Source organism: Balaenoptera musculus, chromosome 12 (assembly GCF_009873245.2).
Source record: "Balaenoptera musculus isolate JJ_BM4_2016_0621 chromosome 12, mBalMus1.pri.v3, whole genome shotgun sequence".
Classification (NCBI taxonomy): domain Eukaryota; kingdom Metazoa; phylum Chordata; class Mammalia; order Artiodactyla; family Balaenopteridae; genus Balaenoptera; species Balaenoptera musculus.
The window spans coordinates 91,284,110-91,428,288 of record NC_045796.1 but is presented as its reverse complement, the minus strand read 5'-3'; the positions used below and the strand labels follow the sequence as shown (position 1 = coordinate 91,428,288).

General features: G+C 39.4%; 2 protein-coding genes across 2 annotated transcripts; both read right to left on the bottom strand.

Moving 5' to 3' along the window:
• Positions 1-34,890: 34,890 nt before the first annotated feature.
• Positions 34,891-78,948, bottom strand: LOC118905043 (formin-2-like). The gene is made up of 6 exons (XM_036871240.1): positions 78,838-78,948; positions 76,351-76,498; positions 74,517-74,521; positions 65,065-65,071; positions 63,270-63,325; positions 34,891-36,123 (listed from the first exon to the last, which is right to left on the bottom strand). Exons 1-6 carry the CDS (start codon positions 78,946-78,948, stop codon positions 34,891-34,893), a joined length of 1,560 nt encoding a protein of 519 aa, XP_036727135.1.
• A 22,198-nt stretch (positions 78,949-101,146) lies between these two features.
• Positions 101,147-130,465, bottom strand: LGSN (lengsin, lens protein with glutamine synthetase domain). The gene is made up of 5 exons (XM_036872234.1): positions 130,408-130,465; positions 116,474-116,603; positions 113,782-113,979; positions 104,731-104,897; positions 101,147-102,571 (listed from the first exon to the last, which is right to left on the bottom strand). Exons 1-5 carry the CDS (start codon positions 130,444-130,446, stop codon positions 101,372-101,374), a joined length of 1,734 nt encoding a protein of 577 aa, XP_036728129.1. The 5' UTR covers positions 130,447-130,465; the 3' UTR covers positions 101,147-101,371.
• Between the last annotated feature and the right edge of the window lie 13,714 nt (positions 130,466-144,179).

Here is a 144,179-nt window from a genome sequence, read left to right as displayed (position 1 = left end):
TATAACAAACGCAAGAACATGTCAACGGTTATCAGTCTCACTCGAATTCAGTCTCCAAATATGAAAAGGGCAACCACAGCATCAACGGCTTCAGTCTCAATGTTAATCAGTGTCCACATATAAAAAGCCAACCATGGCATCAACAGCTATCTGTCCCGCTGGAAATCAGGGTCCCCATATAACAAGGGCAGCCACAGCATCAATGGATATCAGTCTTACAGGAAATCCTGGTCCATATATAACAAGTGCAGCCACAGCGTCAACAGCTATCAGTCCCACTGGATATCAGAGAACACAATTATCAAGTATACCCACAGAATCAATGGCTTTCAACTTACTGTAATATATGTGCACAAATAACAAGGGCAACAACAACTCCAGAGCTATCTGTCTCACTGGTATTCAGTGTCTAGATATATCATGTGCCCACACAGGTAAACTTCTATGTCTCACTGGAAATCAGTGTACCCATATAACAAGGGGAACCACAAGTAAACGTCTATGTCTCACTGGAAATCAGTGTCCACATATAACAAGTGCAACCACAGCATCAATGGCTATAAGTGTCACTGAAACTGGGTCCGCATATAACAATGACAACGACATCATCAACGGCTATACGTGTCACTGGAAATCAGTGTGTACGTATAACAAGGACAACCACAGCATCAAAGGTTATCAGTCTCATTGGAATTCAGGGTCCATATATAACAAGGGCAACCACATGTCAATGACTATCAATCCACTTGAAATCAATGCCCACATATCAAAATGTCAATCGCAGGTCATCAGATATTTGTCTCACTGCAAGTCAGTGTCCACATATAACAAGGGCAGTCACACCATCAACGGCTATCAGTCTCACTGGAAATCAGTGTCCACATATAAAAAGTGCAACCAGAGCATCTACGGCTATCAGTCTAACTGGAAATCTCTGTCCACATACAACAAAGTCAAGCAAAGTTTAACGGCTATCAATCCAACTGGAAATCAGTGTCCATATAACAAGGTCTACTACAGCATCATCGGCTATCAGTTTCACTGTAATTCAGTGTCCACATATCACAAAGGCAACAACAGCATCAATGATTATCAATCTCACTGGAAATCAGTGACCACCTATACCAAGTGCAACCACAGCATCCACAGCTGACAGTCTCTCTGCAAATCAGGGTCCACATATACCAAGGGCAGCCACAGATCAATGGCTATCAGTCTTACTGTAAAATCGTATCCACATATAACAAATGCAACCACTGCATCAACATCTATCAGTCCCATCGGCAATCAGTGTCCACATATAAATGGGCAAGCACAGCATCAGTTGCTGTGATTTCTATCAGCACGGCTCTCAGCCTCACTGTATATCACTGTCCACATATCTTTTGTAGCACTTGAGCTATTCCCACAGAATGTATTGTCAGGGAACTGGAAATAGTGTAACTCCTGTTTCTGATTTAATTTACAGGGGTTGTGGGTGGTCAGACTCAGTTAGTCCAAATACTTAAGAAATCAGTTGGAAAGAAAACATCAGATGAGTTCTACTTGTTGGCACAGTAACACGGTGTGTGTCTGGGGAGTAGAGGGTATTCACATGATGATGAGAGTAAGACTTGAAATTCCAAAGAATGAATAACAAATATGATATAGAACATACAAGTATGGTGTTATGGTCCGTTCTTCAGAGATGTCACATCTGAATTTAAACACTTAAATTACAAATCTTCAACCTGTCATTTTCTCAAATAGAGATCTTAAGAGAATCTGGATAAAACAGGGGCTACATTTGAGGTTCAAAAGAATGTTGCTTAATGATGAATCATGCACAGTTACTGGACAGGTGAGCTGGTCAGCAGCGCACTGACAAGAGGGACAAGGCATGTATGTGGGACCTTGGAAGATCCTTTTATTATAGTAGGAGGATCAAATTTGGGGAAGGGAAAGCAGATGGAGTTCTCTGATTTTTTAGAAGTATTTGACCTATATTTAGAAATTCATTGTTATTTAACTTAATATCTGAAATTTTGTTTGACTATGAAGAAAAAAAAATTCACTCAAGTGTAAATGTCTCTTTCCTAACCATATGTTAGGAAGGAAACATGTCTCACGGACCTTACTTGTGGTACTGATAAGAATACATTTATGATATAACAGCAATAATTCTGTGAACATCACCACGGAAGGCAGCTAACTTACCTAAGGTCACTGCAAATCCACAAAAAGAAATTAAGGTTTCCTACGTCCAACTAAGCAGATAAGCTTTCCTGCAGTACACAGAGCCTATACTCTGAGACCCTGAAAAATGATGTTTTCTAAAAAAATCCAAACTGAATACAACTTGACATTCTGGCTGGATTAAATATGTAACAGAGCTTCTAGTATTACCCAGCGGAAAGAAATTTTAAAAGACGGAAATGGTAGGATGATCTGACAACTAGAAAGATACTTTTAAAGTTTACAAACATTAATTTAAACCTTGGTTCATAGTCTTAATTTTGAAAAAGTTACTTAATCTCCCTGAACTTCACGTTTTCCTGGGTACAATGAGGATAGTATGAGATAATTTATGCAAATCACAGTGCCTCAAGCTCTGGTAAATGCTCGATAAATAGCACCAACTGTATTTATTAATAATAGTTAATATTTTAATCATTTACTACTCTCACCTTCAGATGACCCAGACAATGAAGCTATTATTTCTCTCAGTGACTGATACCTCAAGGAAAGCACTAACCTGATATAACAATGACTAAAAGAAGACCATTTTAGTGAACCCACACATGCCCACACATCTCCCACCACTACACACACACTTCAGTTCTCAGAAATAATTAACTGTGAACAACTACTTTATTCCAGATACACTGTAAATGCTGTAAACTGATCTACATTTCTACAGCTTCAGAAAATGTTCTCCCCGTAAAGTATTAGCTAACATCAGAGCACTGCAGGGGTAACAAAGACCTGTCAGAGTGAACAAAGCAAACTGTTAGGTAAATCCATAGTTTTATAAAGTCCATAGTTACACACTTTCTATGATCAAAACAAAAAAAGCTTTAACTTTCATTTTCCAGATTTCCGAAGTACAATTAAGGGTAAATGAACTTCAAATTGAAAATTCTGTTCTTCCACTCTTCTTAAAGCTTTCAAAAGCCTACTCAAGTAGCAAAATAAATTTTTGTTTGTTTCTAGACCTTATTTTTCTTTCTTTCTTCTCATCTTTCCCATGTATTATTGCTCAGATGATTAACAACTGTGTCTGTTCATCCTTGGTGACAATTACCAACATGCAAATGCTGAAATTCCATCTTCGTGGTCAGAACATTTTGCTTTATCTTTTTGGGAGACAGGTCCCGACACAGCTTTTCTATTTTGCATGAGGCCTTTCCACCACAAAAGTGGATTCCTCTTACAATTCCAGGGTCAAACAGCCTGTCAGATGTGGCCTGCTCTAATTCAGATGTTGGAAGAGTTTAAAGAGAAAACAAAACCTTCCTCTGAGGCAAGTTCATGGCCAGTATCAGAGATAAGCCTGCCGGGCTCCACATCCCACCCCATCACCATGGAGGGAGCCAGGTTCCTGATGCAGTGTGGCCTCCTCAGAATGCCTCTGAAAACAAAGCATGCACAACACAGATGAATTAAATAGAAACACGTCTGCAGAGACTTAAATCTTTTGAACAAGTAATCAATAAATCTGAAGTATCCTAAAATGAAATTTCATAAGCACTGACTGGGTTGAGATTTAAACAAATGCTTTTGATCTGCCTCAAACCAGGCTGAATGCTTCCCTCTGCATGGGCCTTCTTCCCAGTGATGCACATTCATAACAATCCCAAGTTCTATCCACTATTTTTAAAAAGCATCTAATTAGCTTTGATGTGCCAGCATTCAGTTAAATGATGTAACTAAGGAGTCCTTTGGTAAACTAACAAACTGTGAATTGTTCAAAATTTTTGAGAGTATGAATTATTAAAAATTAGTCAAAAATTACCTCTTCCGTCCAGTCTCCCAAACTAGAAACCTTGGTTTTTGACAAACCTGCACTTCCTAAATCCAGTCAGTCGCCAAAACCAATCATCTCTAACTCAGACAGTCCTCTAGAATTATACTATCATTCACCACAATTGCTTTCGCTCTCGGACCTAGTTTGAACGATTTCAGTACTCTCTACCTTGATTGCCAGTCTCCTGCATCCACCTCTCACCATGCAGTGAGACCTCACCAAAAGCAAAGACAAGCACTCCCTTCTCTTGCCAGGAAAATCCTTGTAGATCTCCAGTGATTCTGAGATGGAATTCCGGGTCCTGGTCTGGCCTGTGACGGTGCCCTCATGGATAGCCATCTGCCCACACATCTCCTCTCATCCTTCTCAAGTCCCCCTTTGTTCCTGCCAACCTAGATACCTCCCCGTTTCCTGGATGTGCCAGGATCCATCAGAGCCTCTGGGGAAGAATGAGTTTTTCTCTCAAAGACAGCTCAGCTTTCCCCCTGGCAAACTCCTATTTAACCTTCCAGTGCCGCTTTGAATGTCCCCTCTCTATAGTGGGCTACTCCCCCTTTCCTTCCCCTGGCAGTTGAGTGCATCATCGTCTGTGTTCCTGCAGCACGTTTAGCATCTCTATCAGCATTTCCTCTGTGTGAGTATTCACTGTGTGCTGCCCTCTCCCCAGCGATATCATGATCTCCCCTAAGACGTGAACCACGTACAATTCCGAGGCTAGTATGAATGCTAACATTGACTGAATCCTCTACTGCATGTTAGCTTCATCATGATCTAACACAAAGTACATGAAATTAAAGCCAGGAAACTCCTGGGTTTAAATCATAAATCCTAGCACCGTCTTCTTCTAGAAACTTAGCTGTGGAGCTTTGCGCTTCCTCACCTGTAAACTAGTAACACAACCAGCTCATGGCGGGGGGGTGGGGGGGGAGGGAGGGAGAACTAAGGAAGATTAAATGAGAAAATGCATGAACACTGCCAGGAAACTTCCGGGTATGAATATATGCATCAACAATAACAAAGATAAAAAGGCCCTGGCACCCACTCTGTGCTGGCATGTGGTCAACAATCTCCCCATCTAACCAACTAGTACAAAGGCCCATGGAGGACACAGGAGCTGACCGATGCCACAGGTTAAGTGCCAGCAAAGCCAAGACTCAAGCCCAGGTGGGAATCCAACCATAAGCTCCAAACATTACTTCACTTACCTAAGTACCCGATAGTTGATCTGATCCTCATCAAAATTCCTTTTACTTTCCTCATTTTATGGATGAAAAAACTGAACCTCAAATAAATAACTTGCCACATATCATACATAGAGTTACAGGGTAAACAAGCTAGGATTCAAATCCAGTGTGTCTAAATTCAAAACACTTCAGTCAAAATCGCATGGGCTATCATCAATATAAAAGGTGCAGACATACTATAAAACAGAAGACTGGCATGAACCTCAGGAACAGCACCTGTGTGGCCGTGATTCAAAATGAAGCCAGATTTCCCCTGGTTAAGGTGATCAAGACAGACAGGCTGATAGATAGATGATTGATGGATGGATAGATGACTGATAGATGGTTGGATAGATAGACGATTGATGGATGGATAGATAGATGATCGATGGATGGATAGGTCGATGATAGATAGATACATAGATAGATAGATACATAGATACATAGATAGATAGATTGGTTGATCTTTTATTTTTAATTTTTATTTATTTATTTATTTTTATTTATGGCTGTGTTGGGTCTTCGTTTCTGTGCGAGGGCCTTTCTCCAGTCGCGGCAAGTGGGGGCCACTCTTCATCGCGATGCGCGGGCCTCTCACATCGCAGCCTCTCCCGCTGCGGAGCACAGGCTCCAGACGCGCAGGCTCAGTAATTGTGGCCCACGGGCCCAGTTGCTCCACGGCATGTGGGATCCTCCCAAACCAGGGCTCGAACCCGTGTTCCCCGCACCGGCAGGCAGACTCCCAACCACTGCGCCACCAGGGAAGCCCAGATTGGTTGATCTTAAGAAGGAACCTTCACAAGTCACAGTACATCCCGGGGAATCTTCTTTCACATGGGAAGTAACAAGAAGATATCACAATATTTTATATGGTTTATTTCCCTAATACCGAAGGGAGACCACAGTTGTGATGGGTAAAGAACAGGAAGAAGAAAAACAGGCACATATGGATGTTTTGTTATTTACTATCATCTCTTGATCTCAGCCAGGGCTCATTTCCATCGTCTCCAAACCCCTCTCTCAGTCGCGCACACACAGAGGAGAAGGGGTGTGGTCAGAAGCAGGGCACAGATGTAACCAACCCACAAGGATGAGACCTTTACCCTGCCTCATAAACACCGAGCTACACACGGGGAGCCAAGCAGACTCCAGTTTCCTCACGAGAAAGTCCGCTCACCACAACCCCCAGGGTCACACATGTACCACATACCTGAGAAAGATGAACAATACTCTGGTTTAGAAGTGATAACCCAGCTATGTTGTCATTTGTTATGAGTTATCAAATGGCTTTGGAATGACGGTTCTGCAGTATTAACCCTCTTGGTGAGTGGTAGCTGGGGAGGAACCAGATGGTACTGTTTCGTGTCAACAGTTAGTACCTGGATGAGACATGAACACACAGGAAGAGTGCTTCAGGGCCCGCAGAAACCTCCAGCCTTCTGGGAACAAAGCTCCTGCCCTCAGAACTGCTTCTAAGGGTATGCCCATGACCAGCAAGGTCAGAAATACTGACTCAGAGCCACGTAAAAACCATCAATGATTAGAGCAGGCTAGAAAACTGCCAAGAGTGGCCATCTGTTTAGAAGAGGAGGTTTGGCAAGTATACTTAAGAATACCCTAGTCAGAAAGGAAACAAATGTGCTAAGTTTTTGAGTGGCATGGGCAGGATAGCCTGCATCCCATGTGGGTCTTTAAATTACAGGGCGATGAGTAGACACATATCAGAGCTGCTGTTTCCACTGCAATCTGCCTCACAGCCATTGAGTTCTGTGAATTCTCCTACTTACATCAAAGGGAGCTGAGCTGGACTCGGCATCCTGACCACATGGCTCCCTGAAGCAGTCACTGAAAGGAAGAAGGAGACCCATGGCAATGATCCATGAGCAGAACTTCTCTGCTTCTTCTGGAAGCCCATTCTCCTGCTGGCTGAATAGCTTCTCCAGCAGAGTTCGCCCTGCAGGGGAGACACGGTCGTTAAGCGGGAGCACTGGCGGGTCCCCTGGCTCAGACTCCCAGAGGAGAGGCCAACAAACACAGCTGGGGTAGCACCGTTGCCAAGACTTTGTCATGTACAGGGAAGATTCTGCAGGTGGGCCACACGGGAAAGGGCAGACCTGGGTCACTCTCCCATCCTCCAGAATATCTCCTGCCCTCAAACAGAATGGGCCACGTGATCGGCCCTACATCCTCTTCCATCTGAAGAAGACCCAGCCTTTTGGGTTTCACTGGAAATCCTCTTTCCACTCCTTGTCAACCAGCTGGAAGCTCTCTGAAGAGGCAGCAAGTAGCCACCAAGTGGGCTAAGAAATGTCAGAGGCTGACTCACATTCTCAGGCGTGACTGGTGGGGGGCGGGGAGGGGGGTGATGGAGAGGCAGGCACCAGCCACTGGAAGGGGACAGGGTGGGTCCACAGAAAATACCACCATGAAGAGGAGAGTAACAGAAACTCAATATATTCTCATATAAGCCTCAGAAACATCACTCTAGGGTAGGTCTACATTGAGGTTTTTATTACTTCCCTAAGAGAGACAAGAGAAGAGAGGCACATGGAGAGGAGAGTGCCTGCTGTGGGCCAGACCCACATTGTCCTGTGGCTCTGGGTCCCACACGCGGCGAGAGCAGGGTGATGATGGAGGAACACAGGCGTCTGCTCTCACTGGTCAGCCAGAGCCAAGAGCTGCAGGCCAGACCCTCATCCGTCTGATTCTCAACTTACTATTCTTCAGAGAGTGGTTTTGCTGGCTTCCGCACTAATCATCTACGGTGGAGGAAACAGGAGGTCTCCAGGGTCACTCAGTTCCCGCTGCTCCGGCCCTCCCTCTATCAGCAAGTTCAGTCTTCAAATTTAGATTAAAGTCCCATATCCAGAAAAGCTCCCAGTGACCCCTTTCTGCACTCTTCTGGCTCCCTTCAGAGCTCCTCTGTGTCATTAATTACTTTAGTTAATTATTTATTTAATGTCTACTCTGCTTACTAAAACATAAACTCTCTGACAGTCAGCAGACATCCTGCAGACCTGGCCACTCACAAAGAAGAAGCACCAATGAACACTTTCTGGAATTCTGATTGAATACAATGCTATGATTCTGTGACAAAGACTCATTCACATCATGGTCAGAACTGAAAATGAAATATCCGTCTAGACCAGGGGTCAGCAAACTTTCGCTGCAAAGGACCAAATAGAAAATATTTTAGGCTTTAAGGGCAAGTAAGGTCTCTGCTGCACATTCTTCCTTGGTTTGGTTTGGTTTTGAACAAATTTAAGAATGTAAAAAGCACTCTCCGCTTGGGGCTGTGCAGGGCCAGGCCTCACTCTACACATCAGTCACATCTAAATTTCAAACGTATAAACATTCAGTTCTGCAGGATGGTTTCCATGCAATTTTAATGCCTCTTCCTATGTTTGTTTGTAAAAGAAAACTAAATTCAAAATCTACCTCTCATATGTAGAATGACAAAGCAGGGCAAAAGAGGCTCTCTGTTTTCTCCATTCCTGTAGGTCACTAGAGAGCATTTGCAGGTCTCCCAGGACATTTTCTGAGGGGAAATTGAACTCTTTTTCCCTACATAACTAAGTTTGCCTGCACCTAACTGGACCCACACACCTAAGAAATCACATCTCTTGGTTCTCAAGTGATTAATTATCATTACACTAAACCATTCTTATGCAGACCATCTTACAGTAGCTCTGCTAACGGCCAGAAAGCTAATTAGTTCTTTCCTACAACTCAATCTTGCATATGACATAAAACAAGGGAGACAGGATCTCGTGTGTGTGTTTCCCAGAGTGAATGAATGTATATGTGTTCATCAAGCCAAAACCTTATGAGCAGTGGTTGAGGAGCGGCGTGGAAAAGAGGGAAGCACAGCCCCAGAGCTTCGTGCCCTGAGGTGCGAACAACCTTCACCCCGAGGACCTCAGCTACAGCCCCGACCCTGTGCTGGGGGCCAGCCCGCCACTGCCCCCCTGGGCCCCACTTCCAGCTCTAACAGCCCTGAGTGTCTCCCTGGTGGCTAACTCGCCCTGGGCTGGGAGCCCTGCCCTCACCTCCCTGCCTTCACAAGAGCCCGGGTGCCCAGGGACTTCCTCTCACAGGCCTCTCCGATGGAGATGTTACGTCCAATTCCACACGCTTAGGGACAGGGAGTGGGGGTGACATTTTGATCCCACAAGCACTTTTAAATGATGTGACTCCTCCAAACCCTCAGCGCCCTTGACACTCCCGCCAGCCCTCATCCTGCAGGGTCCACACTTTCTGGTCCTTCCGTCTCTCACAAAGCCCTCCACCTCCTCACTCACCACCCTGGTCTCCACTCGACCCCATCATCATCGTCACCGACACTCCTGGAGGTAACCCACCCGTGACCTTGAGTCCTGCCTTCACCCCGCGGGACCCGGCCCGACCAACCCCCGGCTGTGCCGCCTGTGCCAGGCCCGCGTCCAATTTCAGTCAGCCCTCGGGGCTCCCTGACCCCCTCAGGCTGAGGCCGTGAGTGAAGCCCCACCTCCCACTACCTCTTCCAGCTCCCTGGGCACCAGCCGGTGCTCCCGCACCAGAGCACTCTGCCCTGGGCCTGCATGACCCAGCCTATCTCACTCACCCACATCTCTGCTCAACTGTCCCTTCCCCCACCCTCCCTAAAACAGCACCTACCGCCCTTTCCCATTATTCCCTTCGGCCTCCAGAGCCGGGCCCTGAGCTCTTGCGAGCCCATGGACCACTCCTCTTGGAGTGTCAGCTCCATTTCAGCAGATGCCGGTGTCTGTTCACCACTTTCACCCAGAACCACAAGGGAGGCCTGGCCCAGAGCAGGTCCCCAGTAAACCAGTGTATGGACATCTAATCCCCGATATGACTCTTTCAGCTCTGGCTCTAGAATCCCCGCTAAACCTCCATCCTCCACATGGGCCTTGAATCAGTCACGGTTACACGGTTACTGCCACCCTCGCTGGTCGATCCCAGGCTCCAGCACCACACCACAACCAGGCCCCCATCCCCCTCTCCCTCTGTCACGTCAGCCTGGGAACCCACACACACTCCAGCCTGGCCCACGCTTCCCTCTGCCTGCAGCTGAGCACCTTAACACCCCAGAAGAAAGACACACTCGCTGCCTGTCCTCACTTTACTATCTTGACTATAAACCTCAATGAGGCCCAAACCTGCTCTGCATTCTCAACTCAGCTTCCAGTCACCTCCCTCATCCCACTCTTTCCAATGAGGAGCTGATGACCCTCTCAAATAATTTACTGAGAAGATGCAAGAATCCGGGACAAACTGTATATGCAAAACACCCACACCTGCACCCTCCTCTGCCTACGCTTCATGGTGGACACCCTGCTCCAGACAAAAGCAAGTTCTCTCTGTGTCCTGGATCTAATTCCTTGTTGCATGCATGGAACTTCACTCTTTAACTGTTCCTTCTCTCTCTGAATCATGAACACACCCTTCTTGACTGGACATTACCAGAATCACAAATACATGCTTAACTGTAAAAAAATCTCCCTGAGCCCACATCATTACCCACCACCAGCTACTGTCCCATTTCTTGGTTTCCTCTCACATCAAAACTGCTAGCTATATCATCACAAAGTATACAAATAACAAATGTTGAAGAGGATGTGGAGAATAGGGCACTTTCACACTCTGTCGGTGAGAATGTAAACTGGTGCAGTAACAACTTAAAACACTATGGAGGTTTCTCAAAAACTAAAAATAGAACTACCATATGACTTAGCAATTCCACTGCTGGGCATATATCCAAAAACATTCAAAAAGATACATGCACCCCAATGTTCAGAACAGCACTAGTTACAATAGTGAAGATATGAAAGCAACCTAAATGTCCATCAATAGATGAATAGATAAAGATGATGTGGTACATATATACAATGGAATATTAATTTGCCATAAAGAATGAAATAATGTCATTTGCAGCTACATGGATGGACACAGAGGTTATCATACTAAGCGAAGTATGTCAGAAAGAAAAAGACAAATACCATATGATATCACTTATATGTAGAATCTAAAATATGACACAAATGAACTTATTTACAAAACAGAAACAGACTCACAGACATAGAAAAACTCATGGTTACCAAGGAAGGGGCAGGGGCAAATTAGGAGTATGGGATTAAGGACACAAACTACTATATATAAAATAGATAAACAACAAGGATTTACTGTATAGCATAGGGAATTATACCCAATATCTTGTTAAAACCTATAATGGAATACAACCTCAAGAATACTTTGCTGTACCTGAAACTAACACAACATTGTAAATTAACTCTACTTCAATTAGAAGGAACCTACTAGCCAGAATTACCTACACCTGCCACCTCTGACCCCTCCCTCCTGGCTCAGCCCACTCTGTGCTTAATCCCTCCAGAAATTCTCACTGTCGACTCACTGTGACTCCTTAAAGCACTTTCTTCTCACCCCCTGATGCTCCCTCTGTTCTCTCCACCTCGCAGCTATGGTCTCCCCAGGCCCCTTTCTTGGTTTTCTGCTCAGTGTGTTCAGGCTCATTCTACTACCTCCTCTCAACTCTTCCCATTTTCTCTCCTACGGACTCACCCCAGCAAATACTCCTCCCCTTAAAACCAGGCAGGTCTCTGTGACTGCATCAGCCAGCAGAGGATGGGAGAAGCGGCATCCCCCTCGGGAAGAAGATGAGAAATCAAAGAACCTCGAACCAGGCACTGAGAGTTTTTCCTCCAGGGTCTCTCAACCTGGATTCAAGGAAGCCTGAAACCCAGAAGTGGGTATCAGAATTGACTGGGGAAGCTCTCAGGAACAATTTGGACATTTGTGTCAGTAATCTTTAAAAATTCACCCCTTTACACAAAAATTCCACTTTGGAAAACATGTCATAGGAAACTATCCCAGAGTGATGCATCACAGGATTACTGTGAAAATTAGATGAGATAACACATGTGAAGTGCTGAGCCCAGTTCCTGGTACAATAATAAATGGACCGTTGCTACTAAAAAGAAAAAAATGAAAGAAACTAAAATGTCCAGCTGTAAAGACATATTTAAAAAACGATAGCTTTATATAGATGACAGCTTACTATACAGCTGTCAGAAGTCATGTTAGTATAGAAAGAATAATGACTCAATTAATTTCAACACATTGAATATATGAAAAAGAATAAAAGTAAAACTAAATAGATGTCACTGGAGAATGCTAGTGCACCAATCGCCACTGATAACAGAGAATTAATGGGAAATAAATTAATCTGCCTTTCCAGTACGAATTGGATTTTAGGTTAATAATCATACCTAGTGATTAAAGTTTTCAGTACAGGAAAATTCCAGCCAAAAATGCAAAGAGATGACAAAATTAGAAAATAGCAATCCCTAATGGTTCACATAATGAATAGATGGGAAACCCATTATAAAACGGTCAACTGAAAAATGTGCAAAGAAGACATCAATCTGTCATCCCCAAACCCACAAGTCATTCAGAGTCAACACAAGGAGACAGGTAAACCTGGTAAGCCCCTCGATGGGGGGGATTGTAAAGTCTACAGCACTGTCCAACAAGCACCCAAGCTGTCCCTCCGGGAAGAGAGAGAAGAGGCCCAAGCATGGGACACACCATGTCAGCCAGGACCTATTCTCGCCCAGGGTTTCTGACAGTCTGTGAATGCCTAGTTAACAGAAGAGTGTTGTCTGTTGGGGTTAGGGCTACCCTAACACTAACCCTTAAACAATGAATTCTATGTGACTTCAATATAATGATGCCATTGCGGCATATTAAAAAGTACATTTTTGAGATGCAGACTTAAGTATTTGAGATACATATAACAGGATGCCAGGAATTTCTCCAAATTAGTCCATTAAAAAAATGGTGGTGAGGGGTGGAGGTGATGAAGCTATTACAGGGTAATAGTAATGCTGATAATTATGGGAGGTGGGTGGTGGTCCCATGGACTTCATCACATCTCTGCTTTTATGTATGACCAAACTTTAACAATTAATATCTTCAATCACGCTATTAAAAAGGTTTAATGACATGGAACAATGTGTCAAAAGTATTATATGAAATGCTCAAGGTTACACAGCTTAACAAGGTGTGTTCCTGATTCTTCAAAAATAGCAGAAACGACTTCATTTAAAAAGAGTCAAATCACTGCAGAAGGAATATGACAAATTTTTAAAAATTTTTTCAATGACCTGCACACCAGCTGGACGGAACTGAACTCCCCTTCCGACCCACGGGATGTAATTTGACCAGAGTAGGGGGAACGGACAGAGACAAGACGTTATGTTTTGTTTCTTGCACTGATGGCTGGGGATTTAATACTTGTGCATGGAGTGGTCCAGCCTCCCCAGCACCATTCATTGCAAAGGCTATCTTGTCCCCATGGGACCTTCTCACCTCCTTTGAAGGCACAAGTCTGGCTTTCTTTTGGAGCTCTCTGTTCTCTTCCTTGGATCTATTGTGTCTTGTGTGCCAATATCATGCTGTCTTGATGATGGTAGGTTTGCAGTCTAGGTGGAAATCAGGCAGCGTGGGACGTCCGAAGTCTGCACTTCTTTCTGAAGGGCGTATGGACACTCTCTATGTTCTTTTGGGTTTCCAGACACATTTTGGATTTCTGGGTTATATTTGTCTGAGAAAATCCGTGGGTATATTGAGAGGAATGGCATCGACTCTCTAGATTGCCTTGGGGGTGTGGAATCATTTGCGCAAGATGGACTGTTCCGATCCATGAGCACAGCCTATTTTTCCAAGTTGGGTGTGTGACGTGTTCATTTTCTTTCATCAATATGTATCTCATCCGGTTTTCTGAGTTATGGGTCTTGTAGGTCGTAGGTAGGATGAACTCCTAGGTATTTTCTTTCTGTTGTTACCGTCATTTTCCATGGGGTTGTCTCCTTCCTTTCTCATTCGGTTAGTTTGTTGTAAGTGTACATAAAGGCAACCGATTTCCATACAGTCGATGAAGTTTGTACCCTACAATCGAACTGAATTTCCTGAGTTCTGTTCTGTTTTGTTTTCTTTTTTTTGGGTGGGTGGGGGAGCGCCTTCAGGATTTCCTGTGCAGAGAATTAGGTCCATTGGTGTCTTTCCTCTGCCGTCGGATAATTCTTCTTTTTTCTTTCCATGCCGTTATTACGGTGAGGACTTCCTCCACCTGGGTGAATGAAATCAGCCAGCATGCCACGGTTAGAGTTATGCGTATGCAATAACTGGCCCTCTTCTCCTTCCACCCTTTCCATCTCTCTGAGGTCTCCAGGAAGCTCAGGACTAGGCCAGGGACCCATAGGGCTCAGCTTGGTCAGCTGGACTGCTGTTCGTCTGCCCCTCTGTCCCAGGCATAATTTGCTCTACCATCTGTGACTCTTCTGTGGCTGGTGGTGGGGTTTGAGGGTGTGGGGGAGCCTTCAGACCTTTCCCTCCTTTGAGACCAATCCTCTGTTCGTTCTGGGTTGGCAGATTACAGTCCACCATATGGGTGGTCTAAGGCCAGCCTTTGGTCCAGGCCCAAGACCAGGCTCTGGGGGCTCACCCTGTGGGGCCCAGCATTCATCTCCAGCCTGCTCACCCTTGTGCTTTACCTTGGTGTGCTCTGGGTCCTGTAGCTGACTCAGGGGGAAGCTTGGCATGATGCCCCAGCTCAGATCCACCTGTGCTGAGCTCTCTTTGTAGCCCTGGATTGGGCCCTGTAGACTCCTGGGCCATGGTCCCAGAGAAACCTCCATGGTCACACTAACCCAGAACCTGCTGTGGCCCTCGTGGGCAGTGGGGGCTGGGGGTGGGGTGGGAGGACCCGGCCCCACACTTGGGGAGATGAATTGGATGTCCAGATCAATGAGCTCCTCGCCGATCTCCAACTTGGAGCTCTGCCATGACAGTGACCAGCAGATGGGACTGCTCAGCCCAGAGGGATCAGGGCACTGCCGGGCCATTATCACTGCTTCTTCTGCAATCGACCTTCTGCTCCCAGATCAGGCACAGACCTAGGCCAGATCACATAACCACCCGGGACAAAAGAGATCCACCTAGAGGGTTTGATATAAACTTCGGGTTGAAGGGCACTGCCTGGGCGCGTTCCATCCTGACCAGCCAGCTTGGGACAGCACTGTGGATGTTTCTGGCCTACCGGGCTTCTCACCCCTCATCAGCCTGCCAATGCTGGAGGCAGACCCACCCCACAGGACAGGAACACCCACCCCCAACACCACTCCACACATCCAGGGAAGGGACAGAGTGCTACCCAGCTGGCATCAGGGTGGTGGCCTGGCTTGGGGCTCTCAGGCTTGCCTTTGGGGTCCTCTCACACAATGGCCCAAGGCCACTCACGTGAGCCTTGACCCAATGTCGACAGCCTTGGAGGAACACCCTGACTGTGACATTTCCTGAGGCCACAGCCCCAGCACATGGGAACACAGCACAGCCATGTTTAGAGCCACGTGAGCTGGGGAGGGGGCTCCTCTAGGATGTGGATGCCTCGTTCCCCAGGTTCCAGGTTCTGTTGGGCTCTATTGCCAGGGAAGTGAGGTCACCTCCTGGGGTTCCCTGGCCCAGACCAGTGACACTAACACGGCCTGGGCAGAGCCAGGGCCCAGGCTCTGTTGACATAACTGCTTTCAGATATGGTGGCTCTCCTCCGTGTCATCTGGGATGTTGCCATGTACAAACCATGGGACTCTCCTCCCGAGTCTCCCCATCTTCAGGGTGGCACTCATTCTGGCATCGACTTCCTAAGGAAACCATTAGGCAGATAGACCTAAAAGCACCTACAGTGCCTGTCAAACCATTAGGCTGGTATCACATGGAGGGCTGGTATCACATGGAGCACAGGTACACACTGCACAAAGGAAGGATTGCCTCAGGGTTGGCCTAGTGCAGAATCCAGCTGAAACAGGCTTGGGTCTACTCTGGGATCTCAGGAGAGTCACTCATCCTACAGCCTACATCCCACTCCCACTAAGGGAGGGCTAAAAGTCAAGAAATTTCAGACATCACCCCCTGTGGCTTACAACCTTCGAGGTCCCCCAGTTGCAGTTGATTCACGTTCACGTGTCTCATCTTGGCCTCTGGTGTAGGTTGCCCCTGCATTGGCTCCCGGCAGTCTTGCCTCCAGATCACATATCTTTGAGGAAATGCCCACCCCTCCAAAATGGATGGACATTGTTGATTTGGTCCTCGTCTATAGATGGAGTTAGGAAAATTCTATGACTTCTACTCAATTCCTCTCCCCTGTGATTGTGTGACTTGTGCGTGCATGCACACGTGAGCGCACATGTATTTGTATCTCTAAGTGTGATACATAATATGTATGTACTAGATATATATTATGTAGAAAAATTTATGATACATAATATATATATTATACATATTGCCTATAATATATATTTTATGTATCCTAATCTTATTCTATATAATAAATTCATGATATAGAATATGTTTATTATATATAATCTGGGTATAATATGTATAGAATACCTACAGGTGCACATACATAAACACAGACACATTGTTAGGGTTCAGCTTCGGGTTAGGGTTTTTGTGTCTCGAAGGCTTACATTGTGTGACTTCTCGGTTTGTTTTCCAGATGATCCCCCTCGTCAGTTCCATCACTGGAAAATCAATGTTTTCTCTAGTTCGCTCCACTGCCTTTTTGTCGTATGGACAATTTTCCTGTGCCTTCCAAAACGCTTTTCAGTCGCCTGGAGCCCCAACTGCCTTTATTGTGCTTCTGTTTCCCTTGCCTGAGGAGGCTGATCTACAGACATGCTTCTAAGGCAGAGGCCCAAGAAGGTAAAGCCTATGTGTTTCTTCTAGGCCTGGCCTGACTTCAGGTTTGACATTGCGGTAGTCGATTTAGTGTGAGGTTCTTGTTGTATGTGGCACGAGAAAGCAAACCAGTGTGATGCTTGTGCATGGAGCGGTCCAGTTACCCCAGCACCATTCATTGCACAGGCTATCTTGTCCCCATCGGACCTTCTCACTTCCTTTGACTGAACAAGCTTGGCTTTCTTTCGGAGCTCGCCTTTTCTTCCTTGGGTCTATGAGGAAGTCTTGTGTGCCAATACCATGCGGTCTTGATGATGTTAGGTTTGCCGTCTAGTTGGAAAGTTGCAGGCAGCTTGGGACGTCCGAACTCTGCACTTCTTTCTGAAGAGTGTATGGACAATCTCGAGGTTCTTTTGGGTTTCCAGACACATTTGGGAATTCTTGGTTGTACTTGTCTGAGAAAATCCGTGGGTATTTTTAGAGGAGTGTCATTGAATCTCTGGATATCCTCGAGGGTGTGGAATCATTTGCACAAGACAGACTCTTCCGATCCATGAGCACCACATATCTTTCCATGTTGGGTGTGTGTCATCTTCATTTTCTTTCATCGATATGTCTCTTGTCCCGTTTTCTGAGTTACGGTTCTTGTAGGTCATGGGTTAGTTGGACTCCTAGATATTTTCTTTGTACTGTCCTCCGGGTTGTCTTCTTCCTTTCTCATTTGGATACTTTGTATTGTGTGTACAGAAAGGCAACCTATTTCTGTAGCATCAATGAAGTTTGTACCCTGCAATCGAACTGAGTTTCATGAGTTCTGTTCTGTTTTGTTTTGTTTTGTTTTATAGGGGGTGTCGCCGTCAGTATTTTCTATGCAAAGAATCAGGTCAATTGGAGTTTTTCCTCTGCCGAGGGTAATTCCTCTTTCTTCTTTCCATGCCATTATTATGGCGAGGACTGACTCCAGCTTGGTGAATGTAAGCAGCCAGCATGCCAGGGATAGGGTTAGGTGTATGCAATAACTGCCCTCTTCTCCGTCCTCCCTCTCCATCTCTCTGAGTCCTCCAGGAAGGGCAGGACTAGGCCAGGGCCAATAGGGCTCAGCTCGCTGAGCTGGACCACTGTTTGTCTGCCCCTCCATCCTGGCCGTAATTTGCTCTACTATCTGTGACCGTGCTCTGGCTGGGAGTGAGGGATTGAGGGGATGGGGGTTCCTTCAGTCCTTTCCCCCCTTTGACACCAATCATCTGTTTGTTATGTGTTGCAAATTGCAGTCACACTGATGGAGGTTTGAAGCCAGCCTTTGGTTCAGACGTAATACCAGCCTCTGTGGGCTTATCCTGTGGGGCCCAGCATTCAGTCCCGGCCTGCTCACATTTGTGTTCTGCATTGGTGTGCTCCGGGTCCTGCACGTAACTTGGTAGGAAGCTTGGCACAGTTCTCCATTCAGCGCCTGCTATGATGAGCTCTCTTCATAGCCCAGGATTGGGCACATAGACTTTTGGTTGCTGGTTCCACAGCATCAACGGCTATCAGTCTCACTGGATATCAGTGTCCACATATAACAAGGGCAGCCACAGTATCAACAACTATCTGTCTCACTGGAAATTAGGGTACACACATAACGAGGGCTGCCACAGGTCATCGGCTATCTGTCTGAATGGAAATCAGTGTCCAGATGTAACAAGGGTAACCACAGCTTCAATGGCTATTATTCTGAATGGTAATCAGTGTCCACACGTAAAAAAGGCAGGCACAGCATCAAGAGCTATCAGTCCTACTGGAAAACAGTGTCCACATATAACACACACAACTACAGGACAACAGCTATCAGTCTCTCTTGAAATCACTGTCCACATATAACAAGGGCTACCACAGCAACAAGGGCTACCAGTCTTACTGGAAATACGTGTGCACATATAAAAAGGGCAACCACAGCATCAACGGCAATCAGTCTCACTGGAAATCAGTGTCCACTTATAAAAAGTCCAACCACAGCATCAAAGGCTATCAGTCTCACTGGAAATCATTTCCCACATATAAAAAGGGCAGCCACAGCATCAAAGGATATCAGTCCCACTGGAAATCAGTGTCCAAGTATAACAAGGGCAACCAGAAGTCAACGGCTATCAGTCTTACTGGCAAGCAGTGTTCACATATAACAAGGGCAACCAGAGAAATAACAGCAATCAGTCTCACTGGAAATTAGTGTCCACAGATAACAAGGGCACCAACAGCATCAATGGCTATCATTCTCACTGGAAATCGGTGTGCAGATATAACAAGGGCAACCACAACATCAAAGGCTATCAGTCTCAATGGAAATCACTGTCCACATATAAAAAGGGAATCCACAGCATCAACGGCTCTTAGTCTGAATGGAAATCAGTGTCCATATATAAAAAGTGCAGGCACAGCATCAACAACTATCAGTCTGCCTGGAAATCAGTGTGCACTTATAAAACGGGCAACTACAGGACAATGGCTATCAGTCCCACTTGTAATCACTGTTCATATATAACAAGGGTTACCAATAGCATCAAGGGCAATCAGTCTCACTAGAAATCATTGTGCACATATATAAAGGGCAACCACAGCATCAAAACCTGTCAAGACACCTGAAAATCAGTGTCCATATATAAAAAGGGCAACCACAGCATCAATCGCAATCAGTCTCACTGGAAATGTGTCCACATATTAAAAGTCCAGCAACAACATCTAAGGCTATCTGTCTCACTGTAAATCATTGCGCACATATAACAAAGGCAGCAACTGCAACAACGGCTATCAGTCTCACTGGAAATCAGTGTCCACATATAACAAGGGCAACCACAGCGTCAACGGCTATCAATCTCACTAGTAATTAGTGTCCACATATAACAAGGGCAGACACAGAATCAACAGCTATCAGTCCCACTGGAATTCAGTGTCCATAAAAAACACGGGCAACTACAGGACAATGGCTATCAGGCTTCATGGAAATCAGTGTACACATAAAACCAGGGCAACCACAGCATCACTGGCTATCAGTCTCACTGGAAATTAGGGTTGAAATATAACAAGGGCAGCCACAGGTCAATGGCCAGCAGTCTCCGTGAAATTTAGTGTCCACATATAAAAAGGGCACCCACAGCATCATTGGCTATCAGTCCCACTGGAAATCAGTGTCCACATATATCAAGGGCAGCCACAGTATCAAAGGTTTTCAATCCCACTGGAAATCAGTGTCCACATAAGACATGGGCAACCACACGTTAACTGCCTTCAGTCCCAATGGAAATCAGTGTCCACATTTAGCAAGGACAACAACAGGTCAACGGCTATCAGTAACATTGGAAATCAGTGTCCACAGATAAAAGGGCAAGCACAGCATCAATGACTATCAGTCTCACTGGAAATCTGTGTTCACATATAACAAGGGCACCAACAGCATCAACGGCTATAACTCTCACTGGAAATCAGTATCCAGATATATGAAGGACAAACACAGGTCAACGGCTATGAGTCTCAATGGAAATCAGTGTCCACATATAACAAGGGAAACCAAAGCATCAACAGCTATCAGTCTCACTGCAAATCAGCGTCCACATATAACAAAGGCAGCCACAGATGAACGGCTCTCACTCTCAATGGATTTAAGTGTTCACATTTAACAAGGGCAACCACATTTCAACAGCTATCAGCCTCACTGGAAATCAGAGTCCACACATAATGAGGGTAGCCACAATTCAATGGCTATCAATAACATTGGAAATCAGTGTCCACATATAACAAGGGGAACCACAGGTCAACGGCTATGTCTCACTGGAAATCAGTGACCACATATAACAAGGTCAACCATCACATCAACGTATATCAGTTTCATTGGAAATCAGTGTCCACATATATCAAGGGAAAGCACAGCATCGATGGCTATCCATCTCACTGGAAATCAGTGTGCACATATAACAAATGCAACCACAATATCAACGGCTATCAGTCTCACAGGACATCCATGTCCACATATAAGAAAGTCAGCCAAAACATCAACGGATATCAGTCTTATGGGAAATCGGTGTCCACATATTAAAAGGGCATCCACAGCATCAGCTGCAATCAGTCTCACTGGAAATCAGGTCCACATACAACAATGGCAGTCACATCAACAGCTGTCACTCTCACTGGATTTAAGTGTCCACATTTATCAAGGACAACCACAGGTCAATGGCTATCAGCCTCACTGGAAATCATTGTCCACATATAACAAGGGCAGCCACAGCATCACTGTCTATCAGTCTCACTGTAAATCAGTGTCCACATATAACAGGGGCACCAACAACATCAATGGCTGTCATTCTCACTGGAAATCAGTGTCCAGATATAACAAGGGGAACTACAGGTCAATGGCTATATCTCAGTGAAAATCTCTTTCCACATATACAAGGGCAACCACAGGTCAACAGCTATCATTCTCACTGGAAATCTGTGTCCATATATAACAAGTCCAACCACAGCATCAAAGGGTATCATTCTCACTGGAAATCATTGTCCACGTATTACAAGGGCAAACACAGCATCAACGGCTATCAGACTCACTGGAAACCAGGGTCCACATATAATGAGTACAGACACAGGTCAACAGCTATCAGTCTCACTGGAAATCAATGTCCACATATAACAAGGTCAGTCACAGCATCAACAACTATCAGTCCCACTGGAATCCAGTGTCCACACATAACACAGGCAACTACAGGACAAAGGTTTTCAGTCTCACTGGAAGTCAGTGTACACATAAAACAAGAGGAATCACAGCATTAGCGGCTATCGGTCTCACTGGAAATCTGGGTCCACATATAACAAAGGCAGCCACAGGTCCACGGCTATCAGTCTCACTGGAAATCAGTGTCCACATATAAGAAGGGCAACCACAGCATCAACGGCTATCAATCTCACTAGTAATCTGTGTCCCTATGTAACAAGGGCAGGTGCAGCATCAACAGCTATCATTCCCACTGGAAATCAGTGTCCACATATAACACAGACAACTACAGGACAACGGCTATCAGTCTCACTTGAAATCACTGTCCACCTATAACAAGGGCGACCACAGCCTCAAGGGCTGTCAGTCTCACTGGAACTCAGTGTCCACATATAAAAAGTGCAACCACAGCATCCACGGCTATCAGTCACAATGGAAATAATTGCCCACATATAACATGGGCAACCACAGCATCAATGGCGATCCTTCTCACTGGAAATTTGTGTCCTCTTATAACAAGGACAACCATGGCATCAACAGCTATCAGTCCCCCTGGAAATAAGTGTCCACGTATAATAAGTGCAACCAGATGTCAAAGACTATCAGTCTCACTGGAAATCAGTGTCCACTTATAAATAGTCCAACCACAGCATCCAAGGCTATCATCCTCACTGGTAATCAGTGTCCACATATAACAAGGAAAATAGATAATCAATGGCTATCATTCTCAGTGGAAATCAGTGTCCAGATATATCAAATGCAAGTACAGGTCAACAGCTATGTCTCACTGGAAATCACTGTCCACATATAACAAGGGCCACCACAGCATCAACGGCTATCAGTCCCACTGGAAATCACTGTCCACATATAACAAGGGCCACCACAGCATCAACGGCTATCAGTCCCACTGGAAATCAGTGTCCACGTATAACACGGGCAACCACAGGTCAATGGCTATCATTCTCACTTGAAATCACTGTCCACATATAACAAGGTCTACCACGGCATCAAGGGCTATCAGTTTCACTGGGAATTAGGGTCCACATATAACAAGGGCAGCCACAGGTCAAAGGTTCTCTGTCTCACTGGAAATCAGTGTCCACATATAACAAGAGCAACCATAGGTCTACGGTTTGAGCCGTGCACATCCCGTGACACACAGAGTCTTTTCAGTAGTAAATACTGTAGCACTACACAAGCTGAGGGTTGTTGTGTCCACGGATGTGGAATCTCAGATATGGGGGGGGAACCCCAAATACAATAGGCTGATTATAATTTATACAGAAATCTGGGACTGCCTGGAGGTTGGCACCCTAAGCCCATGTTGCTCAGGACTGAAAGTGTTTGCAAGCCTTTGGAAAATACGTTTTCCTTAAATGAAAATTTACATGTCTCAAGTACTTGGAATGGGTAAATTTTTCTTCCCAATACAACAGAGTTAAATAAAACTGGCTTTCTTCAGCCATCTAACACTTTGCAGCAGTTTTTTTCTTACCAACATACTGGAAAAATTACCTTATCCCTCCAAAAACAAACCTGAATAGCAGAGCCGAGTACAAGACCCTGGCCAACGATATGCTGACAAGCTCATCAGGAGTCAGGATGGAGACTGGTCCACAAACACTCTTTAAGCTGATGGTCAACAGGTGTGTCACCACCAAAGGGTTCAAACGACAGCACTGGCAAAGGCTCGTACCCGCAGTTTACCGATGGGCTCATGACAGGGTGAGGCCACTGTGCAGACACGATACTCCACATGATGTTCGTGTGCAAGGGGGCCATCTCATGCCAGCTAGCTGAGTCTGAAGTCTTCATGACTTGTACAGAAATCTCATTTCAGTAGGCTTAAAAACTGAACGTTATGTCAAAAAAAATCATGAAATCCTATACTTGTATGTAACATGAAGCAGCTTCCTCATCTCTGTTCATTTAACAGAAAAAACGTGGTGACAGGAGATGGGGAGGTTGTGCTTGGCCTTTTGGAGAATTTCATCCCTAGACTAGTGACATCCCACATCACTCCTGCCCTTCATCAGGTGATGGCCCTGCTGCTTCACTCTACCTGGCCTCTGTGCTCCCGGCCCGTAATCCCCACCCAGACAGCTTTTGCATCTCTGATACGTTCCATGGGAAGAGGTGTGATGACTCAGCCTACATGTACTATATGCAAATATGCCTTGGGAAAGATTTTTAGAACATTAACCTCTGCCAGAAAAATTTGGTTTTCCATTTACCTTTATTCCACTGACAAAGCCACCTTGGCAGTATTGCTTATTATGAGATGAGTTATTTTCTGGCTTTTAATCATTACTGGGTATAGCCACTGATATGTATAAAGCTCTCCTCCTCCAGCCAGCTGGTTTATTTGTTAAACAAATATTTATTCAGTGCCTTTTCTGATCTAAAGTCACCAGCAACCAGCTGTATCATAATAAATGGTTCTGAAAATGCATCTGCATCACATTTGGGTTTGCGTCATCGTCAGATTAATAGAGATGCCTGTGGTGAGGCTGCCCCCAGCTCAGCTAGAGGTTCCGTTCACACCCACCCCTCCAGGCTGGATTCCGCAGCGCCCATCTGGGGGCAGCTGTCTGTTTGGAAATAAATATGGATGAAAATAACTCTGGGTCAGATGTCTAGCCTCAACTTCCAGGTCAGTAGCAAAAGTTCACAGAATCACATCACCCCTTAGTTGTCACTCGCCTGGGGAAGCTGTGCCAGCTTCAGGCCTCATTTCTCTCTCTTTCTTTCACCCAAAAAGACGGAGCTGCCCACCACAACCACCCCCACCCCCACCCCCGCTTCAGGGTGAAGGATGGGCACCAACTGCAATACCTTCCTTCTGGGCTCATTGTTCTAAGACTACTACACTTTCCTGAATGGCCGCCTTGAGAAATTTACAAAATCATTTCACGATCAAGGCCACTTGGTGGATCAGTGGAAAAACATTGCATGAAAATGTTTTCCTCCAATTGCACTCTTCCTTCTCTTTAGGACTCAGGTGTCACAGGATAGATCAAAGGATCTGACACAGAATGGAGATGTTGGAACTGGATGCAATAGTCTCTTCCCTGTGTCAAGTACAAGGTGACTGTTTAGCTGTGTTCTACAGGACATCCACTCAGGTATTACAATAGCAACAATATACCAAACACATGATTGGTTACTAAGGACTGGATTTTTTCTTGCTTTCCTTTGCTCACTCTTGCCTTTCTTTCCATCCATACTAGTACTAAGTTGGATTTCAATCAAGTGACAGTTTGTTTCTAGACAATTAATTCTGGAAACAAGCAATTGCTGAAATTTTGGAAATATGTATCATGAGGCTACAAATAAAGTAGTCAGAACATGATCACTTGGTGGAGATGATTATTTGTTGTTCTATCTGGGAAAGTCTTACTTAACCTCATGTTCTAAAATGCTAACCTCTGCTACCTGCTTACAGACTGTGGAGGGTACACAGCCCAGAAAACAATGTCAATGTTTTTCTCTAATGAAAGTTCACACTTATGCCCAAAACACTGTCCAATTTCAGAAAACACATGAGTACTCACTTTTTTAGCCTAGGTCTTTGTGATGGTGTCAGAAATCTGTTTCTTCCTTTCCTTTACAGTTTTAGAAAATAATTCCTCAAACTCATGACAATCTATGGATGGCTCTTCAATTTTTTCCCAATAAGTGAAACACTGCAGTCTGTAAAGTTAAGCAAAAGACCCATGAGAGAGCCATCAAACCAAACTGCAGGACATTATGGTGAGTGGTAACAGATGGGGACGGGGAGGACAGAGGCGGCAGAGGAGTAGGGAGACGACAGCAGGCAGTGGAGGATGGATGGAGATCGAGGAGAAGATACTCTTTTCTGTACTATCACCATTTGTTTAATCAACGTGATGAGAAACAGCATCAATACAGAATGAGACCTTTGCCTGGAAAGAGTCATTTCCAGGAATTCTCAGTCATCAAGTCGCCATATAAAAACATAAAAGAACAACCCCTCTCGGTATGGCTCTCAAGGCAGGAAATGTCTGATATCTCACAAATCCAACCTGACCCATCAGGTTTGTGGGTTATTTGTGGGTTGAAAATGATTCACTTCATGCCCACAGAGGCACCTTTGTCTCCCCACTGCTGCCCATCACTGCATGTCACCTGACTCTTCAGTGACTGTGGAGTCATGTAGTACCACCTAAAAAGGGGAGATCCATTTAAAAAAAAGCAGAACAAAAGAACTTTTATACTGCATATGGATAAAATGTGTTTGGGGCACAGTTGGAAATGATGCCTTGACACATAGAAGTGACCCGGCAAATTACTCAGAGAATGAGCTGCAAAATCAGAAGTAGTCAAAATAGATAGATTCCTCCCCCATTATGATTCAGTGAAGAGAAATTTAATATAAGAAATGAAAATGAAACTGGTAAATATCCTATTTCTAAATCTGTGCCACATCACATACACACACACACACACACACACACACACACATATTCAAAGAGTCATGAGAACTTGGGACAAGGAAGTCCAGTGAAATTTAAAGGGCATGCTTTTTCTTGCGCTGGCACATTCCACAGCCATGTCCCAGCACTGTCCCAGGGGTCGGGGAACTAGGTTATGGAACATGCATGGATAAGTAATACACCAGCAGCGTACCTGCTGGGAGGCATTCTTTTACAAATATCATATCTTTTATAAAAATCATATAAGTTTGTGATTTTATGACCTCACAGTGTTGCAAATAATCTACAGAAGTGCCATGAAATGCTCAGAACTAAATCATTTCACACATGGGGTGTGGATGTGTGTATTTTTGTGTAGCACATTTCTGAATAGTAAAACAAGACTGTGCCTTCCAAAGGATGCAGAAAACATCCTCAAGAGTCAGTCTGTCTAAGTATTTGATTTACTTTTATAAGATATTTGTCAGAGTGAGGTTCTGCAATGAGGCAACAGAGCATGTATGCTAAGAAAAATATATCCCTCTATCTGTAAAATGTCAGTCAAAAACTACATAGAGGAGGCTGGCAAGATGGCGGAAGAGTAAGACGCGGAGATCACCTTCCTTCCCACAGATACAGTAGAAATACATCTACACGTGGAACTGCTCCTACAGAACACCCACTGAACGCTGGCAGAAGACGTCAGACCTCCCAAAAGGCAAGAAAATCCCCACGTACTTGGGTAGGGTAAAAGAAAAAAGAAATAACAGACAAAAGAATAGGGACGGGACCTGCACCAGTGGGAGGGAGCCGTGAAGGAGGAAAGGTTTGCAGGCACTAGGAAGCCCCTTTGCGGGCAGAGACTGCGGGTGGCAGAGGGGGGAAGCTTCGGAGCCGCGGAGGAGAGCGCAGCCACAGGGGTGCGGAGGGCAAAGCGGAGAGACTCCCGCACAGAGGCTCGGCGCCAACCAGCACTCACCAGCCCGAGAGGCTTGTCTGCTCACCCGCCAGGGCGGGCGGGAGTTGGGAGCTGAGGCTTGGGCTTTGGTGCTAGCCGGGAGGGAGTCCGGGAAAAAGTCTGCAGCTGCCGAAGAGGCAAGAGACTTTTTCTTGCCTCTTTGTTTCGCGGCGCGCAAGGAGAGGGGATTCAGAGCGCTGCCTAAACAAAATCCAGAGACGGGTGCGAGCCGCAGCTATCAGCGCGGATCCCACAGCAACAGGGGCGCAGAGGGAAAAACGGAGAGATTCCCGCACAGAGGCTCAGCGCCGAGCAGCGCTCACCAGCCCGAGAGGCTTGTCTGCTCACCCGCTGGGGCAGGCGGAGATGGGAGCTGAGGCGCGGGCTTCGGTCGGATCGCAGGGAGAGGACTGGGGTTGGCGGCGTGAACACAGCCTGAAGGGGTTGGCGTGCCGCGGCGAGCCGGGAGGGAGCCGGAGAGGAGGTCTGCAGCCGCCGAAGAGGCAAGAGACTTTTTCTTGCCTCTTTGTTTTGCGGCGCGCAAGGAGAGGGGATTCAGAGCGCCGCCTAGACGAACTCCAGAGGCGGGCGCGAGCCGCGGCTAACAGCGCAGACCCCAGAGACGGGCGCGAGCCGCGGCCATCAGCGCGGACCCCAGAGACCAGTAGGAAACGCTAAGGCTGCTGCTGCCGCCACCAAGAAGCCTGTGTGCGAGCACAGGTCACTCTCCACACCGCCCCTCCCGGGAACCTGTGCAGCTCGCCGCTGCCGGGCTCCCGTGATCCGGGGACAACTTCCCTGGGAGAACGCACGGCGTGCCTCAGGCTGCTGCAACGTCACGACGCCTCTGACGCCGCAGGCTGGCCCCGCCTCCTCCGTACCGCTCCCTCCCCCGGCCTGAGTGAGCCAGAGCCCCCGAAGCAGCTGCTCCTTTAACCCCGTTCTGTCTGGGCGGGGAACGGATGCCCTCAGGCGACGTACATGCAGAGGCGGGTCCAAATCCAAAGCTGAACGCTGGGAGCTGTACGAACAAAGAAGAGAAAGGGAAATCTCTCCCAGCAGCCTCAGAAACAGCGGATTAAAGCTCCACAAACAACTTGATGTGCCTGCATCTGTTGAATACCTGAATAGACAACGAATCATCCCAAATTCAAAAGGTGGACTTTAGGAGCAGGATATATTAATTTCCCCTTTTCCTTTTTTTGTGAGTGTATATGTGTATGCTTCTGGGTGAGATTTTGTCTGTATAGCTTTTCTTTCACCATCAGTCCTAGGGTTAGGTCCGTCCATTTTTTTTTTTTTTTTTTTTTTTTTTTTTTTTTTTTACTTAAAAAAATTTTTTTTTCCTAATATATGTTTTCTTAATAATTTTTTCCGTATTTTCTATTTTTAGAAATTAAAAAATTTTTTAATAAGTTTTTTCATATTTTTTATTTTAAAAAATTAAAATTTTTTTTCTTAATAAATTTTTTTCTTAAAAATTTTTTCTCTTATTTTTTACTATAAAAAATTAATAAATCTATTTTTAAAAATTAAAAAAAAAATTTTTTCTGAATACATTTACTCTTAATAATTTTTTTTCTTATTTTTTATTATAATAGCTTATTTTATTTTATTTTATCCTCTTTTTTTCTTTCTATTTTTTTCTCCCTTATATTCTGAGCTGTGTGGATGAAAGGCTCTTGGTGCTCCAGCCAGGCATCAGGGCTGTGCCTCTGAGGTGGGAGAGCCAACTTCAGGACACTGGTCCACAATAGACCTACCAGCTCCACGTAATACCAAACGGCAAAAATCTCTCAGAGATCTCCATCTCAACATCAAGACCCAGCTTCACTCAACGACCAGCAAGCTACAGGGCTGGACACCCTATGCCAAACAACTAGCAAGACAGGAACACAGCCCCATCCATTAGCAGGGAGGCTGCCTAAAATCATAAGGCCACAGACACCCCAAAACACACCAACAGACGTGGACGTGCCCACCAGAAAGACAAGATTCAACCTCATCCACCAGAACACAGGCAATAGTCCCCTCCACCAGGAAGCCTACACAGCCCACTGAACCAACCTTACCCACTGGGGACAGATACCAAAAACAACGGGAACTACGAACCTGCAGCCTGTGAAAAGGAGACCCCAAACACAGTAAGATAAGCAAAATGAGACGACAGAAAAACACACAGCAGATGAAGGAGCAGGGTCAAAACACACCAGACCTAACAAATGAAGAGGAAATAGGTAGTCTACCTGAAAAGAATTCAGAATAATGATAGTAAGGATGATCCAAAATCTTGGAAATAGAATAGACAAAATGCAAGAAACATTTAACAAGGACGTAGAAGAACTAAAGAGGAACCAAGCAACGATGAAAAACACAATAAATGAAATTAAAAATACTCTAGATGGGATCAATAGCAGAATAACTGAGGCAGAAGAAAGGATAAGTGACCTGGAAGATAAAATGGTGGAAATAACTACTGCAGAGCAGGATAAAGACAAAAGAATGAAAAGAACTGAGGACAGTCTCAGAGACCTCTGGGACAACATTAAACGCACCAACATTCGAATTATAGGGGTCCCAGAAGAAGAAGAGAAAAAGAAAGGGACTGAGAAAATATTTGAAGAGATTATAGTTGAAAACTTCCCTAATATGGGAAAGGAAATAGTTAATCAAGTCCAGGAAGCACAGAGAGTCCCATACAGGATAAACCCAAGGAGAAACACGCCAAGACACATATTAATCAAACTGTCAAAAATTAAATATAAAGAAAACATATTAAAAGCAGCAAGGGAAAAACAACAAATAACACACAAGGGAATCCCCATAAGGTTAACATCTGATCTTTCAGCAGAAACTCTGCAAGCCAGAAGGGAGTGGCAGGATATACTTAAAGTGATGAAGGAGAAAAACCTACAACCAAGATTACTCTACCCAGCAAGGATCTCATTCAGATGTGATGGAGAAATTAAAACCTTTTCAGACAAGCAAAAGCTGAGAGAGTTCAGCACCACCAAACCAGCTTTACAACAAATGCTAAAGGAACTTCTCTAGGCAAGAAACACAAGAGAAGGAAAACACCTACAATAACAAACCCAAAACATTTAAGAAAATGGGAATAGGAACATACATATCGATAATTACCTTGAATGTAAATGGATTAAATGCTCCCACCAAAAGACACAGACTGGCTGAATGGATACAAAAACAAGACCCATATATATGCTGTCTACAAGAGACCCACTTCAGACCTAGAGACACATACAGACTGAAAGTGAGGGGATGGAAAAAGATATTCCATGCAAATGGAAATCAAAAGAAAGCTGGAGTAGCAATTCTCATATCAGACAAAATAGACTTTAAAATAAAGAATATTATAAGAGACAAAGAAGGACACTATATAATGATCAAGGGATCGATCCAAGAGGAAGGTATAACAATTGTAAATATTTATGCACCCACATAGGAGCACCTCAATACATAAGGCAAATACTAACAGCCATAAAAGGGGAAATTGAGAGCAACACAATCATAGTAGGGGACTTTAACACCCCACTTTCACCAATGGACAGATCATCCAAAATGAAAATAAATAAGGAAACACAAGCTTTAAATGATACATTAAACAAGATGGACTTAATTGATATTTATAGGACATTCCACCCAAAAACAACAGAATACACATTTTTCTCAAGTGCGCATGCAATATTCTCCAGGATAGATCATATCTTGGGTCACAAATCAAGCCTTGGTAAATTTAAGAAAATTGAAATCGTATCAAGTATCTTTTCCGACCACAACGCTATGAGACTAGATATCAATTACAGGAAAAGATCTGTAAAAAATACAAACACATGGAGGCTACACAATACACTACTTAATAACGAAGTGATCACTGAAGAAATCAAAGGGGAAATCAAAAAATACCTAGAAACAAATGACAATGGAGATACGACGACCCAAAACCTATGGGACGCAGCAAAAGCAGTGCTAAGAGGGAAGTTTATAGCAATACAAGCCTACCTCAAGAAACAGGAAACATCTCGAATAAACAACCTAACCTTACACCTAAAGCAATTAGAGAAAGAAGAACAAAAAAAACCCCAAAGCTAGCAGAAGGAAAGAAATCATAAAGATCAGGTCAGAAATAAATGAAAAAGAAATGAAGGAAACAATAGCAAAAATCAATAAAACTAAAAGCTGGTTCTTTGAGAAGATAAACAAAATTGATAAACCATTAGCCAGACTCATCAAGAGAAAAAGGGAGAAGACTCAAATCAATAGAATTAGAAATGAAAAAGGAGAAGTAACCACTGACACTGCAGAAATACAAAAGATCATGAGAGATTACTACAAGCAACTCTACGCCAATAAAATGGACAACCTGGAAGAAATGGACAGATTCTTAGAAATGCACAAACTGCCGAGACTGAACCAGGAAGAAATAGAAAATATGAACAGACCAATCACAAGCACTGAAATTGAAACTGTGATTAAAAACCTTCCAACAAACAAAAGCCCAGGACCAGATGGCTTCACAGGTGAATTCTATCAAACATTTAGAGAAGAGCTAACACCTATCCTTCTCAAACTCTTCCAAAATATTGCAGAGGGAGGAACACTCCCAAACTCATTCTACGAGGCCACCATCACCCTGATACCAAAACCAGACAAAGATGTCACAAAGAAAGAAAACTACAGGCCAATATCACTGATGAACATAGATGCAAAAATCCTCAACAAAATACTCGCAAACAGAATCCAACAGCACATTAAAAGGATCATACACCATGATCAAGTGGGGTTTATCCCAGGAATGCAAGGATTCTTCAATATACGTAAATCAATCAATGTGATTCACCATATTAACAAATTGAAGGAGAAAAACCATATGATCATCTCAATAGATGCAGAGAAAGCTTTCGACAAAATTCAACACCCATTTATGATAAAAGCCCTGCAGAAAGTAGGCATAGAGGGAACTTTCCTGAACATAATAAAGGCCATATATGACAAACCCACAGCCAACATTGTCCTCAATGGTGAAAAACTGAAACCATTTCCACTAAGATCAGGAACAAGACAAGGTTGCCCACTCTCACCACTATTATTCAACATAGTTTTGGAAGTTTTAGCCACAGCAATCAGAGAAGAAAAAGAAATAAAAGGAATCCAAATCGGAAAAGAAGAAGTAAAGCTGTCACTGTTTGCAGATGACATGATACTATACATAGAGAATCCTAAAGATGCTACCAGAAAACTCCTAGAGCTAATCAGTGAATTTGGTAAAGTAGCAGGATACAAAATTAATGCACAGAAATCTCTTGCATTTCTATACACTAATGATGAAAAATCTGAAAGTGAAATTAAGAAAACACTCCCGTTTACCATTGCAACAAAAAGAATAAAATATCTAGGAATAAACCTACCTAAGGAGACAAAAGACCTGTATGCAGAAAATTATAAGACACTGATGAAAGAAATTAAAGATGATACAAATAGATGGAAAGATATACCATGTTCCTGGATTGGAAGAATCAACATTGTGAAAATGACTCTACTACCCAAAGCAATCTACAGATTCAATGCAATCCCTATCAAACTACCACTGGCATTTTTCACAGAACTAGAACAAAAAATTTCACAATTTGTATGGAAACACAAAAGACCCCGAATAGCCAAAGCAATCTTGAGAACGAAAAATGGAGCTGGGGGAATCAGGCTCCCTGATTTCAGACTATATTACAAAGCTACAGTAATCAAGACAGTTTGGTACTGGCACAAAAACAGAAATATAGATCAATGGAACAGGATAGAAAGCCCAGAGATAAACCCACGCACATATGGTCACCTTATCTTTGATAAAGGAGGCAAGCATATACAGTGGAGAAAAGACAGCCTCTTCAATAAGTGGTGCTGGGAAAATTGGACAGATACATGTAAAAGTATGAAATTAGAACACTCCCTGACACCATGCACAAAAATAAACTCAAAATGGATTAAAGACCTAAGTGTAAGACCAGACACTATCAAACTCTTAGAGGAAAACATAGGCAGAACACTCTATGACATACATCACAGCAAGATTCTTTTTGACCCAGCTCCCAGAGAAATGGAAATAAGAACACAAATAAACAAATGGGACCTAATGAAACTTAAAAGCTTTTGCACAGCAAAGGAAACCATAAACAAGACGAAAAGACAACCATCAGAATGGGAGAAAATATTTGCAAATGAAGCAACTGACAAAGGATTAATCTCCAAGATTTACAAGCAGCTCATGCAGCTCAATAACAAAAAAATGAACAACCCAATCCAAAAATGGGCAGAAGACCTAAATAGACATTTCTCCAAAGAAGATATACAGATGGCCTACAGACACATGAAAGAATGCTCAACATCATTAATCATTAGAGAAATGCAAATCAAAACTACAATGAGATATCATCTCACACCGGTCAGAATGGCCATCATCAAAAAATCTACAAACAATAAATGCTGGAGAGGGTGTGGAGGAAAGGGAACTCTCTTGCACTGTTGGTGGGAATGTAAATTGATACAGCCACTATGGAGAACAGTATGGAGGTTCCTTAAAAAACTACAAATAGAACTACCATACGATCCAGCAATCCCACTACTGGGCATATACCCTGAGAAAACCATAGTTCAAAAAGAGTCATGTACCAAAATGTTCATTGCAGCTCTATTTACAATAGCCAGGACATGGAAGCAACCTAAATGTCCATCGACAGATGAATGGATAAAGAAGATGTGGCACATATATACAATGGAATATTACTCAGCCATAAAAAGAAATGAAATGGAGGTATTTGTAATGAGGTGGATGGAGTTAGAGTCTGTCATACAGAGTGAAGTAAGTCAGAAAGAGAAAAACAAATACAGTATGCTAACACATATATACGGAATCTAAGGGAAAAAAAAAAGCCATGAAGAACCTAGTGGCAAGACGGGAATAAAGACACAGACCTACTAGAGAATGGACTTGAGGATATTGGGAGGGGGTGGGGTGAGATGTGACAGGGTGAGAGAGTGTCATGGACATATATACACTACCAAATGTAAAATAGATAGCTAGTAGGAAGCAGCCGCATAGCACAGGGAGATCAGCTCGGTGCTTTGTGACCACCTAGAGGGGTGGGATGGGGAGGGTGGGAGGGAGGGAGATGCAAGAGGGAAGAGATATGGGAACATATTGTATATGTATAACTGATTAACTTTGTTATAAAGCAGAAGCTAACACACTATTGTAAGGCAATTATACTTCAATAAAGATGTTTAAAAAAAAAAAAAAACTACATAGACAGAAATCTGTACATTGATTCATGTCATTTGTTTTATCCATTTGATACTTCTGGAGAAAAGTCTAAAATTGCTTCACTAAATACTGATGTAATCATCTACAGGCAAGTTTTATTTTTATTTATTTTATTTTTAATAATTTCCCCCCAGAGTTTTAAAGGAAAATGCTTCCCTCATATTGACAAATTGTGCAAAGATGAGCCCCCGTTCATGTTATCTTTTACTGTGCAGCTGAATTCTCGTCCAATACAGAGGCTTCATCAGCCAACAAGTCTCTATTGGCTGCTTCCTGCTGCCTTTGTCCTGGTTCAACCTGAATCCAAACAAGCCAGTTGGCAATGGTGGAGGAAGAAATCCACACGTCTGCGGTGTTGGTGAAGTGCTACTCCCAGCTTGTGGTGGGAGAGGAAAACCTGATCCAGGAAGCAGAGGGGGTGGGGAAGTGGGGCGGCACCTGTTCAAGGAGGGGGAGGAGGGGGAGGAGCTAGAGGAGGCCGAATCCCCACACCTGGCAAAAGAGGAGGTGGGGCAGTAGGAATTCCCACTCCAGGGAGAGGTGGGGCAGGAGGAATTCCCACTCCGGGAAGAGGGGGGCAGGAGGGATTCCCACTGCGGGAAGAGGGGGGCAGGAGAAATTCCCACTGCAGGAAGAGGCGGGTAGGAGGAATTCCCACTGCGGGAAGAGGGGGCACATTAGGAATTCCCACTCCGGGAAGAGGAGGCAGGAGGAATTCCCACTCCGGGAAGAGGAGGGCAGGAGGAATTCCCACTGCGAGAAGAGGGGGCAGGAGAAATTCCCACTGCAGGAAGAGGGGGGTAGGAGGAATTCCCACTGTGGGAAGAGGGGGCAGGAGGAATTCCCACTCTGGGAAGAGGTGGGGCAGGAGGAATTCCCACTCCGGGAATGGGGGCTCAGCAGGAATTCCCACGCCGGGAGGAGGTAGGGCAGCAAGAATTCCCTCACGAGGCAAAGGTAGGGAAGGGGATGGCAGCATCTCTGGACCAGGCGGAGGAGGAGGTGAGGGGCACGGTGGGCTGGGCAGCGCAGACCAGGGCGCGGCACCGGGCGGGGGCGGTTGGGGAGCCGTGGTGCTCAGATCAGGCATCTGGCGGGAGGACTTCGGAGACAGAGGCAGCGCGGGGGGGATGTCATGGCTGTTTTCAGAGGAGGGGAAAGCAGAGTGCTCATGGCTGATTTCAAACTCCGTGTGAAGAGAAAGATGGGAAGGCTGTGAGCTCGCCTGTCCTTGACCGTCAGACCAGGGCCGCGACGCAGGTGGTGGAGTCTGGAGGGACAGATGTGCGTCGAGCTGAACTGATATTCGCCTTGGAGACACCACCAAAGAAATATCTGCGCAGAATTTGGTCTGAGGTCCGGGAGGTGAGGACGGCCCGGCTGAGTCTCCATTCGTGGCCTCAGGCAGGGCGCCCATGGGAGGACGAGTCAGCGTCCCACTTTCCTCTGTTGGGGACGCCTGGATGGACTTTGCCTGTAAAATCCTTTGATGCCCTAAGTCCTTTTCTCCCAACCTGAGAGCTTGCAAACACATGTCTCCGGAGGTGGCCGCCTCCAGGTCTGCAGCCGGGTACTGCTTCTCTAGCTCAGCTATTTTGGTCCTCAGATCCTCAATGGTCTGCTCCAGCTGCTGAATGACAGTGGCCTGACACTCAGATTTCATGTCACAAACTTCCTGAGGGGCAACAGAGACTTCACAGTTAAATATAAAATAAGGAATACTCAAAATACCAAAAACTAGTTTTACAAAATTAAGCAAAATGTATTTGTTTGTTATAATACTTCTAAACGCTCCCTCCACGGAAAGACACTATTGCTACTTCCACGTGTCCCTTCTTTTCCAGCCTCAGATTTCAAACTGGTTTACACACGTGACCATGAAGTCCTAAGGCCTTTGTCTAATCTTCGAATGAAATCATGGAAGACCGGCAGACCGCTGAGAAGAGGGAAGAAGAGGCTGAGTGACAGACCCACTTAATGCCATGATAGGCTATTCTCTTCCTGCCCAGTAACATCTGATATTAGGACGTTCCCTAAAGACATTTTAAATCCTGAGTTTTAAAGGTAATCACAACCTTTAAAAGGTAATCTCTAAAAGAGTCTCCAATAAGATCATGGAAAATATTTCTGATATCCATACTGGCGTATGCATATGTCTTATGTGCATGTATACAACTTACATCACGTTTACTACAATTCAAATATTTTATCCAAGGCATTTCAGAAAGGGATGCCTTTGGTCACCACAATTTATGAAGATGGCTGAGAGCAACTGTGACCCCGTATGGGTCACCCTCACACGCACACGGTGTCTTCCTCTCCCAAAGGGACACTTTCAGGAAAAAGTGCTTTGGGCAGAGAAAAGGGGGGAGCCCTCTGGGTAAACTGATTACCAATAACAGATGAGTAAGAAGAAAAGACAAGAAAGAGGAATGGGTAAAGAAAAAGGAGGAAAGCAGGGACAGGAGGTAGGAGAGAAGCGGGGACAGACTCCAGCTGACTGAAGCTCAGGCTCACACACTTGCTCACACAGGCTCAACTGCTCCCTTAATGCTGGAATGAGAGTGGAGGGGGGAGGTCCCCATGTTCAGAACTGCTTCTCCAGAGCATCCAGGGCTTTTCATAGATGACTCCAACAGATGTCACCAAGAGGAGCCACCATCCATGGCACAGACACCTACTACCTTCCCCTTTTTTCATCTACAGTGAAGGAATAATTAAGAGGTTAATACAAAGGTGACAAAAACTACTGGGTTGGCCAAAAAGTTCATTCAGGTTTTTTCATCTCTTGATGGAAACCTAGGTTGTTTCCATAACTTGGCAATTATAAATAATGTTGCTACGAACATTGGGCTGCATGTATCTTTTCGAATTATTGTTTTCATTTTTATTTTTTCAGATAAATACACAGGAGTGAAATTGCTGGGTCACATGGTAGGTTTTAGTTTTTTTGAGAAACTTCCATACTGTTATCTGTAGTGCCTGCACCAATTTACATTCCCACCAACAGTGTATGTGGGGTCTGTTTTCTCCACATTCTCGCCAACGTTTGTTATTGTGTTCTCTTTTTTTACATTTTCTTTTTTATTATTGTTTTGAAAATTTTATTGAAGTATAGTTGATTTACAACATGTTAATTTCTTCTGTACAGCAAAGTGACTCAGTTTTGTATATATATATATATATATATATATAAATAGTTATTGTGTTCTTTTTGATGACAGCCATTCTGACATGTGTGAGGTGATATCTCATTGTGGTTTTGATTTTCATTTCTCTGAGGACTAATGATGTTGAGTATCTTTTCATCTGCCTGTTGGCCATCTGTATGTCATCTTTAGAAAACAGCCTATTCAAGTCTTTTGCCTATTTTTAAATTGGGGTTTTTGGTTTTTGTTTTTAATATTTATTTAGGCTGCACTGGGTCTTAGTTGTGGCATGCAAGAACTTCATTTTGGCATGTGGGATCTTTAGTTGCAGCATGTATGTGAGATCTAGTTCCCTGACCAGGGATCAAACCCAGGCCCCCTGCATTGGGAGCACAGTGTCTTAGTCACTAGACCACCAGGGAAGTCTCAGGGTTTTTGTTTTTTGATGTTCAGTTGTATGAGCTGTTTATATATTCTGGATATTAAACACTTATCAGTCACATAATTTGCAAATATTTTCTCCCATTCAGTAGGTTGCCTTTTCATTTTGTCAATGGTTTCCTTTGCCATGCAAAAGTTTTAAGATTAATTAGGTCCCATCTGTTTATGTTTTTATTTCTTTTGCTTTAGAAGACAGATCCAAAAAAACATTGCTATCATTTGTGTTAAAGAGTGTTCTGCATATCTTTTTTCTAGGAATTTTATGGTTTCTGGTCTTACATTGATATTTAGGTCTTTAATCCATTTTGAGTTTGTTTTTGTGTAGGGTGATAGAGAATGTTCTAATTTCATTCTATTACATGTAGCTGTCCAGTTTTCCCAGCACCACTTATTGAAGAGACTGTCTTCTCCATTGTATACTCTTACCTCCTCTGCTGTAGAAGAATTTGACAATATAAGCTCAGGTTTGTTTCTGGACTCTCTATTCTGTTCCATGGCCTCCCCAGGAGACCCTCCAAGACCAGCAGGTAAGTCTGTCCCAGGGTCCTATGAAATTGTGGTTTTGCCCTTGTTTCTGGTGTGCATGAGATTTTGTGTGCACCCTATAAGAGTGAAGCCTCTGTTTTCCCCAATCCCGTGTAGCTCCTGCAACCAAGCCCCACTGGGCTTAAGCCAAATGCTCTGGGATCTCCTCTTCCCAGTGTCAGACCCCCACACTGGGGGGCCTGACGTGGGGCTCAGAACTCTCACTCCTGTGGGAAAACCTCTGTAATATAATTATTCCCCAGTCTGTGGGTCATCCACCCAGAGAGTGTCAGATTTTATTATATCACAACTCCACCCCTCCTACCAGTTTTTTGTGCTTCCTTCTTTATGTCTTTAATGTAGAGATATTTTCTGGTAGGTTTCAGACATTTTCAACAACGGTTGTTCTGCATATTTTTGTGATATTGGTGTCCTCCTGAGAGGAGGTGAGCTTAGGGTTCTTCTACTCCACCATCTTGGCTGCTCTGTCAGGATTCACTCCCCTTTGTTGCGTTTAATATTCTCTCGTTGCCTTTTGTTTTTGCCAATTACAATATGTCTTGGTGTGTTCCTCTTTGGCTTTGTCCTCTATAGGACTCTGCACTTCCTGCACTTGGCAACTGTTTCCTTTTCCCAGGTTGGGGAAGTTTTCAGCTATTATGCCTTCAATTATGTTCTCAGCCCCTTTCTCTTCTCTCTTCTCCTTTTGGGACACCTACAATGCAAATATTAGTATGCTTGATGTTGTCCCAGGGGTCTCTTAAACTGCCCTCATTTCTTTTCATTCTTTTTCTTTTTTCTACTCAGCATCAGCAATTTCCACTGCTGTCTTCCAGCTTGCTGATCCATTCCTCTGTATCATTTACTTTACTATTGATTCCTTCTAGTATATTTTACATTTCAGTTATTGTATTCTGCATCTGTTTAGTTGTTTTTTTTTTTATTCACACACACACACACTGTATTTTATTTTTACAAGACATAAATAGACTGACACCAAGCATTGTACATGGATGACCACAACAAAAGCAACAATGGTTGCAATTACCAAACATGAAACACACTCATACTATGTCATAATATTGACATTCAGTCCAGTAATCCTCCACTGTAACAGCTCCTTTACTTTGCAGTGAAAATTGATTTGTATATTCTTTGCCTCTGAGTCCTTGTGGGATTTTTTTTTTTTTAATTCAGACAGAAAGTCACAAAAATTATACTCATCCTCATCAGTTCACTCAGTCCCATGTAATTAATTTTTTTTTCATCTTGATCTTTTGTTAGCACTTTTATGAGTTCATCAGTTTTTCATTAGAGTTCTGAAAATGCTTATTCATTCAGTTCAGCAGTACAGTCAGTTACCAGAAACCTGTACTTGTCAGAGTCTTTTCCATGAATTTCTTGAAGATGAAACCCTTTTATAGGAACATATTTGCAAAATCATCAGAGTACACCCAGAACTGTCTGTAAATGACAAAAGACTTAAAAATGACCACGGTTAAAGATTTGATGAAAGTTCATAATAATGCAGTTGACAAGAAAATTAGTTATTTCTGAGATATACATTTTAAAGTAATAACTAGGATTATTACTTATAACATTATACCAGAACATATAAGATTTTTAGAAATTTCATGTAATGTCTGAAACATTTATATTAACATATTTCCATACATATTTCCATACAAATACAAATATAAGATTTTTAGAAATTTCATGTAATGTCTGAAACATTTATATTAACATATTTCCATACATATTTCCATACAAATACAAATATAAGATTTTTAGAAATTTCATGTAATGTCTGAAACATTTATATTAACATATTTCCATACAAATAACCCAATGAAAGTTTAGTATTAGTTGTTTTGTTTGTTTTTTTATACTGCAGGTTCTTATTAGGCATCAGTTTTATACACATCAGTGTATACATGTCAATCCCAATTGCCCAATTCAGCACACCACCATCCCCACCTCACCGCAGTTTTCCCCCCTTGGTGTCCATATGACCATTCTCTACATTTGTGTCTCAACTTCTGCCCTGCAAACTGGCTCATCTGTACCATTTTTCTAGGTTCCGCATACATGCATTAATATACGATATTTGTTTTTCTCTTTCTGACTTACTTCACTCTGTATGACAGTCTCTAGATCCATCCATGTCTCAACAAATGACTCAATTTCGTTCCTTTTTATGGCTGAGTAATATTCCATTGTATATATGTACCACAACTTCTTTATCCATTCGTCTGTTGATGGGCATGTAGGTTGCTTCCATGACCTGGCTATTGTAAATAGTGCTGCAATGAACATTCGGGTGCATGTGTCTTTTTGAATTACGGTTTTCTCTGGGTATATGCCCAGTAGTGGGATTGCTGGGTCATATGGTAATTCTATTTTTAGTTTTTTAAGGAACCTCCATATTGTTCTCCATAGTGGCTGTATCAATTTACATTCCCACCAACAGTGCAAGAGGGTTCCCTTTTCTCCACACCCTCTCCAGCATTTGTTGTTTGTAGATTTTCTGATGATGCCCTTTCTAACAGGAGTGAGGTGATACCTCATTGTAGTTTTGATTTGCATTTCTCTAATAATTAGTGATGTTGAGCATCTTTTCATGTGCTTCGTGGCCGTCTGTATGTCTTCTTTGGAGAAATGTCTATTTAGGTCTTCTGCCCATTTTTGGATTGGGGTGTTTGTTTCTTTGATATTGAGCTGAATGAGCTGTTTATATATTTTGGAGATTAATCCTTTGTCCGTTGATTCATTTGCAAATATTTTCTCCCATTCTGAGGGTTGTCTTTTCGTCTTGTTTATGGTTTCCTTTGCTGTGCAAAAGCTTTGAAGTTTCATTAGGTCCCATTTGTTTATTTTTGTTTTTATTTCCATTACTCTAGGAGGTGGATCAAAAAAGATCTTGCTGTGATTTATGTCAAAGAGTGTTCTTCCTATGTTTTCCTCTAAGAGTTTTATAGTGTCCAGTCTTATATTTAGGTCTCTAATCCATTTTGAGTTTATTTTTGTGTATGGTGTTAGGGAGTATTCTAATTTCATTCTTTTACATGTAGCTGTCCAGTTTTCCCAGCACCACTTATTGAAGAGACTGTCTTTTCTCCATTGTATATCTTTGCCTCCTTTGTCATAGATTAGTTGACCATAGGTGCGTGGGTTAATCTCTGGGCTTTCTATCTTGTTCCATTGATCTATGTTTCTGTTTTTGTGCCAGTACCATACTGTCTTGATTACTGTAGCTTTGTAGTATAGTCTGAAGTCAGGGAGTCTGATTCCTCCAGCTCCATTTTTTTCCCTCAAGACTGCTTTGGCTATTCGGGGTCTTTTGTGTCTCCATACAAATTTTAAGATGATTTGTTCTAGCTCCGTAAAAAATGCCATTGGTAATTTGATAGGGATTGCATTGAATCTGTAGATTGCTTTGGGTAGTATACTCATTTTCACAATGTTGATTCTTCCAATCCAAGAACATGGTATATCTCTCCATCTGTTGGTATCATCTTTAATTTCTTTCATCAGTGTCTTATAGTTTTCTGCATACAGGTCTTTCGTCTCCCTAGGTAGGTTTATTCCTAGGTATTTTATTCTTTTTGTTGCAATGGTAAATGGGAGTGTTTCCATAATTTCTCTTTCAGATTTTTCATCATTAGTGTATAGGAATGCAATAGATTTCTGTGCATTAATTTTGTATCCTGCAACTTTACCATATTCATTAATTAGCTCTAGCAGTTTTCTGGTGGCAGTTTTAGGATTCTCTATGTATAGTATCATGTCATCCGCAAACAGTGACAGTTTTACTTCTTCTTTTCCAATTTGTATTCCTTTTATTTCTTTTTCTTCTCTGATTGCCGTGGCTAGGACTTCCAGAACTATGTTGAATAATAGTGGTGAGAGTGGACATCCTTGTCTCGTTCCTGATCTTAGAGGAAATGCTTTCAGTTTTTCACCATTGAGAATGATGTTTGCTGTGGGTTTGTCATATATGGCCTTTATTATGTTGAGGTAGGTTCCCTCTATGCCCACTTTCTGGAGAGTTTTTATCAGAAATGGGTGTTGAATTTTGTCAAAAGCTTTTTCTGCATCTATTGAGATGATCATATGGTTTTTATTCTTCAATTTGTTAATATGGTGTATCACATTGATTGATTTGCGTATATTGAAGAATCCTTGCATCCCTGGGATAAATCCCACTTGATCGTGGTGTATGATCCTTTTAATGTGTTGCTGGATTCTGTTTGCTAGTATTTTGTTGAGGATTTTTGCATCTATATTCATCAGTGATATTGGTCTGTAATTTTCTTTTTTTGTAGTGTCTTTGTCTGGTTTTGGTATCAGGGTGATGGTGGCCTCATAGAATGAGTTTGGGAGTGTTCCTTCCTCTGCAATTTTTTGGAAGAGTTTGAGAAGGATGGGTGTTAGCTCTTCTCTAAATGTTTGATAGAATTCACCTGTGAAGCCATCTGGTCCTGGACTTTTGTTTGTTGGAAGATTTTTAATCACAGTTTCAATTTCATTACTTGTGATTGGTCTGTTCATATTTTCTGTTTCTTCCTGATTCAGTCTGGGAAGGTTATACCTTTCTAAGAATTTGTCCATTTCTTCCAGGTTGTCCATTTTATTGGCATAAAGTTGCTTGTAGTAGTCTCTTAGGATGCTTTGTATTTCTGCGGTGTCTGTTGTAACTTCTCCTTTTTCATTTCTGATTTTATTGATTTGAGTCCTCTCCCTCTTTTTCTTGATGAGTCTGGCTAATGGCTTATCAATTTTGTTTATCTTCTCAAAGAACCAACTTTTAGTTTTATTGATCTTTGCTATTGTTTTCTTTGTTTCTATTTCATTTATTTCTGCTCTGATCTTTATGATTTCTTTCCTTCTGCTAACTTTGGGTTTTGTTTGTTCTTCTTTCTCTAGTTTCTTTAGGTGTAAGGTTAGATTGTTTACTTGAGATTTTTCTTGTTTCTTTAGGTAGGCTTGTATAGCTATAAACTTCCCTCTTAGAACCGCTTTTGCTGCATCCCATAGGTTTTGGGTCGTCGTGTTTTCATTGTCATTTGTCTCTAGGTATTTTTTGATTTCCTCTTTGATTTCTTCAGTGATCTCTTGGTTATTTAGTAACGTATTGTTTAGCCTCCATGTGTTTGTCCTTTTTACGTTTTTTTCCCTGTAATTCATTTCTAATCTCATAGCGTTGTGGTCAGAAAAGATGCTTGATATGATTTCAATTTTCTTAAATTTACTGAGGCTTGATTTGTGACCCAAGATGTGATCTATCCTGGAGAATGTTCCGTGCGCACTTGAGAAGAACGTGTAATCTGCTGTTTTTGGATGGAATGTCCTATATATATCAATTAAATCTATCTGGTCTATTGTGTCATTTAAAGCTTCTGTTTCCTTATTTATTTTCATTCTGGATGATCTGTCCATTGGTGTAAGTGAGGTGTTAAAGTCCCCCACTATTATTGTGTTACTGTCGATTTCCTCTTTTATAGCTGTTAGCAGTTGCCTTATGTATTGAGGTGCTCCTATGTTGGGTGCATATATATTTATAATTGTTATATCTTCTTCTTGGATTGATCCCTGGATCATTATGTAGTGTCCTTCCTTGTCTCTTGTAACATTCTTTATTTTAAAGTCTATTTTATCTGATATGAGTATAGCTACTCCAGCTTTCTTTTGATTTCCATTTGCATGGAATATCTTTTTCCATCCCCTCACTTTCAGTCTGTATGTGTCCCTAGGTCTAAAGTGGGTCTCTTGTAGACAGCATATATATGGGTCTTGTTTTTGTATCCATTCAGCCAGTCTATGTCTTTTGGTTGGGGCATTTAATCCATTCACGTTTAAGGTAATTATCGATATGTATGTTCCTATGACCATTTTCTTAATTGTTTTGGGTTTGTTTTTGTAGGTCCTTTTCTTCTCTTGTGTTTCCCACTTAGAGAAGTTCCTTTAGCATTTGTTGTAGAGCTGGTTTGGTGGTGCTGAATTCTCTTAGCTTTTGCTTGTCTGCAAAGCTTTTGATTTCTCCATCAAATCTAAATGAGATCCTTGCCGGGTAGAGTAATCTTGGTTGTAGGTTCTTCCCTTTCATCACTTTAAGTATATCATGCCACTCCCTTCTGGCTTGCAGAGTTTCTGCTGAGAAATCAGCTGTTAACCTTATGGGAGTTCCCTTGTATGTTATTTGTCGTTTTTCCCTTGCTGCTTTCAATAATTTTTCTTTGTCTTTAATTTTTGCCACTTTGATTACTATGTGTCTTGGCGTGTTTCTCCTTGGGTTTATTCTGTAGGGGACTCTCTGCGCTTCCTGGACTTGGGTGGCTATTTCCTTTCCCATGTTAGGGAAGTTTTCAACTATAATCTCTTCAAATATTTTCTCTGGTCCTTTCTCTCTCTCTTCTCCTTCTGGGACCCCTATAATGCGAATGTTGTTGCGTTTAATGTTGTCCCAGAGGTCTCTTAGGCTGTCTTCATTTCTTTTCATTCTTTTTTCTTTAGTCTGTTCTGCAGCAGTGAATTCCACCATTCTGTCTTCCAGGTCACTTATCCGTTCTTCTGCCTCAGTTATTCTGCTATTGATTCCTTCTAGTGTAGTTTTCATTTCAGTTATTGTATTGGTGATCTCTGTTTGTTTGTTCTTTAATTCTTCTAGGTCTTTGTTAATCATTTCTTGCATCTTCTCAATCTTTGCCTCCATTCTTATTCCGAGGTCCTGGATCATCTTCACTATCATTATTCTGAATTCTTTTTCTGGAAGGTTGCCTATCTCCACTTCATTTAGTTGTTTTTCCGGGGTTTTTTCTTGTTCCTTCATCTGGTACATAGCCCTCTGCCTTTTCATCTTCTCTATCTTTCTGTAACTGTGGTTTTTGGTCCACAGGCTGCAGGATCGTAGTTTTTCTTGCTTCTGTTGTCTGCCCTCTGGTGGTTGAGGCTATCTAAGAGGCTTGATGGGAGGCTCTGGTGGTGGGTAGAGCTGACTGTTGCTGTGGCGGTCAGAGCTCAGTAAAACCTTAATCCACTTGACTGTTGATGGGTGGGGCTGGGTTCCCTCCCTGTTGCTGTGGCGGTCAGAGCTCAGTAAAACCTTAATCCACTTGACTGTTGATGGGTGGGGCTGGGTTCCCTCCCTGTTGGTTGTTTTGCCTGAGGCAACCCAACACTGGAGCCTACCGGTGCTCTTTGGTGGGGTTAATGGCAGACTCTGGGAGGGCTCACGCCAAGGAGAACTTCCCAGAACCTCTGCTGCCAGTGTCCTTATCCCCACGGTGAAACAGAGCCACTACTCGCCTCTGCAGGAGACCCCCCAACACCAGCAGGTAGGTCTGGTTCAGTCTCCCCCAGGGTCACTGCTCCTTCCCCTGGGTCCCGATGCACACATTACTTTGTGTGTGCCCTCCAAGAGTGGGGTCTCTGTTTCCCCCAGTCCTGTCAAAGTCCTGCAATCAATTCCCACCAGGCTTCAAAGTCTGATTCTCTAGGAATTCCTCCTCCCGTTGCCGGACCCCCAGGTTGGGAAGCCTGACGTGGGGCTCAGAACCTTCACTCCAGTGGGTGGAATTCTGTGGTATAAGTGTTTGCCAGTCTGTGAGTCACCCACCCAGCAGTTATGGGATTTGATTTTACTCTGATTGCGCCCCTCCTACCGTCTCACTGTGGCTTCTCCTCTGTCCTTGGACATGGGGTATCCTCCTTGGTGAAGTCCAGGGTCTTCCTGTCAATGATTGTCCAGCAGCCAGTGGTGATTCTGGTGCTCTCGCAAGAGGGAGTGAGAGCACGTCCTTCTACTCCGCCATCTTGGTTAATCTCTAGTTGTTTTTTATATTTTCTGACTCTTCATTAAAAACTTCTAACTTCCCACTCTGTGCATCTATTCTTCTCTGAAGTTCTTTGATCATCTTTACAATCATTACCCAGAACTCTTTCCTAGGTAGATTTCCTATATCCACTTCACTCAGTTCTTCTTCTGAGGTTTTTTTCTTGAACCTTCATCTGGAACATTTTTCCCTGTCACCTCATTTTCCCCAACTTGCTGTTTTTATTTTTATGGGTCTGGTAGGTGCATTTCCTGACCTTAGAGAAGGGGCCTTTTGTGGGAGACAGAGTTCCAGCAGCACACTCCCCTATCATCACCAGAGCCATATGCTCTAGGAGTCCCCCCTATGACGTCTGTTTGGGTCTTTCTGTTGTGGCAGGCTGATTATGGTCCAGTAGGCTTGGTGGCTCCCAGTCTATTTAGTTACCTGGTGTGCATTGTGCAGAGGCTGCTGGCCACTGGTTGGCAGAAATGGGTCACGAGGCAGTTGACTGCAGAACCTCAGGGAATCCCAGGGCTAGTGCTGGCTATCTGGTGGGCAGACTCATGCTCCAGGTGATGACAGGGCTGTTGCCTGCCCACTGGTGGGTGAAGTCAGGTTCTAGGGCAAGTACCAGCCTACTGGTGGGCAGAACCAGGCCCTGAGGTCTGGTTGCTGGGCCCCAGGGGCCCTAGAGCAGGTGTCGGATCACTGGTGAAGGAGGCCAGTTCCTAACAAAGATTTCTGTGGGTCCCGAGTTTTCTTGAAACTTGTGTTGGCCTGCTACTGGGCAGGGCCTGCTCTCTAGTGGGATGGCTGGTCCGCAGACTGCAGTGCTGTGGTTTTCTTACAGCTAGTGTTTGCACCCTGGTGGGTGGAACTGGGTCCAGAGACAACTATGGGCTCAAGGGGTTTTAAGGCAGCCTGTCTGCTGATGGATGAGGCTGTGTTCATGCCCAGTTAGTTACTTAGCCTGAGGTGTCCCAGCACTGGAGCCAAAATGGCCCTTGCCAGCACCAGTGTCCATGTCCACATGATAGAACAAGCTCCCCAAATAGCTGCCACCAGTGTCTATGTCTGCAGGGTGAACGGCAGGGAGAGGAGGTGAGCTTAGGGCCTTTCTACTCTACCATCTTACACATTTTCTCCCAAACTTCTTTTTTTTTTTAATTGAAGTATAGTTGATTTACAGTGTTGTGTTAATTTCTGCTTTAGAGAAAAGTGACTCAGTTATACATATATATACATTCTTTTTTATGTTCTTTTCCATTATAGTTTATCACAGGATATTGAATATAGTTCCCTGTGCTGTACAGTTGGTCTTTGTTGTTTATCCATTCTCTATATAATAGTTTACATATGCTCACCCCAACCTCCCACTCCATCTCTCCCCCACCCCCGCCTTGGTAACCCCAGGTCTGTTCTCTATGTCTGTGAGTCTGCCAAACTTAATTCTTAAACGTTATTACCACAGCCAGCTATTTTTCATCATAGGTTTAAGTATAATAAAAGAATGTATAAAACTTAAAAGCCATGAAGAAGAAGAGGGGGAAGAAGAAAAGGAGAAGAGACTGATCCTAAATCAGGTTCTCACTAAAATTTAGTTTTAAAGGGAGAAAAGTGGGGAATTCCAGTGGTTAAGACTCTGCACTTCCACTGTAGGGGTCAAGGGTTCAATCCCTGGTCAGGGAACTGTGATCTCACATGCTGCATGGCATGGCCAAAAATAAAAAAATAAAAAAAGAAAGAAAATTAAAAGAGAAAAGGAAAAAAGTGATCTTTGCAATTCTGTACAGAATCTATACGAGTGAATCCTTATAAATGGAGGAAAGATAACAAATCTATTTTAGTCAACACAGTAATATATCTTATATATCACTAATTTTGAGATTATTTATATTTTAAAATATTGCTTCAAACCTCTAAATTGTTAAAAGTGGTAGAGTCTGCCATCCACTTTGGACGAACAATTATATACAATAAGTCAGCCAAAATTCTTCCATTTCTGTATAATTTTATATGTGGGTGGTGTTGGTTAGTTCTTATAAATTGTTTGAATACTTACATATCACAAAAGACAAGTTGTCATTAAAAATAGTATGTTCGCCAAAGTATTTTTCAAAATACAAGATTATCTTATTCCCAGAAAAAGAAACATCACTGTATTAAGGCTAAAACTGTCAAAAAGAAAGCCAAGATACATTCAAGGAAAGCTTTTGCTGAAAACTTAATTTGTTCATCTTTGAAACGTTATTATGTTTACTGTGTAAGCAAGATACTTTCAGAGCCTAGAATATAAAACCACTTATAGGTAAGCTAACACTGTGATAGTTTATTCTATAAATGTTAATATGAGATATGCAATTCATTTTCTACAATATTCAGATTTTCAAGTTCTGCTAAATTCTAAGGTCACGTTATTGTAGACATCTCTAATATTTGAATTCTACTCTTCACAGAAGCCTACAAATTCTCTATGTCTCATGCTCTGAGTTCTAAAACATTCTACGGCTTTGGAGAAAGCCAATGAGATTCCAGATTTACAATAAGGCAACACATGCTGTACATAATCCTATAGGAAAAGAAACCCAGATTTTAAATCGATAATATTATGCACAGAAATAAAGTGCAATCGATTTCAAGTTCAAAACGGAATTTCAAGTTTGAAAACGAATTTCAAGAAAGAAGGAACTATCAGAATATATGGTGACTGGTAAATAACTCACCTCAGGCTCCTTAAAGTAGAACATATTATGGAAAAGAAGAGTATCACACAGAGAGCTAAAATAGCATCTCTGCAATCCTTACAATGAAAAAGATAAGGAATTACTGAAAATGGAATATTTCTGAATGGAAACGACAAGTGTCTTCCAACCCCTTCATTGCATAGATGAGAAATATGGGGTGCGGGGTGGGTGTTCAGTTAGAAATCATCATTGATGGTGTAACTTTTGACATCTATGGCACTGATTGATAATCTGATTGATGGGAAGGTACAGTTACCATCGTTAGTGAATAACCAAAGTGGAAGTAATAAACAACATGTCTGGGAAAGGGGTCAGAAAAAATGGAAATAAACAACCTTTTTGGTTCCCTCACATCTTCTGAATGCTCTCTCTCACTACTTGAATTGCAGCAAGGTCCTGCACTAACTCTAAAGCAAAATATTCCTCAACTCTCCCAATTAGTGCAAGGAAGAAAAACAGTCTTATCACAATTTTCCTTCAGTGATGATCTGTGGATAAACATCTCACCTTCTCACCACCCTCTGCACCAACACACAACTAGCCTCTAAGGTCATTAAACTTCTAAAGAACAGAGCTCACAGCAAGTCTGGTGGAGTGGCTCAGGGGTGTATGCACGTGTCTGCAAATGAAGGGAAAGCCCTGCAAGCAGTGATCTGGGAGCTGTAAATAAATTCTAGCTGGTTGTCAGGTTTGCAAATACAGAATCTATAAATAATGAGGATCAACACTACATCAAGACAGCAACTTTGGAAGCCAGAGTATTGCTCAGACATACGATAATAATGACAAGGCAACAGCTAACATTTGAAGTGCCCTACTATGGGCCAGGAGCTCTTCTAAGCACTTTATAAAAATTAGTGCATTTAAATCTCACAAAACCCTATGAGACCAGAGTTATCATTATCCCCATTTTGTAGAAGAGGAAATTAAGGCACGGAGAATAGAATACGTTGCTGAAGTTCCTCGGGTAACAGTGGGGTAACTGGGATTTGTGCCCAGGAAAACTGGTCCAAAGCCCAATCCTCAGTCACTATGGGGTGAACAGAAGAAGGATTTCTATGACTCCCCAACGAGCACCTCTGCTACAGACAGTGTGGTCCCCATATATTTCTTCACTCATCAAACATTTTCTGATCTGCCCAAAAATGTCAGGTGCTATGTTAGATATTGGAGGGACAAGTAGAATAAGGAGAGTCTTAGCTTTAAGGAGGTCAACTGTCTATGAGACATGTGTAACACAACAATTATGGAAAAGCAAGGTAAGTATAGGGTCCCAGAGCAGAGGCATCAAAAGGGGTCTCTAGATGGAGGCCTCTCGGGACGTGCTGAAGAGGGAGTGAAGTTTGACATGAGTTTAGATTAAGAAATAGGAATTCAGTGAATTAAAAGGTGGCAGTAGGAATGAGAAGGAAAAGATACCAAAGACAGTTATGAAGGATGCTAACTCCTAGAAAACAAGGGTGTCATTTTAAGGCTGTAAGAAGCCAAACACGTAGGAAATAGTGGGTGATGAGGCTAAAGGCAGAGGATGGCAAGGGAAAGCCTTGCATGTCACCCGGGGGTCTGACTCTTCTCTCAAACACCATGAGCAGAGAGCAGGCATGAGTACATTTGGCTCCTAGAAGGACAGCTCTGGAAGGCTGTGGAGGGCAGATCAGAAGGGACTGAGACTGAAGTGACCAGACCTGCTGGGAGACCACTGCAGGGACCCAACAGGGCTGGAGCGAGCCTGGAGGGGTGCGGCCCCTCACGTCACCAGGACTCCCACATTTGCTATGTCCTCCCACCGCGATGCATGCTCATTTCTACATCTGGATCTTCAATCTCTCCTCCATCTGAAATGCTCTCTCTCCTCCCCTCTTCCGTCCAAAAATGATCACTTTGAGGACTTGCTCTAAGTTTCTCCTTTCCTAAGAAGCTGTCCTTAATTACAAGTTCTCAACAATGTTCCCATTTTTTAAATTCTGTAATACAACATACACTAAATACCTTGGCCGAATTACATTACAGCTTGCAGATCATTTCATGTATACAGAAGAGCCCCAGACCGTACAATTCTTTGTATTTCCTTCAATACCTACCACAAATACCTTGCACACGGCATGTCAGCACATGTCCAAGAAGCATCCTTTATAAGCTATGAACTTTTATCAGCTCAGCTATCCCTTTAGAGCAGGAGTCCCCAACCCCCAGGCTGCAGACCAGTACCAGTCTGCGGCCTGTTAGGAACCGGGTCGCACAGCAGGAGGTGAGTGGTGGGCGAGCGAGCGAAGCTTCATCTTCCTCTCCCCATCGCTCCCCATCACTCACATTACTACCTAAACCCCCCACCCCGTCCATGGAAAATTTGTCTTCCACGAAACCGGTCCCTGGTACCAAAAAGGTTGGGTACCGCTGCTTTAAAGCAGCTGCTTGAACTGTTTGCCCTTCTCCACAGGTCATCAACAATGTTGCCCAGCACAAAGGGATTTTACACCCGCTAAAGCTCAGTAGAACAAAGACACAACTTCATTTCACCTGCAAGTCCTACTGCCCCAGAGAAAAGCAAAAACAATGTGTGACCTCTAATGCTTTTCTGACATTCTCACCTCAAATTGTAACTGCTTTCCAGATGCCTGCTGGTTTTCACTCTTAAAACTGACAAACCAATTTCTCTTTTTTCTTTACTTCTAAAATTAAAATGTCTAATATTTTTCCTCTGAGCTAGGTGGAGTTTCCATAAAATGAAAATGTATTTTTCAGAAAAACCCTGTCTTCCCCGTAATGCATCACGGTGAACACCTTCCAAAAATGTCACCATTTCCCAAGTCGGTGCCTCCATGGGGGTTTCATTGTGTCTCCCCGCTTCCCGACTACTCCTCCGTCACTGTGCCAAAGTGTTTGTCATGGTACCTAAGAACGTTCACAGTCTGAGGCAAACTTCAAGGAAGACTAACCTGTAATTTTGGACTGCAACCAAGTCTTTTCGCTACCCTTTAATCCCTCTTTTTCTTACTCTGGTCTGTATTTTAGTTGTTTACTCACCTTGGAAATTGTTGTGTGCTGGGTTTATAATTCACATGTGAATTCATATCACATTTTGTCTTAGAGTTCAGAAGAAACATACGTTTACCCCAACCTTTGATATGTCTAATACATTCTCATGCAATTCGAGTGGTTTGTTTCTGTGTCTCCATCACTATTCCTTCAGAACTATGTTCCTCACAACTCTCTTTTGATCTGACCAATTCTGTTTTACTCTCTGAACTTGCCTCTGCCAAGACACAGGTGAGTAACCCTCAAGTGCCGTCAACCAGGCCACCCCACTTCGTTTATACGCATTCCTTTCATTCGCTCCTAAATAAACATGTTTCTGAAACTAACAATAAATTGTAGTGAGTGGCCATTGTATAAAGAGCACTAGAAAAGATACTCTGAAAGGAGGACCAATAGAAAAGAATACTCAATTCCTCAATTAAGTTTGTAACCCTATTAGGCATTGAGAGGACCCAGGAGGACTGATCAGAGCAGGATCCTGGGGGAAGAGTTTTAAGCCAATTTCGAAGGAGGTTAAAACTGGACTGAGATAAGATTTTGCCACTTACCTAAAATCATACACTTTTTTCTGACATTTGAGAATTTATTTGCATACAACATATGTGGTAAGAGAATGTTGATCTTGATTAATTTCTTTTCATTATCCAACACTCTGTAATAGACGTGGCTGTTCTCAATTAATCCATACCGGAATGTGTAGGAAGACCCAACTTTCAATTGCTTGATGTACCAATTCCTACCCAAAGCTAGAGTTTTCAAAGATCAAACTCTATTCTATTTACCTTTCAACTAGTACATTTACATCAGAAGGGTGTTGAGAGCTTTAGGAAAATACTTCGAAGCACACATTTTATATATAATTTCAAAATTATTAATTATTATTAATTTAAAATAATTTATATAATTTTAAAATAAGTTAAAAACTGGGTGGTAACCAGTTTAGCTACCATATATTAATCTTTAACGTAGAAGTAAACGTTTCTAGAGAATGTAATTGATATTTGGCTATTTATATATTGTAGAATGCAAAAGGATTTACAGTTTAAATAGTATTTCAAATGCCAAAGAATAAAAAACAGACTTGAGACAGTCCTGTTTCCGTTTTATGAAATAACTCTTTAGATAGAGCAGATTTTAGAGCATATTATTTGAAATTAATCAGTAAGTGAGATCTAAAGAAAGCAGTTTTGTTTTACAACTTCCTGATCCCACGAGACCATGGGTGACAGTGCTCGGGGGCGGCCAAGTGTCTCACTCCACAGGCGAAGAGTATCTCCGCACCTTCCACTCCTCCCAGCTGAGAAAAGGCTTTAGGAATCACGTGTTTTGTCTAGGGATATGGAGCTCTCAGAATTATTCACTACAGGGAGAGAACAAAAGACAAAACCAATTCCATAAATTCCAGCGTGCTCGGATGGAGAGAACAGGTGCCTGGACGCGTACCTAAAGAAAACCGAGAGTGCAGGATGTGCTTCACCTCTGCGGAGGGCCCCACCCTCTGGGTGCCTCACGTTCATCAGTCACACAGCAAACCCCCCGGAAGCGCCCCCACTTCCTCTGCAGGGGCAGCTTACAGACAGAGAGACTGCTGTCTAGTAACTAAGAAGCAAGGCATTTGGAGGAGCTTCAAGATGGCAGAAGAGTAAGACATGGAGATCACCTTCCTCCCCACAGATACATCAGAAATACATCTACATGCGGAACAGCTCCTATAGAACACCCACTGAACACTGGCAGAAGACCTCAGACCTCACAAAAGGCAAAAAACTCCACACGTACCTGGGTAGGGAAAAAGAAAAAAGAAAAAACAGAGACAAAAGAATAGGGATGGGACCTGCACCAGTGGGAGGGAGCTGTGAAGGAGGAAAGGTGTCCACACACTAGGAAGTCCCTTCACGGGCGGAGGCTGTGGGTGGCGGAGGGGGGGAGCTTTGTACCCATGGAGGAGAGCGCAGCCACAGGGGTGCGGAGGACAAAGTGGAGAGGTTCCTGCACAGGGGATCAGTGCCAAGCAGCACTCACCAGCCCGAGAGGCTTGTCTGCTCACCCACCGGGGCGGATGGGGGCTGGGAGCTGAGGCTCGGGCTTCGGTCGGATCCCAGGGAGAGGACTGGGGGTGGCTGCGCGAACACAGCCTGAAGGGGCTAGCGCACCACGGCTAGCCAGGAGGGAGTCCGGGAAAAGGTCTGGAGCTGCCGAAGAGGCAAGAGACCATTGTTTCGGCGTGCGTGAGGAGAGGGGATTCAGAGCACCGCCTAAATGAGCTCCAGAGACGGGCGCGAGCCACAGCAATCAGCGTGGACCCCAGAGACGAGCATGAGACGCTAAGCCCGCTGCTGCCACCACCAAGAAGCTTGTGTATAAGCACAGGTCACTCTCCACACCACCCCTCCTGGGAGCCTGTGCAGCCCGCTACTGCCAGGGTCCCGTGATCCAGGGACAACTTCCCCAGGAGAACGCACCGTGCACCTCAGGCTGGTGCAATGTCACACTGGTCTCTGCTGCCACAGACTCACCCCAAATCTGTGCCCCTCCCTTCCCCCGGCCTGAGTAAGCCAGAGCCCCGGAATCAGCTGCTCCTTTAACCCTGTCCTGTCTGAGCAAAGAGACACCCTCAGGCCACCTACACACAGAGGTGGGTCCAAATCCAAAGCTGAATCCCAGGAGCTGTGTGAACAAAGAAGAGAAAGGGAAATTTCTCTCAGCAGCCTCAGGAGCAGCAGATTAAATCTCCACAGTCAACTTGATGTACCCTGCATCTGTGGAATACCAGAATAAACAACGAATCATCCCAAATTGAGGAGGTGGACTTTGGGAGCAAAGATATATATTTTTTTCCCTTTTTCTCTATTTGTGAGTGTGTATGTGTGTGCTTCTGTGTGTGATTTTGTCTGTATAGTTTTGCTTTTACCATTTGTCTTAGGGTTCTATCCGTCCGTTTTTTGTTTTTTTGTTTTTTTTTTACTTAAAAATTTTTTTTTCTTAATAATTATTTTTTTACTTTTTATTATAATAAATTTATTCTATTTTATTTTACTTTATTTTTCTGTTTTATTTTATCTTATTTCTTTCATTCTTTCTATTTTTTCTCCCTTTTATACTGAGCCATGTGGATGAAAGGCTCTTGGTGCTCAAGCTAGGCGTCAGGGCCGTGTCTCTGAGGTGGGAGAGCCAACTGGTCCACAAGAGACCTCCCAGCTCCACATAATATCAAATGGTGAAAATCTCCCAGAGATCTATATCTCAACAACAAGACCCAGCTTCACTCAATGAACAGCAAGCTACAGTGCTGGACACCCTATGCCAAACAACTAGCAACACAGGAACATAACCCCATCCATTAGCAGAGAGGCAGCCTAAAGTCATAACAAGGCCACAGGCACCCCAGAACACACCACCAGATGTGGACCTATGCACCAGAAAGACAAGATCCAGCCTCATCCAGCAGAACACAGGCACTAGTCCCCTCCACCAGGAAGCCTACACAACCTACTGAACCAACCTTAGCCACTTCGGACAGACACCAAAAACAAAGGGAACTACGAACCTGCAGCCTGCAAAAAGGAGACCCCAAACACAGTAAGTTAAGCAAAATGAGAAGACAGAAAAACACACAGCAGATGAAGGAGCAAGGTAAAAACCCACCAGACCTAACAAATGAAGAGGAAATAGGCAGTCTACCATAAAAAGAATTCAGAATAATGATAGTAAAGCTGATCCAAAATCTTGGAAATAGAATAGAGAAAATACAAGAAATGTATAACAAGGACCTAGAAGAACTAAAGAGCAAACAAACAATGATGAACAACACAATAAATGAAATTAGAAATTCTCTACAAGGGATCAATAGCAGAATAACTGAGGCAGAAGAACGGATAGGTGACCTGGAAGATAAAATAGTGGAAGAAACTACTGCAGAGCAGAATCAAGAAAAAAGAATGAAAAGAACTGAGGACAGTCTCAGAGACCTCTGGGACAACATTAAATGCACCAACATTTGAATTATAGGAATCCCAGAAGAAAAAGACAAAAAGAAAGGGACTGAGAAAATACTTGAAGAGATTATAGTTGAAAACGTCCCTAATATGGGAAAGGAAATAGTCAATGAAGTCCAAGAAGCACAGAGAGTCCCATACAGGATTAATCCAAGGAGCAACACGTCAAGACACATATTAATCAAACTATCAAAAATTAAATACAAAGAAAAAATATTAAAAGCGGCAAGGGAAAAACCACAAATAACACACAAGGGAATCCCCATAAGGTTAGCAGCTGATCTTTCAGCAGAAACTCTGCAAGCCAGAAGGGAGTGGCAGGACATATTTAAAGTGATGAAGGAGAAAAACATACAAACAAGATTACTCTACCCAGCAAGGATCTCATTCAGATTTGATGGAGAAATTAGAACCTTTACTGACAAGCAAGAGCTAAGAAGATTCAGCACCACCAAACCAGCTTTACAACAAATGCTAAAGGAACTTCTCTAGGCAGGAAACACAAGAGAAGGAAAAGACCTAAAATAACAAACCCAAAACATTTAAGAAAATGGAAATAGGAACATACATATCGATAATCACCTAAATGTAAATGGATTAAATGCTCCAACCAAAAGATATAGACTGGCTGAATGGATACAAAAACAAGACCTGTATATATGCTATCTACAAGAGACCCACTTCAGACCTAGGGACACATACAGACTGAAAGTGAGGGGATGGAAAAAGATATTCCATGCAAATGGAAATCAAAAGAAAGCTGGAGTAGCAATTCTCATATCAGACAAAATAGACTTTAAAATAAACACTATTACAAGAGACAAAGAAGGACACTATATAATGATCAAGGGATTGATCCAAGAAGAAGGTATAACAATTGTAAATATTTATGCACCCAATATAGGAGAACCTCAATACATAAGGCAAATACTAACAGCCATAAAAGGGGAAATCGACAGTATCACAATCATTGTAGGGGACTTTAACACCCTACTTTCACCAATGGACAGATCATCCAAAATGAAAATAAATAAGGAAACACAAGCTTTAAACGTTACATTAAAATAGATGGACTTAATTGATATTTATAGGACATTCCATCCAAAAACAACAGAATACATATTCTTCTCACATGCTCATTGAACATTCTCCAGAATAGATTTTATCTTGGGTCACAAATCAAGCTTTCGTAAATTTAAGAAAATTGAAATTGTATCAAGTATCCTTTCTGACCACAACGCTATGAAACTAGATATCAATTACAGGAAAAAACCTGTAAAAAATACAAGCATACAGACGCTAAACAATACACTACTTAATAACCAAGAGATCACTGAAGATATCAAAGAGGAAATAAGAAAATACTTAGAAACAAATGACAATGAAAACACGAAGACCCAAAAGGTGTGGGATGCAGCAAAAGCAGTTCTAAGAGGGAAGTTTATAACAATACAATCCTACCTTAAGAAATAAGAAACATCTCAAATAAACAACCTAACCTTACACCTAAAGCAATTAGAGAAAGAAGAACAAAGAAACGCCAAAGTTAGTAGAAGGAAATAAATCAAAAAGATCAGATCAGAAATAAATGAAAAAGAAATGAGGGAAATGATAGCAAAGATCAATAAAACTAAAACCTGGTTCTTTGCGAAGATAAACAAAATTGATAAACCATTAGCCAGACTCATCAAGAAAAAAAGGGAGAAGACTCAAATCAATAGAATTAGAAATGAAAAAGGAGAACAATTGTCACTGAAGAAATACAAAGGATCATGAGAGATTATTACAAGCAACTCTATGCCAAAAAATGGACAACCTGGAAGAAATGGACAAATTCTTAGAAATGCACAACTTTCCTAGACTGAACCAGGAAGAAATAGAAAATATAAACAGACCAATCACAAGCACTGAAATTGAAACTGTGATTAAAAATCTTCCAACAAACAAAAAAGCCCAGAACCAGATGGTTTCACAGGCAAATTCTATCAAACATTTAGAGATGTGCTAACACCTATACTTCTCAAACTCTTCCAAAATATAGCAGAGGGAGGAACACTCCCAAACTCATTCTACAAAGTCACCATCACCCTGATACCAAAACCAGACAAAGATGTCACAAAGAAAGAAAACTACAGGCCAATATCACTGATGAACATAGATGCAAAAATCCTCAACAAAATACCAAGAATCAGAATCTGACAGCACATTAAAAGGATCATACACCATGATCAAGTGGGGTTTATTCCAGGAATGCAAGGATTCTTCAATATACACAAATCAACAAATGTGATACACCATATTAACAAATTAAGGAGAAAAACCATATGATCATTTCAATCGATGCAGAGAAAGCTTTCAACAAAATTCAACATCCATTTATGATAAAAACCCTGCAGAAAGTAGGCATAGAGGGAAGTTTCCTCAACACAGTAAAGGCCATATATGACAAACCCACAGCCAACATCGTCCTCAATGGTGAAAAACTGAAACCATTTACACTAAGTTCAGGAAGAAGACAAGGTTGTCCACTCTCACCACTATTATTCACCGTAGTTTTGGAAGTTTTAGCCACAGCAATCAGAGAAGAAAAAGAAATAAAAGGAATCCAAATCGGAAAATAAGAAGTAAAACTGTCACTGCTTGCAGATGACATGAGAATTGCATATGACATGACATTCATAGAGAATCCTAAAGATGCTACCAGAACACTACTAGAGCTAATCAATGAATTTGGTAAAGTAGCAGGATACAAAATTAAGGCACAGAAATCTCTAGCATTCCTATACACTAATGATGAAAAATCTGGAAGTGAAATTAAGAAAACACTCCCATTTTCCATTGCAACAAAAAGAATAAAATATCTAGGAATAAACCTACCTAAGGAGACAAAAGACCTGTATGCAGAAAATTATAAGACACTGATGAAAGAAATTAAAGATGATAACAAATAGATGGAGAGATATACCATGTTCTTGGATTGGAAGAATCAACATTGTGAAAATGACTCTACTACCCAAAGCAATCTACAGATTCAATGCAATCCCTATCAAACTACCACTGGCACTAGAACTAGAACAAAAAATTTCACTATTTGTATGGAAACACAAAAGACTCTGAATAGCCAAAGCAATCTTGAGAAAGAAAAACGGAGCTGGAGGAATCAGGCTCCCTGACTTCAGACTATACTACAAAGCTACAGTAATCAAGACAGTATGGTACTGGCACAAAAACAAAAATATAGATCAATGGAACAGGATAGAAAGCTCAGAGATAAACCCACATATATATGGTCACCTTATCTTTGATAAAGGAGGCAAGAATATACAGTGGAGAAAAGAAAACCTCTTCAATAAGTGGTGCTGGGAAAAGTGGACAGGTACATGTAAAAGTATGAAATTAAAACACTCCCTAACACCAAACACAAAAATAAACTCAAAATGGATTAAAGACTTAAATGTAAGGCCAGACACTATCAAACTCTTAGAGGAAAACATAGGCAGAACACTCTATGATATAAATCACAGCAAGATCCTTTTTGACCCAGCTCCTAGAGAACTGGAAATAAAAACAAAAATAAACAAATGGGACCTAATGAAACTTAAAATCCTTTGCACAGCAAAGGAAACCATAAACAAGAACAAAAGACAACCCTAGAATGGGAGAAAATATTTGCAAATGAAGCAACTGACAAAGGATTAATCTCCAAAATTTACAAGCAGCTCAATCAGCTCAATAACAAAAAAACAAACAACCCAATCCAAAAATGGGCAGAAGACCTAAATAGACATTTCTCCAAAGAAGATATACAGATTGCCAACAAACACATGAAAGAATGCTCAGCATCATTAATCATTAGAGAAATACAAATCAAAACTACAATGAGATATCGTCTCACACCAATCAGAATGGCCACCATCAAATAATCTACAAACAATGAAAGCTGGAGAGGGTGTGGAGAAAAGGGAACCCTCTTGCACTGTTGGTGGGAATGTAAATTGATACAGCCACTATGGAGAAAACTATGGAGGTTCCTTAAAAAACTAAAAATAGAACTACCATATGACCCAGCAATCCCACTACTGGGCATATACCCTGAGAAAACCATAATTCAAAAAGAGTCATGTACCAAAATGTTCATTGAAGCTCTATTTACAATAGCCAGGACATGGATGCAACCTGTGTCCATCATCAGATGAATGGATAAAGAAGGTGTGGCACGTATATACAATGGAATATTACTCAGCCATAAAAAGAAACGAAATTAAATTATTTGTATTGAGGTGGATGGGCCTAGAGTCTGTCATACAGAGTGAAGTAAGTCAGAAAGAGAAAAACAAATACCGTATGCTAACACATATATATGGAATCTAAAAAAAAAAAAAAAAACGGTCATGAAGAACCTAGGGGCAAGACGGGAATAAAGACACAGACTTACTAGAGAATGGACTTGAGGATATGGGGAGAGGAAGGGTAAGCTGTGACAAAGTGAGAGATTGGCATGGACATACATACACTACCAAACATAAAATAGATAGCTAGTGGGAAGCAGCCACATAGCACAGGGAGATCAGCGCAGTGCTTTGTGACCACCTAGAGGGATGGGATAGGGATGGTGGGAGGGTGGGAGATGCAAGAAGCAAGTGATATGGGAACATATGTATATGTATAACTGATTCACTTTGTTATAAAGCAGAAAGTAACACACCATTGTAAAGCAATTATACTCCAATAAAGATGTTTAATAAAAAAAAAAAGAAGCAAGGCACTCTGTGAAAAACAGAACTGTACTTTTTTTTAAAGAGTAGTGAAGCGCTAAATTTAGTAAAATCGACACAATTTAACACAAAGTTAAACATGTATCTGTGATGTAATCAGCTTCAATCTATGCCTCTAAAACATATCTTGACATCAGTCTCTTATAAATGGTATAAATACAGTAGAATAACTTAAAATAAACTTCTCACCTCATCTATTTGATGATTTTGGCATGAGATGGTATTAAATAGCCGCAGGGTGATTACACGTGCAAAAGTCTAATTTTTGTCATAGTGGAGATAACAAGAAGTATAAAGTCAAACAGACCTATGTTCATACCATGGCTCTTACCCTTTATCAATTTTTGACCTGAAGCAAGTTAACTCCTATAAACATCATTTTCTTATCAGTTAAATATGAATTATAATAGTTACTTTAAAGGGTTATTATAAGAATCGCATAAGATAATGCAGTAAAAGAACAGGTGCACAGTACATAGGTAATTAATTCTAGTTTCCTGAATCCCTTTTATGGTGGTTACTTTAGGCTCTTATGAAAGAGACACACATCATCTCAGAAACGAACCAGTCCCTAAGTAAACGTATGATTGATAAAGAGTCACTGATTCCAAGAGTACATGATGTCATTACTGAGTGCTCGGCTTCAACTGCTTCCCAATATTGTTACCACCCAATTAATTTATTATATTTTCTAGCTTCTAGACACTTCACTGGCAACAAGGAAATGAGAAGGTGTGAAATTTAAATCAATCTATTTCCCCCTTGAGTTTCCAAGCTGTAATCTCAGGTGTTTTAAAATTACCCAGTTCATCAGGTTTTCCACTTATTATTGGTTCAGAGCTCAAGAAACATAGAAAATCATTATAATTTTACACACATGAATATCTACTTTGAATTATTCCAGCTGGAATCTTAATACACAGAGCAATGTTGCTGGTGTTTGGTCACTGTTGATAGTATAGAATACTTCTTGTCCAGGTTTTCTTTGGCGTTATCAATATAACAGAGAATTCAGTAATATACGCCCTGGAAATATGAACTAGAAAAATCTAACATATTATCCCATATCACAACTTAGTCATGCCAAAAAATGTGTTGCAAAAATAATGAGAAGATATTCTGAGGGCACTATTTTTCTTAATTATTTCTCTTAACCTCTTTTTATTTTTCTTCATTGTATTCACTACTGGCTAATCATGACACAGTTAATGAACTACCAGCTAAGTCCACCAGGGCTCTGCAAGTGCCCCAGCCTGACGGAAGTCTCTGCTCTAAAAAACAAAACAAAAAACAAACAAAAAAAAACAAAAACAAAAAAAATCAACAAAAAAAGAAGAAGCTGGGAAAACCTGTTTTATGACATTATCCTTAAGAGTAACTTTACTCTTATGAAAGTGACCAGTGTAGCTATATTTCTGAAAAGCACCAGATAATCTATAAAATGAAGTTCTCAACCAATTTATTTCCTTATTTATCCTCCAAGAGAAGCAAACTTTCATGTATGATGCAGGGCTGCTTATTTTGAAAAGGGAAGTCATTTTATACTTTGAAAAGTTCTCAAAAATCATCATATTCTTTGATTTTTCAGAGAAGAACACTGTGTCCCAGATAGCCTGAGTATGTTGTCACAAACTGACCAGAAACTGACGGGGGCCTGGAACCGAGGAAGCAGCCATCTCATTTTCTACTCAGACCCCACTCCAGAAAACACGCTTCTTGGTGGTAATTTCTAACACTAAGGTATTTTCAAAGGTAGAGTTGAGGAATGTATAAATAAATTTAAAAAATGGTTTTATACCCCAAAGAGCAATTGCTAACCACAATTACTATTCCATATAAGTGTTTCCTATTTTTGCAGGAAGTGCATTTTGGTGCAAGAAACAAAGGCTTTAATGTGGCTTCTTTAGTAACAGAATAAGAAAGTTTCTGCTGAAATTAAACACACACTAACTAATGTTTCACCCACCAAAGCAACTTAAGAATATTATTTGGTTTTAGAAAAGCCCTGGCACATCTTTAAAAAAATCATATCCACGTGATTATTAGTGCAACCAGGTCCATTCTGTGCAACAGTGGCTGCTGTTTCCTGCTGAAGTCAGCACTTGTGGGCCCAGCTCTCCAGCAGGACATGGAACAATATGGATGCTGAGGAGTTTGTGCCCAGTGCCACTTCCAGGCTGATTTCCTTCACAAAGTCTGAATGGAAGAAAACCCCCTCCCACCTGACTGGAGTCCCCTGCAAGCTGAGAAACACGGCCGCCTAGCTGGCTGGGCAGATGGAAAGATAAAGCAGAGGCAAATAAGAGAGAAAGGGATCTGATATCCAAATTAAATCTTCTTACCTGCTGAGCAGTATCTGAACATTTTTTCAGAGTTTCTAAAACAGCAGATTGAGACTCTGGGCTGAAAAGGAAGAAGACAGGCAATATGTTAAAGAGAAAATTTTCCCATTTCTTCGATTGCAAAATGAAACTAACTATAATATACCTTTAGCCGTAATAAGCACACAAACACCCAGGCTACCTTTCAGTTATACCTCCGTGTTATGAGGACATGATTGCTTTTGAGTACATGTAACACACAAAATGACACACTCATGTCATTAGGCATTTTTTAAATTAGCTCTACCCCCTTCTTTACACATCAGTCATGATAATTTGTCTCAATAGCTAGTTTCTACTTTGTTCCAGGAAGTATCTGCCAAGACATTCACAGTTCATATTATTCACTTAAGTCTGTACAGTGACAGAAGCCAACTCCCCAGTCTGGAAGGGTGGGATCTTGGATGCCTTACCTGACTATTGACAACTGACCTTCCACTTTCAGTGAGAGGTAATGAGTGCTCACCAAGAGGCAATGAGTAATTGTCATTTGAGAACCTACAGGACTGAAAATTCTTCATGCTGGAAAACCTAAGGGATAACCAAGGCCATGTTTTCTTTTGTTTTTTAAGGTAGGGGATACTTTCTTCTAAGTGAAGCTTGCACGGGAGTTACATAAAAACCTAAGAGAACCTCCAGGAACCCCCAGCACTCTGTGGATGGGAGTCTGAGAACGACTCCCCTTGCCCATCCTGGGCATCTGCGGTGAGGAACCGAGGCCCTGACACAGCGGCTGGTGGCGATACAAAGACGAATCTGTCTCCTGACCTTCACTCTGCTCCCTGCCCTCAACTGGCATGCAGACCAGACAACTGACAGCACACAGCTGTTGCTCTGGGGAATACCTCAGACCTTCCCAGTTCAGCAGCATTTTAGTTCATGTATGTGACAATGCATAGAAAAAGTAAAAGGCATTCGTGGTTTAAATCGTACAACATATTGCTAAACTACATAGAAAGTTCTCATTTCACTTGGATTAAAGCGTCGTCTCCACCTAGGCCCACGGACCTCCTTCCACCTGCCCATACCCCTACCTCTCTGGCTCCACACCCTCTCACAGGGCTCTGGCCACACTGGCCTTCCTGCCACCCTGTAACACGCCAGTCCTGCTCCAGCCACAGGATCTCCCACGGAGTCAGGGGGAGAATGTCTGCCCTCGCCCCCACCCGCTCCTGGGAGCCCCCCGTTCCCTCTCTCTCTCCACAGTGTGGATCCTCTAAGGAAATGCTGCAGAACTCACTTGTTTGCTGACCTCACTCTCACCTCGACTAAGTCAAACGCTGTGAAGAGAGAGAGTTTGTAGATTCTTCCTTAATGAGTCCCCAGCACCCACAACAGGGCCTGGCGCACCACAGATGTTAAAAATATGTGTTGAGTAGTTGTGGGAGGGGATGAAAGGAGAGATCAAAGAATGAAGAAACCATGGAAGTGAAGCAGCATCCCCAGGAAAGTGGGCACTGGGCAGTCGTTAGGCCTGCACCTGAGCTCAGAGAGCATCTTTCAGAACAAAATCACTGAGAACAGCATGATGTAATCACTCACCAACACGTGTCACTGTGGCAACAGAATATTAACACTGCAGGCATTTTCCCAAATACTGCATTTCACTAAGTTAATCAAAACATTTGTCTCTTACCCTGACAAATTTCTACTCTGAACTCAACACCAGAGTTGGCCAGTTTTGAAGAAAGAGCTTTAACATCAAAGCAAAGACAGTGGAGACCTTCAAGATGGTGGAGGAGTAAGACATGGAGACCACCTTCCTCCCCACAAATACATCAGATATACATTTACCTGTGGAACAACTCCTACAAAACACCTACTGAATGCTGGAAGAAGACCTCAGACTTCCCAAAAGACAAGAAACTCCCCACGTACCAGGGTAGGGCAAAAGAAAAAAGAAAAAACAGAGACAAAATAATAGGGATGGGACCTGTACCTCTGGGAGGGAGCTGTGAAGGAGGAAAAGTTTCCACACACTAGGAAGCCCCTTCACTGGCGGAGACGGGGGGTGGGTGGGGTGGAAGCTTCAGAGTCACAGAGGAGAGTGCAGCAACAGGGGTGCAGAGGGCAAAGCGGAGAGATTCCTGCACAGAGGATGGGTGCCGACCAGCACTCACCAGCCCGAGAGGATTGTCTGCTCACCTGCCGGGAAGGGTGGGGGCTGGGAGCTGAGGCTCGGGCTTCGCAGGTCAGATCTCAGGGAGAGGACTGGGGTTGGCTGTGTGAACAGCCTGAAGGGGGCTAGTGCGCCACAGCTAACCAGGAGGGAGTCCGGGAAAAAGTCTGGAACTGCCGAACAGGCAAGAGACTTTTTCTTGTCTCTTCGTTTCACAGTGTGCGAGGAGAGGGGATACAGAGAACCACCTAAACGAGCTCCAGAGACGGGAGCAAGCTGCGGTATCAGTGCAGACCCCATGAGATGCTAAGGCTGCTGCTACAGCCACCAAGAAGCCTGTGTGAAAGCACAGGTCACTATCCACACCTCCCCTCCTGGGAGCCTGTGCAGCCCACCACTGCCAGGGTCCTGTGATCCAGGGACAAATTCCCCAGGAAAAAACACAGTGCACCTCAGGCTGTTGCAATGTCATGCTGGCCTCTGCCACCGCAGGCTCACCCTACATTCCATACCCATCCCTCCCCCTGGCCTGAATGAGCCAAAGCCCCCTAATCAGCTGTTACTTTAACCCCGTCCTGTCTGAACGAAGAACAGACACCCTCAGGTGACCTGCATGCAGAGATGGGGCCAAATCCAAAGATGAACACAGGAGCTGTGCAAACAAAGAAGAGAAAGGGAAATTTCTCCCAGCAGCCTCAGGAGCAGCGGATTAAATCTCCACAATCAACTTGAACCCTGCATCTGTAGAATACCTGAATAGACAACAAATCATCCTAAATTAGGCAGTGGATTTGGGAAGCAACAATATATATATATATTTTTCCTTTTTCTCTTTTTTGAGTGTGTATGTCTGTGCTTCTGTGTGTGATTTTGTCAGTATAGCTTGGCTTTTACCATTTGTCCTAGGGTTCTTTCTGTCCTTTTTTTTTTTTTAGTATAGTTTTAGCACTTGTTATCATAGGTGGATTTGTTTTTTGGTATGGTTGCTCTCTTCTTTCTTTGCCTCTTTCTTTTTTTTATTACTTTTTATTTTTTAATTTTTAATAATTATTTTTTATTTTTATTTTAATAACTTTAATTTAATTTTATTTTTCTTTCCTTCCTTTTTTTTTCTCCCTTTTATTCTGAGCCATGTAGATGACAGGGTCTTGGTGCTCCAGCCAGGTATCAGGCCTGTGCCTCTGAGGTGGGAGAGCTGAGTTCAGGATATTGGTCCACCAGAGACTTCCCAGCTGCACATAATATCAAACGGTGAAAATCTCCCAGAGACCTCCATCTCAACGCCAAGACCCAGCTCCACTTAATGATGAGCAAGCTACAGTGCTGGACACCCTATGCCAGACAACTGGCAAGACAGGAACACAACCCCACCCAATAGCAGAAAGGCTGCCTAAAATCATAATAAGGTCATAGACACCCCAAAACACACCACCAGATGTGGACCTGTCCACCAGAAAGACAAGATCCAGCCTCATCCATGAGAACATAGTCACCATGCCCTCCACCAGGAAGCCTGCAAAACCCACTGAACCACACTTAGCCACTGGGGGCAGATACCAAAAACAACAGGAACTACGAACCTGCAGGCTGCAAAAAGGAGACCCCCAAACACAGTAAGTTAAGCAAAATGAGAAGACAGAGAAACACACAGCAGATGAAGGAGCAAGGGAAAAATCCACCAGACCAAAAAAATGAGGAGGAAATAGGCAGTCTACCTGAAAAATAATTCAGAGTAATGATAGTAAAGATGATCCAAAATCTTTAAAATAGAATGGAGAAAATACAAGAAACGTTTAACAAAACCTAGAAAACCTAAAGACCAAACAAACAATGATGAACAACATAATAAATGAAATTTAAAATTCTCTAGAACAAATCAATAACAGAATAACTGAGGCAGAAGAACGGATAAGTGACCTGGAAGATAAAATAGTGGAAATAACTACAGAAGAGCAGAATAAAGAGCAAAGAATGTAAAGAATTCAGGACGCCAGTCCCTCCCATCAGGAAACTTGCACAGACCTCTTAGATAACCTCATCCACAAGAGGGCAGACAGCATAAGCAAGAAGAACTACAAACCTGCAGCCTGTAGAACAAAAACCACATTCAAAGAAAGATAGACAAGATGAAAAGGCAGAGGGCTATGTATCAGATGAAGGAACAAGATAAAACCCCAGAAAAACAACTAAATGAAGTGGAGATAGGCAAACTTCCAGTAAAAGAATTCAGAATAATGATAGTGAAGGTGATCCAGGACCTCGGAAAAAAATAGAGGCAAGGATCAAGAAGATGCAAGAAATGTTTAAAAAAGACCTAGAAGAATTAAAGAACAAACAAACAGAGATGAACAATACAATAACTGAAATAAAAACTACATAGAAGGAATCAATAGCAGAATAACTGAGGCAGAAGAACGGATAAGTGACCTGGAAGACAGAATGGTGGAATTCACTGATGTGCAACAGACTAAAGAAAACAGAGTGAAAAGAAATGAAGACAGCCTAAGAGACCTCTGGGACAACATTAAACGCAACAACATTCGCATTATAGGGGTCCCAGGAGGAGAAGAGAGAGAGAAAGCACCGGAGAAAATATTTGAAGAGATTATAGTCGAAAATTCCCTAATAAGGGAAAGGAAATAGCCACCAAGTGCAGGAAGTGCAGAGAGTCCCATACAGGGCAAACCCAAGGAGAAACACGCCGAGACACATCATAATCAAATTGACAAAAATTAAAGACAAAGAAAAATTATTGAAAGCAGCAAGGGAAAAATGACAAATAACATACAAGGGAACTCCCATAAGGTTAACAGCTGATTTCTCAGCAGAAACTCTACAAGCCAGAAGCGAGTGGCATGATATACTTAAAGTGATGAAAAGGAAGAACCGACAACCAAGATTACTCTACCCAGCAAGGATCTCTTTCAGATTCGATGGAGAAATCAAAAGCTTTAAAGACAAGCAAAAGCTAAGAGAATTCCGCACCACCAAACCAGCTCTACAACAAATGCTAAAGGAACTTCTCTAAGTGGGAAACACAAGAGAAGAAAATGAACTACAAAAACAAACCCAAAATAATTAAGAAAATGGTCATAGGAACATACATATCGATAATAACCTTAAACGTGAATGGATTAAATGCTCCAATCAAAAGACACAGGCTTGCTGAATGGATACAAAAACAAGACCCATATATATGCTGTCTACAAGAGACCCACTTCAGACCTAGGGACACATACAGACTGAAAGTGTGGGGATGGAAAAAGACATTCCATGCAAATGGAAATCAAAGGAAAGCTAGAGTAGCAATACTCATATCAGATAAAATAGACTTTAAAATAAAGAATGTTACAAGAGACAAGGAAGGACACTACATAATGATCAAGGGATCAATCCAAGAAGAAGATATAAAAATTATAAATATATATGCACCCAACATAAGAGCACCTCAATACATAAGGCAACTGCTAACAGCTATAAAAGGGGATATCAAAAGTAACACAATAATAGTGGGGGACTTTAACACCTCACTTACACCAATGGACAGATCATCCAAAATGAAAATAAATAAGGAAATAGAAACTTTAATGACAAAATATACCAGATAGATTTAATTGATTTTTACAGGACATTCCATCCAAAAACAGCAGATTACAATTTCTTCCCAAGTGCACATGGAACATTTTCCAGGATAGATCTCATCTTGGGTCACAAATCAAGCCTCAGTAAATTTAAGAAAATTGAAATCACATCAAGCATCTTTTCTGACCATGACGCTATGAGAATAGAAATCAATTACAGGGGAAAAAAGTAAAAATCAGAAACATGGAAGCTAAACAATATGTTACTAAATAACCAAGAGATCACTGAAGAAATCACAGAGGAAATCAAAAAATACCCAGAGACAAGTGACCATGAAAACACGACGATCCAAAACTTATGGGATGCAGCAAAAGCAGTTATAAGAGGGAAGTTTGTAGCTATACAAGCCTACCTCAAGAAACAAGAAAAATCTCAAATAAACAATGTAACCTTACACCTAAAGGAACTAGAGAAATAAGAACAAACAAAACCCAAAGTTAGCAGAAGGAAAGAAATCATAAAGATCAGAGCAGAAATAAATGAAATAAAAACAAAGAAAACAATAGCAAAGATCAATAAAACTAAAAGCTGGTCCTATGAGAAGATAAACAAAATTGATAAACCATTAGCCAGACTTATCAAGAAAAAGAGGGCGAGGACTCAAACCAATAAAATTAGAAATGAAAAAGTAGAAGTTACAACAGACACCGCAGAAATACAAAGTATCCTAAGAGACTACTACAAGCAACTCTATGCCAATAAAATAGACAACCTGGAAGAAATGGACAAATTCTTAGAAAGGTATAACCTTCCAAGACTGAACCAGGAAGAATCAGAAAATATGAACAGACCAATCACAAGTCATGAAATTGAAACTGTGATTAAAAATCTTCCAACAAACAAAAGTCCAGGACCAGATGGCTTCACAGGTGAATTCTATCAAACATTTAGAGAAGAGCTAACACCAATCCTTCTCAAACTCTTCCAAAAAATTGCAGAGGAAGGAACACACCAAAACTCATTCTACGAGGCGACCATCACCCTGATACCAACACCAGACAAAGATACTACAAAAAAGGAAAATTACACACCAATATCACTGATGAATATAGATGCAAAAATCCTCAACAAAATACTAGCAAACAGAATCCAACAGCACATTAAAAGGACGATACACCAAGATCAAGTGGGATTTATCACAGGGATACAAAGATTCTTCAATATGTGCAAATCAATCAATATGATACACCATATTAACAAATTGAAAGATAAAAAACATATGATAATCTCAGTAGATTCAGAAAAAGCTTTTGAGAAAATTCAACACCAATTTATGATAAAAACTCTGCAGAAAGTGGACATAGAGGGAACCTACCTCAACATAATAAAGGCCATATATGACAAACCCACAGAAAACATCATTCTCAATGGTGAAAAACTGAAAGCATTTCCTATAAGATCAAGAACAAGAAAAGGATGTCCACTCTCACCGCTATTATTCAACATAGTTTTGGAAGTCCTAGACACAGCAATCAGAGAAGAAAAAGAAATAAAAGGAATACAAATTGGAAAAGAAGTAAAACTGTCACTATTTTCAGATTACATGATACTATACATAGAGAATCCTAAAGATGCCACCAGAAAACTACTAAATCTAATCAATGAATTTGGTAAAGTATCAGGATACAAGATTAATGCACAGAAGTCTTTTGCATTCCTATACAGTAATGATGAAATATTTGAAAGAGAAGTTAAGGAAACACTCCCATTTACCATTGCAACAAAAAGAATAAAATACCTCGGAACAAACCTACCTAAGGAGACAAAAGACCTGTATGCAGAAAACTATAAGACACTGATGAAAGTAATTAAAGATGGTACAAACAGGTGGAGAGATATATCATGTTCTTGGATTGGAAGAATCAACATTGTGAAAATGACTATACTACCCAAAGCAATCTACAGAGTCAATGCAATCCCTATAAAATTACCAATGGCATTTTTTATGGAGCTAGAACAAAAAAATATTAAAATATGTATGGAGACACAAAAGACCCCGAATAGCCAAAGCAGTCTTGAGGGAAACAAATGGAGCTGGAGGAATCAGACTCCCTGACTTCAGACTATACTACAAAGCTACAGTAATCAAGACAATATGGTACTTGCACAAAAACAGAAATATAGATCAATGTAACAAGATAGAAAGCCCAGAGATAAACCAAAGCACATATGGTCACCTTATCTTTGATAAAGGAGGCAAGCATATACAGTGGAGAAAAGACAGCCTCTTCAATAAGTGGTGCTGGGAAAACTGGACAGGTACATGTAAAAGTATGAATTTAGAACACTCCCCAACACCATACACAAAAATAAACTCAAAATGGATTAAAGACTTAAATGTAAGGCCAAACACTGTCAAACTCTTAGAGGAAAACATAGGCAGAACACTCTATGACATAAATCACAGCAAGATCCTTTTTGACCCAGCCCCTAAAGAAATGGAAGTAAAAACAAAAATAAACAAATGGGACCTAATGAAACTTAAAAGCTTTTGCACAGCAAAGGAAACCATAAACAAGACCAAAAGACAACCCTCAGAATGGGAGAAAATATTTGCAAATGAAGCAACTGACAAAGGATTAATCTCCAAAATTTACAAGCAGCCCATTCAGCTCAATAACTAAAAAACAAACAACCCAATCCAAAAATGGGCAGAAGACCTAAATAGACATTTCTCTTAAGAAGATATACAGATTGCCAACAAACACATGAAAGAATGCTCAACATCATTAATCGTTCGAGAAATGCAAAACAAAACTACAATGAGATATCATCTCACACCAGTCAGAATGGCCATCATCAAAAAATCTAGAAACAATAAATGCTGGAGAGGGTGTGGAGGAAAGGGAACACTCTTGCACTGTTGGTGGGAATGTAAATTGATACAGCCACTATGGAGAACAGCATGGAGGTTCCTTTAAAAACTAAAAATAGAACTACCATATGACCCAGCAATCCCACTACCGGGCGTATACCCTGAGAAAACCATAGTTCAAAAAGAGTCATGTACCAAAATGTTCATTGCAGCTCTATTTACAATAGCCAGGACATGGAAGCAACCTAAGTGTCCATCATCAGATGAATGGATAAAGAAGGTGTGGCACATATATACAATGGAATATTACTCAACCATAAAAAGAAACGAAATGGAGTTATTTGCAGTGAGGTGGATGGAGTTAGAGTCTGTCATACAGAGTGAAGTAAGTCAGAGAAAGAAAAACAAATACAGTATGCTAACACATATATATGGAATCTAAGGAAAAATAAAAGGGGTCATGAAGAACCTAGTGGCAAGACGGGAATAAAGACACAGACCTACTAGAGAATGGACTTGAGGATATAGGGAGCAGGAAGGGTAAGATGTGACAAAGTGAGAGATTGGCATGGACATATATACACTACCAAACGTAAAATAGATAGCTAGTGGGAAGCAACCACATAGCACAGGGAGATCAGCTCTGTGCTTTGTGAGCACCTAGAGGGGTGCGATAGGGAGGGTGGGAGGGAGGGAGATGCAAGAGGGAAGAGATATGGGAACATATGTATATGTATAACTGATTCACTTTGTTATAAACAGAAACTAACACACCATTGTAAAGCAATTATACTCCAATAAAGATGTTAAAAAAAAAAGAATGAAATTAGAACACTCCCTAACACCATACACAAAAATAAACTCAAAATGGTTTAGAGACCTAAATCTAAGACTGGACACTATAAAAGTCTTAGAGGAAAACATAGGAAGAACACTCTTTGACATAAATCACAGCAAGATCTTTTTTGATCCACCTCCTAAAGTAATAGAAATAAAAAAACAAGTAAACAAATGGGACCTAATGAAACTTCAAAGCTTTTGCACAACAAAGGAAACCATAAACAAGACGAAAAGGTAACCCTCAGAATGGGAGATAATATTTGCAAATGAATCATCGAACAAAGGATTAATCTCCAAAATATATAAACAGCACATGCAGCTCAATATTAAAAAAACAAACAACCCAATCCAAAAATGGGCAGAAGACCTAAATAGACATTTCTCCAAAGAAGACATACAAATGGCCAAGAAGCACATGAAAAGCTTCTCAACATCACTAATTATTAGAGAAATGCAATTCAAAACTACAATGAGGTATCACCTCACACCAGTTAGAATGGGCATCATCAGAAAATCTACAAACAATAAATGCTGGAGAGGGTGTGGAGAAAAGGGAACCCTCTTGCACTCTTGGTGGGAATGTAAATTGATACAGCCACTATGGAGAACAGTATGGAGGTTCCTTAAAAAGTTAAAAATAGAACTACCATACGACCCAGCATTCCACTACTGGGCATATACCCTGAGAAAACCATAATTCAAAAAGAGTCATGTACCACAATGTTCACTGCAGCACTATTTACAATAGCCAGGACATGGAAGCAACCTAAGTGTCCACTGACAGATGAATGGATAAAGAAGATGTTGCACATATATACAATGGAATATTACTCAGCCATAAAAAGGAATGAAATTGGGTCATTTTTAGAGACATGGATGGATCTAGAGACTGTCATACAGACTGAAGTAAGTCAGAAGGAGAAAAACAAATATCGTATATTAACACATATATGTGGAACATAGAAAAATGGTACAGATGAACTGGTTTGCAGGGCAGAAATGGAGACACAGATGTAGAGAACAAGCATATGGACACCAAGGGGGGAAAGTGGCGGGGTGGAGGTAGTGTGATGAAGTGGGAGGTTGGGATTGACATGTATACACTGATATGTGTAAAATGGATAACTAATAAGAACCTGCTGTATAAAAAAATAAAATTAAATTAAAAAAAATAACTTACTGAAATTGATCGATTCTACTATATCTACTCCTAGCTATTTCCTAACCAGTACGTAATTTTTTTTTTGCTAGGGTTTATTTCTTTTTTAAAAAAACATCTTTATTGGAGTATAATTGCTTTACAATGGTGTTAGTTTCTGCTGTATAACAAAGTGAATCAGCTATAGATAAACATATATCCCCATATCTCCTCCCACTTGCGTCTCCCTCCCACCCTCCCTATCCCATCCCTCTAGGTGGACACAAAGCACTGAGCTGATCTCCCTGTGCTATGTGACTGCTTCCCACTAGCTATCTATTCTACATTTGCTGATGTATATGTGTCCATGCCACTCTCTCACTTTGTCTCAGCTTACCCTTCCCCCTCTCCGTGTCCTCAAGTCCATGCTCTACATCTACTTCTTTATTCCTGTCCTGCCCTTAGGTTCTTCAGAACCTGTTTTTTTTTTTTTTTTAGATTTCATATATATGTGTTAGCATATGGTATTTGTTTTTCTCTTTCTGACTTACTTCACTCTATATGACAGACTCTAACTCCATCCACCTCACTACAAATAACTCAATTTTGTTTCTTTTTATGGCTGAGTAATATTCCATTGTATATATGTGCCACATCTTCTTTATCCATTCATCTGTCAATGGACACTTAGGTTGCTTCCATGTCCTGGCTGTTGTAAATAGAGCTGCAATAAACATTGTGGTACAGATCTCTTTGAATTATGGTTTTCTCAGGGTTTATACCCAGTAGTGGGATTGCTTAACCAGTAAGTAATTTTTAACGTAAACAATAAAATAGTGTATTTAATGGGATCAATACTTTTAGTAATATGCTTTTCCTTTTAAAACTAAATATGATTTTATGTGTTTGTTTTTTTCAGGTGTTATTATGTCAACACCCCCTCGTCTCTGAATGTCTACCTTGGCCCTTGATCAACTGTTCTCTGCAACACAGGAAACTCAGAGCCCTACACAGAACACGTGTCCTACATTGTATCTCTTGTATGTGGTTCATTTCAGAGAGTATAGTCCACCAAGTAAATACTAAGCAGTGTTTCAAAAGCATTGGACAGTAAAAGAGGGACATGCAGGGTTGGGTGTGGGCCCCCATTCAGTGCCTCAGTGCAGAGAAGAAACAGGTAAATGCATCGCTCCAGGACTGGGAGAAAAACAGAGGTTATAAGCACTAGGCCCCTCTGCAGACCTTTGGGCAGGAGCCTAGAATAAAGTCCCTGACAGTGTGGGTCATTGTTGGCTTTAAAGGAAACTCATGAGTTAGATAATGAGTGCATTCTGAATGCCAGTCTACACTTTAACACACTCAGACAGTTCTTAAAGTATCCCTGTGTGGTAGGTGTTAACCTCACTACACTGTACAGGGGAAGAAACCAAGTACAGCAGTTAGGAACCTTGCCCAAGGTCACAAAGCTGAAGTGTGGCAGAGCCCAAGCTCCCTGCTTTCAAGCTAAACTCTTCACTACAAGTCCCAATTAGGCTTCTACCCAGCATCTTTCTCTCAATAAGCCAATGGGGGGTGGGAAATATCAAATTCATAACACCCATGCTACCATTTATGAAAATGGGGTGAGGGAGACATTTCTGAATTGTAATAATGCCCTTCTATTTACTCTTCACTTATGGATCACATGTCAATATTCCTAATCAATCCACCAAGAAGAAGCTGGGAATTTATTATGCTGAAATGAAAAAAGAAGCAAGTAATAAACCAAATTCCATAAAAACGTTTTTACAGAAATAGGATTCTTAATTCAATACAGTAAATATAAAGTGCTTTCCTAGTTTCAGGCTCCATATAAAGGTGACATTAATCTCATGTTACCTTCAAAATACTTCAAAAATAACACAAAATACTTTAGTATGACACAAGGACAAAGAGAAAAAGCAACCAAAAAGAAATATTTTTTAGAAAAATATTACATCTGAACACTGAATAATTTTTTAATTACTTAAAATTTTAATTTAGTAAAACGTGTATCTCTATTTTGCCTCTGTCAGTTATCTCTGAAGGCAAAGGAAAAAACGAAGAAAATTTCAAAGAAAGCAGTGAGGGAAGAGACAGGGGAAAGAGGTATGGTGGCTGCCACCCTTGAAGCCAGTAGGCAGAAATTTCTTATGAGCTCTCAGCCCATGCAAGGTGTGCAGCTTCCCCCCGGGTGGTGGCCACAGCTGGACCCTGAAGCAGTGGTTCTCGGACTTCATATACACTGTAGTAACTGGACAACCCAGTGCCCTCTTCCCCAGAACTCAGCAGCCTTGAAGATGGGGCATAGAATTTTCAATTTAACAAGCTTCACAGTGATTTAGCCTGAGTTATATGCAGATTATAATCTAAGAAATACTTGGAAGAGAAACCCAGACTCAATACGCAGTAGGTGTTTCAGAGGTATTCGATGTTACTTTCAGAATATTCACTCTTCCCAGGGGCCTACCTGTGTCCGTATCCTTGGGCCTGTGTTCTTCATCAGGAGGTTTAGATGATGGCCAAGCAGCTGGGACTCTCCTGGGGAACTGACCTTCTATATAATCCAGTGAGTGTGTGGGTTGACTAATTGCAGCCCAGGTGTAAAGTTGATCTTGCTATATTTCCAAAAAAAAAAAAAAAAAAGTAAGCTATTTAAATTCAATCATGAAAAAACTGGAGTCTTCTTGATTGATATTTGCAACATCATTTCTATCATAAACATACGTGTGGTGTGCATATATGTACAAGCAAATATGCATAAAACATTAAACAGCATTTTATACTAGTCAATGTAGATTCATCACATAAACATTCCTTCACACAGTCTTTTCATTTCCATAACCATACGTGTTTCAACTTCTATTCTATGGTAAGATGTAAGTCTCTTTCTTTGGGGGTAGGAGGCCATGTGGGCCTGCAGATAATTACAAGTTCAGAAAACCCACTCAGTCACAGAGCCCCCTGATGAGGCATCTTCAATGCACTGGAATATGCTGTCCCTTTGAAATCTGTTTAAACACTTGTGGCAAAGTCAGAGGACAGGCAGCGCTTGGCACCCAGGATAATAAAAGCTTCCTCGCCTTCAACAGCAGAAAGCCCAGGAAACTGATTATCGTGCATCCAGGTTGAGGACTGTTTGGGAGACAAACTATGAAAATAAAATAAATGAACCTGCCAAGAAAAAAAGAACTGTGCAGGGATCTGGCAGAGAAAGCTCTTCCAAGCTGCAGACCAACAGAATCCAGACAGAATGAGAAGCAGGCTTGTAACTACACCTCGTGCCAGGAAGCCAAGAGGGAACCTCACAAAGCAGGCCACACTGAGGCCTGTGAACAACTTGGGAAACTGCCCGCTAGGACTGCAGGTTAGCAGTTGCTTCAGGATGCAGGTGCTCAATGTACACAAGCCCTGGGTTCTCTTCGTGACGTCTTCCCTCTTTACAGGTGTATTTCCCTAAACCTTTTGACCAACATAAAAAGTAAAGCAGAGAGAATAACAGGAAAACATGCTGTAACCACCATGCTGAGATTGTGAACTTGACTGAACCGATGGAGAGGCACTGATAGTTCCGTAATTTGTTTAACAAGTTAATTTAAGAACTTCATAAAATATTCTTCAGTGTCAACAGTAAAATACAATGTATAGATCAGTTAGTTTAAGCTTCACCTTTAGGGACAGTCACTGGCCCTAACTGAGAACTCAGATTCCTGGGTCAGTGGTATTGAATTGGAAGTGTCCCAATGCAGACCTGGCCAGCATTTCAGTCAGTCACATCTTTCAAGTATTCATACCTTTTTTTTTTTTAATTGATTGATTGCTATGTTGGGTCTTCGTTTCTGTGCTAGGGCTTTCTCTAGTTGCGGCAAGCGGGGGCCACTCTTCATTGTGGTGCGTGGGCCTCTCACTATTGTGACCCATCTTGTTGCGGAGCACAGGCTCCAGACGCGCAGGCTCAGTAGTTGTGACTCACGGGCCTAATTGCTCCGTGGCATGTGGGATCTTCCCAGACCAGCGCGCAAACCCGTGTCCCCTGCATTAGCAGGCAAATTCTCAACTACTGCGCCACCAGGGAAGCCCCCAAGTATTCATACCTTGATTGACACCAGCGGCTTTGCTATTTGTGCTGCTGAATATTAAAAGTAGCTTTTCCAGAACTGTTGACAATAGCCAAAACATGGGATCAACCTAAATATCCATCAACAGATAAATGGATAAAGAAGATGTGGTACATATATACAATGGACTATTACTCAACCATAAAAAGGAATGAAATAATGCCATTTGCAGCAACATGGACGGACCTAGAGATTATCATACTAAGTGAAGTAAGTCAGAAAGAGAAAGACAAATATCATATGATATCACTTATATGTAAAATCTAAAATATGACACAAATGAACTTATCTATGAAACAGAAGCAGACTCATAGACATAGAGAACAGACTTGTGGTTGCCAAGGGGGAGGGGAGTGGGGGAGGGATGGATTGGGAGTTTAGGGTTGGTAGATGCAAACTATTACACTTAGAATGGATAAACAACAAGGTCTTACTGTATGGCACAGGGAACTATATTGAATATCCTGTTATAAACCATAATGGAAAATAATATTAAAAAAAAGTCTCTATGTGTATAACTGACACACTTTGCTGTACAGCAGAGTGGCACAACATTGTAAATCAAATCTACTTCAGTAAAAAAAAAAGTAGCTTTTCATTGGCAAAATGAGTGGTTTAATTGGCATGATATTAGAAATGAGCTCTCGTTGGTAAAAGTAAAGGAATTCAATGAATGTGAACCAGCAAAAACATCAGAGAATATCCTCATTCTTAAAAGAACAAGGTAAGACGTGAGCAAGTGGCGATGTCAACGCTCAATGCGCTGATGGTGCTGCATCCAGTGCTGGTCTAGGAAGCAGCTCCTAGGCTGTCAGCAACCACTCGGCACAGAATCCTGCCGTCCTCATGTCCACATCACCTGAACCTTCCACGTAAGGAGCAGTCAAGCACTCGCTGCCAGGGGAGCGAGATGTATGTTCCCTAAAAGGGGAACTCTGACTTAGCGTCATCATCCTAATAGTAAACCCATTCAGCCTCGGACTTCATCTGCTCCATATAAAAGAGGCAGAACCAGCAGCTAGGGGGACAAATGGTTGCACTCAGGATTTCATCACTCACTGAAAAACGAAGTTTGGTACAAGCACTCTGCAAAAGCCAGAACAGCCTGGCCAGTCCTGCAGTCTATCAGCCCCACCCCAGGACTGGAATACGTTACAGCCCTGTGATGACAAAACCTCTCCTTCACCGTGTGGCTCCATGAGCAGAAAAGCAACCACAAAGCTTTTTCATGGCTCTTTAACATCTACAGAATCAGATGTCAACTCTTTGAACTGTCGCTTAAGTTTTTCTATATTCCTCCCATTCACCCCCCCAGATTCATCTCCCCGAGTTTCCTAAATCAAGCTCCACTCCACTAGAAGGCCCCACTTCACCTCCCCACCCATGGAATCTAACCGATGATTAAGTCTAGCTGGGGTGTCCCCTCCCCACTCCAAAGTCACAGTGCCGACAGGCTGGCCACCCCTCATGTTGACAGCTACCAGCACGTGATCCAAATCAGTGGCTGAACATGGTCCTGAGTGTAGGTTGTCACCCCTCAACTGCCTGAACTCCTTCAGGATATGAGGTGTGTACACAAGTCCTGTAAATCTCCCTGAGCACTTCACAATGTTAAGACTCCATAAAAGCCACTTAATATCTACTGAACTGACGCATTTGTCACATGAAAAGAAAAAACAAAAGAGTTGGTTTGTCAACATGAACAGCAGCTGGAGCTGGGGAATCTCATTTTCTACACTTGCTTTTTTTTTTAACATCTTTATTGCAGTATAATTGCTTTACAATGGTGTGTTAGTTTTTGCTTTATAACAAAGTGAATCAGCTATACATATGTTCCCATATCTCTTCCCTCTTGCCTCTCTCTCCCACCCTCCCTATCCCACCCCTCTATGTGCTCACAAAGCACGGAGCTGATCTGCCTGTGCTATGTGGCTGCTTCCCACAAGATATATATTTTAATTTGGTAATATATATAAGTCCATGCCACTCTCTCACTTCGTCCCAGCTTACCCATCCCCCTCCCAGTGTCATCAAGTCCATTCTCTAGTAGGTCTGAATCTTTATTCCCGTCCTGCCCCAAGGTTCTTCATAACCATTTTTTTAATTTTTAGATTCCATATATATGTGTTAGCATATATATTGGAATTTGTTTTTCTCCTCCTGACTTACTTCACTCTGTATGACAGACTCTAACTCCATCCACCTCACTACAAATAACTCAATTTCGTTTCTCTTTATGGCTAAGTAATATTCCATTGTATATATGTGCCACATCTTCTTTACCCATTCATCTGTTGATGGACACTTAGGTTGCTTCCATGGCCTGGCTATTGTAAATAATGCTGCAATGAACATTGTGGTACATGACTCTTTGAATTATGGTTTTCTCGGGGTATATGTCCAGTAGTGGGATTACTGGGTCATATGATAGTTCTTCTTAGTTTTTTAAGGAACCTCCATACCATTCTCCATAGTGGCTGTATCAATTTACATTCCCACCAACAGTGCAAGAGGGTTCCCTTTTCTCCACGCCCTCTCCAGCATTTATTGCTTGTAGACTTTTTGATGATGGCCATTCTGACTGGTGTGAGGTGATACCCCATTGTAGTTCTGATTAGCATTTCTCTAATGATTACTGATATTGAGCATCCTTTCATGTGTTTGTTGGCAATCTGTATATCTTCTTTGGACAAATGTCTATTTAGGTCTTCTGCCCATTTTTGGATTGGGTTGCTTGTTTTTTGATATTGAGCTGATGTGCTGCTTGTAAATTTTGAAGATTAAACGTTGGTAAGTTGCTTCATTTGAAAATATTTTTTCCCATTCCAAGGGTTGTCTTTTTGTCTTGTTTACGGTTTCTTTGCTCTGCAAAAGCTTTTAAACTTCATTAGGTCTCATTTGTTATTTTTGTTTTTACTTCCATTTCTCTAGGAGGTGGGTCAAAAAGGATCTTGCTGTGATTTATGTAGTAAAGTGTTCTGCCTATGTTTTGCTCTAGAGTTTTATCCTGTCTGGCCTTATATTTAGGTGTTTAATTCATTTTGAGTGTATTTTTGTGCATGGTGTTAGGGAGTGTTCTAATTTCATTCTTTCATGTGTAGCTGTCCAGTTTTCCCAGCACCACTTATTGAAAAGGCTGTCTTTTCTCCACTGTATATTCTTGCTTCTTTTATCAAAAATAAGGTGACCATATGTGCGTGGGTTTACCTCTGGGCTTTCTATCCTGTTCCATTGATCTATATTTCTGTTTTTGTGCCAGGACCATACTGTCTTGATTACTGTAGCTTTGTAGTATAGTCTGAAGTCAGGGAGCCTGATTCCTCCAGCTCCGTTTTTCTTTCTCAAGATTGCTTTGGCTATTCAGGGTCTTTTGTGTTTCCATACAAATGGTGAAATTTTTTGTTCTAGTTCTGTGAAAAATGCCATTGGTAGTTCGATAGGGATTGAATTGAATCTGTAGATTACTTTGGGTAGTATAGTCATTTTCACAATGTTGATTCTTCCAATCCAAGAACATGGTATATCTCTCCAACTGTTTGTATCATCTTTCTTTCATCAGTGTCTTATAGTTTTCTGCATACAGGTCTTTTGTCTCCCTAGGTAGGTTTATTCCTAGGTATTTTATTCTTTTTGTTGCAGTGGTCAATGGGAGTGTTTCCATAATTTCTCTTTCAGAATTTTCATCATTTGTGTATAGGAATGCAAGAGATTTTTGTGCATTAATTTTGTATCCTGCTGCTTTACCAAATAAATTGATTAGCTCTAGTAGTTTTCTGGTAGCATCTTTAGAATTCTCTATGTATAATATTATGTCATCTGCAAAGAGTGACAGCTTTACTTCTTCTTTTCCAATTTGGTTTCCTTTTATATCTTTTTCTTCTCTGATTGCTGTGGCTAAAACTTCCAAAACTATGTTGAATAATAGTGGTGAGAGTGGGTAACCTTGTCTTGTTCCTGATCTTAGTGGAAATGGTTTCAGTTTTTCACCATTGAGAACAATATGGCTGTGGGTTTGCCATATATGGACTTTATTATGTTGAGATAAGTTCCTTCTATGTCTATTTTCTGGAGGGTTTTATCATAAATGGGTGTTGAATTTTGTCAAAAGCTTTTCCTGCATCTATTGAGATAATCATATGATTTTTATTCTTCAATTTGTTAATATGGTGTATCACATTGATTGATTTGTATGTATTGAAGAATCCTTGCTTTCCTGGGATAAACCCCACTTGAACATGGTGTATGATCCTTTTAACGTGCTGTTGGATTCTGTTTGCTAGTGTTTTGTTGAGGATTTTTGCATCTATGTCCACCAGTGATATTGGCCTGTTGTTTTCTTTCTTTGTGACATCTTTGTCTGGTTTTGGTATCAGGATGATGGTGGCCTCATAGAATGAGTTGGGGAGTGTTCCTCCCTCTGCAATATTTTGGAAGAGTTTGAGAAGGATAAGTGTTAGGTCTTTTCTAAATGTTTGATAGAATTCACCTGTGAAGCCCTCTGGTCCTGGGCTTTTTGTTGGAAGATTTTTAATCACAGTTTCAATTTCAGTGCTTGTGATTGGTCTGTTTATATTTTCTATTTCTTCCTGGTTCAGTCTCAGAACATTGTTCCTTTCTAAGAATTTGTCCATTTCTTCCAGGTTGTCCATTTTATTGGCATATAGTTGCTTGTAGTAATCCCTCATGATCCTTTGTATTTCTGCAATATCAGTTGTTACTTCTCCTTTTCATTTCTAATTCTATTGATTTGAGTCTTCTCCCTTTTTTTCTTGATGAGTTTGGCTAATGGTTTATCGATTTTGTTTATCTTCTCAAAGAACCAGCTTTTAGTTGTATTGATCTTTGCTATCATTTCCCTCATTTCTTTTTCATTTATTTCTGATCTGATCTTTATGATCTTTCCTTTGGCTAACTTTGGGTTTGTTTGTTTTTTTCTTCTTTCTCTAATTACTTTAGGTGTAAGCTTAGGTTGTTTATTTGAGATGTTTCTTGTTTCTTGAGGTAAGGTTGTATTGCTGTAAACTTCCCTCTTAGAACTGCTTTTGCTGTATCCCAGAGGTTTTGGGTCATCATGTTTTCATTGTCATTTGTTTCTAGATATTTTTTGATTTCCTCTTTGATTTCTTCAGTGATCACACATTTCCTTTATTTAAATAGTGTATTGTTTAGCCTCCATGTATTTGTGTTTTTCTGATTTTTTCCTGTAATTGATTTCTAGTCTCATAGCATTGTGGTCAGAAAAGATACTTGATATGATTTCAATTTTCTTAAATTTATCAAGGCTTGATTTGTGACCCAGGATATGATATATCCTGGAGAATGTTCCATGAGCACTTGAGAAGAAAGTGTATTCTGTTGTTTTTAGATGGAATGTCCTATAGATATCAATTAATTCTATCTTGTTTAATGTATCATTTAAAGTTTGTGTTTCCTTATTTATTTTCATTTTGAATGATCTGTCCGTTGTTGAAAGTGGGGTGTTAACATCCCCTACTATTAATGTGTTCTTCATTTGCTTATTAACAAGGTACCAGAGGGGTACTTTTTGTGCCTCAAATGGAAAACAAATGTATCAAGTGATCCATTATATCTAAACCTATTCACAACTATACCATATAAAGAAAAATATGGAGCAGACAAAACTCCTAGGATATAATCAGTGCTCTACCGCAGACAAATCTCATAACTTTATGAGGCCTCAGTGTTCTCACTGGTAATTCAGGAAAACTGGCTTCTCTTGTGTTTTTCACAGGACTGGAGTGAGGCGGGGCAAACACTATGTGGAAAGAGCTATGAAAACTACATACTGTGATTCAAGTATAACCACCACGACTACTACTTGTTTTGATTTATTTAATCTATGTTTGATTAGAATAATCACACATTTCCTTTATTTTGAAAACTCCTTTTTAGAGGAATTAAATATTGTCATCATATGTACAGAACACCTCCACAGAACCAGCACTAAATATTCGCTTTATTTTGAGAAGCTAGGTGAGCAAACTGTAGCAGGCATAGTTCCCTTGACATTTGTGCTGATTGTCACTAAGTTTTGAATTCAATTAACAACTGCCCTGTCGCATTTCCTCAACCACCCATGTATGTCTTTTTCCCTGTTGTATTTCTGTTTAACATTTCTGAAATGTATTTATTATTTTCCCAAGTAAGATGTGCAAGCTTCCTGCCACCAGTCACCAACCACATCCTATACCCCTTGTTTTCCCCCAGTTTTATTCTGTATACGTAACAGACACACAATGAGTATTAAGGAACAACAAAGGTCAATACCAATAAAAGTTGTCAAAAAAAAAAAAAGTTGTCTTTTAACAAATTACACCATAGTTTTATATGAGTTAAAACAGGAACACTTCTCCCCGGCACTACTCCACTGCCTTAAATTCTTAAGGTCTGTTTTGATTTTTGTTGAAATGGATCATTTTTTCCTATTAAAGAAAACAGATACAAGCTTTCAACCTTAGGCAGATCAGAAGATTTAAAATCACAATCTGAAAGTGGCATAAATAGGCCACAAGCTAGAAATCTCAAAAAAGAAAACAGTTTCTTTTAGCAGATACTTCCCCATCTTTTAACTGGACTATAAATAATAACCACCCTAATAACTCAGAGCTGTAATTCACAAATAGTTTATTTTAGAGGGCCCACTAGAAAATTGTAACAACTGAAGTGAGGCATTCTAAGAGTGCTTTGTTGAAACTGTTGTAGTCAAGATGAGGGTTTGGTTGTCACCTTAAGACAATGCTTGGTAACGTTTCTGTTGATGGTGCAGTATACAGGAGATTTCATCCCCTTCAGTCTGTGCCTGAGGGAGGATCTAAATTACTCCCTGACAGGCATGGCTGCCCTTCCCATCGACACTCCTGGGACCTGTCAGCACGTGGACATGGGCTGCCCTGCCTGTGGGAACAATCCTAGTCTGGGCTCCTCACCTCCTCAGCTCTCATCACTGCCCCAGCTCCAGTGTCTGTCTTTCAAGGCCAAAGGGTCTCTATTTAAGTGGTAAATATAGTCTGTGTATTCCAGACATCCCAGGAAGTGCATTCTCCTAACAAACATCGACTGTTTGACCGAGGGTAACAAAAGTAAAAAATTGCCACAAAGTACGGCATGCAACCTTTTCTTTACATGCACGCTATCCATCCCTGGAGTACAGAGAAAAATCTGTGTCAGGCCAGCAGACGGCTGTCACCCCACACCTGGTCACACTGACCTCAAGAACTGCTCTAGCCGAGCTGAGCCAGGGTGTGACCACTAAGAACAAGACAGCCAGGCCCTCAGAGAGTACATGGAAGGTGTGTCCATCCCCTTCCACAGCACTCTCCGGAGAAGGGTTCTGAGGATCAAAGGTCTCATCTTGGAACTTTACATCTTCATTTGAAGAATTAAATACCTGGATGGTATTGAGTTTATTTGTGCTCTGTTAATCCCACGGATGTGATGTGCTTTTTGTTCTGGCTATTGGAAAATCTGAAATAGGCATATGGCCCGCATACCAGGTGTTTTCCGGTTCCAAAATGTATGCTTCTGATTAGCCTCATTCCTACCTCCATTTATGTTCCCCCTGCAGTTTAGTTTTGTCTTTTTTTTTTTTTTTTTTTGGTGCACTCATGGCTGAATTTTATTATTTTACAGTATTTTACTTTTCTTACTAATCATTGTAAGTACTATTTGGAACTAGGTGGTGATGAACACATTATTAATATTACAGAAATGATGGAAAATCTATTTATTTATCTACTTTCACTCCCTTGAACTTTTTATGACTGGAAGGATAAACGGTAGATGTACTGAGAGTAGACTGAATTGGGCTCACGATATTTTAGTTTGCATTGATCATTTAATCATTAAAAAACAGCAGCACAACTATATAGAGTTGCTTTGAAATAGGAAAGATAAAAAACAATAACTAATCAATACTATACACAACAGCATCCACTGGGTATAATATTTTCTAATCCTTCCTTTAATATATTATACAGCTGTAATCATACTGCACATGATTTCATAATAACATACTGTAGACTTTTTTAAACTATTGCATCATTTTCACACAGATAATTTATATTTTTGTCACAATCATGACACAGTTAATATTATACTGTAGCCATTTAATCAGCTCTTGACAGAACACATGAATGTGACTGCCCAAAACACCCCTGGTTCATAATTAAATAAGAAATTACAACCCTGGAAGAGGACACTGACCCTTGAACAATGTGGGTTTAAAGTGAGAGAGTCCACTTACACAGGGTTATAAATACTGCCATGCTCCATGGTCTGTGGCTGATTGAATCTGTAGATGCACAGGAACCACAGATATGGGGCCGACTATAAAGTACAGCGAGATTATCTCCTACATTATTCGAGGGTCAACTGAGTACATAAAAATGAAAAATAAAAATAAATTATTAGAGTAACACCAAGAAGACTAAATCTAAAGACAATCCGAGGTCTCTGAAAATGTTTCATGATAATATAAATGGGTGTTTTCTTAACTATGTTGAAAACAAGCACTGACATACTACTTTTGAGACTGCAAATTTGTGCAAACTTTCTGAAAGGGAATTGAATAGCAAAAGAATTTAAATATTGATACAATTCAACTTCCATTCATGATAAAATTTCTTACCAAAGTGGGTATAGAGGGAACATATCTCAACATAGTAAAAACCATTTATGACAAATCCACAGCCAACATAATACTCAACAGTGAAAAGGCTGTAAGTCTTCCTGCTAAAATCTGGAACAAGGCAAGGATGCCCACTCTCACCACTTCTATTCAACATTGTAGTGGAAGTCCTAGTCACAGCAATCAGACAAGAAAAAGAAATAAAACGTATTCAAATTGAAAAGGAAGAGGTAAAGCTGTCATTATATGCAGATGACATGATACTACATATAGAAAACCTTGAAGACTCCATACAAAAAATACTAGAACTGATAAATGAATTCAGCAAGGTGACAGGATATACAATCAATATACAGAAAGCTATAGCATTTCTTTACACAAACAATGAAATATCAGAAAGAGAAAGTAAAAAAAATAAATTCCTTTAAAAATCACATCAAAAAAACCAAAACAAAACAAAAACTAAGGAATAAACTGAACCAAGGAGGTGAAAGACATACACTGAGAAATGTAAAATGTAGATAAAGGAAACTGAAGATGATTCAAAGAATGGAAAGTTATCCTGTGCTCTTGGATTGGAAAATTAATATTGTTAAAATGGCCATACTACCCAAAGCAATCTGCAGATTTAATGCAATCCTTATCAAATTACCCATGACATTTTCCAAAGAACTAGAGCAAATAATCCTAAACTTTATATGGAACTACAAAAGGCCCAAAATTGCCAAAGCAATCCTGACAAAAAAGAACACAGCTAGAGGCAGAACGCTCCCAGACTTCAAACAATATTATAAATCTACAGCAATCAAAACAGCATGGTATTGGCACAAAAACAGGCATATAGATCAATGGAACAGAATAGGGAGCTCAGAAATAAACCCACACACCTATGGTCAACTAATCCTCAACAAAGCTTTGTACCTTCCTCTTCAGTAACAAATGGCTCTCAAAACTAAATATTTAATAAATTGAATAGAAATGCTATTTGATATCTAACATCAATAGCAATTGAAAATCTAACCAGCTAAATTAGTGGAGTAAGAAAACCCTGAATTCACCTTCTCCCATGGGTACACCAAAATTTAAACTATTTACAGAGCAACTATCTACAGCAAAGATAAAGAAAGAGTATTAAAATTAGCAAGGGAAAAGCAACAACTTATGTACAAGGGAGCTCCCATTAGACCATGAGATGACTTTTCAGCAGAAACTTTGCAGAGAATAGGGAGTGGCATGATATATTTAAAATTATGAAAGGGAAAAACCTATAACCAAGAGTATTCTACCTGGAAAAATGACCAATCAGATTTGAAGAAGAGATCAAAATTTTACAGACAAGCAAAAAGTTAGAGTTCAGCATGACTAAACTGGCTTTACAAGAAATATTAAAGGGATTTCTCTGAGCAGAAAATAAATTACCACAACTAGAAATGTGAAAATTCCAAAACGAAAAATCTCATCACTGAAGGAAAATATATAGTAAATATAGTCATCAAGTTAAAAAGGAAGAGAACAAAAGAGGAGGAATGAAACAAACAAAAACTACAAAATCCCCCAAAACATTAAAAAATTGGCAACAAGTACATATCAATAATTACTTTATTAATGAACTAGGTGCTCTGATCATAACACATAGAGTGGCTAAATTGATGCAAAAACAAGACCCATATATATGCTGCCTATAAAAGACTCACTTCAGTACTAAAGACACACACAGACTGAAAGTGATGAGATTGAAAATGGTATTCAAAGAAATGGAAAGGAAAAGAAAGCTGAGGCAGAAATGCTTAGACAAAATAGACTTCAAAACAAAGACTGTAAGAAGGACAAAGAAAAGAATTATATAATGATAAAGGGATCAATTTTACAAGATAGTCTATTCTAAATATATATGCACCCAACATAGGAACACCTAAGTACATAAAGCAAATATTAACAGACATTAAGGGAGAAATTCACAGTAACACAATGATAGTAGGGGCTTTAACACCCTACTTACATCAGTGAATTGGTAATCCAGACAGAAAATCAATATAGAAACACTGCTCTTAAATGACACGTTAGATCAGACGAACATAATATGTATGTGTAGCACATTCCATCCAAAAGCAGCAGAATACACATTCCTTTCAAATGGACCTGGAGCATTCTCCAGGATAGATCACATGCTGGGCCACAAAAAAATCTCAGTAAATTCAAGAAAATTGAAATCATATCAAGCATCTATTCCAACCACAACACTATGAGACTAGAAATAAATTACAAAAAAAAAACTGCAAAAAACCACAAATACATAGAGGTTAAATAATATGCCACTAAACAACCAATGGGTCACTGAAGATATTGAAAAGAAAATTTAAAATTCTTGGGGACAAATGAAAACAGAAACACAATGACCCAAAATCTATGAGATGCAGCAAAAGCAGTCCAAAGAGAGAAGCTTGTAGCGATACAATCCTACCTCAGGGAACAAGAAAATGACAAATAAACAACCTAACCTTACACCTAAAGGAACTAGAAAAAGAAGAGCAAACAACACCCAAACATAGCAGAAGGAAACAAATAATAAGGATCAGAGCAGAAATAAATGAAATAGAAACTTAAAAAAGCAATAGAAAAGATCAATGAAACTAAGAAGTGTTTCTTTGAAAAGATAAGCAATATTGGTAACACTTTATCCAGACTCCCCAAGCAAAAGAGAAAGAGGGCCCAAATATAAAATCAGAGATGAAACAAAAGTTACAAATAGCACTATAGGAATACAAAGGATTATAATAGACTACTACAATCATATGCCCAAAGAAAAGGGCAACCTAGAATAAATGGATAAATTCCCAGAAACAAACAATTTTCCAAGACTGAATCAGGAAGAAATAGAAAATAGGAATAGACCAATTACTAGTAATGAACTTGAATCAGTAATCAAAAACCTCCCAACAAACAAAAGAACAGATGGCTTCAAAGGAAGATTCTACACAACATTTAAAGAAGAGTTAACACCTATCCTTTCAAACTACTCCAAAAAATTAAAGAGGAAGGAATGCTTCCAAACTCAGTCCTCAAGGCCAGCATCACCCTGATGCCAAAACAGGACAAAAATATCACACACATACACACACACACACACACACACACAGACAGGCCAATTTTGAACATAGGTTTTAAAATTCTCAAGAAAATATTAGCAGACCAAATTCAACAATTCATTAAAAGGATAATACACCATGATCAAGCAGGATTATTTCCAAAGGATGAAGTATGTTTCAGTGCTCACAGATCAATCAATGTGGTACACCTCATTAACAAATTGGATAATAAAAATCATATGATCATCTCAATAGATGTAGAAACAACTTTTGACAAAATTAAATATCCATTTATGCTAAAAGCTCTCAACAAAATGAGCAGAGAGAGAACATACCTCAACATAATAAAGGCCATATATGACCATCATACTCATCAAGCAGAAAATACTTTTCTCTAAGATCAGGAACAAGACAAGCATGACCGCTCTCGCCACTTTTATTACGTAGTATTGGAAGCCCTAGCAATCAGACAAGAAAAAGAAATTTAAAAATTCAAATTGGAAAGGAAGTAGTAAAACTGTCACTCTTTGCAGATGACATGATACTAAACATAGAAAATACTAAAGATGTCACCAAAAAAACATTAGAACTAACAAAGGAATTCAGTAAAGTTGAAGGAAACAAAATTAATATACATAAATCTGTCACATTTCTATATACAAATAATGAACTATCAGAAAAAGAAATTAAGAAAACAATTCCATTTACAGTCACATCAAAAAGAATAAAATACCTAAGAATAAATCTAACCAAGGAGTTAAAAGACTTATACTTGGAAAACTATAAGGCATTGATGAAAGAAATTGAAGATGACATGAACAAATGGAAAGATATGTTGTCCCATGGATTGGAAGAATTAACATTATTAGAATGAACAAACTCCCCAAGGCAATCTACAGATTCACTGCAATCCCTATCAAAATACCAATGATATTCACAGAACTAGAACAAATAATTCTAAAATTTGAATGGAAACACAAAGACCCCAAATAACCAAAGCAATCTTGATAAGAAAAAGATCAAAGCTGCAGGTATCATGCTCCCTGGTTTCAAACTATACTACAAAGCTACAATAACCAAAACAGTATGGTACTGGCAAAAAACCAGGCACATAGATCAATGGAGCAGAACAGAGAACCCAGAAATAAACCCACACTTATATGTTAAACTAATTTATGGCAAAGGAGGCAAGACTATACAATGGGTTGGAAAAACTGGACAGCTACATGCAAAAGAATTAAACTGGACTACTTTCTCACATCATATACGAAAGTAAACTCAAAATAGATTAAAAATTTAAATGTAATACCTGACACCATAAATCTCCTAGAAGAAAACACAGGTAGTATGCTCTTTGACATAAGTCTTAGCAATATGTTTTTGGATATGTCCCCTTAGGCAACGGCAACAAAAGCAAAAATAAACAAGTGGTACTACATCAAACTAAAAAACTTTTGTACATATCAATAAAATGAAAAGGCAGCCTACTGATAAATGGGGAAAGATACTTGCAAATGATAATAGTGGTTAATGATAGAGGGTTAAAATTCAATATATACAAAGAACTCATACAACTCAACATCAAATAAACACCAAATAACCCTATTAAAAAATGAACCGAGGACCTGCATACACATTTTTCCAAAGAAGACATACAGATGACCAGCAGATACATGAAAATATACTCAATATCACTAATCATCAGGGTAATGCATATCAAAACACAACAAGGGGCTTCCCTGGTGGCTCAGTGGTTGAGAATCTGCCTGCCAATGCAGGGGACCTGGGTTCGAGCCCTGGTCCAGAAAGATCCTGCATGCCACGGAGCAACTAAGCCCTTGTGTCACAACTACTGAGCCTATGCTCTAGAGCCCGTGACCCACAACCACTGAAACCCAGGTGCATAGAGCCCATGCTCCGCAACAAGAGAAGCCACTGCAATGAGAAGCCCACGCACTGCAATGAAGATTAGCTCCTGCTCACCACCACTAGAGAAAGCCCGTGTGCAGCAATGACCCAACACAGCCAAAAATAAATAAATAAAATAAATAAATTTTTTTAAAACACACAAAAAAATCACCTCATACCTGTCAGAATGGCTGTTATCAAAAAGACAACAAATAACAAATGTTGGTGAGAAGGTGGAGAAAAGGGAGCCCTCATACACTGTTGGTGGGAATGTAAATTGGTGCAGCCACTGTGAAAAACATTATGGAGTTTCCTCAAAAAATTAAAAATAGGATTACCATGTGATCCAGCAATTCCACCTCTGGGTATTTTTCTAAAGAAAACAAAAACAATAATTTGAAAAGACATATACACCCCATTGCTCATTGCAGCATTATTTACAATAGCCAAGATATGGAAGCCACTTAAGCATATATCAATAAATGAAGGGATAAAGAAGATGTGGCATATACGTACACAATGGGATATTACTCAACCATTTAAAAAGGATGAAATCTTGCCATTTGCAACAATATAGATGGACTTAGAGGGTATTATGTTAACTGAAATGTCAAACAGAGAAAGAAAAATTTCAGAATCATAGATAAAGAGAATAAACAGGTGGTTGTCGGAGTGGGAGGGTTGGAGATGAGTAAAATAGGTGAGAAAGATTAAGAGGTCCAGTTTCAAAATGAGTCACAGGAATGAAATATACAGCATGAGGAATAGAGTCAATAATACTATAATAACTTTTTATGATGACAAATGGTTACTAGACTCATATGGTGATCATTTTGTGATGTATAGATATATCAAAGCACTGTTTTGTGCACCTGGAATGAACATAGTGTTGTAGGTCAATTTTATTTCCATTTTAAAAAAAGGATATTATGGAAAAACTAAGCAAATTTGTATAAACTATGGACTTTGCTTAATAATAATGTATCTATAGTGGTTCATTAATTATAACAAATAGACATACTAAGATATTAAGAATAAGTGATATTGGGTGTGAGATTTATGGTACTCTGTGCAGTATCTCTGCAATTTTTCTGTAAATATAAATCTGTTCTAAAATAAAAGGTTCGTTTAAAAAATAAAAGTAAATAAAAATAAAAAGCACTTGTAAACTTTAAAAAATCTAACTATCCTTTTTCACTGTGGACACTAAAGAATAATAATTTCTGATTACTTCATAAAAACTGATTTGGTGTATATGTTTCCTAGTGATCTCAGAAATAAATCACAGCAAGATCCTTTTTGACTCACCTCCTAGAGAAATGGAAATAAAAACAAAAATAAACAAATGGGACCTAATGAAACTTAAAAGCTTTTGCACAGCAAAGGAAACCATAAACAAGAACAAAAAACAACCCTCAGAATGGGAGAAAATAATTGCAAATGAAGCAACTGACAAAGAATTAATCTCCAAAATTTACAAGCGGCCCATGCAGCTCAATATCAAAAAAACAAACAACCCAATCCAAAAATGGGCAGAAGACCTAAATAGACATTTCTCTTAAGAAGATATACAGATTGCCAACAAACACATGAAAGAATGCTCAACATCATTAATCATTAGAGAAATGCAAATCAAAACTACAATGAGATATCATCTCACACCAGTCAGAATGGCCATCATCAAAAAATCTACAAACAATAAAAGCTGGAGAGGGTGTGGAGAAAAGGGAACCCTTTTGCACTCATGGTGGGAATGTAAATTGATACGGCCACTATGGAGAACAGTATGGAGGTTCCTTAAAAAACTACAAATAGAACTACCATACGACCCAGCAATCCCACTACTGGGCATATACCCTGAGAAAACCATAATTCAAAAAGAGTCATGTACCAAAATGTTCATTGCAGCTCTTTTTACAATAGCCAGGACATGGAAGCAACCTAAGTGTCCATTGACAGATGAATGGATAAAGAAGATGTGGCACATATATACAATGGAATATTACTCAGCCATAAAAAGAAACGAAATGGAGGTATTTGTAGTGAGGTGGATGGAGTTAGAGTCTGTCATACAGAGTGAAGTAAGTCAGAAAGAGAAAAACAAATACCGTATGCTAACACATATATATGGAATCTAAAAAAAAAAAAAAAAAGGTCATGAAGAACCTAGGGGCAAGATGAGAATAAAGACACAGACCTACTAGAGAATGGACTTGAGGATACAGGGGGAAGGGGAAGGGTAAACTGGGACGAAGTGAGGGAGTGGTATGGACATATATACACTACCAAATGTAAAATAGATAGCTAGTGGAAAGCAGACGCATAGCACAGGGAGATCAGCTCAGCGCTTTGTGACCACCTAGAGGGGTGGGATAGGGAGGGTGGGAGGGAAGGAGACGCAAGAGGAAAGAGATATGGGGACATATGTATATGTATAACTGATTCATTTTGTTATAAAGCAGAAACTAACACACCATTGTAAAGCAATTATACTCCAATAAAGATGTTAAAAAAATAAAGAAATAAATTTAGCTCTTTGTAGAATGTATTTAATTTTTAGATGTTTTAGAGGTTTTTATAATCTGATTCATTTACATAAACCTCCAAATAAGTAACAAATTATAGCTAGACTTTTTTTTATCCTTTCATGGTTTGTTAAATAGTAAATATTTCTTTTTTAGTCCTTTTCAGACTATTTATTCCAAATGCATTGTAGACTAATCCAGAATTTTTAAAACCTGGATTAATTTCAGGCATCCCATAATGCATGTAATGTTTCCATAGTTTCATATTTCTAATGGCTCTTGAATATACCCATAGATGTCAGTAATATTATATATTTTCAATGCTCCTCTCTCCTCTCCCCACTGATATTGAGCCTGTACTTAATATCTGTTGACTTAAATATATTCACATGTAAGCCATGTGATTGTAAATGCATATGTTATTAGTATTTTAATACATTGTTTATTTTTCAAGTATAATTGACCTACAGCATGACATTAGTTCCAGGTACACAACATAGTGATTCAATATTTCTGGACATTTCAAAATGATCATCATGATAACTCTAGTTATGATATGTCACCATACTAAGATATTAAATAGTTATTGATTATATCTCCTACACTGTACACTTCATACTCATGAATTATTTATTTTGCAACTGGAAGTTTGTACCTCTTAATCTCCCTCACCTATTTCTCTCAAGCCCCCACTTCTTCTCCCTTTTGGCCACCATCTGTTTGTTCTCTGTATCTATAACTCTGATTCTGTTTAGTTATGTTTGTTCATTTGTTTTTTGTTTTTAAATTTCACATATAAGTTAAATCATACAGGATTTGTCTTTGTCTGATTTTTTTCACTTAGAATTATACCTTCTAGGTCCATCCATGTTGTCACAAATGGCAAGATTTCATTCTTTATTATGGCTGAGTAACATCCCATTGTATATATATACCACATCTTCTATATCTATTCATCTATTCATGGGCACTTAGGTTGCTTCCATATCTTGGCTATTTACAAGTAGCCAAGCTATTTACAAATAATGCTGTAATGAACATAAGGGTGCATATATCTTTCCAAATTCATGTTTTCATTTTCTTTGGAAAAATACCCAAGAGTGGAATTGCTGGATCATAAGGTAGTTCTATTCTTAATTTATTGAGGAATCTCCATATTGTTTTCCACAGTAGCTGCACCGATTTACGTTCCCGCCAACAATGCATGAGGATTTCCTTTTCTCTGTATCCTTGCCAACATTTGTTATTTGTTGCCTTTTTGATAATGGTCATTCTGACAGGTGTGAAGTGATATCTCATTGTGATTTTGCTATGCATTCTCCTGATGATTGGTGATGAATCAACTGATCATATTGACCTTAAAAGGAAAAACTCTAAAAAGGAAAGAAAAGAAAAAAAACTCTCATTGTGTGCTAGGTTCTAGTCAATTCTCTTTTCACTTTAATTTATACCTTTTCCCTTCAGGTAAGCTGCCTGTTTTTTAAAAAACATCAATGTACGTTCTTATGTGTTATTCCTTAAGCAGACATAGAGAAGTATCAAATTTGTTATGCACTCAGTGAATGCAGACTTCTTGTCAAAGAAGATTTCTGAAGATGGAACAAAATAATTTCAGTTTAAATCCCAGGGACTTAGGGATTTCAACCAGGTATTTTTATATTCCAAAAAATGATAAAAAATTTTATGGCTTAAATTACTATTCTTCTCTGAGAAAAGTTCTGAATGTAATATAAATGCTGTTATAGCATGATCTTCCTTTTTGATGAGATTTTCTGGCCTGTGTGGAGTAGCTGGCAGATAGCTATTACTTGAACAATCCCACATCTGGTTTGCTGAGATTTGTTTGTAGTCAAACACATTGAATAAAACTTGGTGAAACTACTTTAAATTGAAGTACATATTAACAAAAAAGAAAAGGTCCAATTATTTAGTTATCTAGCAAAAGCACCTACCTGTTGGTGCCCAGGAGCCTTAAAATTGAAATTGAAACATAACATTCTTTTTAGTGACTCTGCTGGAACTCTACAGTGAATGGTGTTTTGGTGGGTAGCACGGAGACCGTGAGACTCAAAGGCTGGGGCCTGGATTCACCTGCCAATTGTCTCCACACTTAAATTCTTTGAGTCTTACATCTCTTCCTATTAAAATAATGAGCATACTATTCTCATGAAATTGTAGGGAGCATCAAATAAGGCAGCGAGTGAGAAAGCACCAGTGTGATATAGCTTAATAAACCGGTACAAATCTACATCTAATATAAACATTAACTTGTTCCTACTTTTCTGATCAAAGAGCACTCCCTGCTTTCCCCCTTCCCCCATATCAAAGTGTCTTGCTCTTTCTGTGTCCTTTTATAAACTGTTTTCAGTCAGGATTCTTTTTGCAAATTCTAGCTAGCTTAAGCAGAAAAGGAATGTATTAAAAGATATTAGATAATTCACAGAATCTGGGAAGGTCAGAAAATCAGGTTTGGAGGGTAAGTCTGACTTCTCCGAGAGGCCCTAAGCGACCACCACGGGCAGAGTAATCCAGCTCGGTGCTTTGTGACCACCTAGAGGGGTGGGATAGGGAGGGTGGGAGGGAGATGGAGACGCAAGAGGGAGGAGATATGGGGATATATGTATATGTATAGCTGATTCACTTTGTTATAAAGCAGAAACTAACACACCATTGTAAAGCAATTATACTACAATAAAGATGTTAAAAAAAAAAAACCTGGATTAATTTCACGCATCACATAATGCAGTTAATGTTTCTGTAACATTATGGAAACATTACCCCTGGGTAAGCCTGAGGGAGGCCAGAGTGACAAGAGTCCAAGGATGCTGCCCCTGGGACTCTTGCCACTGTGGCCTCCCTCAGGCTTACCCAGAATGGAGTCCACAAAGGTTGAATGATTGCATCTGATTAACAGTCTTTGCACCATAGCTGTGAGAGAAACTGGAAAGGTGAGGTTCTGACTTCTACCTTGCAAGACAGGAGACAAAAGGAGGGAAATTCCACAAACATAAGGAAGCCATTGAAGGGTTCTGCTCGGCAAATAAGCATGACTATTCCACCCTGATCTCTGTTTTTTATGATCCCCATCAAACTGATCAAATAGTGTTTACACATGAGTTTCTGACAACAGAGGAAGCTAAAGAAGTTCATCTAATTGCAGAAATTTTAGGGCCAATAACAAACCACAAATCACTGATTCTTTCAGTGGTCCCCATCTTTATTTCTCACTCTCTCTGGGCATGTGCATGTGTGTGAGAGTATTATACTATACTATAGAACTGTATTATGCCTATAGCATATAAGCTGCTTGATCAATCGATTGGTTAAACAGTTATTGAATTTCAGAATATCTGCAAGGAATAAAAAATATAAATATGAATAAGATCTGTGCCCTTCCTTTTTGGAACTCACATTCTAATTAGAAAATCTGTCATGTAAACTACTAATTATAGGCAACATGAGAAGAGCTTTAACAGGGAAGATACAAGACACAGTGCACATATGTAACATTTAGAGATACAAGTTTTAACACCTGTAATAGGAAACCCAAGATTAAAGGTATTGCCCCATAATACCCATATTACAAATATATTGGTAACCTATTTTGTCAAACAGTTGACTGAAGATATGTCAGTAGACTGTTATGTGTCCCTGATAAGTTCAGACTTTACTGTGTGCTTTCAATTTTTATTCATATTAAAGTCTTTAAATCTCTCATTGCCCTCAAGTAATTATTTCAAGCTTCGTTGTTATTCAGACAATCACTGTAAAATGAAATTTTAGATCATAAAATGTCCTTGAAAACAGAAGCTTCCTACTATGATACTGATATTTCTTTTCTTGCCTTATTATAGTCTTTAATTTATACTTCTTATGTGTACTCACTTAATAACCAGCCTTAAATTCAGTAATCACCTTTTCCCCTAATCTTTGATTAGAACAATTATAGGAATTGAAAACAAAGGAGTAATTTCGTGAAGAGATTCATAAAGCATCCTTTTCAAGCCAAAGCGCAGCCTTCTAAGTAGTTTTTTCAGTATTAGGGCTACAAAAAATTCTTGCTGTTCTGTTTAACATACACAGATCCAAAACCCTTTCATTGTCTGCTCATATTTGTCTTGGTCTCCCCTGGAACTGTGAGTTCCAGCAGAAGGCTTAGCACACAACAGATGTCCAATAAATGCTGTTGAATGACTGCCTGGCCCTCTTAACCTAGACTAAGACAGTAGAAGCATCAGAGAAAGTCCCTTCAAAAATAAAAAGCCTGTGAACAGATAAATAGGAAAGAAACATACAACAGAATTTGTATGTCTACTCCAATTTTTCTTTAGCTCTGAAGTTTCTTAGCCAATGTTTATTTTTGGTTTGCCTTAAAAAACAAGAATATATACATCAGCACACTCTAAAGGAAATCTCTGTGAAGACTGCCACACCGATTTATATTATAAACCGATTGGTAACACATGGCTGAATATTTTCTGTCAACTCACTACTGTATACTGAACACCGATGATAATGTTCCCAGTTACATAATTCCCTCACGCTGCCATCCTGAATATTGTGTTTTTTTTAAGTTATTGTGCTAATATCATATTCTAGGAGAAAAAAAGGCTACAAACACCTTGATTAACAGAGTTTTTATGCTATCTTTTACACATTGTGGTAAAACTAAGCCAAAGTACTAGACATGTTTCATGAAGGCCCATGAGCTGCATAAGGGGTCTGAAAGAAAAAGACACAATGCAACATCTGTGAGTTTAAGTTTTATTCAGGGTCTTACTGTGGACTATAGCCTGGGAGACAGCCTCTCAGACAGCTCTGGGGAAGTGCTCCAAAGAGGTAGGGAAGGAGCCAGGATATACATGACTTTGGGCTAAGGAATAAGTGCAGTCAACCAAGCATATATCTCAGTAAAAGATTACCTCTAGTCACAATGAACAGGTAGTTCAGTTAATGATTTTAGTGCTTTTCTATGCATGGGAAGATACAAGAATCTGGGTTCATTAAAATTCTTCCTCAGATATGCATCTAACTGTCTAAAGGCCTGTTTTTCCAAAGCACGTTTCATCCTGTTTTTCATCCTGAATTCCTTCTGGGGTACACTGTTGGTCGGTGACTGCAGTGGCTAAAGACTCAATCCTTGTAGAACTGAAGGGTGGGCAACACTCTTTGTTGTACAGGTCTATACAGCTCTGTTAGGGTGGGTGACAATGTAACTTTTTTGCATGTGTGAATCCCTCTAATTCAGATTCTCCTAGAATAGAAAGGTTGAGGAGGTGATCTTTCACTGGTTCTTTTACCTTTATTCTTTCATCCCCAAATCCCTCAAATTTTCCCCCCACACACTTAGACACACACACACACACACACACACACACACACACACACATGCACACACACACATACAATCACACTCACACTTTTGTCCAAGTAACAAAGACCCAAACTCACAGTGCCTTAAAGGAGATAGAAGTAAAAATCTGAATGTGGGCAAAGCATGCTCTGCCCACAGGACAAAACATCCACCCCATTACTACCCTGTGCAGCTCCATTCCTCAGTGTGTCACTCTAGCCATATCACCTGCAGGTTAGTCGGCAGGAAGGTGAGGGCAGAAGGATGGGGAAAGGATGGGGAACGGAGAATCTGTCCTTGAAGGAAGTTTCCTAGAGCTTCCATACAACACTTCAACTTGCATTTCTTTGGCCTGAACCTAATAACATGACCACACTCAGCCACAATGAAACCCCAGACACGTTTATATGTCACTATTGAGAATGGAGGGGAGAATAAAGACAGGGAGACAATCAGTAAGCTCCTCCCCCATAGAATGCATGGGGTTTCATTCTCTGGAGTGTTCTTGCATTTTCCTTTCCTTCTCCACACACCCTACACTACCATTCTCTCTACCTCTTAATCCACCAAAAAAATCTTATTCTTATGTATCCAAACATACTTCTCCTGCTCAAAGGAAAGAGGGTGAGCAATTAGAAGAAGACGGGCTGACTTTCAGTATTAAAGCTACTGAGTACCATGGATTTGAATTAGGAGGATCTGAGCCATATTCTAATCCTGTGCCTGTGTGTTTGCTCTCTCAACTGAGACCACAGTTGGTTTTAATTGAACATAAAATCTCCTATTTGATTCTAAGCAGTGGAATAGGGTTTTTATTTGCTAGTAAGTGGATTTTGAATTTCCTCCCAAAGGAAGCTAAACTTTGGTGATAGTTACAATAGTATCTCATTCACACAAACGTCTAGAACATTTAAGATTCTCTGGGGAGATACCAACTTCTGTGGGCAGGAGACTCAGTAATTTAAAGACAATTTTAGCTGAAAGCATTGCCCTGGTTATCAAGGCAGTTGTTCTCACGCTCCACAAAGCACTAGAGGTATCTTTGAAATCTCCAGTTTCAAAGACTGGTACAAACCAGGAAGAGCCCAGCCACCGCGACCCATCCCCATTCCATCTGTATTTTATGAATTCTGCTTCTATATGAGATACTGTTGAAAGAAACATTTTCACTACTTTTAAATATTTGACCTCATTGTTCCCAGCTCAAAATCTATTTCTTGTGCATTTGTTTCTTGTGGACATTACAGCCTTGAAATTCCTTGGCCTTTTAGGATCTGGTGACAAAGGGTAGAAAGAGAAGGGACATATGTGAAAACTTCTGCTAACTTGTCATCATGACAAATTTTTGTAAAACTTAATTAAATCCTTTAGAGGCATTACAATGATGCTTGCAAAATAGGCCCTCAGAATGCCTTGATGAGTGAGATTATATTAGCGAATATCTTTATTTTCCTGGCAGTCACAACCGATGTGTATAATTGAAATTATTTCGTTTTTTTTAGTCATTTAAATTTTACATTCTAATTCTTAAGTCTTTTTAATTGTGTGAATATATTTGTTGCTCCCACAAAACTGAATATTCGTATCTAGGTCAACATACGCAGAGGCAATGACCACCGAGTGACAAGGTTTGGTGGGTTTTCATGTCACAGCTGCACCACAACTTTATTGTTTGTTTCTGAATCAGAATCCTCTCAGCAACCCCACTTCATCTGTCAAATACTCCATGGGGACAAAAAAGAGAGAAAGCATTTGTAGTCTTGTTGTTGTTGCAAAAATCCAATCTTTTCTTCCTGGCAGATCAACTACTTAAGTAAAACTCACATCGCTAAAGGAATAGTTAAGGGTTTCACACTAAATAAAATACTCTAAGAATTTATTTCTCTCAGCATCTGTTTCTTCAGTTTCCAACTCATATTTCTTCATGGCAACAAAATATCGAATAAAAGTTTCCCCTAGAGCCTGTCTCAGACATTGATCTTCCTCCAGTGCCATGAGGGCATCTTCTAGTTTCAAAGGGATCTCAGAAAGTTTGGATGGATGAAGGTCTGTGCTGTCCTGTGGAGCAGCCAAAACACCATCGTTTCTCTGAAGTCCATCCAAGCCTGCAGCCACAGTGGCGGCCAGCACCAGGTAAGGGTTTGCCGTGGCTGAGCCCAGTTTATTTTCTATTCTGGCGCCTTTCTCGCCATGGCACTTGATATTAAAAGCACAGCTGTTATCGTTGTATGCCCACGTTGTCGGCACACTCCCCTTCAGGTCTTTACTCTCCTTGAAATAGCGCCTCCGGCAGCTAGCAGCAGGAGCCATCAAGCAGCTGAGAGCAGCAGAGTGCTTCAAGAGACCTGCCAACCATTTTTTCCCAGTGATCGTGAGCTGCTCAATTCCAGAACTGTTACAGAACATGTTTTTCTTTCCATCGACATCCCAGAGGCTATGAGACAAAATTCCTGAATTGCAGAATCCAGTCTCGATGAAAAAGCTAGTGATGTAATTATATTTCCTTGCCACTTCTTTGACAGCTGTTCTAAAGGTAAATGCATTATCAGCTGAACTGATGCCAAATTCGGGCAGAAAGCAGATTTCCATCTGGCCAGGCCTGGTAGAGGAGGAAAAGCTCTCAACATTGGCCCCAGTGTGATACAAACCATCCACGAGTTCCTGGATGAAGGGCTGGTCGTGATCATTTAGCAATGCTGAAGCAGGAAGAGATATGGTCTTTGAATTGATGATTTCAGGTACACCAAAAATGCAAAAATCATAGATGAAGGCAGAGAACAGGGAGAAACCAGAGTCCTGCAGCCGGCTCAGCTGCCTCTTTGCGATGTGCCTTGGTGAAGTCAGCAGAGGCTCGCCAGTCACAGTGAACGTGTCACAGATCACCCTTGCGGTCCTCTCGGCCCACGGCAAAACTCTGAAGGTCGATAACTCTGGCATCAGGACTATGTCACTATTAAAACATGTTGCTCTTATGTGATCCACTTCCTTGTCCTTAGGATTTGGTATCAATTCAAGATAACCTCGGGGCATGCAAACGCCATGGATCACTTTTTCCTAAAGAAGTTAAAGGATAGAGCAATCAAGTTTTGAAACTTGAAAACAAACAAAAAGGTGGGGGGTGGGAGTGGGAGAATGAGAAAAAATGTTTAACATCTGTTGGTTAAAGCTAGCTTAATATCAGATAAATTTTAAATAGTTTAAAATAAAACTCCCAAAGGTAATTTATAAACAAGTCTTAATAGCTTTAGCCTTGGAGACTCTATATGCTCATGTTCATGAAAACAGCACTCATAAAGAAAAGCTATAATGATAAAGAAAATATCTATAGCAAATGACAAAGGTAAAACCTAACAAAATTATTTGAACTGCTCATAACCAAAAGTATTTTTAAAGCACTTTTTATTGTGTGGCATAGTGGCTAACACTTCAGATAAGCCTTTATTTTGACTTATTCTATTGTAATCCCCACAGGTAACTGACTCTCCAAAGTCTACAGTAAAGAATTCTCACTCTTTCTCAGAGAGTTGACTGTTGTCACACCCGGGACACACAGGACAGAGGAGCCAGGACTGCTGACCGCTGCACTTCTCTCTTCACTTACCTTTACAACCCACTAACGAACAAAGTACCTCACAGGCTCAGAGTTCCAGAAACCTTGGCCGTGAATGTGGACCTATGTTATAGTTTCCAAAATGCTGCAGCCTTCAAGTCAGCAGTCCTAACTCTGTCATTAATTCCTTGTGTGAAGTTAAGCAGGTCACAGAACTATGTTATGTGCCTCAACCTCCATATCTGTGAAACAGAAGTGTTAGAATAGATGATTGCTAAGGCACTTTCTAGTCAAATACCTCTTGGGTTCAATGGATTTAGCTTTTATTTAACTTTTCTATGAGCCATACAACATGGAAATAATGAAGTTATAAAGTTGAACAGATACATAAAAATGTAGAAATTGTGTAGTGGGAATATCAATAAGGTTTCATGTGTTGACGTTTCCATTAATGGGTGGAGAAAAAGCTGACTGTAAAGTTTGGTTCCTATGATGTCAGTGAACACCGTGAGGTTAACAAAACCTACTCACATTCTGCAAGCCAAATTGTTTGTTATATTACTTCCAAATCTCAAACAGCGTGGCTAACGAGGAGGGGCTGATGCTTGCAGAAGCGACTCTTCTGCAGGTGCCAGTGAGCCACTTCCTCCTTCGCTTCGCTCCTGGCATCCAAGTGCCATTTGACCTGGATGATCCAAATCTGCTTTTGCCAGTAGTAAAGTTGAGTAAGTCAAGCACTGTTTATTCAATGCCTGCTTAATTTTCAACCTACTCAAGGACCTATATACATAAACTTCGTGTGTGTGTGTGTGTGTGTGTGTGTGTGTGTGTGTGTGCAGGCAGATCTAAAGAATTTTTGAAGAAACAGATTTGAATCTTTTGGAATTCTTTAAAAAGTGTTTTGAAGATGCCCAGTTTTTCCCAATATAAAGCAAATGAGAAAAATTACAATTTGATGTTGAAGTAATAAGTAAGATATATTTAAACAATAATCTTAGAGGATGCTTAATTTTCATACTTTTGTATATAATACTGATGTCCCTTCCTAAGAAATGATGTTTCAGTAACACAGTAAGTCAGTTATTAAAGTCAATACATGACATAAACTGAAAAATACTCAGAAAATCTCAAAACATATCTAAAAATATTGTATTTCTTGATATCACTATTTTTGAGAACTTAATAATATTTATTGTCATCCAACAAAAATAGGATATATTCTTATCAGAATTAGAAGCTAAAAGGGATATGCTTTTTATCTAGCAAGTTCTATTTAATCTTTTTTTTTCTCTTTGTATTTACTCCTGGGTCTTCTGTTGTAATTTTCTCATATCAAACAAATTATAATCTTCATAATTGCAATAAGAGAAAAAAGGAGTGAAATTATTCAAGGCAGAAGGATGAAAATTACCAGTTTTAATTAGTTTTATATTTATATTGGGTAAATGAATTTCTGTTTGGGAGCTGAAAGTACACATTCAGCTCTTAGGGGAACAATAATGTGTCTGGGGAGTGGCAAGGGAAGAAACAAAATGAATGATTGGTTTTCAACTAGAATTGCTGTATAGATTACAATAAAATAAGAAAGAGCAATAAGGACAATTTGCTTGCAAATGAATTGAATGAAATTATATTCAATCATAGCTCTACTTGCAAAACTCACTTGGAAAAAGTGTGCAGGGATACTCTTAGACCTGGACACACCATGGAGGTCTGTTGCTTCAAATCGCACGAACTGAAGGTGATTTTTGGTCATCTCTTCTTTAATGTGTTTCATTCTAGAGGAGAGTTGAGGTGCAGTAGGAATTTGAGTGCTGTCCCTGGTGTTATCTGTAAAATAAAAAATGGTCTAAATCATTAGATCATGATGAACTGCGAAGTAAAATGAGGCTAGAGAATAGTGAATTAGTCATTATGATCATTAACAAAAGCATCATATGTTTCCATGTCTTTGGCTTATTCCTGAGAACATTGTCTCTAAACAGTCTAAGAGATTATCATCTGGGACGAGGTGAAGGTTAACTCTATTTGCTTAAGTAAATAGCAATATTATATGTAAGCACTTACTGAAAATGTCTTTGCTTATGGAAATTAGAATATATTTACATCACTGCTTTGACACCATATAAGGCTGTATATAGATGAGTATCATCGAAAAGACTTTGAGCTTCTTGAACTAACTGGTTTTACCCAAATAAAAAGTTCCTGTATGATTAAAGGTAAAATTATTTGCTTGTTTTTATTTTCTGTGGGTTTGCTTTTTTGTTTCATTTTCTTTGCCAAAAGGGCTTTATATCTTTATAATGGCATCTGAATCTAAGACATCTACATCTCTGTCAAATTTAAAATTTGTACAAATGAGCAAATAAAAGTGTTTTTCAAGAATGAGAGTATAGGAGATGAAAAATCTAGACTGAGTACTCTATTTTAAAAAACTAGAAAACTTTTTAAAAAGTTTTTTTCAAGACTTTTAAGATAGTCTACAAATTCTAAAACTCTAGAGTTAGAAGACACTGGAGATAACATCTAATTCAACCAACTCAGTAGCTTAAGTCCCAGAGAAGTACAACCAGGTTCCCTGAATCATGCTCTCAGTCCATCACCAAAATTGAAACTGGAACCCAGACCTTTTGATTCTCGGTGGGTGGCTCAATGCCATAAAATGACTGAATGTATCTAAAGTGTAGAGAAGGATCAGGAACACAGTACACATCATAGATGTTGGCTACTGTCTGACTTCTAGGAGACGCAGCAGATTGTAGTCATTCAGCACAAACCCTGAAGCTCATCTGCCTCCCTACAAATCCTGCCTTTGCCCTTGCAACTTTTCTTATCTCAGCTTTCTTATGTGCCTCAGCTTTCTCACTGACACAATATTACCTATTTCATAGGCTTGTTATGATGATTAAACAAGTTATTTAACAGTTCTTGGCAGACAGTAAGCACCATATCAATGTTTCTTAAATGCATCAGGTAAGCACAATTACTCTCACCCTGGTAAATGGTACCATGATCATGTCTGAATCTGAATACCCATCAATCTGTCGCATCAGTGATGTTGAACAGCTGTAATTTTAAAGTGATGCTTGAGTATCATTTTTTGAGATATAATTAGGCTTTTAAAACATAAAGATTGACAGTTTAAAAACACAGATTAAGTAGATTTTAAGTACATGAAGTATGTGGAAATCAAATGACTGGTTCTACCTATGCAAATATATTAGGGATGCTGTCCCGTCACTGATAAATTTGGCTGCTCTGATGCTCCATAGGCTTTATAACTACCTTCCATTTAACAGAAACAATTAAGCTGTAGCAGTTACAGTGTTTTATGCCAAATTAGCAGTTGCTGTGTTCCCAAACTTATTCTGAAGTATTGGGTGTTCTACCCAAGATGAATAATTCTCCTTAAAGAAAATAAAATTGATAGGCATTTTAAAATATGGAAAATTTTAGATAATCAGTATTCTAAACGTAATAAGCAATTACATGTAAACCATAAATATATTAATAACATAAAAAAATCAGAAGACATTTCTTATTAAAGGTATAGTCATTTTACTAGTTCACCAATAATACAATCACAGGTAATCATTAGTTCTTTGCCTTATCTGTATCTTCTACAGTTACTACAATAAATGTGTGCTATTTTAAAATAAGAAAAAGGTTTATCCACTCAATATAGATTTTTTTTTTTGTTACCACATACTATTTATACTGCACATATAGGGGCAGCCAGAAAAAGGCTGGGCACCCTTAGAGAGCTTTATATTATTGAGTGAGGAAACTATAGACAATAAACATGCCACCAAATGCAAAGGTGGGATAACTTATCATGGTGAAAGTGCTGGGGAAAAAAACATAATCATCTGAAGTATGAATTCTGTGATATTTGATCACAATATGGACAGGCCCAACCACTGATTCTCTCTAACGTCACCAAGTTGCACTATGGCTGGACCGTGAGTGTATATATTAGTTTGCTAGGGCTGCCATAACAAATACCATAGACCAGGAGGCTTAAACAGAAATTTATTTTCTTACAGTTCTGGAGAGTAGAAGTCCAAGACCAAGGTGTCAGCAGGATTGGTTGTTTTCTTCTGAAGACCTCTCTCCTTGGCTTGTAGATGGCCATCTTCTTCACATGGTTTTCCCTCTGTGTGTGTGTTTCCTAATCTTTTCTTATAGGGACACCAGTCATATTGGATTAAGGCCCATTCTACAGAACTCATTCAACATTAATTACCTCTTCTAAAACTCTGTCTTCAAATACAGTCACATTGTGAGGTACTAGGGGTTAGAACTTCAACATATGAATTCTGGGGAGACACAATTCAGCCCATAATAATATACTGACCAGTTTCCATTTTCTTCAGGGTCCTAATCACCACCTGCCATGTTGTGTAATACATGTTTACTGTCTTTCACCACTTACATGTTAGCTCCAGGAGAGCTTACTTATTATGTATTTACTTACTTGCTATTGTATCCCCAGTACCTCCAAGCAGTACAGGCATATCATAGGCACTCACTGGCTATTCCTTTAATAATTTAATAATTAATGTGATTTAATTATTTAGTTAAGTAATTAATACATCATGTGATTTGACCTTGTCTAATTAAAAAGTAAAAATTGGCATCACATATTTTGATATGTATCCTAAGTATCAAATTTTCATTTAAAAGTTTAATTCTTTCACCAAATATGAGAGTCCTATTCAATCAAATTTCATTTTCATAGCATCAACTAATCTGAATTTTCTGACTTTCTTTTCTTCAAATAAATTGCACTTCTTAGTTACAATTAAACCTTTTGTTCAGCCCTTCCCAGATGTGTATGATAGAGCATACATGTGTATGATAGAAGAGCAGACAGATATTTGCCAGTTCATGGGCTCATTTGTTTTTCTTATACTGTGGCTCCTGAGATGTGCTCTCCTTTCCCATCTCTTTAGAGAGCTAATAAATTAAATCAATGTGCTTTTATAGAGGAAGTTTTATGACTGTGAGTTTTTAAGGTGAAAAATAAGAAAACATGAAAAACCAAGCAAACCTCAAAGCTCTATAACAGCTAGAAAGCCTTGGAGAAATGTCCATGTTCCATGACAATGAGGACATGTTTCAGTTACAGAGAACAAGCCATGGTCACTTATAAAAGGTAAGTTAAATAGGTGTTTGGGCTTTCAGAAAACTCATTTCAAAAGAGGAAAAGTGCCTTTGAGAGTACACTCTGTAATACATTCAGCTTAGGGATGTCTGCCATATTCCTTTCCTTCATCGATCTGGCTGCTCTGAGAGCCACACTGTTAATGCAGATGTGACCCCACCTTTGGCCACATCACATTAGCCCAGCAGTACTGGAAAATGCGGGTGGCAGAATAACCTGGTATAAAAGCTGGGACAAAAGCAAAAACAATAAAAGTTGAGGGTGGGGGGAGCTATTCTTTGAAAAAATACATTTTTAATAAATTCAAAGTAGTTATTACAGAGAAGAAAATACCACATTGAAATTCCTTACACTTATTTTGGAGATTTATTTTTATATTTATTTTGAAATTATTTATTGGTGGTTTGTTTGGAGTTGTAAACTTTCTGGTACTTGGGGCCTGTAAAAAATCTAGCCCTGGGCCAAAGAAGAAGACTGTGAATTAATCAAGTTGAATCAATCAATAATTATACCCACACCCCTAGTCATAGTTGATTGGTGAGAAGAGAGCTCATGACACAGTTCTTTTCTCAGATATTTTGACTTGAGATTAAATAATGGTAAATTCCATTTCTCTTTTATGGCTGAAACTATATAAAACAAAGGTCACAAACTGTGAAAGAGCCAGTGTAATCAGCAGATGTTTTCTCATTAGCCTTCCCAGTGTTTGGAAATTTTTTAAATTAGTTAACACTTAAATATCAGAAAATTTCATATAAAAATCTTGAGTTCAACCTTCTCTTGAAAAAAGAGAAAGATTTGGCAACATTGGGTGAACATTTCTCTGCAGCAACCATTGGCTGTAACTCTGAGGTGGCCTTCAAATGGGGTATGTATGCATCTTCTAATTCATGGGTTGGCAAATGTTTTCTGTAAATGGCCAGATAGTAAATATTCACAGCTTTGCAAGCCATGTGGTCTCTGAGTGAGTAGCACTCACTACTTTCTCACCAGCACACCTCACTCACTGGCATTATCTGCCTGGCCCTTGTGGCATTTGTATTGATAGTCCCTGATGCTTGGAGGCTGTTGGTGCTCATGTTCTTCACTTCATGGAGAAATTCATGAAGCCAAACACAGAAAGAGACATTCATGAAGCCACGGAGAAATGCAGACATGAGAGATGGTATGAATTGCCCCCGAGGATGTTGACACCCTAAACCCTGGAACATGTAGAATATGTTAAACTGCAGGGCAAACAGGACTTTGCAGATGTAATTAAGGTTATGGACCTTAAAACAGGGACATTGTCTTGTATTATTCAGGTGAGCCCTTAAAAGCAGAGAACTTTCTCCAGCTGTAGGCAGAAAAGAGGTGTGGAAGACGAGGAATTCAGAGAAATTCCAAACATGAGAAATATCGGAGGCACTACTGGCTCAGAGATATAGAACCAAAGGCTTCCAGGAGCTAAGGGCCACTTGAGCTGACAGCCAGCAAGGAAACAGGAACCTCAGTCCTATGACTGCAAGGAACTGGATTCTCCCAACAATGTGAATGATCTTGGAAGTGTATTGTTTCCTAGAATCTCTGGCTAAGAACTAAGATGGCCAACACCTTGATTTTGGCCTTGACATACCTGAAGCAGAGAAATCAGCTGTGCAAACCTAGACTTCCAATGTACAGAACTGTAAGATAATGAATTGTGTTCTTTTAAAATGCTAAATTTGTTATGGTGGCAACAGAAAATTAATATATATGGAGTCCTGAGAGTGTTCACTCTCAGGCTTTATGTCCTTCTTAGGCCCTGTGTGTAGTAAAGAATTTAACCTTGCCCAAAGAGAGCTCTGGCCTTTACCCTTGGCCCTGACTGGTAATCTCTAAGCCCTTAGAATGTCCTACCTGACAAGAGTGCCTTTGTTTTCCTTGTGTCTCTGGCCACACTAGAAAGTCCAGCAATGTCATTTATTATTGAGTCATGTGGTATCAGCTTGACCCCAGTGGAGCTGGAGAGTGAGGTCAGCCGTGTGGCCAGTTGACTGTGGAGCTCCAATAAAGACCTGCACACCAAGACTCAGGTGAGCTTCTCTGGTTCGCAATACTCCATTTACATTGTCACACACCAGTGCCAAGAAAATAGTGTTGTCCATGACTTCAGTGGCAGAGGACAAGTGGGAGTCCCATGCTTAGAACTTCCTTGGACTCTTCATCATGAATCCTTTCCTTAATTGAATTTAATCTGTATTTTTTTTCATTGTAATAAACCATAACTTTGAGGATAATAGCCTTTGGTGAGTTCTGTGGGTTCTTATAGTTAATTATCAAAACTAAGGTTAGTCTTAGGGAACTCCCAATCTTGAAATTGGTTTCAGAAGTGAGAGTAGCCTGATAGACACTGTATCTCTAACCTTACACCCTGCTATATTTCTACCTTTCCAAACCTTGTTTGTTCAACCTTTTCATCATGGATTCCTATGTGGAATAAATAATTTTAAAATTAATTTCTATCACTTGGATCCCAGAGATTTTTGACCAATACACTCATAGGCCAAAATAGCTATATCACTATTGATAACCCATAAATTTAGAATAACAGAATTTTTAGTATCTGGTCTTACATTTAGGTCTTTAATTCATTTTGAATTTATTTTTTTGTATGGTGTTGGAGATTGTGCTAATTTCATTCTTTTCCATGTAGCTACCCAGTTTTCCCAGCAACACTTATTGAAGAGACTGTCTTTTCTCCATTGTATATTCTTGCCTCCTTTGTCATAGATTAGGTGACCGTAGGTGCATGGCTTTATCTCTGGGGTTTCTATCCTCTTCCATTGATCTATATTTCTGTTTTTGTGCCAGTATCATGCTGTTTGTTTACTGTAGCTTTGTAGTATAGTCTGAAGTCAGGGAGCCTGATTTTTCCAGCTCTGTTTTTCTTTCTCATGATAGCCTTGGCTATTCAGGGTCTTTTGTGTCTTTATAAAATTGTAAAATTTTTGTCTAATTCTGTGAAAAATGCTACTGGTAATTTGATAGGGATTGCTTTGAATATATAGATTACTTTGGGTACTATAGTCATTTTGACAATATTTGTTCTTCCAATCCAAGAACACAGTATATCTCTCTATCTGTTTGTGTCATCTTCAATTTCTTTCATCAGTATCTTATGGTTTTCTGAGTACAGATCTTTTGCCTCCTTAGGTAAGTTTACTCCTAAGTATTTTATTATTCTTGATGTAAATGGAATTGTCTCCTTAATTTCTCCTGATCTTTCATTGTTAGTGTATAGGAATGAAAGAGATTTGGGCATATTAATTTTGTATCCTGCAACTTTACTGAACTCATTGATGAGCGTTAGTACTTTTCTGGCAGCATCTTTAGGATTTTCTATATATAGTATCATGTCAACTGCAAACAGTGACAATTTTACTTCTTCATTTCCAATTTGGATTCCTTTTACTTCTTTTTCTTCTCTGATTGCCATGGCTAAGACTTCCAAAACTATGTTGAAAAACTCTTAGAGGAAAACATAGGCAGAACACTCTCTGACATAAATTGCAGCAAGATCTTTTTTGATCCACCTCTGAGAGTGATGAAAATAAAAACAGAAATAAACAAATAGGACCTAATTAAACTTAAAAGCTTTTGCATAACAAATGAAACCATAAGCAAAATGAAAAGACAAACCACAGATTGGGAGAAAATATTTGCAAATGAAGTGACCAACAAGGGATTAATCTCCAAAATATACAAACAGCTCATGCAGCTCAATATCAAAAAACCAAATAATCCAATCAAAAATGAGTGGACGATCTAAATGGATATTTCTCCAAAGAAGAAATAAAGATGTCCAAGAGGCACATAAAAAAATGCTTAACATCACTAATTATTAGAGAAATACAACTCAAAACTACAATGAGGTATCACCTCACACCAGTTAAAATGACTATCGTCAAAAAAGCCTACAAACAATAAATACTGGAGAAGGTGTAGAGAAAAGGGAACCCTCCTGTGCTGTTGGTGGGAATGTAAATTGATACAGCCACTATGGAGAACAGTATGGAGGTTCCTTTAAATACTAAAAATAAAACCACCATATGACCCAGCAATCCCACTACTGGGCATATACCCTGAGAAAACCATAATTCAAAAAGAGACATGTACCAGAATGTTCATTGCGGCACTATTTACAATTGCCAGGACATGGAAGCAACCTAAATGTCCATTGACAGATGAATGGATAAAGAATATGTGGCACATATATACAATGGAATACTACTCAGCCATAAAAAGGAAAGAAATTGAGTTATTTCTAATGAGGTGGATGGACCTAGTCTGTCATACAGAGTGAAGTAAGTCAGAAACAGAAGAACAAGTACCATATGCTAATGCACATATATGGAATATAAAAAAACGGTACTGGTGTACCTAGTGGCAGGGCAGTAATAAAGACACAGACGTAAAGAATGGACTTGAGAACATGGGGGGTGGGAAGCAGGAAGCTGGGATGAAAGGAGAGAGTAGCACTGACATATATACACTACCAAATGTAAAATCGATGGCTAGTGGGAAACTGCTGCATAGCCCAGGGAGATCAGCTCGATGCTTTGTGATGACCTAGAGGGGTGGCATAGGGAGGGTGGGAAGGAGGCTCAAGATGGAGGAGATATGGGGATATATGTATACTTGTAGCTGATTCACTTTGTTGTACAACAGAAACTAACACAACATTGTAAAGCAACTATACTCCAATAAAGATATAAAAAATAAAATAAAATAAAAATAGAGCTACCATATGATCCAGAAATCCCACTCCTGAGCATATATCCAGAGAAGACCATAATTCAAAAGGATACATGCACCCCAATGTTCATTGCAGCAGTATTTACAATAGCCAGGAGAAGGAAGCAACCTAAATGTCCATCAACAGAGGAATGGTTAAAGAAGATGTGGTACATATGTGCAATGAAATGTTACTCAGCCATTAAAAAGAACAAAATAATGCCATTTGCAGCAACATGGATGGACCTAGAGATTGTCATACTGAGGGAAGTATGAAGGGCAGAGAAAGACAAATATCATCTTGTATGTGGAATCTTAAAAAAAAGGTACAAATGAACCTATTAACAAAACAGAAATTGAGTTACAGATGTAGAAAACAAACTTACATTTACCAAGGGGGAAAGGGGGGAGAGATAAATTAGGATTAACATATACATACTATATATATATAATAGATAACTAATAAGAATCTTCCGTATAACACAGTGAATAGTCAACACTCTGTAATGACCTATATGGGAATAGAATCTAAAAAATAATAATAATAATAACAATTTTACTTTTAGAAAAAACTTGAGAGATCATGCATTGCAACCCCTCCATTTTCCAGATGAGCAACCTAGTGGGGAAAGAAAACTGTAAAGCATTTTATAAATGATAGGTGTATAAATTATTTTAAGTGTTCTGACTTTCAGGCTAGCATCTTCAACCAACAACACAATATCACTAATTCAAATACAAATTTGGGATTAGCAACTAGACCCATATGCCAGTTTGTCCCAGAGTCCTTACCAGTATAGCTGGAGTTTGGGTGAAATTCACCACCAGGAGCGCTAGCTGATGCTTTGAGGGGCAATGGCTTTATCACTATTGTCTGATCTTTGGAGTCCTTGTCATCTTCTGGCAAATGAGATTCAGCAGAGCCAGGTCCCAGGACTGGTTTGTTGGTATCCCCCAATTTGTGACACACCATTTGGTTTCTAATCCTTTCTGTAGAAATAAAGAAAAATGTTAAGATCTTCTGCCCATTTTTGATTAGGTTGTTTGTTTTCTTGATATGGAATTTTATGAACTGTTTGTGTATTTTTTATATTAACCTCTTGTTGGTCTCATTGTTTGCAAATATTTTCTCCCATTCCATATGTTGTCTTTTCGTTTTGTTGATGGTTTCCTTTGCTGTGCAAAAGCTTTTAAATTTGATTAGGTACCATTTTTTAATTTTTGCTTTTATTTCTTTTGCCTTGGCCTAAAAAAATATTGACTGATGTAAGAAAATATTGCTACAATTCATGTCTTCTAGGAGTTTCATGGTGTCATGTCTTATATTTAGGTCTTTAAACCATTTTGAGTTTATTTTTGTATATGGTGTGAGAGAATGTTTTAATTTCATTGATTTACATGCAGCTGTCCAACTTTCCCAACACTGCTTGCTGAAGAGACTGTTTTTTCTCTATTGTATATTCTTGCCTTCTTTGTCAAATATTAATTGACCTTAGGTGTGTGGATTTATTTCTGGGCTCTCTATTCTGTTCCATTGATCTATATGATGCTTTTGTGCCAATACCACGCTGTTTTGAATATTGTAGCTTTGTGGTATTGTCTGAAATCTGGGACGGTTATACCTCCAGCTTTGTTCTTTTTCCTCAGGATAGCTTTGGCAATTCTGGGTCTTTCGTGGTTCCATATAGATATTAGAGTTATTTGTTCTAGTTTTGTGAAAAACGTCATAGGTAATTTGATAGAGATCACATTAAATCTGCAGATTGCTTTGGGTAGTATGGCCATTTTATCAAAATGAAATAGACATTTCTCCAAAGAAGACATACAGATGGCCAGCAGGCACGTGAAAGGATGCTCAATATCACTAATTATTAGAGTAATGCAAATCAAAAGTACAATGAGGTATCACCTCACACCAGTCAGAATGGCTATCACCATAAAGTCTACAAATAAATGCTAGATTAAAAAAGGGAACCTTCCGACACCTTTGGTGGAAATGTAAATGGGTGTAGCCACTATGGAAAGCAGTATGGAGGTTCCTTAAAAAACTAAAAATAGAGCTACCATATGTTCCAACAATCCCACTCCTGGGCATATATCCAGAAAAGATGAAAACTCTAATTCGAAAAGATACATGTACCCCAATGTTCATAGCAGCACTATTTACAATAGCCAAGACATGGGAACAACCCAAGTGTCCATAAACTGATGATTGGTTTAAGAAGGTGTGGTATGTGTGATATATATATATATATATATATATATATATATATATATATATATATATATATATATATATACACAATGGAATATTACTCAGCCCAAAAAATGAAATATTGCTATTTGCAGCAACATGGATGGACCTAGAGATTATCATACTGGGTGAAGTAAGTCAGACAGAGAAAGAGAAATATATGATAATCACTTATATGTGGAATCTAAAAAAGTAAGACAAATCTATATACAAAACAGAAATGGACTTACGGTTTCTGTAGCAGATTTAACTGTTTTCATAGGAACAAACTTATGGTTACCAAAGGGGAAAGGAAGAGTGGGGAGGGAAAAAATTAGGAGTATGAGATTGACAGATACACATCACTATATATAAAACTCATAAACAACAAGGATTTACTGTATAACACAGGGAACAATATTCAATATCTTGTAATAACCTATAATGGAAAATAATCTGAAAAAAATGTACATAACTGAATCACTTTGCTGTACACCTGAAACTAACACAATATTATAAATCAACTATACGTCAATTTAAAAAAAGAAAGAAAAATGTTTAAAAATGTTGGCACTGTTTTCAACTGTCTTTCAATATGATGTAAAGACGAATACTTGAGAAAATAATTTATTCCTAGGCAGTGACATACCAAATAAGGGGTAGTGGGAGTAGTTCACCCTGGTTTTAAGCCATATGGGGTTGCATTTTCTGTAGATAATTTTAAAACAATAATAAAGTTTACAAAAGCCTAACTGCATTTTATTGTTGCCATGCACTGGCCATTTGTACTGTCCCTGCCTTGGAACACCACTCTTCCTAGAATTGAGACTGTTGTCCAAATCAACTCCTAGTTTCAGCACTGTTTCAAATCCACTGGAGTCTAGTTGGACTTCCAACATGTGTTATGAAAACTTGATCCACATCTTTATTGTGGCCTCTCTCAGTAATGATCTTTGTACTCATTCTCAGAGCAGAAATATTCTTCTCTTCTTACACATATGTTCCTTCTGTTCTGTACTCTTTTGTTCACACTACTATTTTCCTAGTTCTACTCCCTTTAAATTCTTATTATTTTTATATATTTATACTGCAAGCCTATATTTTCCTTCGTTTATGTTGCCTATGTAGGAATAAATTTTCTTTCTTTCTTTGCTTCTCCCATAGAAGAGAAGAAAAATGTTTTATGAAGAAAAGACCAAATGGAGATTGTCTTTGACTACGTATTCTTGAGGGATCATAGTAGCAAGATACCTTTTGAGTTGGGTATATCCACTTCTCCTATTTCAGTTGGAAAAATATGTAGTTTAGTGTCTTCCTTTCTTGTCTTTCTTAATTTACTCATCCTGCTGGCTTTAGTCTCATTACCTTCATCTCTGGTGTCCTGTAATAATTAATAAACAAAAAGTCAAATAACAGATCACGCATACAACGAAATTTGGAGGTCAAGAAAAAATGATGATATAAAAATGACTCTAGTTGACTTTAAAAACAACGTAAATTTTGTTGTTTCCACATCCACTTGAATAATTCAAAATTAAGAGGCTCAACATTCTGCTGACAGGATGGATTTTCTGTATCTCCTTTTATATGTGGTACAAAAAATATCACCAAATAAATTAAAATCTTGCCCTAGTCAAGATTTTCTATATTTTTTACTCTGGGATATTTTGCATTATTTATTCTTAAGTAATTTTACCAAGCCCATTTTAGCTTTAAAAAGCCCTCTTTTATAATTTCTCTCTCTCTTTTTTTAGGATCTCTAATGTTTTTGACCAGAGACATAAGTATTATACCTAAGGAATTAGATTCTCCTCTTCTCACCCTCATCCTAATTGCATCAATATTTACTTCAAAAAAGCACATGCTTTCATAAAATTCTATTTTGTGACTGTATTTTATGTATGTGAAACAATGTCATGCTCAAACTGTTTTATAGCTTGGGAAAACCTAAAGAAAAACATATCAAAACAAAATAACCTAACTTCAACACTCTAGTTATAATCTTTGACAGGATCCCTTGACAGAGCTGTCAAGGGCAATTCCCCATGGGGAGCTGGACAGTGAGGCAGGGGCTGGGGATGGAGAGCTCTAGTGTCTCTGCCCCATCAGTGGACAGAATCATCTTTGCAGTCCTGAGTCACAACTGAAATAAATAAGAATTTTTTAAAATAAAAAGCTGACATTGATTTTTTTCATTATCCACTTTTATTTTTAATTCACTGAAATAATTTTTAAAAGAATCGATTATTTTCTACTCAAATGGCTTGATACTCTATGCACATCATAATGTACTGACTACAGATTCTATTTTAAGTTTTGTTTAGGGGTCATTACTTCTACCAAGTCAACTTTTCTGTTTTTTTTTAATGAAGTGTAATTGACTTACAATATTATATTAGTTTCAGGTGTACAATATTCAATATTTTTATAGAGTATACTCCATAAAAATTTATTATAAAATATTGACTATATTTCTTGTGCTGCACATTACATCTTTGTAACTTATTTATTATCTACCTAGTAGTTTGTATCTCTTAATCATCTACCCCTATTTCACCCATCCCTCCCCACACCTCTCCCCTTTGGTAGTTTGTTCTCTGTATCTGTGAGTCTGTTTCTGTTTTGTTGTATTTGTTCTTTTTTTTTTAATTCCACATATAAGTGAAAATATATAGTACTTGTCTTTCTCTGTCTGACTTATTTCACTAAGGATAATATGGCATATATATATAATGGAATATTATTCAGTCATAAAAAATGAAGTTTTGCCATTTGCAACAACTTGGATGAACCTGGAGGGAATTATGCTGACACTGGTATTTTTAATGTTTTTTATTTAAAAAACTCCTCATTGTGGTTTGAGGTGAGACGGTCAGGGTCAAAAACTATATTCTAAAATGTTTTGAGCTAGTTTCTTTTTGAAGAGCTATTTCTGAAGTTTCCATCCCTGGAGGCAAGTTATAAATACATGTCCAGAGTGGTTGCTGGGGTACAGCTGTACCATTTGTCAATTAAATCAATTCAATCTCTGAAGACTAAAAGAAGAAACATGAATTTAACTGTTTTGTGTCTACATGTAGTTATGATACATTGTTCTTATTGTTACCACGTTTTTTAAAAAGATATATTTCATAGGTTAAATCTTTGTGTGATTTTTTTTCAAGGAACTAATATTTATTAAGCACTTAATGTATACTAAATACCAACATTATACTTTAATTTTTTAAAATTTTATTATGGTTAGAACACTTAAAGTGAGATCTAGCCTTTTAAATTTTGAAGCAATTTTTAAGTTGGACGAACTTTTTTTTTAACATCTTGTGTGATTTTAAGTTTCACTTTTTAGAAAATTGTGGTCTTTCACTACAGATAATCTTATATTTGGATCAGGTGATATTTATTGTTATAATCATTTATTTTTTTCTAGTAGTTAATAATTTTATTCAAATATTTGTGTAAATTTTCCCTATGCACTTTGGATAGGATTCTGACAGTGACATACTAGCCTTATTGTATATATTCACAATTTCTAAGATTGCATTGCCAGAAATATACATTATATAGTTGTAATTTTGGTAAATGTTTTTACATATTCATGTCTCTGGTTATTTTTAAGAAGTCGTCTTTAGAAAATGATGTATTAGGCCAGTTACATAAATTTCAAAGGAAACTGAGCAGACTAATATTTGTGTTAGTTTGATTCATTAGGGATCCTCTCATACACAGATTGATGGAATCAAATGAAACAAATTTTAAGATTTCTTCCAGCTTCAAACTCTAACTGCAACCAAATAACAATGTGCTACAATTGAGCACTCTGTCAGGCACATTTCTTCAGCATAACCCTCAAGATGGTAGAATCTCCATCCTACAAATGAGAAAAGTGAGACTCTGAATAACTTGCCCAAGGCCACAAAAGTGACTGGAAAGTAGAGAGTATTGATGCAAACAGGCCCTCTGGTTTCCAAAATGCCATTCTGCTTCCTAAATTTCAGAGACTCAAACCCAGAGAATGTTTATTTTAGTAATTTTCAACTGCCTTCATATAAACCAGACCAAAAGAGAAAGTTTATTAAGAGAAAAACAAGGACAATTTATCGAGTTCCTAAACTGAGAATTTCACCAATAAAAATCCTAGAACTAAGTCATAGTATGTGCCTCTGACTCCAAAATAGATGCTCAATGTTTTTTCAAATGAAGAATACATTTAGTTCAGTCCTTTGATTTTCCTTTATATATGAAAATGATCATTTCTATAATAGTTCAAACAAATTTAGTGGATCCCTGATTTACCTCACCTCCAATAAGTATTTTTATTCTCTTTAATCTCTTAACTACATTTAGTTACAATGTGAATGATGTTTCAGTAAAAAAATCTACTAGTCAAGATTCATGTGATTTGAGTCCTAATTCTGACTTTTCCACTAAGTAGCAAGTCCTCTGGATCCTTGGTATTTTCATCTGTAAACACTGCTATAAGTACAATTCCCAAAAGTATATTAACATTTTACAAGTATTTTTATAACCAAACAATATGTTATATCTTATTTAATACTCACAACTTCCAGGGAACATTTATTATCACCTACATTTTGCCAAGGCAGAAACAGGTTTACCAGGGTTAAATGATTTGTTCAAGGTCATATGACTGCCAAGGAAGAATGGGAATTATCTGGGGAGCTTCCCACATCACCATAGAGGACAGCTGAACTAGATGAAATTCCACTTCTATTTTATAAGATTATCTGTATGACTTGTAAAAATTTGTTCACTCAACTCCCTCAGTTACATATTCTTCTACAATTATATTGTGTTTTAATAACTCTTTCCTGAATAAGGGTTAAAACCATCTTAAGTCACAATCAGCTTAAACTTCATCAGTCCAAACAATGAGGACTATGGGTAAGGTAAAGTCAAAGACATAAAAATAAATAAAACATGGTCCCTTTCATAAAGACTCTTACAATCTAGTATAGGCGATAAAGTGTTGTTATTGAAGTTGAATGTTCCCATGTTACAAAGAAAGAGATACAGTTAGGCTATCCTAGTTCAGAGGCAGCAAACTCAATGCTGAGCCGGTAACAGAGACTCAGTGGGCTGTATGCTGAACACCAGAGCTGACATCCATCCAAGGAAGGAACCAATGTGTGGCTCTAGCCAATAGTTGCCATGACAAAATGTGGCCCTAGTGATGTCAGTTTTCCAAATTTCCAAGGAATGCCAGAAATCTGGATTTTCATTTGAAATTTTATGATTTTTTAAATGTTGGCAATCAATTTAAAGTATAAAGTAGGTAGTAAAGAAGAAAAGAAAGATACTCAATTCCCATATAGCCAGATCTCAAAAAGACTGGAATGTTGTTCAGAATATTCAGCTGTGCTAGAGGCCCTGGGCACAATGATAGCAGCAGAGACCACCTATCTTTTCCCCAGCAGTGGTGGCTAGTACAGATGGTCAAGATATTTAACCATTAGTACAGATAATAAAAATAACAAATATTTTTATTTTACCTACTATGTGTCAGCTCTCTTCTAAATTCTCTGCGTTTCGTCTCAGAACAACTATTTGAGATATATACATTGTCATCTCCATTTTAGAGATGAGTAAAATTGAGTCAAAGAAAGACTAATTAGGCCACACATCTTGTAAGTGGTAGAGCTAGGACTCGAACCCAGGAAATTGACTCCAGAGCACAAGTGCTTAACGCATTGTTAATGAATATGGTCAGTCAGAATGCCCCAGAATCATTGCTGGGGTGCTGGGAAGCCAGGACAGGATTCTAGAGGGTCCCTGCAGGACCAGGTGTTAATTCTTTAGTAGATGGATTATGGAGAGGTATAAGGGTCCCAGGGAAACAGTAGGAGAGCTATAGAAGTTCAGAGGGTTGGGGTACCTTCAAGGGACTCTTGTCAGCAGCTGTTTACCAACCTGTTTAGAAATGTTTATCAAGTAGTTGACATTACAGGTGCAGCCGACAAATTTCCTGGTTGCACTGTTAAGTCGGACAAGCAGTGCTTGATGCGTAGTAAGTACTAAATAAATGTTAGTCATAACTATCTTTACCCAGGCACCATGCATTACTGAGGATCTCTGCTTCAAAGATACCTTTTTCTAGGCTACCTCATGGGCCCTTAACTCATGAGAGATGACTTCTATTCAGTCAGGCTCTAATCCCTCCCTTTTCTAAGCATCTCTAGACTCTGAACACAGTAAACTAGTGGAACCTCTCAGAGAGGTGAGGATATGTCAAGTAGTCTGAGGGTTCTCAGTGGGGAGCCAACATACTCATGCTTGTAATCTACAGCACTACTATTAAACAGGCAGACTGTTTTATAAATAGGGTCTTCAGAGAGTCTTCAGGGAAACTAGGCCAAGCTTAAACAGAAGAGGGGACACTTGAACTAAAGATAGAAAGAAGTCAATAAACAAAGCTGGAAAAACCATGAGCATAAACACAGATATGTGTGAACATGCAAATCTTATTTATGTTTAATTTGGACAGTCTCAAAATTCTACTACAACAGGTTGACTCTGATTTCTTTTGACATTTCCACCAGAGAATCTTTTCACACTTCAGATACGTTTCTACTATCATTCTATCAGATAACTTCAGTTCATACACAGGAATGGCCTTTAAAGAATATTTCATATTACAAGATATTTTTATAATTCATGTTTTTCTTATCACAGCATTTCCTTTGAAAATTGTTTATATGGCTTAATATGTTTGTCATTTTGCATTTCCACTCTGTGGCTGATCAAGTTAACTAAAAGATTTAACCTAAACGGTTACTGCCAAACATTAAATTTAGGCATAATTTGACCTAATAAGTTTCTTTCCAATGAAGTAACCAGTGTTATTTAAATTCTAGATATCACTGATTCTGTTCATTTACTTTTAATTTTCTCTAACAGTTACATTTTCAATGTCAATACTTTAAAAATCTTTGTTTTAACCTCTGTATACTAGCTATAGTCTGAGGTATAATCATTAATGCATTTACCATACACTCTGATTTTGTTGATGAGGGGAGATGCATGAAACAGCCAGCAAGAAAAAAAAAAAATAACCCACATCCCTACATCAAGATTTTTTGTTTCTTTTTTTATTTTTGTTTTTGTTTTTGTATTTGCTTGCTTGCTTTTTCATGTACCTCCCCTCATTAATAAAATCAGAGTTTGGGGTTGACATGTACAAACTGTTATATTTAAAATGGATAAGCAACAAGGACCTACTGTACAGCACAGGGGAAAAAAAGCCACATCAAGTTTTAACCTGTGTTAGAAATAATGTTAAAAAGGATCAGTGATTATCAAATTTAAAAGAATATATCTAAGAGAAAAGAATTTCAGTTTCCTTAAAATGTATTCTTCAAAGAAAAGGGGAAGAAATGTGTTCAAAATATTTGCAGAAAAGATGTTTCAAAGAACACATTGTAAACTTACATCAGCTTATCTAAAAATATCCATACCTATTAAACACTATTCCTACTTCCGGTAACTTGGTCTAAGAAAATAATTCAAAATATGTAAAGTTATATGCATGTCCAGTGCCATCTTTGTTACAATAGTGAAAATTTGAAAGCAGCATTAAGTAGGAAGAGTTAAATACAGTGTGGTAATTCTCTTCAATAATTCCCCATTTAAAAGTACGTGCTTCCATTTCCCACATTTTTCACTTAGATTACCACAGTCATTACCGACTTTCTCCTTGCCTTCAGTGTTACCATTCTCCTACCCATCCTCCAGACTTCTGCCCATATCACTTCTCTAAATCACAATTTTGGTCTTGTTATTTCTCTGCTTAGGATATTTCCACAGTTTCCTATCTCCTTCAGGAAAAATTCAAATTAGTATTCTCTGAGGCCCTGTATAACCCAGCCTCACCAATTTCTCCAAACCCTAAGGCAATGATTAGTTTAGCCCAAGCATCATGATTCCTTAAGTGCCAAGTATGTATTTAGGTGCCCCTTCTAGAATTAAGAACTTCTGCAACCATAAACCAAGGAACTACTTAGACCTCCCAATATCCACTTGGGCAATCTAGGGTAGAGATTACAGTGATCTGAACTAGGATAATGGCTGTGGAGATGAGGCAAAAAATGAGCATACTACACATATATTTGGGAGGTAGATTTGGCAGGTTGTTGATTGACTGGATATAGGAAATAAAGTAGACAGAAGGATTAAAGATAGCAGTAAGGTTTCTGACCAGGAAACTCAAATGAGGAGGAGACCTGAGAGGCAAGTTTCTGGGTTCTATTTTGGGTATATAGAATCTAAGATAAGTGTGTCATCTGGAGGTACCCAGCAAATATTAGCCATATGGGTCAGAACCCAAAAGATGAAACAAAAGGAAAAAAGCAAAGGCCTGACAGTGGTTGGAATTATTAAGGAAAAAAGAGCAGAGATTGAAAAAAATAAGGACTAAGATAAAAATGAGAACAACAATATTTAATGATTAAACATAGAAATTGAATCCCAGACAGTAGTCAGAGAACAAAGGATGAGAAGGTGAAAGAAAAAACTGGGACAGGATGGCTTCATTGACATCGAAAGATAAAAGCTGTATTTAAAAGAAGGGAGCACCAATAGGCCATGCTACTGAAATGATAAATAAAGTTAGTATTAAAACTTGCCCATTGTTTTTTGCAACCAGGTCACTGGAGGCCTTGGTAAGAGCAGTTTCAGTGGAAGAATGTGAGCAGCAGCCAGACTGCAGTAAACTGAGGAAGACTGAGAAGTGATTAGTCCTGGGTCCACACACAGTAAGTGTACCAGAGATGTTCACTACTACCAAGTGGAGACAGGCAGGAAATACAACTCAAAAATACAAGAGAAGAAGACAGAGAGGATGGCCATTGGAAGAGCGCATAGGGGTCCAAGAAAAGTTTATGTTGTTTTTAGGAAGAAAAGACTTACATGTATTGTATTTAAATACTTAATGAAAGGAGTCTATAAAGAAGGAGATGTTGAAGAAAGGAGAAAAAGGATAAAGTGAGATCCCTGAAAGGGCAAAAAGTATGGAAACTAGAGTTGAAATGAAGGAATAACTTTAATATATCTCCTTCCATAAGAGGAAGTAAAGAAGATAGAAGATAGAAGGTTAGAGGAGGGGAGAAGAGGAAAAATCTAGAGGAAGAGGAGAATTAGGAGTAGGAGAGAAAGAAGGGAATCCTCAACGTTTAATGAGTGCTTTTCAGATGACATAATTGTACCTCAGTAAGATTAATTGCACCTAATGAGTGGCAGAATCTGAATTTAAAACTAATTTTAAACTTTGATCTTTCTTATCCATTCTGGGTGTGCTCAGACAGTAAAGATATGGAAAACTAAAGGTTTAAGAAGAATGGAAGTGGTTTGACATAGACATAGCAGACAACGAGAAAAAGCCAACTCAGGAAACAAAAATGTCTAGTGCCTAAAAGAACTGAAGACTTTAAAGTTTTAAGGCACCAATCTTCACAGGTAAATTATTTTTCTCCAGCAAAGCTCTTTTGGGGTTGTGAAAAACACAGCGTTGAGGTTTTATGATGATACAAACTCAGGAAGACAATGACAAAAATAAGTTGAAGATATTGGCAAGTAAGAGGCTAAAATAATGAGACATGAAATCCAAGACAGATGGCATAGGAAGTGAAATCAGGAAAGACTGACAAAGAGGACCTAGTCAAGGGATTGGAGAGTCCTAGAAGGGGCCATTTTAGATATACCCTTGAGCTTAATATATTGACTAGAATAAAATGGAAATTGATTAAGTATTTTCTAATAAATGAATGAATGAATGGCAGCCAAGGTCTACCATGTTGAAATACAAGGCCAGAAGGGACATTTGATTCAGATCTCTCCTTCATAAATAATACCTAATGAGATTTCTTTGAATGTCCAACAGGACCTGATAGTAATACAATAGGTTGACATAATCAAAACAGCTTTTCTAGATAAAATATTATGTGGAATCCTTCAAAGTTTTCTCGAGAAAGGCTTAGAGAAAGAGAAGCTTCTGCTGGTGACAAGCTGCTCCACAACTCTGTCCCCTCTCCGCATTAATTTCACCTTTCTTTCAGGGTTTTTTTCACCCTATTTATCCTCAAAACGACACCTTATCTCCAGGGTTATGATTACTCCCTTTAAAACATAGAATCTTATTTCCAATGCTTCCTTATAGCATAGCTGAAACATGCTAATATTTCAAAAGAATGTTCTAAACATTAAAGAACTATATGAAAGAAAATAAAGAAAACTCAGAAACATTAAAGAGAACCAAAATATTCACTTTCTGTAGTCCTGGCAGTTAACTATGTTTGTATACTCTGTTCGGTTCCATGTCTTATTTAAAACGTTGGTCAAATTATTCTCCTTTTAAGTTGTCTGGCTCCCCAGATAAATAAACATCATTTGTAGTTTATTTAAAAACTTCAGGGATTTCCCTGGCTGTCCAGTGGTTAAGAATCCGAGCTTCCACTGCAGGGGACACAGGTTCAATCCCTGTGGGGGAGCTAAGATCCCACATGGCAATAAATAATTAAATAGAAAAAGAAAAACTTCAACACTTCTTTATGGCCTAGTGAGTAATTCACTCCTTCCATCAAGTTGTTTCTGCAAAGTCACTTTAGTCTTACACTAAATTAGAGAGTCCCTGAGATCATTATACACAAGGACTCAACTTATAGAAAATAAGATATTCTTACAAAGACAGTATCCACACATCTACTTATTCTAAAAACTAGACCTTCATCTATGTATTTTAAAGAATTTTCATCCTTAAACTGTGTTGCATTTTAGGAGCCTTCATCTGAATACATGAAAAGCAATAAGAAATTTGAGTCTTTTTTTTAAACTTCACATTCCAACTTAAGAGTGCCATCTCCATCCTTTGAAGTGAAACTATGCATCAACAAAAAATACAAACAAAATTTTTGGAAGTTACAGAGAATCCAAATTTTACTTAATATAATGGGCTGAAATGGGATGGGCTATTTGGAAAAGTGTCAAGCTTCTTATCCTCAAACTCATTTGTGGAGAGGTTACAGAGTCAAATGTCAGAGATGAACCAGATCATTTCCAGTTCTACCACCACAGATGCTCACCACCTTTGCAATAAAATAATCTATATACTAGTTGGCAGATTAGGTGGAACATAATATATATCCACATCCGCCCAAGAATTATAGAGAAACTATCATTATAAAAAGCCTCTGTGTGAAGCAATTGTCACAGTGTAAATGATATGGCTGTTCCTCATGTGAAGAGTTCTGGATCTTGCTTCCATTCCCAGCAAGATGACAAATAAGCAACATCAGCACCAAGCCCAGAGCAAATCGCAACTTTGGGGGCAAAGCAAAATCTGCAACAGTACATTCTATACAAGAAAAAAAAAGCCTAATCAGTAGTTTCAGAGAAGGGAAAAAATGATCTTATAAAGGTCTAACACCATGTTATTTTCATCACATGAAACTAAATAACAAAGGAAGCTGAAATAATAAAGGAAGCAAAATGTTCGGTCAATTCTCTGGGCTTGGTGCTAGTATACCAGTCTTACTTTGCTTTTTTATAAGTGAACCAAAAAGGAAATCTCCACGTTTTCCAGAGAAATTAAGATTTTCACCTAAAGATATATTTATCTGTGTAGATAGGGCAAAAGTAATTTTTGAAGGCTTTGTGGATAGGCAGAAAAGCAACAAATATACTTCAGTAGTAAGAAAAGACTTGTAGAAAATTATTAATGTATATTTAGCATATAATACAATATATATAATATTTATGATAATGGATTCTTGTAATACAGTTGAAATAAGATCCAAGAACATTATAGAACTATTGGTGAAAATATCAACTGATAGGCTGCAGTAGATAAAAATACTGGGTCTCATCAAAAATATTTTAAATATGACAGGAGAAGGCATTCTATCTTTTTAAAAATATGATGTGCCTATAACTAGAATACTAAATATAGTTCTCATCACTATACCTTAGGAAAGACTTAATGGGCTAGAAGTGAATAGATGTGTGTTTATATAAATGTATACCACATATAATTTTTTCATTATGACATAGAAAAGCAAATGAAGTTCTACCATGTAAAGAAAAAGTGTAAAACTCTTTAAGGCTGTAAAAATGAAAACTTAGGGAAGATATTACTAGTCAGTCTAAAATATACTAAAGTATGTATGATAACTAACTCCTGTTTCATGAGTGCTCACTGTGTTGTAAGCACTATTCTAAGCACTTGGCATGTATTAAGATATTTAATCCGTCCACAATACCTCTTCCATTTGGTAATATTAATGTCCAAATGAAACACAGAGAAGTCCAATAATTTGCCCCATGTGACACCAATAGTAAGTAGTAGAGCTGAGATTAAAACACAGACGTTTTGGCTTCAGGGAATGTACTCTTAGCCACTGCATGTGAAACACAAACCTAATTTTTGACGTTGAGAGAGGCACTTAATGAACTGGAAGAAGGTACATTTGAGGCAAATGAAAATAAGTGTAAAATGAGCTAAAAACCTTGAAATCTGAAAACAAGACTTTGAATTCTAAAAGACAAAACACATTTAAAATATAAAAATAGAATCAAGAAGTCTTTATAAACTTGCACACACAGTAGCATAGAGCAGGAAAAGTAGGGTAAGTTGGAGTAGGTAAATCTCTAGCCTTGAGTGCGGCCTCAGTCAGTTACAGCCTCCCCCAGTGCCACGCTTGCTGCTGACACATACAGAGACTGCAGAGGATGAGAAGCCTCTGGTCTCACCCCAGCTGGCACCCATTTCTCTTCCACATTTCAATGTGGAAGGCTCAGCCTTTTGTGTCCACCGGGGTGGATGTTTTCTGTATTGAGACATAAGTATCTACAGGGCAGAGAGTAGATCTTACCCAGGTCTCTTGGCATATCACGCAACTCAGTGCCGCACTCAAGGTTTTTGATAGATAGATTTTAATTTTGATAACTTGATGTGCTGCTATTTTCCTCAATTTCACAATGTCATACACACATAGGGTGTATATTGAGGAACAAGAAAGTGTTTTTGATCTATTTTCTTTTCACCGCTGATAAGAATTTGGCTGAACGCATGACTTCATGACATTGGAATAGGGAATGTCAGTAAAATATTCTTTAGGGACATACCATATCTAAGGTTAATAACAGTTCATTTTTACTGAAGATTCTGACAAAGTATTTGTTCAGATTGGGTACATGATCATTCTGGGGATTTTCTTCTTTCATCTAATCCACCCTCCCGAATCCATCAGGCCTTTGTTAACCTCGTGCTGCTGCTGCTCACTTTACCAGAGTGTCTGGTACAGCACACGATCATTGTCCGTTTCTAGACATCAGTTAACAGGAAAAGGATATCACACACCATCTCCCTCGCTCCTCCATTATTCATTCTCTCTCTGAAATATGACCCTACGCAGGAAAGCACAGAGGAGGTTACTCAATGAAGAGTTGGGTCAAGTGGACACCAAGACTCACCTTTACTACATCTATTAAATATAATGTCCACCCCAGTTAGCAAGGAACTTTTTCCTAAAAGGCAGAATATGTCTTTTGTTGTAAAAATTGTGTACTTTAAAATCATATTGTTGGTTTTTGTATTCTCCTAAGAGTAAACTATCAACATTTGGTCTAGACTGGTCTTGGGGAGAGTGTGACTCTTACATATTTTCAGAAAATCTGGGTCACCTGGAATCCTTAAAATTGTGGAAGGTGGGGGAGAAAACATAGTTCTGCCATAGGCTCAGGAGTAGTAAAACCTAATCCAAGAAGAAATTAAATAGTTAGAAATCAAAATTTCTAAAAGCTAATTATGTGTATACTAATTACTTTCTTTCTCTAAGCCATCATTTGCAGCTACAAGTTTACTTTCAGACTAATTTGTTCTCTTACACATGTCTACCATTTGACGCCTCTGATAATGACAGGACACTACTTGATAAGTCACAGCCACTCCACAGTGGGTCCCTTCTTCACACAGTGTAACCCGGTTCCCTTGTGGAAAGTACTTGTCTCCATCCCGAAGCACACTGCTTATGCTCATTATACACAGCAGTTGCTCCATTTTTCCTCTGTTTTTTTTTTTTGTGGTTTCTTTTTAAATAAATTTATTTACTTATTTATTTATTTGGCTGCGTTGGGTCTCCATTGCTGCACGCAGGCTTTCTCTAGTTGCAGCGAGCGGGGTCTTTGCTGCAGTGTACGGGCTTCTCACTGCGGTGGCCTCTCTCGCTGTGGAGCATGGGCTCCAGGCACATGGGCCTCAGTAACTGTAGCACGCAGGCTCAGTAGTTGTGACACACGGGCCTAGTTGCTCCGCGGCATGTGGGATCCTCCCGGACCAGGAGCTCGAACCGGTGTCCCCCGCATCGGCAAGCGGAGTCTCAACCACTGCGCCACCAGGCAAGTCCCGCTTCCTTAGGTTTTTAGCTGTCTTCCCCACTAGATGGAGGAGTCTATTCTCTATTTGCCACTATTCCAAACACAGTGCATTGGTCTACCACTGTGCCTCACACAGAGTAGGCATGTTTCTTACACTGTATTTTCTTAACTTCAACTAATGAAAACCTACATACTCCCAGACTTGACCACAACATTCCTCCCAGTCTACATTCTAGACTTTCAGAATGGTCTGTGAGAATAACAGGAGTCAAAGTTGGGTACATACACATTAAGAAGTAATGAGAAATGCTACATGTTGACAACTGAGTTGTTTAAATATATTCTAAAACAGATGAGTGGCTACCACTATTTAAAATGACGTGCATTTCAAATATAATTTGAAAATGGCTTCTTACCTTTAGTCATTTAACCTCAAAGCATTTTTGTTTGAATGAAACAAAAACTTTGAGAAAACAAAGATTGTTCTCTCAATAACAACCAAAATAGGCATAAAAATTTTTATATCATACTTATGCTTCAAACTCAGTGCCTAATGAAGTTATTTTAAATGATTCATCAAACTAAATATGCTTTCCTAATGCAAATTCTGAATTTAGTTTTTATTACATTTATAAACTCAATGTGTAGTAGAGAGTTTCTTCAGAAACTTCCCCAGTGCAGACATAAAACAAGTATAATCACGTTGTCCTTATTCATTCTGGCACTCAAACAGTTGACATAGAATATTAAAAGCTTTGCTGTCAGTATTTTGATAAATAACATTTTAATTATTAACTTCATACCTCCTTCAGAAGGTCCCCTTCATCATTCATCTCACACATTTTTACTTAAGTTGGCTTTGGAAACCACAGTAGCCCCAACAAACGCATTCAACATGTATTTATACGTATACCCAAAACAAACACTGCAGATGATGAATTGCATAGAGGCTCTTTCCAGAGGGGTCTGACAGATAACAAAAGTGAAGCACCAGCCTCTGATGTGTCATGCCGAAGGCACAATACACTAGAAATGCACTAGAAAAGTCTAATGACAAATGTTCATTTATGCCTGAGTCCCTACAAACAAAGGACATACAAAGCTTAAAACTGTGTTGATCAACATTTTCTGCAACCTACTGGTTTTGTTATATAACAGTTGTATTCTGGAATGAAATCTATTGTTAGACTGAGATAATGAAATATTTATTAGACAACTATGCTATCGAAGGTCACAGACAAAAACACAATTGGAAAAATACACCTGTAAGTGACCCAGATTTTTACCGATGGCAAAGATCTACTTATTTGTAATTTCTATTTTTATTTTCCTTTCCAGCATCACTTCTAGTCTCTAAATTAATTCTGGTCCTTTGCTGTATAACTACTGTCATCTTTCTTTAGCCTTTTCAATTCTCCAAATGTCAGTCTCTGGAGAACCCCAGCCATTCCAGCTGTCCACAACGAGCACAGAAATCATCTACAAGCTGCTCTACATGGTCCCAGAAACAATCCTAACTCAGTCAGAGGAAATAGGAAATGCTTTCTCAAAGGGAGTTTGCTGCCTTCAACCACAACTTCAAGTCTAGTTGTTGGGGGATGGTAGGAGGCTTTTTCTGAATCCAGTCAAACCCTCTGTACCCTCCTCCTTGTGTGATGTATAGTCTCCACAGCTGATCACTCCTTTCCAGGGAGTCTAGGCCCAAGAAAGTCCAGGCCCATCTCCAGCTGGTCAGCTGGGCCTGACTCTCTTGTTCTATCTCTGCAATTGCATAGTCATTATTTTATGTTTGTTGTAATCAACTCTACCTTTTCCTTTATTTCTTTGATCATCTTTCCAGTTGTCTCTCTTTCCTACCTTATGAATGTCAATATCTTCTCCATTTACCCTCTTTGTTTCTTTCTCATCAAACTGCAATATAAAATTCAAACATACTGTGTACAACAGTTGCTATATTGCTGAGAAATTTTGATCTCTGTTCTTAATTACAAAAATGAGTATTTGAAAGGGTTTTCATTTCTCTTTTAAAACTTAAAAAGCTTAAAATTAACCTATTTACCTGTTCACTTGGTTGTTTTTCATCCAAATCTAAATGCTGGTTCTCTTTATAAAATTTAATAGTGCATGTATTTATTTTGTAGAATCAAGATGAAGTAAAAACTTATAGCTGAAGTTGCCAGATAATCAATATTATTTACATAAAACACAACAATCTAAATACGGTTTGCATCCACAGCCACAACTTTTTCCTAACCCTCCAAATTAATAACTAATCCTAATTCTAATATTTGAGATAAAATGGAAAAATTGTTGTGTCATAAAACACGGAGTTGGTACATTTCTGACAAATAAATCAGATAAACCATTAGATCTTACTAAGTTGTTAGAACTTAGTTATTCTTCATTTATAAGATTTTTCATGTCATGAAGAGCTGTCTTATCTGCCCAATAGAGGCATAAACTGCACATTGTTAAGTCAGAGAGATCTTAATTCAGAGATTCTCATTTCTAGTGACAACCTACTCACTGAGCATCCTTCCAACTCTGTTGTACTCATTGGGCCTGTACGCCATCATCTAACCCACTAATCAAATTATCTTTAGCTCCTCCTCATTATAATTGGACTCTTCCTGCACTAAACCTCAAGATTAACTGTTTTAACAGTTCCCCCCCAACCCAAGCTTCTTCTCCCACCAGTCTAGTTGTATATTGACTGTGGTGATTTTCACAATTGTTTATCCTAGTTGTGCTGGTTACTGCATACATGCAATTTAATTAAATATTATGTAAACTAATATGAAGAAAGATATTTAACATTTCTTCAAATCTAAGCTGAATGTTTTAGAAAGACTTGAAAATAATACATGTCTTAGTTTGGGCTTCTATAACAAAAATACCATAGAATGGGTAACTTATAAACAATAGAAATTTATTTCTCACAGTTCTGGAGTCTGGAGAGTTCAAGATCAAGAACAAATTCAACGTCTGGGGAGGGCAGCTTCCTGATTCATAGACGGTTGTCTTCTCACTGTGTCCTAACTTTGCAGAAAGGGTAAGGGAGCTCTCTGAAGTCTCTTTCATAAGGGCACTAATCCAATTTATGAGAGATCAGTTCATAGCATTATATGTCAAATACAAATTATTGAATTCCACTTGGGTAATACAAATTTTAAAAAAAATTAAGACAATTTGTTAAATTTAGAATTCTCTTTCAGATTGTCTTACAATGGTTTTTAAGATCTAGCATCCAAAAAACAAATAAAAAACCAAAAAATCTTATATTATTCTTTTTTTTTTTTTTTTTTTAGTGGGAAATTTTAATTTTTATTACCACCACCAGAAACACAATTTGGATTCAAATGTTCTTTTTATAAACCAGTGAGTTTTATATTATGGAACCTGTCTCATAGCTAACATTTTTACACAAAAACTATAAGATTTCTGTTTGTATCTGTCTGTATGTTTCTGTATGGCAACATACACATGTTACAGATGTGTGATTTTTTTTTTTACCACCAGATGGTATTACCAAAATTAATTTGTAAAAGAGCTCTATTTAATTGGCTTAAAGAAAAATAAACACTTACATAAATTACAGATTCTCTCAGAAATACAAAAAGTAACCCCCAAATTTTTCAAGTTCACATGAAAATTTAGTTCTTTCATCTGTTAAAAGGACAGTTTTCTTAGACTATTTTTTTTAATCAGTCATCAATTTTATACACATCAGTGTATACATGTCAATCCCAATCGACCAATTCAGCACACCACCATCCCCACCCCACTGCAGTTTTCCCCCCTTGGTGTCCATACATTTGTTCTCTACATCTGTGTCTCAACTTCTGCCCTGTAAACCGGTTCATCTGTAACATTTTACTAGGTTCCACATACATGCATTAATATACGATATTTGTTTTTCTCTTTCTGACTTATTTCACGCTGTATGACAGTCTCTAGATCCATCCACATCTCAACAAATGACTCAATTTTGTTCCTTTTTATGGCTGAGTAATATTCCATTGTGTATATGTACCACATCTTCTCTATCCATTCATCTGTCGATGGGCATTTAGGTTGCTTCCATGACCTGGCTATTGTAAATAGTGCTGCAATGAACATTGGGGTGCATGTGTCTTCCTGAATTACGGTTTTCTCTGGGTATATGCCCAGTAGTGGAATTGCTGGATCATATGGTAATTCTATTTTTAGGTGTTTTTTTTTTTTTTAAATATCTTTATTGGAGTATAATTGCTTTACAATGGTGTGTTAGTTTCTGATTTATAACAAAGTGAATCAGTTATACATATACATATGTTCCCATATCTCTTCTCTCTTGCATCTCCCTCCCTCCCACCCTCCCTAACCCACCCCACTAGGTGGTCACAAAGCACCGAGCTGATCTCCCTATGCTATGCAGCTGCTTCCCACTAGCTATCTATTTTACATTTGGTAGTGTATATATGTCCATGCCACTCTCTCACCCTGTCACATCTTACCCCTCCCCCTCCCCATATTCTCAAGTCCATTCTCTAGTAGGTCTGTGTCTTTATTCCCGTCTTGCCACTAGGTTCTTCATGACTTTTTTTTTTTTAGATTCCATATATATGTGTTAACATATTGTATTTGTTTTTCTCTTTCTGACTTACTTCACTCTGTATGACAGACTCTAACTCCATCCACCTCATTACAAATACCTCCATTTCATTTCTTTTTATGGCTGAGTAATATTCCATTGTATATACGTGTCACATCTTCTTTATCCATTCATCCGATGATGGACACTTAGGTTGCTTCCATGTCCTGGCTATTGTAAATAGAGCTGCAATGAACATTGCGGTACATGACTCTTTTTGAATTATGGTTTTCTCAGGGTATATGCTCAGTAGTGGGATTGCTAGGTCATATGGTAGTTCTATTTTTAGTTTTTTAAGGAACCTCCATACTGTTCTCCATTGTGGCTGTATCAATTTACATTCCCACCAACAGTGCAAGAGGGTTCCCTTTTCTCCACACCCTCTCCAGCATTTATTGTTTCTAGATATTTTGATGATGGCCATTCTGACCGGTGTGAGATGATATCTCATTGTAGTTTTGATTTGCATTTCTCTAATGATTAATGATGTTGAGCATTCTTTCATGTGTCTGTTGGCAATCTGTATATCTTCTTTGGAGAAATGTCTATTTAGGTCTTCTGCCCATTTTTGGACTGGGTTGTTTGTTTTTTTGTATTGAGCTGCATGAGCTGCTTGTAAATCTTGGAGATTAATCCTTTGTCAGTTGCTTCATGTGCAAATACTTTCTCCCATTCTGAGGGTTGTCTTTTGGTCTTGTTTATGGTTTCCTTTGCTGTGCAAAAGCTTTTAAGTTTCATTAGGTCCCATTTGTTTATTTGTGTTTTTATTTCCATTTCTCTAGGAGATGGGTCAAAAAGAATCTTGCTGTGATTTATGTCATAGAGTGTTCTGCCTATGTTTTCCTCTAAGAGTTTGATGGTGTCTGGCCTTACACTTAGGTCTTTAATCCATTTTGAGTTTATTTTTGTGCATGGTGTCAGGGAGTGTTCTAATTTCATACTTTTACATGTATCTGTCCAGTTTTCCCAGCACCACTTATTGAAGAGGCTGTCTTTTCTCCACTGTATATGCTTGCCTCCTTTATCAAAGATAAGGTGACCATATGTGCATGGCTTTATCTCTGGGATTTCTATCCTGTTCCATTGATGTATGTCTGTTTTGTGCCAGTACCAAACTGTCTTGATTACTGTAGCTTTGTAATATAGTCTGAAGTCAGGGAGCCTGATTCCTCCAGCTCCATTTTTCGTTCTCAAGATTGCTTTGGCTATTCGGGGTCTTTGGTGTTTCCATACAAATTGTGAAATTTTTTATTCTAGTTCTGTGAAAAATGCCAGTGGTAGTTTCATAGGGATTGCATTGAATCTGTAGATTGCTTTGGGTAGTAGAGTCATTTTCACAATGTTGATTCTTCCAATCCAAGAACATGGTATATCTCTCCATCTATTTGTATCATCTTTAATTTCTTTCATCAGTGTCTTATAATTTTCTGCATACAGGTCTTTTGTCTCCTTAGGTAGGTTTATTCCTAGATATTTTATTCTTTTTGTTACAATGGTAAAGGGGAGTGTTTTATTAATTTCACTTCCAGATTTTTCATCATTAGTGTATAGGAATGCAAGAGATTTCTGTGCATTAATTTTGTATCCTGCTACTTTACCAAATTCATTGATTAGCTCTAGTAGTTTTCTGGTAGCATCTTTAGGATTCTCTATGTATAGCATCATGTCATCTGAAAACAGTGACAGCTTTACTTCTTCTTTTCCTATTTGGATTCCTTTTATTTCTTTGTCTTCTCTGATTGCTGTGGCTAACACTTCCAAAACTATGTTGAATAATAGTGGTGAGAGTGGGCAACCTTGTCTTGTTCCTGATCTTAGTGGAAATGGTTTCAGTTTTTCAGCATTGAGGACAATGTTGGCTGTGGGTTTGTCATATATGGCCTTTATTATGTTGAGGAAAGTTCCCTCTATGCCTACTTTCTGCAGGGCTTTTATCATAAATGGGTGTTGAATTTTGTCAAAAGCTTTCTCTGCATCTATTGAGATGATCATATGGTTTTTCTCCTTCAAATTGTTAATATGATGTATCACGTTGATTGATTTGCATATATTGAAGAATCCTTGCATTCCTGGAATAAACCCCACTTGATCATGGTGTATGATCCTTTTAATGTGCTGTTGGATTCTGTTTGCTAGTATTTTGTTGAGGATTTTTGCATCTATGTTCATAAGTGATATTGGCCTGTAGTTTTCTTTCTTTGTGACATCTTTATCTGGTTTTGGTATCAGGGTGATGGTGGCCTTGTAGAATTAGTTTGGGAGTGTTCCTTCCTCTACTATATTTTGGAAGAGTTTGAGAAGTATAGGTGTTAGCACATCTCTAAATGTTTGATAGAATTCACCTGTGAAGCCATCTGGTCCTGGGCTTTTGTTTGTTGGAAGATTTTTAATCACAGTTTCAATTTCAGTGCTTGTGATTGGTCTGTTCATATTTTCTATTTCTTCCAGGTTCAGTCTTGGCAGGTTGCGCATTTCTAAGAATTTGTCCATTTCTTCCAGGTTGTCCATTTTATTGGCATAGAGTTGCCTGTAGTAATCTCTCATGATCATTTGTATTTCTGCAGTGTCAGTGGTTACTTCTTTTTCATTTCTAATTCTATTGATTTGAGTCTTCTCCCTTTTTCTCTTGGTGAGTCTGGCTAATGGTTTATCAATTTTGTTTATCTTCGAAAAGAACCAGCTTTTAGTTTTATTGATCTTTGCTATTGTCTCCTTCATTTCTTTTTCATTTATTTCTGATCTGATCTTCATGATTTCTTTCCTCCTGCTAGCTTTGGGGTTTTTTTGTTCTTCTTTCTCTAACTGCTTTAGGTGCAAGGTTAGGTTGTTTATTCGAGATGTTTCCTGTTTCTTGATGTAGGCTTGTATTGCTATAAACTTCCCTCTTAGAACTGCTTTTGCTGCATCCCATAGGTTTTGGGTCGTCGTGTCTCCATTGTCATTTGTTTCCAGGTATTTTTTGATTTCCCCTTTGATTTCTTCAGTGATCACTTCGTTACTAAGTATTGTATTGTGTCGTCTCCATGTGTTTGTGTTTTTTACAGATCTTTTCCTGTAATTGATATCTAGTATCATAGTGTTGTGGTCGGAAAAGATACTTGATACGATTTCAATTTTCTTAAATTTACCAAGGCTTGATTTTGATTTGTGACCCAAGATATGATCTATCCTGGAGAATGTTCCATGAGCACTTGAGAAAAATGTGTATTCTGTTGTTCTTGGGTGGAATGTCCTATAAATATCAATTAAGTCCATCTATTTTAATGTAACTTTTAAAGCTTGTGTTTCCTTATTTATTTTCATTTTGGATGATCTGTCCATTGGTGAAAGTGGGGTGTTAAAGTCCCCTACTATGATTGTGTTACTGTCGATTTCCCCTTTTATGGCTGTTAGTATTTGCCTTATGTATTGAGGTGCTCCTATGTTGGGTGCATAAATATTTACAATTGTTATACCTTCCTCTTGGATCGATCCCTTGATCATTATATAGTGTCCTTCTTTGTCTCTTGTAATAGTCTTTATTTTAAAGTCTATTTTGTCTGATATGAGAATTGCTACTCCAGCTTTCTTTTGATTTCCATTTGCATGGAATATCTTTTTCCATCCCCTCACTTTCAGTCTGTATGTGTCCCTAGGTCTGAAGTGGGTCTCTTGTAGACAGCATATATATGGGTCTTGTTTTTGTATCCATTCAGCCAGCCTGTGTCTTTTGGTGGAAGCATTTAATCCATTTACGTTTAAGGTAATTATCGATATGTATGTTCCTATTCCCATTTTCTTAAATGTTTTGGGTTTGTTATTGTAGGTGTTTTCCTTCTCTTGTGTTTCTTGCCTAGAGAAGTTCCTTTAGCATTTGTTGTAAAGCTGGTTTGGTGGTGCTGAACTCTCTCAGCTTTTGCTTGTGTGTAAAGGTTTTAATTTCTCCATCAAATCTGAATGAGATCCTTGCTGGGTAGAGTAATCTTGGTTGTAGGTTTTTCTCCTTCATTACTTTAAGTATATCCTGCCACTCCCTTCTGGCTTGCAGAGTTTCTGCTGAAAGATCAGCTGTTAACCTTATGGGGATTCCCTTGTGTGTTATTTGTTGTTTTTCCCTTGCTGCTTTTAATATGTTTTCTTTATATTTAATTTTTGATAGTTTGATTAATATATGTCTTGGCGTGTTTCTCCTTGAATTTATCCTGTATGGGACTCTCTGTGCTTCCAGGACTTGATTAACTATTTCCTTTCCCATATTAGGGAAGTTTTCCACTATAATCTCTTCAAATAGTTTCTCAGTCCCTTTCTTTTTCTCTTCTTCTTCTGGGACCCTTATACTTCGAATGTTGGTGCGTTTAATGTTGTCCCAGAGGTCTCTTAGACTGTCCTCAGTTCTTTTCATTCTTTTTCTTTATTCTGCTCTGCAGTAGTTATTTCCACCATTTTATCTTCCAGGTCACTTATCCGTTCTTCTGCCTCAGTTATTCTGCTATTGATCCCATCTAGAGTATTTTTAATTTCATTTATTGTGTTTTTCATCATTGCTTGGTTCCTCTTTAGTTCTTCTACGTCTTTGTTAAATGTTTCTTGCATTTTGTCTATTCTATTTCCAAGATTTTGGATCATCCTTACTATCATTATTCTGAATTCTTTTTCAGGTAGCCTACCTATTTCCTCTTCATTTGTTAGGTCTGGTGTGTTTTGACCCTGGTCCTTCATCTGCTGTGTGTTTTTCTGTCTTCTCATTTTGCTTATCTTACTGTGTTTGGGGTCTCCTTTTCACAGGCTTCAGGTTCGTAGTTCCCATTGTTTTTGGTGTCTGTCTCCAGTGGCTAAGGTTGTTTCAGTGGGTTGTGCAGGCTTCCTGGTGGAGGGAACTAGTGCCTGTGTTCTGGTGGATGAGGCTGGATCTTGTCTTTCTGGTCGGCACGTCCACATCTGGTGGTGTGTTTTGGGGTGTCTTTGGCCTTATTATGATTTTAGGCAGCCCCTCTGCTAATGGATGGGGCTGTGTTCCTGTCTTGCTAGTTGTTTGGCATAGGGTGTCCGGCACTTTAGCTTGCTGGTCGTTGAGTGAAGCTGGGTTTTGATGTTGAGATGGAGATCTCTGAGAGATTTTCACAGTTTGGTATTACGTGGAGCTGGGAGGTCTCTTGTGGACCAGTGTCCTGAAGTTGACTCTCCCACCTCAGAGGCACAGCCCTGATGCCTGGTTGGAACACCAAGAGCCTTTCATCCACACGGCTCAGAATAAAAGGGAGAAAAAATAGATAGAAAGAAAGAAAGAGGATAAAATAAAATAAAGCTATTATAATAAAAAATAAGGAAAAAATTATTAAGAAAAACTTTATTAAGAAAAAAAATTTTTTAAGTAAAAAAAAAAAAATCGGACGGACCGAACCCTCTGACAAATGGTGAAAGCAAAGCTATACAGACAAAATTTCGCCCAGAAGCATACACATATACACTCACAAAAAAAGGAAAAGGGGAAAAATTAATATATCCTGCTCCCAAAGTCCACCTCCTGAATTTGGGATGATTCATTGTCTATTCAGGTATTCAACAGATGCAGGTACATCAAGTTGTTTGTGGAGCTGCTTCTGAGGCTGCTGGGAGAAATTTCCCTTTCTCTTCTTTGTTCGTAGAGCTCCCGGGGTTCAACTTTGTATTTGGACCCGCCTCTGCGTGTAGGTCGCCTGAGGGCGTCTGTTCTTCGATCACACAGGATGGGGTTAAAGGAGCAGCTGCTTTGGGGGCTCTGGCTCACTCAGGCCAGGGGGAGGGAGGGGTACAGATGCGGGGCGAGCCTGCGGCGGCAGAGGCCAGCGTGACGTTGCAGCAGCCTGAGGCGCACCGTGCATTCTCCCAGGGAAGTTGTCTTTGGATCACGGGAGCCTGGCAGTGGCGGGCTGCACCGGCTCCCTGGAGGGGCGGTGTGGATAGTGACCTGTGCTCGCACACAGGCTTCTTGGTGGTGGCAGCAGCAGCCTTAGCGTCTCATGCTCATCTCTGGTGACCGTGCTGATAGCCACGGCTCGCTCCCGTCTCTGGAGCTCGTTTAGGCGGTGCTCTGAATCCCCTCTCCTTGCGCACCGCGAAACAAAGAGGCAAGAAAAAGTCTCTTGCCTCTTCGGCAGCTGCAGACTTTTTCCCGGACTCCCTCCCGGCTAGCTGTGGTTCACTAACCCTTTCTGGCTGTGTTCACGCAGCCAACCACAGTCCTCTCCCTGCGATCCGACCGAAGCCCAAGCCTCAGCTCCCAGCCCCCGCCCGCCCCGGCGGGTGAGCAGACAAGCCTCTCAGTCTGGTGAGTGCTGCTCGTCTCCGAGTCTCTGTGCGGGAATCTCTCCGCTTTGCCCTCCGCACCCCTGTGGCTGCGCTCTCCTCCGTGGCTCCGAAGCTTCCCCCCTCTGCCACCCGCAGTCTCCGCCCATGAAGGGGCTTCCTAGTATGTGGCAACCTTTCCTCCTTCACAGCTCCCTCCCACTGGTGCAGGTCCCATCCCTATTCTTTTGTCTCTGTTATTTCTTTTTTCTTTTGCCCTACCCAAGTATGGGGGGAGTTTCTTGCCTTTTGGGATGTCTGACGTCTTCTGCCAGTGTTCAGTGGGTGTTCTGTAGGAGCAGTTCCACGTGTAGATGTATTTCTAATGTATCTGTGGGAAGGAAGGTGATCTCCGCATCTTACTCTTCCACCATCTTGCCCAGACCCCCAGAATTTATTATCTAGGAAAAAAATGTTACACTTCTATTATGAGAATTAAGTATGTATTGCCAAAGAACAAATACTCTCTTATGCTGTACCAAATCAAATTTTTATGATGACCTAGTTTCCAGTGATATCCTCTATGCTCCTGTCAATCACCATAGACACAGTGCCTTCTTTGTATTAGATAAAGGACTGAAAACATCTACTGTCAGACATCTTCACCCATAAGTAACTATTTATATTCATAATTTTTTTCAGATAAAGTTAGAGCCCTTCACACAATTTACACACCAAAAACTTTAGTGTTCTCTAACCACATTCCTGATTTAGAATGTAATCTGTATTATCTACTCCTGTTTCGAGTTTGTTAAGGATCTTTCTAGGGGAGTCATTTAAGATTCACAAAATTAACTTGATATTCGTACCACATTGCCTCCTAGATAGTAGACAGAATTAAAAATAAGTTGTACCTTCTACTTGAGTCTAGATGACTTATGAATAATTTTGTCTGCAAAACAGATATAATTGTAATCTATATACAAATATTTTTTAAAAAACCATAATGACGTTAGACTCTCAAATAATAGGGCCCAAGATCATTTGAAAACTTTAGTTTCCATTGTATACTGGCTATTATAAAGGATGATAGATAATAATCTAAATGGTATATATCGCTTGTCCATTGGTGTGTTTTATGTTACAACACAGTAAATAAATTTCTGATGGCATCATAAATTTTAAAGTAATATGTCTTTAATTAAGCAAACATATTTTAGAAAAAGAAATAAAAATTTTTAAAAACTTCTCCCCAAAATTTTTTCCTCTGCTCATTAACCGAGCTTCTTCAATGAAAGCCCATGTGCCTACACAGCACAGTGTATATCAGTCTCTTTACTTTGGAAGTGTGACCTAGCTGAAGCTGGAGTATCCACACTGCTTCCTCTACTCCAGTTGTAAATGTTTGTAATTACAACAAAAGCTTTAGGAATTTAACAAATATTTAGCACTGCTACATTATTGTAATGAATAAAATAAGATACACTTAAATAGTTCTTAGAGTGAACTTCTAAGTGCTTTACAGATAGTAACTCATTTAACTACCAAAACCAATGAGGTAACACCATTACTACCACCATTTTACAGAGGGGGCAACTGAGGCACCGAAACCTTAAGCGTCTTGCGGAAGACTCACACAGCTAGTAAGTGGCACAACCAGGATATGAACTCCAATAGCCTGTGCCCAGAGTCCACACTCTCAACCACAAAGGCAAGATGGGAAGGAATCCAGACTTCTAAAAAATTCAGCACCTGAGAAAGCATAAATAGATGCATAAATATAAGGTGAGGAAACTTCAATAACCCTTTTCTCTTTTCATTAGTGAGACTATCAGGGGCCATTCAGATTAAAGAAGCTCTATTCGTATCAATTCTTTGTCTCTAAAATTGTCCCATCTGAGTGGGAAATTTATTTGACCACTTACAGCAAAAATCAAATTGTCAATCGATTTTATGAGGGCATAGGGTGTTTTATAGTTTTTAGGAGTGATGTTTGATATCATATATTTAGCATTTCTAAATACTAAAAACTTCAGTTGGAAGTCTACGTAGGAAGAAATATAATTCTTCCATTTGTAGAAAGTGAGTGATAGTTGAAAGTTTAAGGAAAGGAAAAATTTCAGAATGGCATTTATAGAGAATCTGAAACCAAAATGTATTTCACATACTTTTGTCTCTTCTTTTTCAGAAATTGCCAATTTGATTTTTTTCTCAATTTTTCAGAGAGAAAGAAAATACCTTGAAAGGAAAAGAATGCTTAAAAGAAAATATTTAAAAGATACTTAGAAAGCACGTGTGAATCTGAAGAATAAACCTGGGTTTTTGTTGTTATTGTGCCTGTAAATTTTATAAAAATTTGATCCTATAAGCAACATAATACTCCATAATGGAAAAAATCAAATTCATTTAACTATCTTTCTATGAGTGGTAATCTGGTTGCTTTTTATTCTTAAGATGGAATATATTCTTTTTTTTATTGAGGTATAGTTGATGTAAAAAAATATATGTTACAGGTGTACAACATAGTGATTCACAATTTTTAAAGGTTATACTCCACTTATAGTATTATAAAATATTGGCTATGTTCCCTGTGTTGTACAATATATCTTTGTATCTTATTTATTTTATATATAATAGTTTGTATCTCTTATCCACTACCCCTATCTTGCCCCACCCCCTTTCCCTCTCCCCACTGGTAACCACTAGTTTGTTGTCTGTATCTGTGAGTCTGTTTCTGTTTTGTTATATTCACTAGTTTATTTAACTTTTTAGTTTCCACATATAAGTGATATCATACAGTATTTGTCTGTCTTTGACAGACTTATTTCACTTAACCTAATACCCTCCAAGTCCATCCATGTTGTCGCAAATGGCAAACTTTCATTCTTTTTTGGCTGAGTAATATTCCATTGTATATATATACCACAACTTCCTTATTCATTCACCTGTTGATGAACACTTAGGTTGCTTCCTATCTGGGAAATTATAAAGAATGTTGCTGTGAACATTGGGGTGTATGTATCTTTTCAAATTAGTGTTTCCATTTTTTTTCAAATATATACCCAGGATTGGAATTGCTGGGTCATACGGTAGTTCTAGTTTTAGTTTTTTAAGAAACCGCCATATGGTTTTCTACAGTGACTACACCAATTTATATCCCCAGAAACAGTGTATGAGGGTTCCCATTTCCCCACACCCTCACCAACATTTTTATTTGTGGCCTTTTTGACGATAGTCATGCTAACAGGTGTGAGGTGAAATCTCATTCTGGTTTTAATTTACATTTCTCAGATGATTACTGATGTTTAGCATCTTTTCATGTGCCTGTTGGCCAACTGTATGTCTTCTGTGGAAAAATGTATATTCAGGTCCTCTGACCATTTTTTAATTGGGTTGTTTGTGTTTTTGATGTTGAGTTGTATGAACTGTTTATATATTTTGGGTATTAACCACTTTTCGGTCATGTCATTTTTAAATATTTTCTCCCATTCAGTAGCTTGTCTTTTCATTTTGTCCATGGTTTTCTGTGCTGTACAAAAGCTTTTGTGTCTAATTAGGTCACATCTATTTATTTTTGTTTTTGTTTCCTTTTCTTTAGGAGTCAGATCTAAAAAAACATTGCTACCATTTATGTGAAAAAGTGTTCTGTGTTTTCTTCTAGGAGTTTTATGGTTTTTGGTCTTACATTTAGGTCGTTAA

Bases quoted from the DNA above. Each gene is read 5' to 3' on its own strand.
- LOC118905043 (XM_036871240.1), bottom strand. From the start codon at position 78,948: ATGACGCTAAGTCAGAGTTCCCCTTTTAGGGAACATACATCTCGCTCC. The intron at 76,499-78,837 runs GCAGGATTCTGT...TTGGAAATATAG, and splicing joins GTGATGTGGACATGAGGACG to CAAGATCAACTTTACACCTG. The intron at 36,124-63,269 runs GTAAGAAGATTT...GTTGCCCCTCAG, and splicing joins GTTCAGATACTGCTCAGCAG to GAAGTTTGTGACATGAAATC.
- LGSN (XM_036872234.1), bottom strand. From the start codon at position 130,446: ATGTGTGAGATGAATGATGAAGGGGACCTTCTGAAGGAG. The intron at 113,980-116,473 runs GTATCTTGCTAC...TTATTTCTACAG, and splicing joins GGATATACCCAACTCAAAAG to AAAGGATTAGAAACCAAATG. The intron at 102,572-104,730 runs GTGAGTTTTGCA...TAACTTCTTTAG, and splicing joins TCCCTGCACACTTTTTCCAA to GAAAAAGTGATCCATGGCGT.